This window comes from Lepisma saccharinum, chromosome 3 (genome assembly GCF_977018435.1).
Source record: "Lepisma saccharinum chromosome 3, izLepSacc3.1, whole genome shotgun sequence".
Taxonomy (NCBI): Eukaryota; Metazoa; Arthropoda; class Insecta; order Zygentoma; family Lepismatidae; genus Lepisma; species Lepisma saccharinum.
The window spans coordinates 130845551-130989729 of record NC_139231.1 but is presented as its reverse complement, the minus strand read 5'-3'; the positions used below and the strand labels follow the sequence as shown (position 1 = coordinate 130989729).

Genomic DNA, 144179 nt, shown 5'->3' with positions numbered 1-144179 from the left:
TCCTGCCTACTGGCAACAAGTGGATACCATTGGATACTATTCCCAACATGATATGGGAAGACACGAAAGGAATTATATAAACTTATACTGAGAGGCAGGGTGGGGAATAGTCCAAGGTCAATGACTATAAAGTGATATTATTGAAATAAATAGCGTCAGGCAGGGTGGGGAATAGTCCAAGGTCAATGACTATAAAGTGATATTATTGAAATAAATAGCGTCAGTTTCCTGACTAGTAATTGTAGCTTGGGGACAGTAATGTTCTTTATTGGTTTGGTTTATTTTACTTCTTACTGCCACTTTTGGCTAATCGCAAGGATGAGGGATGATATGATGAAACTGATAAAGGAACACACGCAAAGAACACCCATTCCCGGCCGGGATTTGAACCCGGGACCTCTGGTGTTGTAGCTTGCTGTGCTAACCACTCCGCGACGCAAGTCGACAGAAGTGACGTTCTGTTTTTACGTTATAATATATTCACAATTACAACTTTGAAGAAAATACTGGGACAAGAGTGACGACAAACAGAAACACTTAAATCTGACGCTGCTCCTGCTTATTTGATTCATATATGTTGTTAATGTAAGTAATATAATATATTATAATATGAATCACTTTTTCTTTAAATTTAGCAAGTAATTGCTTTGTTGAGATCACGCATAACGGTTGCAGCACTTGTGATATAAGTAAAAAATCTGTCCAAAAATCAACCGAGTTAAATATTTACTCCATGCAATCTGAACTCTGAAGAACACATGAGACTGTACCTAAATCTACGTCACAGTTCTTTGCTGCAAGCAGGTAATTAGCCTGAAACACATTAATCAGCGGAAGTACATCCTCCTTTTGGCCGGACTACCTTGAACGTAATACGTAGTAGAGTCTTCAAGAGAATGGGATCCACGTATCCTGGGAAATTTTCAGCTCGAGCTCGTTTTGTGTTCACAAACAAAGATTTTTCACGCTTGTGAACAAAATTAACATAACACCCTTTTTGAGAATGGTAATGGGTGACGTATAGTCATAACGAAGTCTGCTGCCTGTGAAAATACACATCGCTGCATTTGCGTAAAAATGCGGTATGTATGTTTGAGTGGTAAGCAACTCGTAAGTTCGTGGTGACTCGGATATACGAATTTTGGAAGATATATTCTGGGACACGTCAGAAGCGCGAACCGCACAGAAAGCGCGTCACCAATTGTTGCTTTCTCTAGACAGCGTAGGGTTCTGAGGGACATTTGAATCGCGATCCAATAAGTTAGAGAGTTCAAATCCTATTATGGTAATAGGGAATATTAAATGAGAGAGAACTTTTGAGTCTTCAGAGCTTCTCAGTGTATACAGGGCGATCCTGTAAATTGTGTCCATGATTTCCAGTGTTTATTTCAGGTTCCATAACTTCTCAGTATATACAGGGTGTTCTTGTATGTGTCCAGGACTTTCGAACGTGTTACAGGCTAGAGTGCCTTTGTTCTACACCAAGAGAATAGTATTGCAGTATGTTTTTAACCAGTAAAATTCTCAAAACCCTTCCTTTGTATTTCATTATTTTATTACAGACTCTGTAAATAACAATACAAACACGTACAAAACAACATCATAATAACTTAACTTAGTTAAATACACACATACATTCATCTTAATCACAGACATTGAAATGATAACAATAATAAGTACTTTCGGAACTGGCTGCAAATGAATGATCTTTATTGAATAAATAATCTCTCTACCCTCCTCCTTTCCTCTGTTAGCCAAACTTTGAACACAAAAACAAAATGATCTGCATCTAGAAACGAAATATGTTGGTCGAACTTCTTAAATAGGAACCAAGTTGTGTGACACTGCTCGTCAAATTAGGTTATTTTGACGAATTCATTATTTATGTCTTGTTGTTTATTTATTACTATCGCTAAATCATTATGCTACATTCCTTAAAAAACAAGTAAAATTTGACCTGATGCATATTTAAACAAGGGCTTGGATATCTTGCACCAATGCCATAAACCCAATTTATTCAATAGCATTAAGGCACAACAGGGAGTTATCCAGAACTTTCAGTTGTTGTTAAAGGTTAATTTAGAGCCGCAATGACTAAATATCAGGCTTTTGTGGAAAATTGAGATGGGTGCGGATAAAGCACTTATCTATGGGAACAAAGTCATTAATATAGATAAAGCTCTCCCAGTCGTTGCAACGTGCCATGAAGTCAAAATTAGGAGGGTATGAAGATAGGGCTACATGCATTCTCGTTCTCAGTAGAGACGATTCTCCCAGGCAATGGAGAGAGGCTGGGTGAGCCCTGGAGCCACTTATGGAGGAAATGAATATGACTAATATACACTGGCGTACACAGGATTTTTTTCCGGAGGGGGTTGGAATTGTAAAGGTGGATATTACATAGCTACGTTCTGAGGGGGCGGGGTTACAGCACAACATATTTCGTAATTGTCGTTTTGAACCTTCGTTGCACAAGTTAATCAGGGCTCATTTCAAGGGAAGTTTCCATTTACCACTTTGGGTTTTCAAGAGTGCTTTACTGTTTCCATCTGAAAATTTTGATTTTTTCAAAATTTCGGGAGAGGCTGCAACCTCATCAGCCCCCTCTTCCCTTCTTCTGCGTACGCCAGTGTTAATATGGACTATTTTATACAAGAGTTAACCATATTTCTTCTATCAAAATGCCAAGGAACTGAAAGTGCAGTGTTGCTGTCGTGAACTAATAAATAATTTTACAGTTCTATCTCTGGCCGTGCGTTAGTGAATGGCACGATTTCTAAAAATGTCTATTTCGTCAGAACAAATCGCATCGAATGTTAGGTATTCAGTTCTCCACATCATCTTCTTCTAGGACCCTGCGTTTCTTCGTGTCAAACGCCCTGTCCCTAAGGGTGCCCAAGCTCGCTTGGAGAAGCATATGAGCCAAGGGGCCAGTCACGGCATCTTCGTGGCTGAAGACGGCGACGTCACTTGGACGCACCGGATGCTCCCACTGCCAGTAACCCTCCTGGCCGGCTTCCTCCAAGTCGGGACTCTGCGTGGGGTCTCCGTCCTGCTCTTCGGTTCCAGACTCTTCTTCTTCGTCGTCGCTAACGGCGCCGTGGCGACCTGCAATCTCCAGGGACGTCGGTCGACTCCAGTGCAGACCCTCGTGCAGGTACGGTATCCTGTTGAAGAGGTTGAAGAACGGCACTTCCGGTCGTGGAGTGGACTCTTCCGTTGTTGGCGGCAGCGTGCGCATGAGGTGGCTGGCCAGCGTTATGTCTTTGGCGGGAAGGATCTCTTCGCGGTCGCCCTCGATGGCTTCCGTGCGACGCTTGAGGAGGGGAACTTGTGGGATGTCGAGACAGCGGGGTGTCAGGAGGTGGCCGCAACCCTCGCCTCTCCAGGCGGACGCCATTCCTCTCACCAATTCCCCGTCAGACCCCCTCCACCAAACAAGAACCAAGCTGCAACGAAAGAGAACAATTTTACGGTTACAATCAGCGTCTCTTCCTTCTCCACAACCGGCGATAGATATTTTGATTTTTGTTATTATTGCGTTCCTGTCACTTTTGGCTAATCGCGACGATGAGGATGATTGATGGTATGATGAAATTGATGAAGGGACAATCACAAAGAACATCCATGCCTGGGCCGGAATTCGAACCCGGGACCACTGACGTCGTAGCGCGATGTGCTAACTACTCCGACTCGGAGGTCAGAAAACTGCGATAGAGGAAACAACAGTACAACAAATAAATAAATAAATAAATAAATAAGTAAATAAAAAAACTTAAAAAGACGTCAAGACAGTAAAAGCGAGCGATGTTAGTTTTCTTATCTTACATAGCTTTTCTGCTCATTTAGGTTAATCGCAACGATAATTGGATGGAATTAATGAAGAGGTCCACAGAAAGGGATTGAATCATGAACTTTAGATGGTGAAGTCCTCACTCAACGCTCGTGGCTAAAAATACAAATAATGCAGGATGCAATTAATGAAAATACCTAAAAAATCAGGGAAAATATATATTATTAAGATGCCTATTTAGGAAGTGCTAACTTAATAAACGCTGCTAGGATAATTCAGGGAAAGAAAATTACCAATGTTTACGGTGTACACTGGATTTATCTCCATCCATTTAATGTAACATTTTTTAACTAAGGGTGAATGTTAGGGGAGCGAAAAAATGTACTCTGCTCCTCTGGAGGTTCTTTAGGGTGCAGATAGTACCTTGCTCCCATAAAGTTTGCCCGCCGTGAAGGACGGTGGATTGGACATGATGAGCTAATTCGTCGTCCCTCGAATGAAGTCCAGACTTAACCCACTTTTGGAGGGATATGTTAACAACTTGGTTTTCGGTGTTAAAAGAGGAGTCCGCTCCAACTCGTAGTTTAAAAAAGGAAAATATAATTTGTTGAGACGAGATCAAGTACGAGACAGTAACTCGGGTTGATTGATTGATTGATTTGGTTATTTTACTTCGCTTTTTCTGGCAAATTGCGAAAATATGAGGATGAGTGATGACAGGCTGAAATTCATGAAGGGGAACTCACAAAACGCCCATGCTCAGGCCAGGATTCGAACCCATGGCGTCGTAGTGCACTGCGCTAATCACTCCGCCACGGGGGTATAGGAACAACAGAACTGTGAAGGCAGTATTACACTAATGGACCTTGTATAAGAGGCGTCTCGCTACACCACTTCTTGTTTCAGACTATGTTGAACGAATCATACTCTTGTATCCATCGATACGCGAACACGTAGGAGGTCGGACTGTTGTCTCATTACCATCCGCAGCCCATCTCAAGGTAACTATCAAGGAGAAAATCTGGCTCGATTTCTGGACTGACAATGAATATCAATTTGACGTGTGATGTACTAAATGAAAAGAGAAACCACTGATAAAGAATTCAATAAAAAATACAAACTCAGGCATTACACGTGGTACATAATTCACAATAATCTCTGAGAGCTTCCCTATTCAGTCTCGGCAACCTTGTGTTTGATACAAAGACAGTCGCGGTACCGTCCTACTTCCTTTCTACCAGTCAGATGGTAAATAGCCTAAAAAGCAGAGCGCTAGAAACTATACTACGCAACGAGGTGTACACATTTCCTCTCCTACGACGAGGCGAAAGCGTGGCAGCCGTGCTTCCTTTTTGGTTGATGCAGCCACGGTATGTGAACAGCAGATTAACATAGTAACAGTCACTCCCACGTCCATTCTCCGTGGGAAGGTGCGTCGATCCCAAGGACCTCGTTTCCACATTCTCATTTTTTTATCTATCTTTTTTTGGGCAAAAAATTTTCGCAGGAAGTTCGTGCGACATGCAACGCAGGCGTGAAATGATATCAACAACGATCGAGGATGTCACAAAATAGTAGGAATGATTCAACGGTTACGTTCGCAACGGCAATAAACGAAGTCTGTGGGCAAAGGACGACGGAAACACTTTTTTCTGGAATATTTTAGTGCTAGTCTCAATGTCAACCGTCTAAATACTTTTTTTTTTTTAAAAAAAAAAAGGAGATGTATTTTGTGAACCACTCGCATCAACTAAAAGTTTTGTATTATTCATATGTAAGACCCAAACTCGAATATGCATCTGTTATATGGAATACAGACACAGCAAAGTACAGTGTAGCAATTGAAAGAGTCCAATCGAGATTTCTTAGATTTTTAAAATACAAATTTCAGAAAGTTTACCCCACATTTGAACACTACGACAACCTAATATATGAATGTCGGTTTACAAAGCTGTGTCACAGAAGAAGGTTGCATGAAATAGTATTCTTGTGGAAATTGTTAAATCACGAAATAGATGCTGAACATCTACTCTGCCAGATTAATTTTCGAATCCCGTCGTCGAAAACTAGACTAAAGAATGAAGTTTTTCTTATAAAGAAGGCTAGATCCGAAATTAAAAAGAAATCTCCATTGTGGAGAATGTGCACCAGTTACAATAACTTGCTAATCAAGAATAACACCATTGACATCTTTTCTATGAACCTAAGGGACTTCAGTAAAGCCAGTATTAACACAATGGCCTAAGCTTAAACACATAAGTTCGTATTTAAATTGTGTGATAAAGTGTATATATATAAAAATATTTTTAATATATATATATATATATATATATATATATATATATATAATTTCTATCTCTATATTACAGAAATATATGTAATTGTAATGACTATGTATCCTTCATATGGGCTCTGTAATTAGGTATGTACCTGTTGAGTTCAATAAATAAATAAATAAATAAATAAATAAGAACATCCTTCCTAATGGATTCCAAGTTAACTCCTCTTGACGGCAATAATAACAATAAATAATATATTCAATTCTGGTCTGAGCTGTATCCGGAAATTTTTCGACCTTGTATTCGTGATAATGCGTCAATACGTAAAAAAAATAATGAAAGCCAGCTTTACTTTTGTCATACATAAATCCGGTGCCAGACATTTTTGCAGGGGGTCGGACCAATGATGAAACGTGAATAGTATAAATAATAGCAATAATAATAAAAATAGATAAAAAATGAAAATATAATTATTGTACAATAATAAATATTATAAATTAATAACAATACACAAACTATATTTCTAATAATAGTAATTATGATGATTATTATTACCTTACTACTCGATCCAACAGATCGAGTGAACATCCAGCACAACTGTTATTTCATTTTTTCTTTATAAAGAATATGAAATGTATACATTTCATAGTTAGTGTACTGATATTTAAAGTAATTGTATTTCGTTATTAACTTCTGCATGCTTCATTTAAGAAAAGGTTATAAAAGTTAGTAGAAAGGGTTTATGATGTGTGACTTCTCACCTAAAAACTACAATTTTTGGAATTTTGAATTAATCGTAGAATATGAAAATACAACCTAGTTCCTGCATCTTTTATTTTTTTTTCCGATCTAATGCAGTTTTTACTTTGGTTATTCTGTTCGAATACTAACTAAATGAACTTTATTTCTATTATTAACAATAAAAATAACAAGTTTTATGCTTTTTTGTAACTTGAAATGAATGATGCAAAATTCCAGGGGGGGAGTCGACGGACCTGCTCGACCTCCCCCTTCCTAATGCCCATGGTGAGGAAGCAAGGCACAGCATATGCACGACTTCACCCGAAGCATTGCGGTCTCTGAATCTCTGATCTCTTTTCTTATTTTACGTTGCTTTTCTGTCTCATTAGACCACTTCCTACGAATTAAATATATGGTGATTAGATGAAAGTTATGAAGAGGCACACATGTCCAGACTGGGACTCGAACCCAAAACATTCGGTGGCGGGGTTGTGAATCTACCACTCAACGTGTTTGGTGACCATCTAATGAAAGTCTTACTACAATTGCACATTGTGTGCTCCACCAAACATGTGTAGGTCCACCCACGTTATACTCCCTCACTTTACCAAGGAATCTCAGGTTCGAGATTGTTTTTATTCTCAGATTTCAGACTCTGGAAGGTTCATTTCAACAATGGTGCCTTTATTTCTTCCTGCGTGCATCTTATTTCAGTCCTTTGATCAAACACTGGATGATAAGGAAATGGAGCTCCTCATACGCTGTAGAAGGTCACAATGTCGAAAGCTATCACGAGAGCACGAGTGCTCAAAAACCTTCCTCTCCAGATAGTATGTTCAAAATAACAAAATATGTTTACATTGACTTTGATCTCAGAACATTGACCCAAAATAAATATTTGCCACAAATATGCGACACAGATTATCGTTGAAAGTGATTTTTTTAATATGTTTTTACTTTTCGGATGTCAAGAACCTCAAATCTGCAAGCCTCTGCACAATATGTATAAATATTATCTGGAATGGCACAAAATGCAGGCGTTCAGAACTCAAAAACTAAAGGTCGCATGTATTGCATGTAATATCTTGTTTTCATTCGTTGTCTCCACATTCCCGCGAGAAAAAGACAGGAACTTCAGAGTATTTTACAATTTCACCAAAATGTGTCTTGTACTGTACTTACTGGCTTCTATTGGCCAATTTTGCTTTATCCAGTTCGATTTTTCGTTCTTCAGAAATCTTGGTCCCTAATAATATACACCCGCTTCAGCCAGTTTCCAGAGGTCAAGATTCGATCTTCACATAGGCGAGAACGTTTACAAGGCATTGGAGCCAATTTGAACTTATACTGTTTTCATATACAGATTAACAACGTCTTTACGCAGCAGTAGAAGTCGAAGTGTAGCGTGAAAATGCGGAGTTGTGGTTACTACAAACTTTTTCAAGGAATTCTAATAGTCTCAATTAATGTTGGATCTGCATTACCTCTCGTTCAAGTTTTCTACAGCAACTTTAATCACTATTAATCATGCTTCATACTCATTAAACATCAATGACATGTTTTCACATAAAAATACAAAAATATGAAAATAGGTAGGTAGGTGTTTATATCTGCGACCTCTTGTTTTCGAGTAATAATATATATTCCTGCGTCTTAATAACTGTTATATCATGTTGTATTTGATAAAAACTGTATTAAAACGTCCCTAGATTTACAAAGCAACTATCAAACTCTTGGCAGGCACATATCTAGAAATATGTTTCGGGGGGGTCCGAACCAAGCGTCTCAAAATATTATTACTGTATTATTATTGTTTAAACTGAAATAATTATATTAAATTAATTAAAATAATATTAATTAAAATATTCAAATTAATTAATATTATATTATTATTACATGAATAGGTAAAAAACGGCATAAGGATAGTGATGTAACAGCACGTATTCATTATCTAGCTTACGTATAGTTAAAGTCGGCAAACTTTGTAAAAAAATGCCCTGGAAAGGAAATTAATGTCAAATAGGCAAAGAATTGAAGATTTGTTGTATATAAAATAGGATGTTAGAGTCAGTGGATGAAAAGTAAAGTTCCTGGTAATATTTTGTGAATGTTACGTTATAAGTAGTAATAAATCTTGCATAAATCTTTTTTGGTACTGTCATTCAAGTTCGTAATGATCACAATATAATCCTTGCCCTCCAATAAGTTTGGCTAAAATAAATAACCCTCGATAAAATAACAAGTATATTTTCATTATTTAATTTTCGTTATTTTATTATTTCATCATTTTCATTATTTAATTTTTGTACTTAGTAAGTGTTTCGGGGGGGGGGGGGGTCCGGACCCCCTGGACCCCGACCCCCTAAATACGTCCTTGCCTCTTGAGTAATTTCCTTGAATGCTTGTTCCAGTATATCTAACCTGACACAAACCTGCCTGCTTGCCATTAGAACACACGGATCAGTGAAGAATATGGTACACATTTATCCTAATTTATTTTTCCTATTTTGTTATGCATCAAAATGCTAGTTTATATTTTCTATTCTCGTAGGCCCGACCCTGTGGCCGAGTGGTTAGCACATCGCGCTGCGACGCGAAGGGTCCCGGGTTCGAATCCCGGTCGGGCTTGGTTGTTTGTGAATGTCCATTCATCAATTTCATCATTTCATCACTCATCCCCATCTTCGCAAATTAGCCAAGAGGCACAAAACGCGAAGTAAAATAAACTAAATCAATCAAATCTATTCTCGTAGAATGCAAAAGTAAACCTTTCACCAGAAGTGGCTAAGTTGGCTACTCACAGTATAGGCACAAATGCTACGTTACCACGTCATGACGTTTTCAACCTGTGTTTTCAGGGTATGACGGAAGCCATTCGGAACACGTCCAGCATGGAAGAGGAAGAGCAGAAACGCTCAGGTTCATATCCGGGGCGTCTAACCGTCTAACGTTCAATTTCCGGCTGTTCGTTCCGACTGTCATTCGAAGGAGCGTGAAAATTATTTGTGTCGACTGCAAGATCAATATAACAGCAGTAATCAATGTGGTATTTGAATTCCAGAATTGTGTGTGTGTAAGTGTGTGTGTGTTATCACAGACATAAATATTGTTTCGAAATGCTGTAGTGATATATTTACAAGAGAGCTACCCGATTTAAGCTGTCCTCCAAGCTTCGAAATTCGTAGTCTGGTGCAGATTTGAATATGAATTGACCAATTTTAAATAAGCTTTATGTATTGCATATATGATAAATAGAAAAAAGTACTGCAATTGATGTGCTTCCTTCTTTGGTCTCTTTCAGTTTTAGCGACGCCAGAAAAATTGTAGAAAGGCTACCAGAGTAGAAAATGGAAGGGGGGTACACAAAAATTCTCAGAAGTTCCGAAGTTATAGTGGTACCACAAACAAAAGAACCTGCGCTGCGCAACGAATTGACAAAAAATACAATCATTACGGTTAGGATTGTTGGTATACAGGAAGACAAGTGGATGGCAACCTCTATGCCAGGGATAGTGCGTGACCTGAGCGGAACGGATGGTCTCGATTCTCGAAATCCGTAGTGTAAACATACCGCACCAACGTTTTTGTTTGTCGCCTGGTTTCGACGCTACGAGCCCAAAAAATGTTTTTTTTTCCCTGGACGTACCTGTATATGCAAGAACGCAACATCAGCTACACAATTGCTAATGGATTGAATTTGCAATTACTATAAACAGTGCATCTGCTTAACATGTCTGAAGAAGCCACATAATAATGTAAATTTGATTTAGGCATTACATCAAGTCTTGAATGGGCGACACCTACGAAATAGGCCACCACGAGAGAGAGAGTCGTCAATCCGCCACTGAAGCAATGGGAAGATGATAATTCATGAGGAGTGAGAAAAGTAAGAAAATCCCATACATCCTTTGAGATTCCAATCCAAGATTTTACGGTTGAAAGAAAATATGCGCTCGTTAGCTTCGTAAGCCGTAACAGCAACATTGGTTGATTGATTTTGATTATATTACTTCGCTTTTCTGCCACTTTTGGCTAATCGCGAAGATGAGAATGAGTTTTGGTATAATGGAATCGGTGAAGGGACACTCACAAAGAACATACATGCCCAAGCCGGGATTCGGACGGCGTCCTTAACAACAAGAATGCATGTAGAAATAAACAAATAATAAACGACAGTTTGTTTGGTAAACGGATTTATGACGAATGTATAGAGTATACTACACCGCAAATCACAACTTCAAACCACTTGGCTAGTCAATTATTTTCAGTCAGGGAACTTTAGGGTATCACCTCGAAGAAAGTGACCAACTTGATTTTTGTAATAACGAGTGTTGTATCTGAATTTCATCGTACATTCCACTGTTTCTTCTTGTTGGATATTTATCTGCATCCTCATCCAATATAGATTATTATAGCTTTTTCCCATTGCATCACCATATGGCCTGTTGCTAGGCACAGAGGGGAGTTTGCTCTTTGCGCCGTATAACTATAGTACCTGCGTCGTGACATTGAGATATTTCTATTGCTGACCTTGCCTAGGCATCATTTGACTTGCATGCTGTTGCAACGCTAAGTACAAAGTCTGTGTAGAAATGAAATGTTGCGTACAGCTTGTGTTTTGCTATTCTGTTCGTGTTGCATATACGTACATAGAGCAAATACATGTCTGCAAGATGAACAAAATTGCGAGACAGGTGATTATAATTTGCTGTAGATGGAGAACAGCAGGGGCGTACCCAGAAAAAAAATCAGGGGTGTACAAGTCCACAATTGTCATTGTCATTCACTGTATGTATACGTATATACACAACAAAATATATGTATATTTTAAGTCTAGAAGAATATTCACACGTGCGATATACTGTTTATATGCTTGTATTCACATGTGATTATTTTACTACAAATAGTTTTGTTTTTATATCATTATATGTCCCATACGTGCATATGCAAATATTGGATGTCCGTACATATTTGTATTGTGGGAATTCTTACCTTGCTTTAAATCAGTTGACCTTAAATTATGTTTTATTAATTTGTAACTTTACTTCCAAATTACGTTATTTTTTGCATTTAACAACCGATATGTGTTCTTAAATAATAATTTCCATGAACACTGGAGAGACAGTTCCTAATTATACGTATAATTATGATAACTGTTAACTTCCTATTTAATGTGACATTTTTCATAGCTATGTATTTCTGTCAAGAAAATAATAATAATAGTTGATACACCGTTTTTAACAATTACGAACCTTTTATGACTTTTTACCAGTTTTATTATTTCGAAACTATTTCGGAGAGAGTTTAAACCCTCCATACTCCCGTCATAGCACGCCCTCAGAGAACAGCATTCCTAAAAAAGAGCGTAAACTTTAGTGAGAGTTAAACTTTCAAGTTCGTAATCGATGGTAGCTTAACTCACAAAGCCCTCTTCTTCTCAGGGTATGAATTACATCACTATTATTATACCCAAATGGCAACTTCACTTCCACGAAGTACACCATCGACTGAGTTTTGCAGTCTAACGAGGCTCTGGCGCCTGGAATCACGGCCAGTATAATCCTCTACGGTGCTTTTGTTGTGTGCTGTCTGTTTGTGATTGTTTCTTCATCTCCTTCATCTTATCAGCATTCATCCTCATCTTCGCAATTAGCCACAAGTGGCAGAAACGCGAAGCAAAATGAATCAAATCAAATAAAAAAAATAATTAAAAAGTGGTGTCATCCACTTGTGGATTTAGCCAAAATTCGTGGCGAGTGGGTTAATGGTTACGACGCTCGTTAAAAAGGAAAACTTCCCAGAATTATTTGAATTTGATTTTAAAATTTTGGGTACGTCAGCACTTGGGTTATTTTGCACCCGTCACATTATACGGGGTCCAGCCCCTTACCGTTACAAATAGCAACTCTAACGTTGCATAACTAAAATCTTAAAATATTCTGACTTCCGTTAAAAGCTGAGGCTGTAAAGGGGCACTCAGCACACATAAGGACAAAAACACAGGACAACACACAAAATTATACTGGCCATGGGGCCAGTCGCCAGAGCCTCGTTCGTCTGCAAAATGCAGTCCAGGGTGTACTACGTGGAAGTTAGGTTGACAATTGGGTGTACTACGTGCAGGGCCGTATCAAGGTTTGTGGAGGCCCCTGGGCAAAATATTTTGTGGGGGGCCCCATTTTCTTATTATTTTTTTACTAGGGGCTTTATGAGCTCAATATGTTAACCACCAATTTTCAGCAGTTGAAATGTTAGACGTGATTTTAGAATCAGTAGTCATTCACAATCGAACATATCGCAGATAGGTTTGCAGAGAGAATAGCGCAGTAAAATAAAGTTACGGGACGAAAATTGTATCGCTATAACAGCAGTAAAATTATGCATCTAAATGTCTACAGTATATTATGAAGAGTGAATACCGTAACTACAATATATAGCTAAGGGGGTTCAGACGGAAACAGAGAACGGAGCAGTAGACTGTACTTACGTACATAATTTATTATAATATTACTTACAATGAAGAGTAAATGTGTCACTACATATGCACGGTCCATCTACTGGACAATTACCGACAGGTTCATTGTGAAAATTGTAGTAACTACACCTTATTAAGAAAATTCCCAAAGCCTTAATACTTATAGTACACACACTTTTCTTGCCTTTTTCGCCGAAAATTCATCTATTATATCATCAAAGTCCAATTCACGAAGAATTTGAATTTTTGAATTTGAATTATTTTTTTTTGGATGCGTCAGCACTGAGGCTATTTTGCACCCGTCGCACTATACGGGGTCCAGCTCCTTATTATAACAAAAATAAAAGCGTGTCTGAAAAGTAAAATGTCCTTACTTTGGTTAAAGGCTGAGGGTAAAAAGGGCACTCAGCACAAATAATGACAACACAGAATTATACTGGCCAAGGGGCCAGTCGCCAGAGCCTCAATAGTCTGTAGTCCAGGGTGTACTACGTGGAATTGAGGTTGACTATTGGGTGCACTCCCATGGCAGCACGAAGCCTGTTTTTAACTAATTTTCATTTTTGATGTTATTAACGAAAGAAAGTTATGTACTTCGTAGGATCATTTATTATCTTAATCGTATCTGAGAATTGATTGTTTGAATAAGTGTGCCTTTTTTCCACACCACAGCGAAATCAATCCATGGTATAAAGTATACTCAGCTTCAGATATCTACAAACAGATCGACTGAGAGCTGTGCTACAATTGGATCCCGAAGAGTGTAGACATACGACAATATTAAAGTTTTTATTTTATTTTTAAAATACAACTTATTATGTAATTTTTCACAAGCATAGCCAGCTGGTTAAAATATTTTTTTTTGGTGGAGGCCCTTCACAGCTTCCTTTTGGTGGGGGCCCCGGGGCAATTGCCCCAGTTGCCCATACGTTAATCCGGCCCTGACTAAGTGAAAGGTCACCCCTTACACCCCCCATAATTATAAAAGGAGCATCAAAGTTCATTTGTAGATGTTGATTCTTTGACCTTGCACTGTACGTAAACCTTAAAAGTCCAAGAGGATGGACCGAATGAAACAATCTGAAGAGCGGTCAATGCCGTCTTCCACTTACATAATCTGATGCAGAAAGTTACAAACGATGATGCTAACACCTTGCTATAAATTTACTACAGCCTCCTGTTAGTTTTTTTCCTGTGCACGCCGGAGGAAAGGAGTTGCCCAATAGCGCGTGGTTGTATCACGCAATAGCGAGCAGGTAAAAGGTCACAGGGTTCGTACGCACTGTGGAATCGTCGTGGAAGCGGGAGGCAACTCTATGGGATGTCGTCTCCTCAAGAAGCATACTATGTTTGAGCGAAAGCTTTCTAAAATGGCCCAAGACAACTATGACCCCGACTTACGTAAGGTTTATTTCAAGGAAGTATTAATTTAGTGTCTGTGTGCCGAGCTCTGTGGCCCAGGACCTGTTAGCTTTTGTGTTTATCGAGTCGTCTCGCCTGGCGTGTTTTGAGACTATGTTTACACAATGAACGAAGGGATGAAAGTTGATAAAGTAGTTTGTAGAACAAATATCCATGCTATACGTGGAAGTTGAAGAAAGTGCGAATCTAAACGTCGTTAGCAAATTCCAAGTTTGTCACGAAGGTACGAGTACCAGGGTCTATGGGAGGGATCTGCAGAGAAGCTACCCTAGAGTCAACCACGCCTCCATGTATTCTTGCAGGCCAACTCCTGAGCGCACAGTCAGTGCGTCCTGCGTGAGTTTTGTTTTGAGTTCACTTTATGCTCAAGTAGGCTAATTGCGACTGGACCTACAGTTTCAAGTGGGACCACTATGTGTCCACACTGAGTATCGACGATTAGCCACAAGTGAAAGGAACGCTATGTAAAATAAAACAAAATACAAGCCGAAGTCCTATACATTCGTAAGATTTAATGGGAACACGCATATCAAGAGCAGCCAATGCGGCTGTGTCGTCAAGTAAGAATCTGGAAGATGGTGATAATAAGCTTGTGCATGGATACTGGAATCGCCTGTTAGACTCGAACCCGTAACCTGACTAGGGATGGCCAGATCCGGATCAACAGGTGTATAGAGGGGCCCAATGGAAGAAATACGTGTTTTTGTGTTTCAACTAAAAAAAACGGTTTTAGGGGGCAAAACCCCCCTCAAATGTCAAGATGAAGACAAATTGACGCGGGGATCTGACCCCTGTCTCCCACTCCGATTTCCATGAAATTTGGCAGGTGTATGGAGGGGCCCAAAGGAAGAAGTACGTGTTTTTGTGTTTCAGCTAAAAAATGGTTTTAGGGGGCAACACCCCCTCAAATGTTAAGATGAGGAGAAATTGAAGTGAGGATCTGACCCCGAAACCACGTAAATATGGCATAGGAAGAAACAGGGGGCATAGGACGCCTCTATGAACCTGCCAAATTTCATGGAAATCGGAGGGGGACACAGGGGTCAAATGCCCACTTAAATTTGTCCTCATCTTGACATTTGAGGGGGGGGGGTTGCCCCTAGAACAGTTTTTTAGCCGAAACAAAAAACACGTATTTCTTCCTTTGGACTCCTCTATACACCTGCGAAGTTTCATGGAAATCGGAGGGGGACACTTAGATAACCTCCCTTGTTAGTCTTACACTTTGTAATTATATAACACTGCATATATTATAATGTTTTATTTTAATTTTTAAAACTGTAACTGTAGAACAATTGTATAATTTTTGTATAACATTTCTATCTTGTTAAATGTGTTAAAGGTTTCATCCTGGAATGGAATGTCTCACATTTATGTGTGTTTCCATTTCCAATACATTCGAATGAATACATATTCGTTTCAATGGCATTTACAAAATCACCTCTGACATTTTATGTTAAACAAGTAAGATTATTTTTGTGCACGAGTGTGTTAGCCGATGTGTAGCTTAGGAACAACACTTGAAAAAAAATCTTGAAGGACTAACTAATGAAAAATTTCTTTGTAATCGAAGATCATAATACCTTTTAAGGTGTGGTAATATTATAATGGGATTGAGATACGAAACTCTCGGATCCAGATTTTTGGATCCGGATCCAGATCCGGAATTTTCGGATCCGGATCCAGATACGGAACTTTCGGATCCGGATTCAGACACGAAACTTTTGAACTCGGATCCGGATCCGGATCCGTTTGGCCATCCCTAAACCTGACGTGTAAGGGGTGGCCTTCTGGTAAGGCACCAAATGTCAAGCTCACTTCCAGGTAGTACACCACGGTGACGGTTTTTTGCAGGCCAACGAAACTCTGGCGTCTGGACCTTCAGGCAGTATAATTCTCTATAGGGCTGTGTGTGTTTTGTTCTTATATGTGCTCTGCTGAGTGTCCTTTGCAGACATAGTTTTTAACCCAGGTAAGAATATTTTGTCCTCATTCACGGTTTTATTTCAGTTATGGTACGGGGCTGGACTCCGTATAATGCGACGGGTGCAAAATAGCCTAAGTGCTGACGCACTCACAAATTTCAATTCAATCAATCAATCGAAGGTGGGGATATCGTGCGTTGAGCAATCAACGCGATCGGTCGCAAAAAAGATTTATCCCCATTTGAAGCTCTGCCTGTTCTCATATTAAATCTGAATTACTGTAATCGTATGATTTATTTCACGAATATGTGAGTATATATACATCTACAATCCACTGTTGACAATCAATCCACTTTCTGGTTAACATCGCAAGAAATAGAAAATTTATAAGATAGAGAGAAGAAGAAAAGTAATCAAACAAGATACACAGGGAGAGAAACAGAGAAACTAAGAGAAAGTTGAGAGAGAGAGAGAGAAGTGATTGAGCGAGTGAGCAAGAGAGAGAGAGAGAGAGAGAGATAGAATAGGGAGAGGTAAAGAAATTCGTCACATAAAACAAAAGGGTACCAAAGAACATTTATTTTCCACCACGCAGTTCGAATACATTTCAAATCAAATTACATGGAAATCAGTTACACAAGAAGAAATGTCAAGTGCAAATGCATATTACTGAATTTGTTTGACCTCTTAAGCCTGTGTTTCTCATATTTATTACGATACAATTTAGTAATCAACAACATTAGTAACTGATGCCGATCAGAAAGTTTTTAATACGAAAAAAATTTGGATTTCAAATTATCTGGTACTCGTTTTGAAAACAACGGATAGGATATCAGTATATTCGGGGGACATAGCCTATAGATAAATATCTAATATCCAGCTTTGGCCACATCGGGAACATTGAATTATTGTGAGAAGATCCATAAATAGTTTGGGAAGTCATTACTGCTGTTATCTGTTCCTATTCCTCTCACACATTAGAAGTAAAACAAACGTTGTTGTAAATTACTTCACTACTTTTACGACTTGAACTAAATTGTACTTAACGATATGTTTACGTGATTCCTTTGTTTACATTTTATATCTTAGTTTATTGTGAAAACATCCATATCTTAATCTTCAATATCAGAATTAATCAAAAGGAGGCACTTTGTCCTACGCACATACGCATTGCCTAAGATAACGTATAAAGTTAATGTATTTTCGATCAAGGCGCCTTTGGAACGATATTAGGTGGCTTGAAAAAGTTCAAGGATTCTTTGCAGTGGTCATCCTAAGAAAACAGTTTGAAAGAGAGAGAGGGAGAAGTAAAGAAACGGGGCAGAGAGGGAAAGAAAGAGAAAAATAAGTGAGAGACAAAGAGAAGAAGCAAACGGGACAGAGATAGAGAGAAAGCAAAGAAACAAGATAGAAAGTGACAGTGGGAGAAAGAGAGTAATAAAAGGAGCAAGACAGAAAATTGGAGAGGAAAGATAGCAAAAGAAAGTGCTAAGCACTGAGAGAAATGAATGTGCAGGGGGGGATTTGCCACTAGGCTGGCTACTACAGCCTTACAAAAATGAGACGCTGCAGAGAGACAAGTGACAAAGACCATCGACCAGCAAAATAAAACATGCCAACCCGTTTTACTTGCTTATTCCATGAAAGAAAGTAGAAGAGAGGAGTTTATAGCGTTTAAAATTTAGAATTCTTACATCATAACCCTATCAAATGCCAGTTGAGAACGGTTGTTTAGTGTTTTAAAAATAATTAAAACTGTCCTCAGAAATTCAGCGTCGGATAGCAGACATTTTAGTTTGGCATCCTTCACAGCGAATGATGATGTCCTGCAAGAAATTGAGTCTCTCATTCATCAGTTTGCTTGCTGTCATGAAAGCCAGAAGGAAACAGTTTTAGGTGAGTATTCTCTTGATAAATCTAAGTGTAGCCTATGTTTTTAATGAAGTTTAATTAATAACTTTTAATCATATGTGTCTATATTTCAAAGTTTACGAGTGTTATTAATACAAAGCTTTCAATTAGTGGAAGTGAAGTACCACGATAACAAAACCGTTAATAATAATAATATCGGCAGGGCCCAAAACAAAGGATAGCCTAGGGGCCTAAATTTTATAAATTCGTGAGATATACGGAGATACACGGAAAAAGATGAAAATAATGAAAAGGTGAATAAAATAACGTATTTTTTTCTTATTCTGTTGGGGATCACGTGATCCCTCTTAACCTTCCCTGCTGTTGCCCACGTGCATGACGTTGTATTTTCACAAACGAGCTGCATCATTTAAGCCCACTTGAGTTCCTGCGACCGTTATCTTTTCCTGCAACACACCGACTGACGTAGAACTCATACGATGTATTTATCAAGCAGATCTATTTATTTTAGTACATCGTCACATGTCTTATGTTGTCAGTTTGTTCCACGAACCACAGCTTGTCGTATAAGATGAACTTTGCTACGATAAACAGATACGAACGTATATTTGCTCGCTCTGAATGACTGGGAAGAACGTGCTCGGTGCATCAAACGCAGAAAGAAGTCGCCAGGGGTCGGGAGCAGCACGTGAAAATCAGCTGAGAATAAAAGGATAACCTTCAAAAGTGTCATGCGTCCTTTATATTGTGAACACATGTGCGTGTCATACAACAATTAACGCGTGTCAACAACATTTTATTCACATGTGTTGAGTTTAATCACAAAGGAGTCATGTGCTCTGGAAGAGAAACAAGCGATTCATGCACAATTTCTTCTGTTATCTTCCATTTTTTATGTTGTTAATGATACGGAGCCTTAGTTGACCTCAACACACGCAGGTGAACTTGGTTCGATCATCTTTGTTTACATTTTCTTAACATTATTTCGACTTTTGAATCGACTATTATTTCGACTTTCGAATCGAAACTTGGAGCTTAACTTTTTTTGGGGGGGGGGGCAGAATAAAAAAGTTTTCAATTCCATAGAAATATCATGGACTATTTAGATAAATAAGTGTTACGCATGCAAAATCATAAAAAAATACTCGTTACTGTGCTTCTCAGTTTCCAGGAGGTTAACCAAAGAACCATTAACTTGTAAATTTTCACAAACCTGAAAATTTTTGAGAGGACGCAATTGGGGCACCGCCAAGTTACGCCTATGTTCATAACACCTGAGTATTTCCTTGGAAACAGAAGAAGCCCGGTACACAAAATCAGGAAAAGCAAGTCTTCAGCAGAAAATGGTTTTAGGTTCTGAACCTGTGACCTTCAGCATGTTGCGAGTGAAGTCCGGCCAAGTCCTCGATTAGCCATGCGTGCGTCATTCTGTTACTTGTCGGTCACTAGGAAATGGCTTTGGACTTTGCTACAGTTATAAGCTACTGTTACGCACCGAGAGACCGCAATAGAAAGGCGAATGTCATCCATGTACATATATATGTGGTATATGAAAAGTCAAGATGGGTCAAGGAGGTAGGGATAGAACGCATTACATGTCAATAGCGGAAATGATAAAGGAGAAATGAACTAATTATTTTTTACGCTGTAAGAAAAATTTGTAACAATCTATTAGCTAAAGGATTACTTACTCTCAATCTTAACGGAAGATGGAATCAGGGCTGCACATGACAAATCCAGGGAGTGGGGGGGGGTGTCTTTTCCCCTATATTCGGTTTTTACCCGTCCTTCGCTTAAAAATTAAGATGAACGCGACTTTGTTCACACCTAGCGCAGAGATATAAGTGGACCTAGAGACTTTAATATTAATAAAGTGAAATCTACATTACGCAAGAATTGAATAAAGCAATTAAAAATTTGCAAAGGTTCTAATTTATATTAATGTGAGAGTAAAATATTATAGCCTAGATGTATTGCATTTTTGCATACCTGCTCAATGTTAGATACAGCGCAAGTATTCTTTAGTGATAATCTATACACTTGGACAGTACGATTTGTTATATTTATTAGATGATGAGAATGATGAAATCAGAAAGTATTATGTATTTCTGGGTTATAAACAGGGACAATTAAGGGTCCCGAAGATATATCTCGGGAAAGTGGCACCCCTAGGTGAAAACCAGGACGCGTGGACACCCTAGTAATACATGCTCCCATTTGGTTTAAAACTAAGAATTAACCTTGATTGAACCTAACAGCTGAGAGCTAGAAAGAAAAGTCGCAAGTCTCCTATGAAAGGTCGTTGTCCACCACTGCCACTCACCCTGTCGTTTTGAGGGAGAAGGTGGGTGCGATTGTTCTTGAGGGTTGATTTCTAGAGTGTGTTCATAATTGCTATGTGCGGCGTGAAACCACTTACCTCAAGCATGGTGCCCACGCCGCCTGGAAGCTCTCCTTCTGCCTCCACCGACTGTTGGAAAGACAGAGCTGCAGAGGGAGGCAGTTACCCCGGCGACCGTTAGCCCTCATGAACACCGTCAGAAGATCCGTGCTGACAGCCGCGACACCGTGTACCAGCTCCATCCAGCGTTGCAGGGTGGTGTTCAACCGTGAAGTCAATAAGACATCGTCTTCTTCCAGTGTGTCGTCATTGGCTTGGCTTCCAGGCATCCCTTGGTCATCCAGGTCTGCGAAGTTGTCCAGAGAAGACATCGGTGGCGGTTTTTGGAGCATGGATGGAAGACCATCCCACCAGGATGCGGGATCTGTTGTGGTCGTTTCGTCGGTGCTGATTTCGTCGAAAGCCTCCACTGGCGGAGATGTCGTTGGGTACAAGTACACGGAGTCAGCATACTCTGACTCGAACTCCGGTACAGTGTAGTCCTCCGGTTTGGTCGAGCTTGGCTTACCTGGCTTGCTTCCAGGACCCTTATCTGTGGCTGGAAACCATGGGTTCTTTTTCTTTGTATGGTTCTTATTGGGAGGTTTAGGCTTTGTTCTAGCCGCAGGAGTAGCGTACTGTAGTCCACTGAGGGCCAAGAACGTGTCGTATTCGTCGACGGATGATGCTTCGAGGGGCAACACCGTCAGTTGCTCATAGTCATAGGCATCCGTGGAGTACTTGTCGATAGTCGTGTGGAAGGCTTCGTCGGTAGTAGTCGCCGTAGAATCCTCATACTCCAAGAACTGATAGTCGGTCTGCGCTGGCGTTTCGCCGAACCCTCCCATCTGCAAAATCTCGCTAAGGGCTGCTTCGATGTCAATTGGGGACCGTCCAGCCCCCATTTGCTTCTCGCGGCGACGGACAGCGAAAGGTTCGGTGACGAGCTTGCCGACGGGATACGAAGTCCGGTTCCTGCACAGCTTTTCCAGGTGGGCATCTAGTTCCAGCAGCACGAACTGGACATTGCCGGCGATGAACTCTCGCGGACCTTCCAGAGAGTTGACGTGGGTGTAGGCGGCAAGGACGGAGACTCCTGCAAGGTGGAGGACGCTGAGGAACAGTGGAAGAGCATCCGCCGTGCAGGAAGAAGGCAGCAAGTCGGACGATTCCATCGACACGTGCACCATTGTCCCAAACGCACGCGTTACTTGTAGAATGGTGCCTCGGCCTCACCGACAGGCACTCGCAACGAAGACCAGTCCGGCAGGGTGACACTCGCCAGATGACTTCTCCGGGCTTGACCCAGGATCCCCATTTCCACCGAGAACTCTTCGTGGTGGCCTCAAATAAACAAATGCCCTCTCCACCGTTCCTGCCGGGCAAAGTAGCTCGATGATATTGAAAGAAGAGAGCCTTGAAGTTTCCAAAACAGCACGTTGGATCTTAAGAGTGGGTAAACACTACAACTTCAATGTAAAGATGAACGAGTGCACCAAATGTTTGTACACCATGATGGCCTGAGTATTTACAGAATTATAAAACGAGTTTTGAAGTCGTTCACGGCGGCAGTGACATACATTAAGCGTGCATGTCATTGTAGAAATGTCTGTTTCTTAGGATTTCTTCACCGTTTCACAGGTGTGAATGAAAATAAGGCTGTCTATGGATGTTATGCAGGATACAAAATAAACTCTACTTCTGTGTATGATAATACGTAAAAACGGATGTTAGAAAATACAGTCGCGTATTTAGTATTTAGGGTAGTGTCGAGCCTGAACCCCACCTGAAATAGCGTCGACCCTATATTTGCAAAATAATATTTTCTGTATGCGTGGTCGAGCAGATTGAGTGGCCGACTCACGATATCGCTAGGTTCCGAGTTCGAGTCCAGTCATGGTTATAAGTAGGGCTAGGATTTTCATGACAGCATATTTTTTTGGGTAAGGGTGATGTGTTCCCTAAACATTCATATTATGAAGAAACTAATTAAATTAAGGTGCTTTTTAAGGGCATAATTTGGCATATTTGGCCATTTCTACGTGATAGAGCATATTTTGATGGATTTTCGGTCATATTCAGCATATTTTTCATTTTCGAAGTGGATTCGTTCTTACTCCCATGTTTACTTGAGGGTTTTCTTTTTTTGTTTGGACTGCAGCAAAATCTTTTTATTTTTATTTGAAGATTTAGAGAAAGTATTCATTGTGTATTGCAACTCAGGGCCCATAAAGTGAACTAAAAATAGTAAATATGTGAAAATATCTCAGCAATTAGATATTGATGTTTGAAACAGTTGTTATAAGGGCATATTTTTGTTTGTTTGATTGAATGATCATTCCTCAGTTCATGTTCATTATAATCTTGATACAATAATTATATTTGATACGAACGGAAAAGTTTAAATGAGGGTGAACTCCTAAAACATAGTAAGGCACAGGAACTTATTAACATATTACATATTACACGTATGCTTTCCATCAGTGTACATAGCACAATGCTAAATATTGGATTCTTCAAAATATATTACACATGCATAGAAATTATAGATTGAGAATATCCTTTTGAAGCTAATATTCCTCAGAAACTATGGCGAGAAGAAAATAATCTATTGCCCATTTTCAAATACTTAATACATCTGCATTTCAGGCAAAAATGTTCGTGTCACTCGTGCCGCACAATGTGATATCACTTTACAAGCAATTTGCTCAACAAACGGTCAACACTGTTAATAAAAGTAATCGGACATACCAAGCCAGATAGATCTATTTAACACAAAGAACAACGCATAAAAACATACGTCACAATAATAAGACAATATACAGTATTTATAAAAGTATTGTTCTGCGGAAATCAACCGGTGGTAAGCGCGCGCTGTTGTTTTTTATACGAAACCAATAATTGCGACACAGAATTTTCGGACACAGAAGATTACATTTTTGTAAGTCTGTACTTCGCAACACTGCAGTAAATTTTCGACTATGCATAAATCAATAACAATTAACTTTCTTCAGACCGAAAACCTGTTCGTTAAACAGTGATGAAGAACTGGTGCGCGTCGATTTGGACAATATTCAATGTTAACGTAGGTTATATTTACGAGTATTCCGTGCATCCTAATCTTTCAATAAAGACAGTTTGTAAAGAAATTAAATTTAAGCACCGGTAATACAGGCACATTTTTTAAAAAATCTGAACATAATTGTCGCACCTTGCTTTTGCCCCCCCTCCACAAAAAAATGCATAAAATCTGCGGCAATTTTGCGGTATTTGGTCTGCCATTGTAAAAGATTACATCATTTAATAATCTTACTGCTGGTCATTATCGCTTCATACCTCGTTGCAGGAACGTGGTTAAATAATCTCGAAATCTTTCAATTTCCTTCGAATATAAAATGTGAGGAATTTCGTGTTCAGCAACACGTGTTGATCACGATTTGATTCACGAAACAAATAGGTTAGAGATATTGAGAAAATAATTAGATTAGGGAAATGCAATCTCCATTGAGAAGATTGGTGAACAGTGGGGGCGTTCCGCGTGGCTACTTCAATAGATTTTCTAAACTTAGCTTATCTTTTCTTATGGCCTACAGCTTATTTTTTTCTTATGGTCCAGCATTGGCAATAACTGCAGATAAGGGATATTTGAATAGCAGCCTGATGCACGTTATTCAAATTCCGCGCAGAATTCACCTTTTTTTCACAAGCAAAATCCCAGTCGAGAAAGAACAGTTGTAAAACTACCCGACTGTCTGCAAATTTCACTCTTCGCTTTTTTACGACACAGTAATGGACACATCGTGTTATGATGCGATAGTATTTTAATTAGTCTATACTCTGTCCCGGCTATGTCTGGAGCAAGGCCGCGCATAGCGGCAGAGAAAGGGGGGAATCGAGTGGGCAGAGCGAAGCAGTACACGCTGCTGCGAAGGCTGGTAACTGCAGACGCTTTTCCCCCTCCACGCAATTCCACTCCCTCTCACGTGTTAATTGGTGGAGCCGTCTCGCGTCACTACTTGCGCAGAGACTTGTTTTCTTTGCTCCAGAGATAGTCGGGACAGAATATAGTTAGGAATTACAAGCAGAGAAGTGGAAATGAAGTTTTAAAAATTTGGTTGTTCTCGGACACCTATAGTTCTTACTTATTATTAAAAGAAATGATTAAAGAAAAACATTTTACAGTCATTATGACAGGCAAAGAAATAAAATAATCAACTGAAAGTAACAAAGTTAAAGATAATTTTATGAGTTTAAGAACAGTTAACAATTTTAAATATTAAGATTCCGTGTGAAAAGTTGAAGAAAACACCCCAATAGACCGTATGGCAAGGATTGTTAATCGGATAGAAAGAAGGAAAGTCGTTGTGGGTGGCGTTAATACCTGTATATTAGCATACTATTTGCATAGAACAGCCTCGGTGGCCGCTGTTTGATCGCCACCCAAGGACGAAAATAGCATCGACAATTTGCCTGTTGCGGAATGACTACAAAAAAGTCATCCGAAACTGCTGGCCACACCACTGGGTTAGCGTTAGAAACAATTTACATGCAACTTTTTGAATAAACTGTGCCTATCTTAAATCGTCCCTCGTGAGAATTCAATTCACCACTGAAGTATCAGACTGCGCGTCTCTGAACAGACTAGCACAATAATCCATTGTCGATAAGAGCGCAGGATAACTAGCACTTCAACTTTCGATCTGCGTTCCTTCATATTCGACCTTCGCAATGTCATCTATTTGCGCTGCGATCATTCGCGATTAGAATGTTTCGTTTGTGATACGTAGCTGCCTGCAAGTCAAGCAGAAAATCAACAAACGTGATTGTGTGAGGCGAACAGAATTGAAATCCGATTTCAAAACTGTTACGACGATTGACTGCTTACAACCGTCTTCGAAAATTAAATCTTTAATGTTCTGTAACTAACTCCCATAAATTTAAGATCAATGAACTATCAATCCAAGGTTGCAACGAGAGTAAGAATGGTGCAGATACAGAACAAGTATTCGAATTGAATGAGAAAGGATGGACGGAGGGCGGAGTTAAATAGCCCCTTTGACCCCCCCCCCCTATGACAATAAAAATAATACATTGTCATAACAACATATGAAAATAGTTAGGCTAAGTCCAAAGTTCCACATTTGTGCAGTATTTATAATAATTTAGTCATATGATTACTCAAAATTTATTCATATAATGCAATTAAATTTCTGAAATTCTTATTTAAACTAATTTTATTAAATATGATGTTTAAAAAAGCCAATTTGTATATAATGACAAAATTATCAAATTGTGCAATATGTTGAATTCATATTCATAACAGTTATTTTTGACTGACAAAATGAAAAACAAATATTTTAAATCATATGTGTTCTTTCAGACAAGAAAGATATGATACATTCAAATTTATAATTAGATGTATTGAAATTATGTCAACTCAACTCAACTAAGCTTTATTGGACTTACAGCTTACAGGTGGCTGTTTATGCCCAGCATACATTATAAGTACATAGGATACATTTTTGATATAAATTTTACACACAAAATTCATAAACGCTCTTAAACACAATTTTATATAACTACATTAACTCATTCAGTAACAAAAATATATTATAATTTTATATCAGCTTTTCTCAAAAAAGCAAGTATAACATATCCAATTCTAATATCTGGAGCATACAACATTGAAGTCATATTAATAGGGAAAGGAACATTAATTTTTGACAATGTTTTGTATAAAGTCTTTCTTCTCTCTGAGTGAATTGGACATTCCAAAATAATATGATGAGCATCACCCCTTAAATCACCACAGTCACAATTCGGAGATTTTAAAATGTGTATTTTAAATAAATGATGATATGTTCTCGCGTGACCACTTCTTAGTCTATTTATTAAAACAATTGCATTTCTTGAACCTTTACAATTATAAAACCAAGGTTTTTTCCTAGTGTAATCAACATAAGGACGATAACTTTCACCAACGCTTTCTAATGCATTATTACACCATAAGTTCCATTCTTCAAAAATTTTCTTCTTAACCCTCGGCAGAAGATCTGTGTAATGCAATGGTAACTGGATTGTTTCATTCATCTGAGCAGCTTGTTTTGCATATCTGTCTGCTTGTTCATTTCCGTAAATATTAATGTGTGATTTTACCCACACATAATGAACTACCTTTCCATTGCTAATTAAGCTATTAGTTGCACGAATACAATTGATGACATATGGTGATATTTTAAATAAATTTTTATAATTAGATTGTATTGCTTGTAAAACACTTTGCGAATCAACCAGTATTAGAAATTTCTGTTCAGGAACTGTACCAATATAAATCAAAGCTTGATATACCGCATATATTTCTGCTGTAAATATGGATGCCTCCACTGGTAACCTAAACATTTTTGATATATTTCTTTCAGTATCATAAAGAGCTGCTCCTACTCCACTTTCAGTTTTAGACCCATCTGTATATATATGATAAAAGTCTTCCCAAGATTCTCTAAACTCAGCTGAATGATTATATTTCGGGAAATATATATTTTGAATTGGTTGTGTGGGAAATTCTAACGAGTACACTGGCAATGTTCTTGCTATGAGTACTTGACTACATTCATGATGATATTTACTAAATAGTTGTACCCAAAGCGTAACTGATTTATCATTGGTTATTCCTGAATCATGCAGCTCTAAAAGATTTAATAAAACATCATTGAAAGGATGCCATGGTGAATGTTGAATTTTAAATAACATTTTTATGGCAATTAACTTCATCCTCACAGAAACCGAACATTCTACTGACTCCATATATACCACTACATTAGGAGTACTGTTCATTAATCCCAAACATATTTTTAGAATTTTTCGTTGCTGGACTTCTAGTGAAGAAAGTTTTGTTACTGGAAGATTACACAAGACCATTAATCCATAATCTAATACTGCTCGATAATAATTCTTATAAAACATAAGCATGCTGGTAGGATGTGCTCCCCATTTGGTATTCGCCATAGCTTTAAATAAATGAAATATTTTATCGGATCTATTTTTCATCATATTTATTTGATACTGCCATGATAATGAAGCATCAAAGTATACACCTAGATATTTTACTTGTGAAACAATTGGAATTTGTAATCTCCTAGGAATAATGTTGAAAATATTTTGAAGACCCTTATGCTTAAATACTACTATTTTGGACTTTTCTAAAGATATTGATAATTTTTTCTGCTTTAACCATTCGTTAAATTCTATTAATTTATATTCAAACATTGAAAAATCTTTTAAGTGATTGTTTGAGTCTAAATATATACATACATCATCAGCATATTGTAGAAACTGAAATGGGGAATCTATTATTGTTTTAATATCTGATAAATACACATTAAATAATAATGGGCTAAGAGGACTTCCCTGTGGTAGTCCTTGGCCAATATATATTGGACCTACCATTTCTGAACCAAAATGAAAATAAAGTTGTCTTTTAGATAACAATTTCCATGTCATTATGAGTATACAATGTGGCACTTTTAGTAATTGTAGTTGTCTCAATAGAACAGTAATATCTACGTTGTCATATGCACTTTGAATATCAATAAAGGCTGAAAGTACTGATTGGTTTCTTTTAATAACGCTATAAATATGAGAAGATAATGTTACTAATGCATCCTGGGTTCCATAACCTTTACGAAATCCCATTTGTCTGGGCGAAAATACCTTTTGACCTTCCATAAACCACTCTAATCTTTTTAATAAAAGCTTCTCGAAAATTTTTGCCAGTACGGAACTTAGAGCTATTGGGCGATATGACTGACCCAACGAAGGATTTTTCCCTGATTTTAGAATTGGTATAATAATTTGAGAGGTCCATGCAACGGGAATTTTACCCGATAGGAATATTTGATTGAAAATTTTACATAACATGCTTAGTGCATTCTGTGGAAGATTTCGTACCATAGAATACGTAATTCCATCAATGCCAGGAGCAGAATCTTTAGACCCTTGAAGAATTTCATGAATTTCATTTACAGTGATAGAGGATGTGAACCCCTTTGAGTATTTTGATGTAGATGAGAACGTGTAGAATATATTAGGAGGTTCACAGGCTGATGTAAAGGGTGTAGGAATGACTTTATTAATAAAATCGGTTTTCCATTCAGTGGACAAAGGTAAAGTCCGACTTACATGTGCTTTTCTAAGTGATCTGAACTTGCGCCATATGACGTCTAATTTTGTGTTAGGGTTTATTTCTTCGCAATATTTTTGCCATGAAAATCTCTTAGCCTTTATATATACTTTTCTAGATTTTGCAGTAGTTCGTTTCAAATTTATAAAAGTTGCAGGTGAAGGAGCACTTACAAATTGTTTCAATGCTTGTATTCGCTTCCTTTTTGCTTGAAAACATTCTTCATTCCACCAATCTATTTTAGGAAAATTTCGATCATATTGCGGTTTTAGTCGGGGACAGGCATAATCCATAACTTGAGTTATTATATCCACAAATTTTTCATATTGTACAGTATATTGGTTTTGATATTCTTTAGCTGAAAATTTTAAGTCTAAAACTGAATTATATTTCATCCAATCTGCCCTCTTTACGCTCCACTTACGAATTGTTTTTTGTTTTATTAATTTTGGAAATTTTTGAGATAATGTTAGCGTGATGAAACATGGAAAATGATCACTAGTTCGTAAATCAAAGTCTATTTCCCACACAAAATCAAAACACTGATTATCAGATATTAAAGTTAGATCAATAGAGGACATATTATTTCCATTTGGTGGAACATGTGTTGGAGATCCATCATTTATAACTGTCAAGTTATTATAATCCATCCAATCTTCAACTGTCTTTCCCAAAGTATCAATTCTATGATCACCCCACAATGTATTATGACAATTAAAATCTCCTGTTATGATAAAGGGATGTTGAAAGCCAGATATAAGAGAATTTAGATGAGAGCTCTGTATTTGTTGCGAAGTATAATGAGATGGAATATACAAGCTAATAATATTATAAAGTAAGTTGTTTAACTGAATTTTTATACCGACCACTTCTACATTATATTTGGAAAATAAATCATGTGTTGAATTAAACTGAATTTGTTGAAATGGTACACTTTCATGAACAAAAATTCCCACACCCTTATTTCGCACATTATAATCATTTAATATACTATGATAGTGAGCAATATGAATATTTTCTGATTTTAAACCCCATACCTCACTAACGCAAATAATTAACGGGTGACACTCATCTATTAATTTAATTAATTGAAGTTTCCTTGCAGAGAAGGATGTTAAATTCCATTGTATTATTAATGGCAAGTATTTTCTTTGCTGGTAACACATTGTTGTTTTAAATTAAGGGGTGTCCCCGAAATCTTGTAAGTCTTGAATTAGTTTTAAAATTTGTGCAGAAATTTCATTACATTTTAAGATTATTTTCCTAATATATAATAAATCATCACTCACTGAAATTGTTGTGATAAGTTCAGCTATTAGATGTAGCAGATTTACTAGCGATTCTTTCTGAGAAGGACTCTCCGCTGTTGTCCGGCGTCCAATCGAATCTGATTTTCTATCCTGTTCCTTAGAGGAACACGTTGTGCTCACAGGTTCACTTGTATTAGCCACTGCTGATGATGTTGACGCAATTTGTGGATCCTTGTGTTTATTTTTGTCCTTTATCAAAACAGGTTTAATTGTTTTCCTCAATTGTGAAGCAGAATGCAGTCTAAAATTTTCCCCGTGTTGTTTTTTAAAACTTTCATAAGACCGGTCAGATTCTGGTGGCACTTTCTTCCAACAGAGGTTACTCAGATATGTGTCATTTCTTCTATTTTCCCAATCTGTAACAGAATTTAATCTGATCGTAGTAGGACTTTCTGATGTGCAAGGGCTTTCCTTGTTTATTGATTCCTTTCTTATCTCTAGCAATTTAGGAAAGTCTTTTGCAGAGGTCGCATATGTTCGCTGTTCATTTCGTGGATCAATTCCAAAAAGTACTTGTTTCCTTGCATCTTGATAGGAGATGTTGTTATAAGCAATCAGCCTTTGTATTTCTCTCTCTTGCTCCCATCTTACACATGACTTATCCGTAGATAAGTGGTTTCCTTTGCAATTAATACATTTAGGACTGGCATTGCAGATTCCATGTTCCGCTTGACCGCATCTATAACACACGGGAGAGGATTTACACTGTGTTTGTGTGTGTGAGAAACGGAAACATTTCTTGCATAAAATCACAGATCTTACTTTTGGCTTCACTTCAAATATTTGTCTCCACAACTTCACTTCTTTTGGTAACTGTTGAGATTGAAATGTTACACTAATCAGTTTAGTAGGTTCTTGCCTTACTTCCCCCTCTTCATTGAAAAAAGTTTTCTTCATCCTTATTACATCTATTATTGGAACTTCAGCTCTAATGTCTTCGATTATCTCGTCTACTGGTATGTCGGTAGGTACACCATATATTAATCCTTCTCTCACTAAAAGACCTTTAGGAATTCTGGCTTCTAAATGGTATTTTTCCTTGATGAATTCATTTTTAGCAAATTTATTTGCATCATATGCTGTGCGAAATGTCAATTTTGCCTGCTTCAAACCACTTTGTTTAACGAATTCAACATCAACCTTCTCCTTACACAAATTATAACCTAATTTTACCGTATTCAAGCTCTGTGATCCAGGTAATGTACTGTCCACCAACACGATATATGGGCCTTGATGTCCCTCATAATATAAAGACATATCATATGCCTCATTTCTATATTTAGCAACACCAACCTTTGTACTTGCACTTACTTTAGGATTTTTTGGGTTTTTCTCCACTTCAGGTTCCGTGCATTCTTCATTAGATCGACCTCTTTTGAAAGAAGTCTTATCACTAACTTCCATTTCCGCTAACTGTTCAGGTACAATCACATTCATATCACACTGGATTGCTTGCATTAAATTTTCCTCATTAATCTTCACATCCTGAGCCATCTTGGGAAATCACAAGCGTTTTTATTTCGCTTTTCTCTTTCACATATCAAATGTAAAATGTATAGAGAGATTTAATCTTGTAACTCTAGAACTATTATTCTCAAATCAAACTTCAATTAATTAGATCTCAAACTAGAAAAACAAACAATTCAACACGCTATTCACACAGAATCCAAACGATACCACCATGAAAATCTTCCATAATCCTTGAAATTATGTACATTTGCATTGGCATCAAGGTTTATATACAAAGGTCAACTCTTTAAAATTGTTCAATGTATAATATGATGTCATACTTGGTATTTTGTATCAACATTCAAAAAATGGTAATTGTAATCATTAGATAAGTATATTGTGATATACATAGTAAAATAGCTGTAACAGAGCAAATATGTACATTTACTACACAAACATTCAAGCTGTTAAGCACTTATGGACAAAAATATAAAACAAAAGCAATTGAAGATAACTCATACTAAAAAATCTGGCTTGAACTAGTTGCTCTAATACTAGTTGTCTGTGACTTTAAAAAGATCTCAGGATGGAAAAAAGATAAGTACAGATTTAGCAATATGGAATGGTGATATATTTGTACAATAATTGTTGCTTTTAAAGCATTAAACTGGGCAATGTTATAATAACTTGGATGGTTAAGTTATATTCATAAGTTTTTATGACTCGAATGAACTTTGAATATGATATAATCTTAAAAAGATTCGAAAATTGTGGAATGACACTGATATGTATAATAGATGCCATGTTGAGAATTGGAAGCAGTGAATAGGTATCTGTTTTCATCTTCCTTAATGGGCAGGCTTGTAAATGTTACAGTTCCTCAAATGAGTGCTTTGAGGAAGGTCGCATAGAGTGACACTTATATGTTCTACGTTTGGAGGTGATTTGATCAGATGATGAATTTCGAAAACTGAAGCTCAGAATTGTAGATACAAAGACTTGCTTTATCCTGGAAGGAGATAACAAAGATATTTTTTTTTATGTATAGCATTGATATCTTATAAATGTTCTTGTAAACATATGCATAATTTGATGCTATTGTAATTTTTGTTGTTTCTAGTTTTTTATTTTTATCAATATAATAATTATAAAGTTATCAGTATATGTAAATTTAAATTTCCTTTTCAATATAGCACCATAGCTACCTATTGTGCTGATACTGAGTTTGAATTATACTGACAAAGTCGTTATACCCCCCTCCCCCCATGACTCTATACTCCTTCCCAGAAGTATGTGGAGCAAGCGAACGAAAACAAGTCCTCTGAGCAAGTAGATGTTCGAGAGGGCTCGACCAATGAACGTGTGAGAGGGGAAGGGATTGCATGGAGGGGAAAACGCGGCTGCAGCTACCAGCCGATTGTAGCAGCGGGCACTGCTTCCACCACTGCAGTTTTAAACAATATATTATTTGACGTTACTATTTGCAAGTACAGTGAAGTCCAAAAATACGCGTACCCAAATTGCCATAATTTATATAGGCCCACTTTAATTTTTGTGCAGTGTCAGTTCCTAGTATTGAAACAAAACTGCAAAGACATTACAAAACCAGTCCGTGTCAGCGAATAGAATATAAATTAAAAATGAATAAAATAGCGATGGACAATTCGTGTCTAGGTACTTCATTTGAACTTGACTGTGCTTGCATTTAAAACTTCTTTAGTAAATTAAAACTTCGCGTAAGCAGAATTCTGAAGCAGGTTGATGCGCAGCCACACAGAAAAATGAACAAATCTCCCTTTTTTGCTATTGAAATATGAAGTTAACGCCTCAGTACATACCTCCATATCACTGGCAAAGATCGCATGTTGCAGAGAGTTGTACGTTGTTGTCCTGTGTCCGTAAGAACTGAAGCGAATCAAACGTCTTTATGCACACAAGACACAAATGGAATGCAATCGCCATCCTCAACAGGTCTGAACTAAATGCGGAAGGCAAAAATAAAAATGACAAGACAGGATGCAACTGACCGATTTGCATACAAAAAAAAAAAAAAAAAAAAAGAGATTCGAGCCGCAAGAAATGAATATGGACCAGTTCTAATGTTGTGCAGTCACTTCAGTTTAAGGACAAAACCCTTTTTTCTTTCCTTTCGTCTTTGCTAAAGAATATTAAACTAACCATTATCGTGTGTTCGGTTCGCCCGGGGAAAGAACGAGTACCGTTGTATGGCCGAGATAAGACCTAACTTACATAGCCGAAAACACTTCAGTTATGATTTTTCGTGTCATCACTTGAAGACTAAATTGGCCCTTGCATGATGACGTCACAAAATGTACATAGTGGTCTAACGGTCTTCTTTATATCTTTTTTTTTTTTTTTTAAAAAAAAAGTTCTTGTTGCTGGTAATAATACCGGTAAAAACTACTTTTCAATGGTTTCTTGGGCTTCCAGACCTAAGGAAGCAATTGAACGACAAAGAACAAATTTCAAACGCTGTAATACAGGTTACGTTATGACATGATTGAAGTGGAATAACGAAACAGGACAAAAAAAGCACACCAGTATGTCCACAACTACAGTTCATTTGTAGAACGTACCAACATCAACAGCCAGTGGCGAAGCGTGGCATTTTTACGTAGTCATCGCAAAACTTGTCAAACGTCAGGGTCGATCTTTCCAAAATGGAAAAAGGGGGCACAATATTTCTCCTCAGTAAACGCCAAAAATATTCCAAGATTTCGATAACTACCGTCACTCTCACTTCTACCCTGAAGATGAGAGTGACGTTAGCTCTCGAAAGCTTGGAACCTTCTCCACTACTCACCTGGTCGATAACCGGAAATAAACTTTTCATCAAAGGAGAAAATGTCTTCAGTAAAAATATTGTATGAAAGCATTGCAAAAAGTGTACAAATCCATACGATGAGCACACGTGCGCGGTCCATTTCAGTTGTCATCAAATATTAGAAGAAAAAAAAAGTCAATTATGGCTCCCTGTACTGTTCAACTGTGCTAAGTAAGCGTGATTTACAAACACTACCTGGGTTGTGAAAAGGATGTAATTGTAACTGTAATGGTTTTCTTTTAACGTTCTTGTGTGGCAAAGTGGATAAGAATACATGGTATTTCATTCATTCCCCGGGACAGCACTTGATCTATACTTGAGCATAGCAATGCGTAACTAACACCTTCGGGTAATCGTCCTGGACTTTCTTTTGCATATTCGCTAAATCCCCCTACATAACTGCCGACCCGTCATAAGTTTGAGCAATAATAAATTTATCCTCCAGTTTCTACACATTGACAATTTTTCCATGAACAAAAACCCGTCAGATATACAATCGATACTCACATCAGTAAAACCAATAAACCCTCCTCCTTATGCACAGATCTCAAGACAGTTGACAATTGAGAACTACTGTTAACATTAGGTGGGTTGTCCAACATAATTGAAAGAAAGTGATTTTTCAGTTTATTTAATTTTTTTTCACTCATATATATATATATATATATATATATATATATATATATATATATATATATATATATATATATATTTGTAATAGTCAGTTCGCTTTCATTTTTTACGTATACTTTTCCAAAAGAGGTATTAGCTATAACACACATAATTTCAATGATATTTATCTATAAAAAGAATCCTGGACCTGGTAACTGCACGAGTTCTTGTTCTTAGTTCGAATTTGTATCACAGTGGTGTGCCCAGGATTTTCGAAAGGGGTGGGGGTACGTATACTGTTTTTCTTTTCTTTTTAGTAGACAGTAGGGTGGAGTGAAAATAGCTAGATATTTCAATTAGCTAGATATGTCAAAAGGTGACAATAGATCAATAGAACACTGTGTAAAAATTTCAAGACTTTTGAACAATATTTTGATCGCCCTTCGCAACCTTTTATTTTACAATACTAAGCGACATTACAACGATATAACGATATAGTCAGTCAGTAGTGACTATTAGTCAGTTTAGTCACCTTAAAACTTAGTTAAGGTAAGTGAGAGAAGCCACGTTTCGACTCGAACATCGGCATTAGCTGCTGAGAAGCGATGCGTGCACGGATGGAGCCATCTCGCGATTTCTGTCCACAAACAGCTTTCGGCGCCTCGGTCACCAGCTTCACGTGTCTTTCCACAGCCTGTGTGTGTTTGGGGAATTTTGAGAAGGTGAGAGTTGGAGTCACCTCTGTCGTGATGAGATCCCTGAGCTCAGTGTCTGTCATTGCCTTGATTACGGGAAGGTCCAAGATAGGGCAGATGGCTCAGTCGATCACGTCGAAATATTCCACGGCGTCGAAGTTGAGTTTTGCGGGAACCTTAAACCTCCGTATTTGTCCACTGGGGTATGCTGCAGCTCTGGCCTTCATCACTCGTCACCGGACCAGCTCACGTATGTGTGGTCGATGGTCCGTCATCATGGCCAGGAGCAGATTCTCCGGGTGAGCGAAGTATGCATTGCGATTAATGACGGGGTCAACGATCTTCTTGTGCTTAGGACTGAGGTATCGTCACTTGACGAGCATCTGGTGAAGGTGCCTAGCTCCATCTTTGCATGACCAGTGGTCTTTTACGGCGAACCATGTTGGAGCATATACGCGAATGATGAACGTCACCAGCGTTTTCAGATTCTCTGACGGTTCCATGTCGCTTACATATAATCGGAGGATTCGATTGGCTGTCGTTATCCATCCTGAGTGATTCAGGCAACCTGGGTTTCGCATTGCCAGATTGACGCTACATTCACCTTTGCCGATGCTATTGCACATTTCCAGTAGATAGCGCCGATCTGTGCTCAACTCCTTCGGGTCAACATTGGGCAGTTGCTCGGTCAGCTGCACTGGTGAAAATGAGGAGACAGGCTGTTCGCTACACGTCACTAGCTGCTTTCCGATATCTCCAGAGGATCCACGCGGGCCTGTAGTCGTGCCATCGAGTGCCTGGAAAAGATGGCGCAGGCTCAGCTCATTGGCATGGAGCAAACATACCAGCCACTGCAGAGGACGCTCGAAGGTTTCTTCCAGTCGGCGGATAACGCCGCTGTGTGTCCCGTGTTCACATTTGTGCCGTCACACCCTACAACTTTAATGTTCTCTGTCTGCGCATTCCGCTCTTTGAAACTAGCGACTATTGACTCAGCTATGTCTTTGCTGGAGCCTGATGGCGGAGTCGTGTGGCTGACGTACGAAGAACCCGGCTCTGCGATGATGCTTATGTGTTCTTCCGTGAGGGTTTTTCTGTGTTATTTGTTGTAGTCGCCGAGAACTTGTGTCAAGGTTTGATCCTTGCGGCCATCAAAGAATACTCCCTCTATGCCAATGTGAGTGTGGCCAAACTGGTCATCATTCTGCTGGAGTTCGTTACGAGTTTTGCTGCGTTCTCGGCGGATCTTGCTTCGATCGATTACTTTAGATCGGTCGATTGACGGCACGAGACCAAGATCATGCAGAACTGCTGTTGCAAATACAGCAGCCGATCTATCCGAGACTCCGATCCGATCGCAAGCTTTAGCGAGTGAAGGTAGAGAGATTGTCATTTTCTTACATTGGCGATTCTGCTTTGGCTTAGTCTTGACTGATTCTGTATCTGGAATGTAATCATCGCCAGCAGCACTGACCGTCGGGTACGTGTCATCTTCGACACTGTCGGCAGAATCGGCTTGACCTTTGCTCTCAACGGTCCTCTGCTTCTTCATTCGTTCGAGATTGGCTTCCTCTCTTTCAGCTTTCTTCTTCAATTTTGACGTCTCCTCTTCATCTATACTGCCGATTATCATCTTTTTTGGTCCTCTCTGGTCTTCAAGGAAATGGCGTTCCTTTGCCGGAACTTTGAATTCTTTCGCGCATTTGCAGTTGGAAACCATGTCGAAGCACTTGCATTTGCTGAGATCAAACAGACTGTTACCTCTGTCGTGAAAGTCCGAAAGTCTCCGTTGGTAGTTGGGTTGATCCTTTTTCCCTTTGTAGACCTTTAGGATTGTGTTGTATTTGTCGTGGAACTATCTGAGATTTTCAATCGCTTGTGCGTGAGTTACTGTTGGAAGTGACGCCCTTTCCCAGATCTCTTCGACTTCATAGCACAGTTTGTGAGATATGTCCAAAAATGATCGGTATTTTCCATTGTCCTACCTCAGGTCTTGTCGCAGTTGAATATATTTCTTCATGAGATCGGTGTAGGTCGGCAGAGTATTGGTCGGTAGGTTTTGTGGAGCGCCAAATATCACGCACGATACTTTGTCTCTTGTAACTGCCATTGCCATCTCTCTGAAAATGGAAGTTCTGGGGATGGGGATATCCTGAGGATAACATGATGTCCCCAGGATGTCCCAAGGACATCCTGGGGATAACGTGTGTTGTATAGGTAAGCTATAGGGCAAATGGCACATTTTCCATAGTCTAGCTTCTAAAAATAAAAATAATAAATTTTCACTCCACCCTACTATACAACACGCGTTATCCCCAGGATGTCCTTGAGATATCCTGGGAACATCATGTTATCCTCAGGATATCCCCATACAATGTATAGATAAGCTTAAGATGGAAAAAACATTTTTAATAAGTAGCTCGCTTAGATTCGCTACTTAATAAGCCATGCTGAAATCAGACTGAATCAGGCTACAAAGTCATAAAAAGGGTTAAAATGCCAATTATTTCAATAAGGTGAAGGGCGATCAAGGAGTTGACAGAAAATAATATGATTTTGCAGGATTCTTACTATGGACAAATGGCATATTTTCCATAGTATAGCTTATAAAAATAAAAATTTTCACTCCACCCTAGTAGACAGCCCTCATTTGCCATCTTTCCTGCCTTTGACGTTAGTTTCTTTTAGAAATTCTGAGTCCAAGGGGAGAGGGAGTTGTAATTCCCACCAACCTCCCCCGGAGCACGCCACTGATCACAGTGTGCACTAATTAGAAAATACATATAAAGAATCAACAAAATAAGTGCATGGTGTTTTTCCCATAAAATTGAAATTTGAACATTTCAACATAATGTCCAAACTTTACTCAAAATTAATTTTTGATCTCGGAATCAGATTACCTGAAATTTTCTCTTTAATATGAACACCTTTTAACCTGTCTATCTGCCAAAATCACTGAGTGGTAGGCTTTTAGAAAATTGCCTTTTCAAAAAATCAATTATTTTACTCCCGCCCTAAAAAGGATATTTTCAAAAATGTTGGGCGGGAATTTCTTTTGGCGCAAACCACGCAGATTCTGTACATTTCGTCAACCTCCCCCCCCTCCTCCCCACACACTGGGTGTCGCCATCACGGACAAACTTTCATGAAGTGTAGAGGACGAGATAAATAACTTTTCCAGGAATCAATTTTTGCATCAAAGCTTCACTCGAGAAACGACTTTTCTATCCTATGCGTCACAGATTCATGGTTGCCACTAGCTGACTGTGACTGGCATTTATTTCTCTCGGATAATATAGCTATAAAAGTTATAATATGTCTCGGAGACACACAAGCAGGGTGATGTCTGAATTTAACTCCTCCATAAATCATGCAATTATCACGGATTATGTTAGATATTCCATGTTATGCACATTGGAAGAGGGTTTCATAAGTTTTGCCTCCATAGGTCAGTCAGTCTTGATAGGTTACACAGCCTGTCAGTAACGTACTAAATTTGCTGTCATTTTCCAACAGAAAAAATAAATATCAATGAATTTCTCGGTCTGATTATACCTACATACAGGACAGAAAATGCCGTTTTTCCAGGGCTCGTATAGCTTTATTAAGAAAAATGTTCGTTTTAACGTTTTCTACACTCTGTGAACAAACATTTCAATTTTTCTCCGAACAATGTGTTTCTTCGCTCCATTCAAATCAGGATACCCTTGATGATTCCAAACACATTTTCTTTTTTTCGATTGAAGATGTGAGAATCCCAAGCCTGCTTGCCTGACCGCTGCGCTGCGTTCGTATAATGTTGGGCGCTCGAAACACTGTCAAAATCGTAGTGTTACAGACTGTTTATGAAATGAAAGATACGTTCTCCTTTATTTCAGTTTCCTTTATGTGTTGACACACAACTTACACATCCATAGAAAACACCACTGTTCCATAACCATCCGCAAGATAGCACCAATGTCGTCACTAGAGCGAGATAATGTTCTACTTTGTCCAACTACTCCGTTTTATCCAACCTCCCCCCGAGAGCGCTAACAATAAGTACAGATAAAGATTCACTTACCAGCTGCGACTAATATTCCTGTCATATCTTGTCCTGTCATATGTGTGCTGCTTGCGCTTGAGATCCCAGCGTTGCTGATGCATTCTTAATCACCGACAATGAGAATTATCGTTGTTGATCTCGTGCAGATTTATGTTAATTGTAAGTCAATAGCAACAGCTCGCTAATCTTCTTCATTTCCTACGCGTATGCTGTTAACATTTCTCTTCTAATTTCTGGATGAGCAAGTAAAATCACTAAACAATCTTTAGCAAAATATTGCTGAACACAGAAAATTAACTCACATTGAATTTTTCGTGCTGTTTGTTCACTAGAATACTGCAATGTTGCCAATACTGGAGTAAGAAAATAACCTGAAATGCATCATACAACATCATGATATGCGTTCACGGGGAAGTGGGGTGGTTTTCGAGGTTTTGTCTGTATTTTAGTTCCTTTATCTATCTACCTACGTTTCATTTATCTCTAGTTGAGTCGCAGGGAGGTGGTTTCCGTTTGAAATTTAATTGCAATAGGAGCTAGGAGGAGTTTGAGTCATAAAATGGAACATTCCAATGAAAATCATCATATTCATTAATAACATCACTTCTTAAAATATAATGCTTAGTTTTGGCTAGAGAAATTAAAAGATTCCATTAAACCCAGTCGTTGTCAACTAATTTAAACCAAATTTTATATTTTGTTATAAAACCTAGCCATAATCAAACTAATACTCTCTGTGATTATATATGCCATAATTTATTAATTAATGTCAAATTTCAATGTTACATATTAATTAACGTACGAGTATAAAGTTTAAAAACATGGTAAGCTATTTACGAGGAAATTTGTTGGGATTGGGTTATCGACTTTTAAAAAACAAATTTACCGGGCCTTGGGGTCACGAAAGACCACTGGTGTAGACGATTTGGCGCAGGGGTGCCCACAGGATGGGAGATTTTTGGGGGGATTTTTTCCCTTCAAATAATATAATATTCAACATTTATAAAGGGTGTCCTAATAAGAGCGACGGATTTAATATGCTTAAGAAAATACTGTATATTTACAAAATGTAGTGGAGAGAGAGTTCGAACATTAAATTTTGGGGACTGTATTTAACGATATGGTATCAACATGTTTTTGACCCCGAACGTGCCAAAAGAGACGCTGGAAAAGACTAAATATCTCTGGATCCTAAGAAAGTATTGACACACCCCATGAAATTAATATTCTTGAAAGCCTGCAAAGAAATGGATACTGCCCCTTTCTTAAGCATATTAAATCCGTCGCTCTTATTGGGACACCCTTTATATTTTTCCAAAATATATGTAAAAATTTTACACCTTAAATGCACCATATTTAATCCATTAGATGAAGAAAATAAAGTGTTTAAGCATATTATCGAAAGGGGTAAATATATATATATATACTTTTACATATTAGGCCTTGATTGACACGTGGGTTCTGAGGAGAATTCTGAATTAAACCTTTTGGGGGGACAGCATCCAACTCTAGGTCTTAGATTATGGTGGGTATTTTAGTTAGAGGGGTATTGAGCATTAAATTGAGAGGGTTCCAATTCTTGTGTATTACTTTTGTCTTAGACTGTTGCGGAAATTCTGGTGTGGAGACTGAGAATTATTTTTTTGGAGGAGGAAATATCCACTCTTCAATATCAACAGTAAGTCTAAAATTGGCATGGAATTGAGTATTAAATTTAAAGGGGGAGATAGGAAGTTCTCGATAAAGTGTTAAATCTTAGATTGTCAAGGGATTTCTGTAGTGGAGAGAGAGTTCGAACATTAAATTTTGGGGACTGTATTTAACGATATGGTATCAACATGTTTTTGACCCCGAACGTGCCAAAAGAGACGCTGGAAAAGAATAAATATCTCTGGATCCTAAGAAAGTATTGACACACCCCATGAAATTAATATTCTTGAAAGCCTGCAAAGAAATGGATGTAAAAATATTCTTGCTCGCTTCGCTCGCAGTAATGTGTTGCATGAATGCGTGTTTGGCACTTTACTGAGCTGAATGTGAAGATTTTTACTATATATAGCTGCATTACAAGAAATAAGCAATATTCTCGATATTCATTAATAACATCACTTCTTAAAATATAATGCTCAGTATTGGTATACCGCTTAATTTAAAGCAGGTGCATCATTTGGAACAAAAATATATTGATTCCGCATTTCTAACTTCTTATCACAGGAAAATTTTACTTTAAGAAGTTAAATTTGCACTGAAGATAAAATCCATGTAATTATTGTTATGGGGTAGCCAGAGGTGCCAACAGGGGGAGTTCATGATGTGCCTGTTCATGGATCAACATGGAGAAAATGCTGTAGGTGTGGTACTTTATGAGAGAATCCTTTTAACTGAGGGGAGAGTATCCCCCACGTTCCCCTACTTTGAGAACCTCTGCCCCTTTGAGAAAAAATTCCGTGGGTGCCCTTGCTGTGTAGCACGTTTACTCACTACTCATATCTAGAGCATCTATTTGTGAATATTTGCAATTTAGAAATGTTCACAAATTTGCATCTTATTTCTATTTTTTTTTTTACCAGACCACAATTTACCTTATTATTGTTAAAAATTTACAGAAAAATAACTAATTTCATTACTCTACCTGAAAAAAGGAAAGATACAGTTACTAATTTCATAAAGTAACTATTTACAAGTACTGTTATTCAAAAAATACCTGTTACTTGTAACTCCATTACATGTCACGCTTTACAAAAACTGCCCACTAGATGCCAACTAGGCAGCGTAGTACAATTGAAGGGTTAAGGACAACAGTGGTTTAACCTACCTCACCATGAAACTGGAATTTTTGGTGGGTATCATGAACGTAGAAACATGAAAATATACTCACTCCTCTCGAAAGTAAATGAGAATTAATGAGGGCCATGAAAAGTGTACCACATGAAAAGGAGATATGAAATTACATTTTACTAAAGAAGGATTAAGTAGGCTAGATTAGGTCCATAATATTGAAAAAGTACACAACAGCATTACAGAAAATAACGTGGTATTTCTAGGAACTCAGAAATTGAAGTAAGTGCAGGACACTGAAACTTATCAGGCAATAAACTTTATTTGCTTCAATATTATTTTTAATATCTTCTTATATGGTGTTGTAATAGGCATTACTTCTTACAACATTCAATAATTGAACAGTCAGTGGAAGAAAACAGAATAAACATTTAACATATAATAGCACATATTTATTATGGTATTTATTTGTGCAAAAATTTACAAACATGTAGGTAGTTTTTATTGTTCTTTATACACTGGCAGTGGGAAGAATTCAGGCAGTTTTGTTCCTTTCTATTCCATTTCTCAGTCATTGTGAATTTATCCTCGGAGATTCTGGTCGGGAAGCAGGACCCTGTTGATGACATGAATGACTCCATTTGTGTTGAGAATGTCACTGTTGATGACAGTTGCATCATTCACCTGGAGAAAGAAACAAAATGTTCAATGTAGTATAGCATGTTAAAACATGAAGATCAGGCATAGTAAAGGCTAAGGGCAGATTAAACATGGGTGGGTGACTGTGTCCCCCCCCCCCAAGAGCCTTGAGGGTGTTTTGGGGAACAAAAATCCCATGAGGATGTTGTTGCCAAGTTGGAATGAAACAAAGGAAATATTGTAGCATTTTACAACACACATTATATAGGAGGAACATGGAACACATGCCACAGTTGCTGAAAGGATGGCGAGGAGGGGGGGGGGCAAGGATGAAAGATGGGGTGATATGAAAGATAGGGACAACAAATGATAGAGCACAACAATGAAATAAGGCAATGGAAGATAGAGGGTGATAAAAGGTTGGGGTTGATGAAAGATAGGGGCGATGAAAGATTGGGGGGGGGGGAGGAACAGTAGACAGGAGATGAAGAAAGATTTTTGAGTATAACAGTCATGACTGTCAGGACCACTGATTCTAAGTTTGGTAGCACACAAAACAGTATACTGTCCTTGTGACTGCTTCAATTGTAATTATTAACATTTCTTTAAAAAATGTCAGGTTTTGAGGTTAAAAATATAGATTATGCATTGTATTCTGATTATTAATTATCACATTTCTATGAATACCTCTTTAAGATAATCACAACAATAACATGAAAGATGAAACAACTCTAGAAGGAGTTTTTGGAGCCAAGATTGAAAGTCAAATACTTGGTGATAACAAAAAGAAAAACAAATAAAATAATAAGGAATTCATTAAACTATTAGCTGAATAGTTGCAATATTTAATGAAAGATTAATAAAGTTATCCTCTTCTATTTAAAATTTATTTTTTCAGAATTCTCTTGTTTAACACACATGCTTGTCTATCTGTTGGTGTTAACAATTATAAATTACTATTAATGAAAAAGATGAAATGTGTTAGATACAAGAACAGACTTTTATTTACTGCTTAGTCATATTCGATAATTTTCAGTGTTATGTCCCTCTAAGGGTCAGGGCCTGTCAGAGCAGCGTTTTCATTGGATGATGACACGTGGTCAGCACATCAAGTCCCATCACCACTGGTTTTTAACTTTCATGACCGGAGCTTGCTACTTCTTCTTTTATTTCAAGTAGCTTCCCAACTGTCGTCTCGATGAGGGTCAATGCTGAAATTTTGGGGTCTCCCAGGAATCGAACCCAGAGGCAACAACAAAGGCAAGTACACTAACCATTTCGCTCTGCAGGACCCCTATAATTTTCCTGATTATTTTTCTTTTATCTATACTTCCCTGTATCATCTGATTCTCCCTTTTATCAATCTATACTATTCTCACATGATCGTTTTTCTCTAAAGGTGTACTGTATTTCCCAATTCAACATCCAGAAGATTAGTGACTTCATGCAAGGGGTATTTTAATTAATTATAATGTTCAGATTCTAACAGATGTGTCAGTAAGATTGAAGCTAACCAGGCTATTCCATGAAACCACAGGTATTATATCTACAGGGTGGGCGAGGTGTAACCAGGCATTGAAAATTTGCTGTAGTTTTTGTAATATTTAAGCAATCTGAATGAAAATTTCTATGCATTATGGTTGGTTGGTTGATTTGGTGTTTTAAGTCACTTTATGCACAGTAAGGCTAATCAGGACTGGACCTACAGTTTAAAGTGGGATCCGAACCACTATGTGCCTCCACTGGGTATCGAACCCGGGACCCCTTGATTACAAGGTGACAACGCTACCACTGCACCATCGGGGAGGCCTCTGTGCATTATGGAATAGGATTACATATGTGCATACGAATTTCACAACTTGGTGATGTTTTCTTTTCAGTAAGATGACCAGCCACCTGACTGTCCAGGAGCACGTGCAGATTGCAACATGCTGTGAGGCGTGGAATTCAGTGATTGCTGTGCAGAGGTGGTGGCATGCAGTGAAGGGCATAAATGCAACTATCCAGCTGGAGACAAGAACTGTTATATGACCACAGGCTCGGTTGCACAGCAATCAATGAATTCCATGTCTCGTAGCATGCTGCAATCTGCACGTGCTCCTGGACAATCAGGTGGTTGGTCATCTTACTGAAAAGATAACAAAACATCATCGTATTGTGAAATTCGTATCCACATATGTAAGCCTATTCCATAATGCATATATACAGAAAGTTTCATTCAGATTGCTTAAATATTACAAAAACTACAGCAAATTTTCAATGCCTAGTTACTTCTCGCCGACCCTATATATTAAAAAACACCATAGTGGGTGTTTTTGTAGCTGCACCTAAGTCAAACTTCTGGCTCCTTTCAGCGAACAAATTTTGATGAAATGTTTACACAGAGAGAGAGCGAACATATGTTTTCTACCAGCGGCGGCGATTAGGGGCACTTTTGCCCCTGCACTATGCTAAACCTTATGTTATTTTCCTGTAGTTTACGGTTATTACAAGCATAAGAAAACAGTTTTTCTTTGTGGCGTTTCAGGAGAACACACACTCCTTTCATCAGACATTTATTTTCATTTTGACTAAAGATACAGTTATAACAATGGTTAGTAATTTTTTAAACAAAAAGAATCCGTTATATAATGGATGTTGTCAATGTTACATTGTTGTAATATAGCAACTTAACTGTGAAAAAAGCAGTCTGTTTTATTTTTATTTCAGATTTTTTTAAAATTATGAATCCCAAATATCATCAGGTAATTCAAATTCATCATTGTTTTCACAAAGTCTCTTGATGTCTTCTGTTACATTAAATTTTAAAGATGGTGGCTTACTCCATTTGTGAAAAAGAAAATTCCATACTGGATCTATGTTACCATTTTCATTATTTAATTTATTCCAGTGTTCTTCTGGAATGAACGAAGCTTCCCAGTAATTCAACTCTGTGTTTCCCGTTAATCTTTTTAAAACTCTTCTCTTTTTAATCAAATGCTTTTCTTCGATGATATGAGTTCACAAACCTGTTCTTGGGTTTAGATTTATAATGTCCAAATTGTGTTCGTGCCATCTTATTGCCATTTTCCTTGCTGTTTGTCCCACATAATCCTTTGAACATGAACAACTTATATTATATATTCCTGTGGTTTCCACATCTGGTAGAGAGTTTCTCATTTTGAATTCATTAAATGTACATTCCAAACTTCTTGGTGATTTAAAAACAATTTTGAAATTAAAACTTCTAAAAATGTTTGCAATTTTATGTGAGAATCCCTTGTGGAATGCAATGCACACAAATTTCTTTTCAACAGATTTTTCATCTTTGTCTGTATTTCTCTTTTCCTTTAGTTTTCTTGCGACTTGTTTTTTGATTTGGTTTATTCTGTTAGTGTGAATGCCATTTTCTTTTGCTATATTAAAAAGCTTTTCTTCTTCATTTTTGATATCCTCATTATTAGAACATAGTCTTTGTGCTCTCAGGAAAAAAATTAAAAATATGTTATCCATTGTTATACGCGAATGTTCTGAATTGGCATGGATGTATTTTTCCCCAGCTAATTTTTTCCTATGGACTGATGTTTGAATTGTTGAGTCAGTTGTCTTAATTAGCAGATCAAGGAAATAAATTACATTGTTATTCATGGGTTCGCAAGTGAATTTTATGCGACGATGTGATTCATTTAAGAATTTAAATACGTCCATGATGGTGTTCTCATTTTTAGCAATAATTAGCACATCATCTACATATCTGAGTTTGATATCCGCACCTATCGCATTAACAATTGGAGATTGTTAATGAAGGAAAATGCTGGAGATGATTCCGGATACTGGGTTTCCCATTGACAGACCATTACTTTGCTGATAGATTTTGCCATCAAATATAAAGTAATTGTAATTTGCACATACAGTAAACCATCGAACCATTTCCCATGATTCTACTGGGTTAACCTTCATCTCAATAAGTCATCTGTGTAATGCATCTGTGGCACCTTCTATTGGGACACTAGGATGATAATAATAATAATAATAATAATAATAATAATAATAATAACCGTAAACTACAGGAAAATAATTCTATAATGCAAGCAATGCGTACATACAAGAAAAACTATTAAACCTTATGTACCAAGGGAAAGTAAAGTGCCCCTTTCCCCCAAATTTTTGTACCTTACCCACCCAGTTTTGAAATCCAATCGCCACTACTCTTGACCATCCTTACCAATTTCCTAAGGCTGTATTGATTTAATACACATGAGAGAATTTAAAGTTTGTGTTTAAAATCCACTTCACATTCATTGGCTAATAGAATTATGCCTATCATTTAAAGTTGGATCTGAACCACTGTGTAATGTCCCTCTACTGGAGATCGAGCCTAGGACCTCTTGATTACAAGGCAACTGTGCCATCAGGGAGGCAATTACAGGATAGACTAAATGAATAAAAGACCAGAAACGAAAGGAGGATTGAGGTTAGTATCAGCATAACCATCATTCCACAGTGTCAGACAAGGCAGTGCAGCATGTTAAAAAATTTAAGATTTGTAAACTGTGTACCAAGATCATGATACCCCTGTCCTGATAGGGACATCCTGTTCACAGACTGTTGCATCACATGGCAATGTTTTCTGTGGTTCTAGTAATCTAATGAGTAAAGACCTTCTAATAATTTTCTGCATTATCCAATGATTACATTCAGCAGCATATAAATATTAAATATAACTGTGCTATAAAAGAAAGCATGCAGTGCATTGGGGCACATTACCCATGCTGTGCTGTTCTTTCTGCTTCGACACTTCACCTTCAGCTTTCCATTTTTCCTGACTATGTCAACAGGATTCTGTCTTGTCTGCACATCATAATACAATCCTGGCTTAAACGCTTCGGATGCCATCATGTTCTCTACCACATGATTCTTTATTGTCTGCAAAAGTAGAAATTAAACAATTATTAAGACCACAGATAAATGCAGCTTCTAAATTTCAATCTAAATGTACAAATAAGAAAAATTATGAGAAAATGCAACTTTTCATGATAGCTTTAAAATCAAATTTATTTTTGTTATAATTACAGTTGATCCTGGTTCTCTAAAATAAGGTGTTATTTTGTAGTAGTAACATATATTCTAACAAAATTGGATGAAAAGCTTAGTGGCATGTTATAGGCTTAGCCGTTTCTATAAAACAGCCAGTACGTCCACTCCTAGTCAAGTCTCAAGGTCTAAATTTTTACTGGTGCTTTACCTACGGAACGTCACTGTAGCAATACTCAGATTTCTTGCAGTTCATCCAAATATGGCCAAAAATGAGAAGGTCTGAAAATTACTGGGTCCATAAAAAAGAAAGGGTTGATTGTTATGGATTGACCAATATAGCAACTGTGTATGCTGAAATTTGTCTTTTACATATTTTGTGCAAACAGTGCATGTGTTTGCCATTAAATGGAAATGTACTGATTTGTTCACATACCTGTGTGTTTACTGTAATAACATAAATAAGATAATGTAACTTAATATGATCTTTTTCAGCAAGTAACAAAAATTCTAGTATATTGTTAAGGTACATGGAACTTAGTATATTATAATAATTATAATAACAATCTTAGTGTTATAACATCACTGTGCGAATTAAAGGGGGCATACCGGATATTCCCCCCCACGAAAATTTTTATCACCGGCAAAGGAAAATAATTTTTCTCCTTGCCAGGAATGATTTTATCCCCCTCAAAGAAAATGAAATTGAAAGGATATAGTATGCCATTTCTTATCTACGTAACAAACACGATTGAAAAATTAATCGGGTCCATCAAAGATTTCCCTACCGAAAAGTATTCAGCCTTGTGGATTAAAGGAGGACACCATTCTTCAACTGACCAACCTCAACTATTCGAGACAGCAAAGAGTTTGTCTCATTTCAGCAGGCTGTTTTCCACTTAAGTTTGCATGGCATAGTGCTGATATTTTACATGTATTGAAGTGTTCACCACACAAGAAACTTGAAAGTATGTTACATGGGCATTAAGTTTGAACTTAGATATACAAATTTGGTCAAATTTTTGGTGTTACTACTTCGATAGTTCTCTTTTTGTATGAGTTTTTTTTTTTAGAATGTAAATATACTGTTTCTAAAATTTTTAATGATCTAGGTAAGAACCAATGTTCTAAGGTACTTAGAGCTGTTTATTGTACTTACTGGTAACACATACAAATTTGCACACACTTAAAAATATAGCTTCCGAAATGAAATCACAAATACGCCAGTGAGTGGGCATTTCCCCCCTAAAGCAAAAAGCTTAATTCGCACAGTGTACAACATTAGCAATTGGCAAGAACGTTTCTGTGATCTCTATTACAAAGTGAAATGAACAAAAATGTTCATTTTAAATGTAATGTTAATGAACCAATAATAAAATTTATAAAACTTTCAGATCTGAAAATTGTCTCCTCCCCTTTTTCTTCTTGTATTTCCACAATAGAGAAAATAATAACAATACAAAACCTTTGTTAGATATGGAACATCGTTCATCATCCTCTCCAATCGTGTTGATCCAAGTCGTGTGAAAGCCTGGTCTGTTGGCACAAAGAAAGTGTAAGAGGAGCCAGCCTTCTGTAGTTCCAGAGTACCTGGGCTTGATGACATCACCTTTTCCATGGCTTGGAGAAAAATACTGAAAAATTTCGAAAAAACGTTTGTCTCCCAGACTGAAATTGTGCAAAGATAAGTATTTTGGATGCTAAAGAAGATAAATGAGGCAAAAATATTGGTAGGCTATCATATTTAGTGTAAGTAAAACATAGAGCCAACTTCAATGCAAAATGTTTGGTTCATTAATTTCTTGCTGATATAATGAATCACCCATATTTCAATCTTGAATTACAAAATTATTTGGTCTAAGTACGGCTCAGCTGCATCTCCCATTCATTCCCATTGCTATTGGACACCTTTCGATACGTGAACACTAATGCTATCTCCTGGATATTGAGGGAACTAATTCAACTGAATCACAGATCTAACTTGTGTAATTTGGAACGATAGCTCAGTAGTTCAGTGGTTGCTGCCTCAATGGTCAAGCCCATTGAATAGTCGACTCAATGTCTCACCATTGAAGGCCTACATTTCTTTGTAGCTCTTTCCTCATAAATTTCACCTAATCATCATTCATCTTCATCATTGTGATTATCCTAAGAGATAGAGAAAGAAAATGATAGTGATAGACCATGGTTTAATCGTACACTGAGCCACAATTTTCAATTTTTTTTTCAAAAAGATACAAAAATTAAAGGTTTGCACACAGCTTTCAATCAATACCATTATTGTATTTCATAATTAGTAATTGTACCATAATTATTTCTTCATTGCATGCATTAAATTAAACTACATGGCTGTTCAGTCTTCTGGTTAAAATTAAACATTAGTATTAGGATTTAATTCATTTCTTTATACAATCTGTAAACAAAAAAGGGGATTTATTCTAATTACAAACATCTAAAAATTGTGTAATCCTTGCATGAAATACACTAGTATGAAACAAAACTGTTTCAATTTTTGTCATGAATCAGTTTTTTACAAATGATGGAATGATACAAAAATAATAGAGATAATAAGAATTTTGGAATTTTGTTATTTAGCATCACTTTTCTTTTTCTACCACTTTTAGCTATTTGTGCAATGAGTATGAGTGATATGATGAAATTGATGAAGGGACATTCACAAAGAATGCCCAGGCTCAGGCTGAAATTCGAACTCGGGATCCCTGGCATCATAGAATGCTGAGCTAACCACTCTGCCACACAGGTCGACTAATAAATTAATACATCTGACACACTTATAAATAAAATAATACTTTCTATATTTTACCTGAAGTTTCCATTCTTCCTTAAGATGTCACCAGCTGAGGCATTCGATGGAAAGAGAGCCTTATTAATGACATGCACACATCCATTCATTCCTTCCACATCTGATTTTTCAATTATTGCATTTTCAACTCCAATTGCTTTTCTGTAAACTAGCAGACGTAGAGAGTTCTCTTCATCCAGGGACATCAAAATCTGATAACAGATAATACACAAGTTAAGTATTACCATACAATGGAAACAAGCAGTGTTCAAGTAAAATATAATTTTTAACCAACACTCTGTGTAGTAAAATATTAATAATATTAATTTAGAATGTAAATTTTCCAACCTAGGAAGAAGGAAAAAGAAATTGCATGTCCGCAAAGTGTTTTTGAAGAATTTTCAGCGATTTCATGCATTTAGCATAGTTGATTGATAGGGTACATACTTTATTTTTAAATGTTCGTTGATCCTGGCAACATAATTATGAACAGTAGCAAATACTGCATTTCACAGAGAAGTGGCGGAAGCTAGAAATCACCCACCCACTCATTCATTTTCCATACATATAACAACTTTTATATAAAGTTTTCAACTATTCTCAGGAATAGTCAGGAACTATTCTCTGTGGTGAGCATGTTTACTCATCAGTTGCTGCTGATCCAAACCCCTAGACAGAGGTAGAATGCACTTACTACCTATGTGGATAAGGAGTGGTTCTGAGAAGTGTGCAACACAGTTTTTTATCTGATTCTTAGAATGTTTTTACCTTACCCTCCACCCCTCTCTCTGTCCCTCTTTCACACACATACAGCTAAAAGAAACTTCCATTGTGCTACAGGCCTCCCCGATGGTGCAGTGGTAGTGTCATTGCCTTGTAATCAAGGTGTCCCGGGTTCGATATCCAGTGGAGGCACATAGTGGTTCGGATCCCACTTTAAACTGTAGGTCCAGTCCCGATTAGCCTTACTGTGCATAAAGTGGACTTAAAACACCAACTCAACACAACATTGTGCTACAGCCCTCTAAGGATCAAGGCCTGCCAGAGTGACTTTTTTATTGCATGGTGCATGATCAGATACATCGAGTCCCATTGAAGCTGTTCTGGCTTTCAAAACTGGAGACCACTGCTGCTTATTCTCAAGTAGCTCCCCAATTGTCCTCACGATGCTGGGTCAACACCGAAATTTTGGGCGTTGCCACCAGGAATCGAACCTGGGACTGCTTGCACTAAACATTTGGCTACGCAAGAGTCCACACATATATGCAAATAAATATATATCTCATGACTTCAGAATTTTATGCTCAGGAAGAACTTTTTGGTTTTGGTTTGATTTGGTGTTTTAAGTCCACTCTAAGTGTAAGGCTAATTGGGACTGGACCTACAGTTTAAAGTGGGATCCGAACCACTATGTGCCTCCACCAGGTATTGAACCCAGGACACCTTGATTACATGACAACGACGCTCAGGAAGAATTATGTGTAGAAAAGTGCATGGGATGAATGCCATGAGGTGTGAAGTTGAAAATAAATTCCTGGAAATATATCATGAAATAATTACATTTTTAAGAAGAAAATATTTATGATCACTTTGCATAGACAACAGTGTAGAAAAAATAATTATAATTAAGAGACTTTTCAAGATATCACACAATATGTATCTATTTTTATGGTCAATAAATACATTTCAGTTCAATCCTCTTTTGCTTCATTGTTCTTTTATTTATCAAAGCAATGCAAACATGCTAAGGAATATGCTTTGAAGACACAAGGAGATGAAACTTAACAATTAAAATAAAGATGAAAGATATAAAAAAATGGGCTATATGATGTAATTTTTACCTGATTGTCACTGATTTTGTTTGATTTTATTCTTCCTTGTACTGCATGATACAATACAAATTTCCTAGCTTTCTCCCGGCTAGATTTTAACTCTTCTAGTTGTTCTGATGACATAGCTAAGGAAGAAATAAATGCATGAACATAAACAACACCCAGCAACTTTTACTAGAGTATAGTTTATTATTTTCCAGGATTTTTACTTCTTACTATTGTTACAGGTTGAAAGGAAGGAAAGGTAATGGGTAAAGGAGAAAGAATACAATGTTAAAAAATACTAAATTCATACTTTTTACAGGAAATAAAAATATTAATATGAAAATAAATAGAATCATGAAATAAGCATAAAATAAGCAAATGTATCAAAGATAAGATATTCTCTAGTTTTACATCAATATGTGGGCACATATATTAAAACAAGTACAAAACATTACTAAAATTTTTACACACAGACGATAATCAGGACTAATTACGCATGTTGAGAAACATTCAGCTTTTAATGTATTTTGAAATATGACCATATTTTATTACAAATGAAAACTATTAAGCTATTATAAAATCCAAATTCAGATGCCAATATATTGTGAACTGGCTCAACCAGAAATGAAAATATTAGAAATATACCTACATGGAAATTTTCCTGATAGGAATATACTAGAACCTATGAGTACCAAAACTCATACTGACAGTCAATAGTGATATAGCACATTAAACATTATTTCACAATCTAAATTTTATATTCATGTTCTCAATAAAGATATACAGTAGGTAAAGAGTTGGAATTCCAGCAGGTTTTAACTTGGAAAAAATAACTTATTGTTTAGTTTTGTTATAAGTTTACTTTATGCGTGGACTGGACTGGACCTACAGTTTAAAGTGGGATTCAAACCACTATGTGCTTCCATCAGGTATTGAACGTGGAACCCCTTAATTACAAAACAACGACTTTTCCACTATGCCATTGGGAAGGTCATGTATTGTTTAGAGATTCATTCTAAAAGAGTATATTTATGTTGGAAATACCAAAATAGATTATTAGAATGTTTTTACCTTACCCTCTTCCCTATCTAACACATTGTTTGCCTTAAGTTAAAAAATAAACACACATATTAAATTCAGAAACAATTTATATGTAAAAAGTACTAATAAACCAATCATAGCATTGATTGAATTTCAGTGAAAATATTGGAACATTTCGTGGTGCCCCTGTAAGCCAGCCAATGCACACACTTTGGGAACCACTGTGTTATTGGTACAAATGACAACATCAGAATAGGAGATATGAAATGTAACATTGACAGAGGTGTGCTAAAGGTTAAATATCCAGCAAGCCTGATAGGCAAGAGAGAAGATATAGAACAAGGAATAACCACCGATGGACAATTCCGTAGAAACCTCTATGATGAAGTGAAAATTATGTTCCTTCTGCTGTTGACGTTGTTTATTTTCTTCTTATATTAATTAAAAAAAACATATTTGTACCTCTAGAAAGGGGGGAGGGAGGGGAACGAGAGAGAGAGAGAGAGAGAGAGAGAGAGAGAGAGAGAGAGAGAGAGAGAGATGTTATTGAAACATTTGAGCAAATAAACAAGCCTACAGAGAAGAAACCAATTTTCTTGCATATATGTTTAGCATATATATAAAAAGAAACTTACAATACATTGCAGCTTCAGAAGGCACAAATAATGTGTAGTCTCCAAAGCTCTCAAAGAAATCTTCTACACCTCCTACTCGGATCAACATGAGGAAAGCAAACAGCTTCTCCTGTTCAAGTAGTTGTACAATGCTCTTTGCTAGTGGAAAGAAATCAATAAATAAAATATTTCATTACACAATTAAAGACAGAGTATCTTGACAACTTCAACAGTATTTTTTTAGATTTTCTAAATATTTCTTCTTACATTCACAAATTCAATAGCATTTTATTATGTTACTTGAAACTTCTGAGAAACATAATTCATTTGGTCTGCTCAAAATTAATTCAACTTTAAAATGCATTGTAATGCTATTTGCTGTAAATACTGTAATGTTATTTATACATAGTCTTAATATATACAACACAGAAATTGAAACACAACATTTCCATTGTTTCACAAACTTTTGTTTGCATCATCAAACACAGACTAAAGGATTTCCAACTGAAGGAGGTCAAATCTATCTGTTGGGAATTGACCACTTTAAGACCTTATTTTGCAGAAATCTATGTTCATTCATATATTCATGGTTGGCACGTATACGTGGTTTCAATATTGCATAGGCAATGTTCCATATTTCCACACTGCAGTTCTTATTGCTTTCCTAATTAATTCTGAAGGACCACTCCACTGCGAACAAAGGTTTGCTTTCATTTGATTTTTGTTATTTAGTGTTGCTTTTTTGCATTGTAGTGTGCTGTGCTAACTACTCCAACATGAAGGTCAGAACGTTCATTAACAAAGGTTATGGCAGATAAGATGGAGATGGTAGTGCATCATCTCCATCTTAGATGCCACAATCTTTGTTAATGAATGCTGTTTCTTCAGAATTAATTGGAAAACCAGTAAGAATTGCAGTGTGGGAATTTGGAACTTTACCTATGCAATTATTCAAATATGTTCATGAAAGATAGCTGTAGATGACAAGTGTGGAAATGGCTATTTACTGTTTTATGTTAAATGACAATTTACTGCCAGTTTTACATCTCTGGGGTGAGGAGGTAATCATTATATTTCAGCAATTGTGGAGTCCCATCTCATGCTACTGAACGTTGCCAGTGAAGTTATTTTACTCAATAGATCATGGGCTCTGGCAACTCCAAAGCAGCACTGATTAGTCTGTAGTTCCTAAACTATGAAATTTAAGGTTGTGATCTCTACTGAAGCGGGAATGAAGTACTGTAAAGTAAGGTTGCAAAAGCTTGACCAACAGAATTTTCTGTTCTTACATGAACCAGTTGGTGTACTGGTGTAAACATGTGGTTTGAGATATCAACTTAATAATGGTTACGAAATTACATCTCAACAACAATTAAAATGATACTCTTGATTGTAGTTCAACCAAGATTTGAACTTAAGACACTCAATACCAGCACTGTCGTAATTGAGCTCCAAAGCTCCACTATAATTTTCGCAACTTAAGATTCACATTAAAGCTGAACTCCTACATACACTTATCTCTGACCACACGTCTCAAAAAATTACAATACAAGGGAAAAGGTCAGAATACTCAAAAAGTTACACAATAGAATGTAGGGATACATGTGAGCAAAATATAGATTATCTTAAATACCTCTTACATCAGGAAAATTGGATAGACCTTTACCAACTAACTGACACGAATGATATCTGGGAATTGCTAAAAAGCCACTTAACATATTATTTAAATGTAGCTTGTCCCAAAACAACAAAAAGAATATACCCTAATAAGAAGAAAGTGCCACTAACAGAAGAAATTATACTTTTGAAAAGTAATATGAAAATAGAATATGAAAAATTTAGAATTACAAAAGACACTAAGCACCAGGAAAAGTACAAAAATGTAAAAAAAACTATTCAAGAAAGCCATAAAGAATCAAAAATCAAGTATTTTCAGGAAACAAATAAAAAAGTCTGTTAATAAACAAAAAGCCATTTGGAAAATTGTAAACAATCACCGTGTATCAAACACAAACAATGATAAAGCAAACATAATAGTCATCAAGGATGACACTGAAGTAATTGACACGAATATCATATGTAACTTATTCAACGAATATTTTATAAACTTAACCAATGAAAATAATGACAAAACACTAGAGATCCCAATCGAGAAATATCAGCCAAACAGTATATATATCCCAGAAGTAAGTGCTAAAGAGCTAAAAAAAAGTCATACAAGGTTTAAAAAACAAAAAATCACACGGACCTGATGAATGGTCAGCTCAACTTAATAAATCCTGCTCAGAATCTATTTTACAACCCCTGCTGTATGTAGTCAACAATTCAATAAAAGTTGGTACATTTCCCAAAGTTCTAAAACACAGCACAGTGACACCCATTTTCAAAAAAGGAGCTGCAACAGACATTGAGAACTACAGACCTATCTCCCTAACATCTGCTTTTTCAAAGATATTGGAAATTTTTTTATCAAATTATATTATAAAGTTTTGTAACAAATATAACATAATAAACAGAAACCAGCATGGATTCCAGAAAGGGAAATCAATAAACACAGCTCTAGCACAGTTAATCGATTATGTAACCGAAACATTAGAGAAACACGAAGCTGCAAACACTATATATCTAGATTTTTCCAAGGCATTTGATAGGGTAAAACATGACCTGCTTATGGTCAAACTAAGCAATATAGGAATAAGAGGGATAGCTTATGAACTTATACAATCTTATCTACAGGACAGAATGCAAATTACTCACATAAGCTACAACATGCATGGTATAGTCACTAACTTTAAATCACAAAGTAGGAAAGTGTTAATGGGGGTACCCCAAGGATCAATCCTGGGGCCCCTGCTCTTTATTTTGTACATAAACAATGTACCAGAATACCCAAACACAAAAATTGTCACCTATGCAGATGACACAACTGTTCTTGCCAGAGGTATCGACCCTAGGAAGCTTGAAATAAACACATTTATCACCATAAACCAACTGGCACAATACTTAACTTCACATGGATTAATAATAAACAACAATAAAACAAAATTTATGATATTCAATACAATCCGAAACATGGATTTTGAGTCACAAACACTATGCATAGACAATGTGCTCATAGAAACTGTATCTTCGGTAAAGTTTTTGGGAATAACACTGGATCAAAAATTAACGTGGGAAGAACAAATTAACAACATCTGCAGTAAACTATCATCTAATCTATACCTGCTAAAACAAATGGCTGAATATAATTTAATAGAAATTAACAAATGCATATATTATGGACTAATTTACCCCTATGTTGAATATGGCATAATAGCTTGGGGTGGATCATTTTATAATAATACTGTCAGAATACTGAGACTTCAAAAGAGAGCACTTAGAATAATGTAGAAACTAGGCTGTAGGGAATCTTGCAAAGAGTTATTCAGGGAGAAACAAATAATGACAATATACTCCCTATATATCTATAAGGCTATAACGTTTGTTCTAAATACTGGAAGCATGACTAAAAATAACCAATTACACAACCACAATACAAGGGGGAAAGATAATAATTACCAGAACCAACACAGACTCAATATCTCAAAACAATCACCAACGAATGCCGGAAAAATATTCTACAACCAGCTGCCTCATGACATAAAACTGATATCTCCAAAAGATAAACAAATACAAACAATAAAAAAATATTTGACAGAGAGAGCTCTCTACAGTATCAGAGAATTCATGGAACAAGACAATACAAGGCCAATGTACTAAAAAAATATGTATTTTAATTGTATTCTTATTTCAATAATGCAACAATGATAATGTGTTTTTTATTTTTATTGTAGTGTAATGAAGTGTATTTTTTAATTTTTACTTTGGTGTAGTGATGTAATGTACTACACAATATTTCTTCTTTTTTTGTTATGATGTACTTAACTAATTATTATTTCATTATGTATCTTGACGTTTTTCATGCACTTTTAAACAAGAGTCAACGGAAGAGAAATAAAATTCAAATTCAAATTCAAATTTCTGTAAATGTGGTAATTAGTGCATCTATCGCCAACCCAGACAACTAGCAGGAGCTATTTAAGGCTTAGTTGGACCTTTGACCAACAGCAGAGAGAGAAGATGTTTACAAATTTTATGCTCTTTTCAAAAAAAACCTCTATGATATTACAGAATCTGAAAAATTAAATCCACTTAGAATACCTTCTAGAGCATTCACACGAATCTTAGATCAATAGTTGAATTGGCTATTGTGAATATATAGACAACAGCAAAAACAAGCCACAGGAAGATTCATGTGAATGCTCAGTCCTAAGCTGACATACTTTTTCAGATTTTGAAATTTTGAAATATCATAGCGCATTTTCAAAAGGAGGGGAAATTTCAAAAACGGCTTCACTGGTGTCAGCTAAAGATCTATCCCAGCCTAAAATTAGTAAAATCATGTGCAGTATGATACAAATTACCTCTATTTGGCAGAAGAACATCATCTATCATGTAAAGCATTCCATTCTTTCCTAATGTGAAGTCAGCTCTAAGTCTCTTTTCCTCCACAGTTTTGCCCGACCTGTCGCAATTGAAGGTCAACTTCTCTGGTCCCAAGGTCCTCACTTTATGCTCGCCTATCACTGCTGGAAGGCAGAGTGAATGTGGGATCACGTGGTTTTCAAGAAGAGCTGTAAAGAGAGAATAACCTTTAGAATTGCTTATTAACTCAATGTACGGTGCATGTGTGCATTTGAAAAATTGCATTGTAATGGTATGCCTAATACGTCCCTTCACATAAACTCATGAAAGTGGATTCAATTTTGTTGAAAGACATTAGTGTTAGTACTTTAGATGTTGCATTCAATAAATCAAGATTATACTCAGGAAGTTTACCCTCACAGGAGTTAATGAAGATGAAGAAAATAAAGAATGGCAGTGGTGTGCATTGAAATTAAGAGGCGGGTATTCAGGTGAAGTAGGTACAGTGGCGCTTCACTACATATTAATGTGCAAAATGCATAACATCATGTATATTATGTAGAAATTTTCAGCAAAAATGCAGGCTCGGTGAAAATTTCTACATAGTACATCTCCTGTGTGTGCCTAATCTACAATCATGTATATTAGTATTAAAATAAACATATTTGTGCATTGTAGTCTATTAAGTAGTGCACACCTTCTAAAACAACTTTTGCTTCACAGAACAATTCAAGTGAAGAGGTCTGGCTGGGAAAGTCATATTCCTGCAAACAACGTAGGCGTGTTATGTTGGCTGCCAGTGGCGGCGATTGGGTTCCAAAATCAGGGGGGAGGGGGCAAATACACTATATTTCCCTTTGTAGATAAAGTTTAGTATCTACTTCAAGTCCAAAATAGGAGGGTTTACTGTCCTTTAAACAATTTCACCAAATAGTATTTTTTTTAAATATATGTGTAACCTACATTTTTTTTTTAAAAAAAAGGGTCGAACAAAAATGCAAAGGATCACGGACAAAATAGTTGGCTGTGTGAAGCCTCCACCCTCCTTAAAAAAAGGATCCTGGATGTGCCACCACGTTGAAGTAAGAGAAAATATTTCGAAACTGATATATAGCCTAAGTCGATGACAAAAAATGGGAAGGTAGGTTTAAAGTTAATTCATTTTACAACTTTGCGGGGGGGGGGGGGTAGGGGGGAGTTGCTAACTATTCTAGTTCTTTCCCCTCTGGCGCAATCTCAATATTTTTTTCCACTGAGGGAACCCTCAATATTTTACTTGCAGGGAGAACTGTGCTACGCCACTGGTGCTAGTAAAGAAGTTAAGAAATCCACTGAGTGCTATGATGTGAATTTTTAAATGTCCATGGAAAGAAGCTTTTCATGCCTCAAACGGATAAAAACACATACCTCAGCAGTGGCGTACGCAAAGGGGAGAGGGTTACCGGGTTTAACCCCCTTCCTTGAGCTTTTGAAATCTTATGAAAAATGTTGTAGAAAAAATAAAAATGGCTAATTTATCACAGTCAAAGATCTGTGACAGTAATAATAATAATAATAATAATAATAATAATTTGAATTATTATTCCAATGCAGCATGGAGAAAAACAACATTCCAAACACAATCTAAGCGGCCACAAAGTTCAATTTTGCAATTCTTTTGCAAAAAGTTGCGCAGTCTCTCGCGAGAATTGTGAAAATTCCTTGCTTCGTCGCAGTGTGCCGACGTTATTGCAAACGTTCTTCCCAGTACTGATTTTGCATCTCCTTGTGAACTCTCAAGTGATGCTGAGTCTACATCCACATCATTAAATAATGTTGAAGAAGTGCTTTCTGAATCACCTAGAAGTGATTAACGTGTTGGAAAGTATATAAACTTATTTTTGAATGAAAACATAGACTCAGTGGAATTTGGCAACATGTATTCTCGCGCCTCATCATCATCCTGGGTGAGTTCCATAGGTAAAGGTATTGTAAATTTCCCCGTGCATATAGCACCGTGCCATGAAGGCACATGTAGTGGTGTGCTGGGGCCCACACATTCTTGATCTCGGCCATTTTGCAGGGATGTGATCAGCACCATGCTCCAGCAGCCTTTATCCCCCAGGGTTGCTCTCAGGTACCCATTGACATGAGGCTGGGTGCGGAGACAAGGCTGGATAAATTCCAACCAATTCCTGCAATCGAACCCCGATCTCCCACGAGGTTGTCAGACTAGACCACCGCAGACCCTTGAATGAGTTTCATATTTTGATTATTTCAATACATTTAATATATTTGCTTGTTTTTATGGATTTTCTTCACACTTAGAATGTCTCACCTTTCATATACAAATAACAGTTGACTAGACAATTATTTCGTAACAAAAGAAACAAAAAAAAGGTAATTTTGTTCTATTGCTTTCATAAATATATTTATGAAGATCTCTACTACTTAATAATAGTAGTGATATAAGTAGCAAGAGCAGCTGCATTAGTAGTATTATTAGTAGTAATTAAACTAATTAATTAATTGTAAGTATTATTGATTATTATTATTCATTAATTAAAGTATAATAAAACAATGGTAATGTGAATTTGTAGAAAGTTTTTGAAATAACCCCCCCTTTGATGAAATCCTGCGTACGCTACTGTACCTCAGGAATTCAGTTTCACAAGAGAGACTCTTTGTTAGTAACTACTGCAATTCAGAAAGAACTGTTACTTAAGCTAAGTAAGAAGCAGCTGTTTCACAAGGATCAATTTCATATACAAGAAATACATGAGTTCCATTGTTAAAATAAGTATGTGTAAACTACTGATCTAATTTTCTCTATTACCCCATGTTTTTCCTTCACCTAACTTCAGAGTCATTAGCCACTATTGAGTCAGAGGTTTGAAAAACTTTGATTATTTTTTTTATTATTATTATTTTATGAAGTAGTGATAAACATTATTGTTCAGGTATGGAGAACAAAAATACAGGTAGATTGTGCTTCTAAATTATAATTTGATGCTTTACTTGAATTACAATGTTGATGGGCACCGTGCAGACAACCATACACAAAACCATGCAGAAAGGTTGTTTAAAGAAACTGTAAATGTGTTATTTTTTAAATAAGTAACTGTAACTTAGTTACTTTTCTTTATGTTTTATGTGGAAGAATATTACATCTCCTAGATTATTTTTTTGTGTATATACAAAAAATCATGTGTGACATTTTTTTTCAGAAACGTTGAATTTTCTTACATCTAAATTTTTAACTTTAAACATGTGATGTTAATTATGATTGAATCAAAAGTAATTGTAATTTTCGATAATTTTATGTGAATAAAGTACAACCCACTTGTATTTCTTTAAATTAGGCACACACAGGAGATGTACTCATAGAATTGTTCAGCAAAATATGCAGGCTCGACCAGGACTCGAACCCTGGTCTCTGGCATACCATGCCATTGCTCTACCACTGAGCTACCTGCATTTTTCGTTAAAACATTTTACGAGTACATCTTCTGTGTGTGCCTAATTTAAAGAAATAACATCTCTATGCTGGGAGGATCCAGGCAACATAGGCATCTACAATGTTTCAAAGGCAACAGATCCCTTTGCAGTAGCACTGACAGAGACGATTCCACTCAGGTAAAACAGCAAAGCGAAAAATCAGGCGAGACCAGGCTGGTTCGGTAGCTCAGTGGTAGAGCAATGGCACGGTATGTCAGAGACCCGTTCGAGTCCTGGTCAAGCCTGCATTTTTCGCTGAAAACTTCTACAAACCCACTTGTAGTTCTTGAATGAGCTATATCTAGAACAAAGCAACTGCAAGTAATTTAAAGTAACATCAAAATGAGTTAATTGTAACTATAACTGAGTTAATTTTTCAGGTGAAGTAACGTAACTTGGTTACTTTAAAGAGTAACTTTCGAATAATATTCTAGTGTGTTTTTCTTAATGTTTACCAGTATTTGCATTTCTCCACCATTAAAAATGACCTTACCCTCCAAAGCTCCATAAGCCACTAACAACTGTAACTAAAATTCACTTACCATCTCTGGCAGTATCGTCTGATAGAATTTTCTCCATTCGAGATACTGGAATTTTTTGGAACGCTTCGTCTGAAGGAGCCAAAACTGTAAAAGAATGGTCTGCTGCACGCAGCCTATTAATGAATCCAGATTGTGTCATAGCCTTTGCTAGTTCTGAGAATCTTCCATCCTGCAAATAAAATACAATATTTAAAAGGAGTAAACATAGTAGGAACAAATAATTCTAGCTTTTCCCTTTAGTATCTCCAGATGGTCATGTTCTGTGAATGTCTGCACATTTCAATCATTATAATTATTAGAAGAGGTAACTAGAGCCACTTTTCAAAAATTATACACTTCATTTAATCATTAACAATTTTGGTAATGATCTGTCACCATTTAACAAAAGGGAGAAGAGTGAAGCTCATGATAGGTATCATTGATATGATGTATTGCATGAAGAATTTCTAACTGTTCACTAGGAAAAATATCACCCATTGTAAAATCAATATACAATTATTATTATTTTTCAAGTAATGCATTTGAGTGAATGAAATAATTTAATAAAAATATGATAATTAAGATATGACTGAAATAATGACTTTCACCACAGTTCTCAAGAAATTTCCAGTCAACTAGGGTGCTGACAGTGTAAGTAGCGCTTAGTGGCAACTTATTTACCTTAGATTTCATAAAATAAAGAATTCCAAATGCAGGAAAAGAAGGCAAAATATAGGACTGACAGTTAAAAATGGACCCCCTCTCCCCTTAATGGTTAATACCCTAATACAAAATCTCTTGACATGGCTTTATTGTGTTTATAAATGATACAGTTTCAGCATACCTGTACAACCATTTCTGCAAGTTCATTTTGCACGGTTTTGAATGGATCCAACAGTGAACCCACAAGATGAACAATGCCATTTGTTGCTTCCAGGTCTTTTCTTACAATTAATGCACAATTTACAGTTTCGAGCTAGAAGAAAAGAATGTTAGAAAAGTTAAAGCAGTGAGATATTCAAGATACTCAACATATTTCTTATAGTTCAAAGATAGTTCTGTAAATATCCTCAAAGCAGGGGTGCCCACAGGGGGGGATTCATGACGTGCCTGCGACATGGGAATTTTGGGGTGGACAGAATTTTATAGTTTAGCTACCAATTCCATATATCTTCTCACAAAAAAGGGGGTGCGGGTTAGTTTGATTGACTTGTTATTGATTTTTAGTTATGGTTATTATGTACAGTTGTTCTACCTGTATGTGGTGATCACGAGGATGGGATTGAAATGAAACACCACCTCTTTATACCTTTAGAATTGGTTTGGAAAGGGGGGAGGATGTGCTGTTCGCATTAATTTTAATATAATACCAGAGTAAGACCCAATTTTTTACAATTTTTGGCTGTATATTTTGTATTTGTAAAATCTATTAATGTAGTATTGTATTGTAATGTAAGTATTGACATGTCCTATATTACCATGTACTGTAATTTGTACACACCGGTAGTCCTTGGACGCAAATAAACTAAACTAAACTAAACTAATCAAGCAGACAAACTTTTAAGAATAAGGTTCAGCACACTAACAATTTTAAAAATGGTGCAAAATTAGGAAATTATCAATAAGATTGCTGCAACAACAATCAGAAGTTATTATCATTTATGTAAAATGTTACTTCAATCAATGTCAAAACTCAAAGTAATATACAATATACATTGCTTAAATATATATGTATTATATTGTTCTGCAAATTCTTGCTGACCAAAAAAAATTGCTAATTTGGCATAAGGTTGGGGAGGAATCTTCTACCTTTTTGGGGGGAGTGCATCATAGGCCTTGGGGGCCTATGATGTGTGTGCAAAATCTTCAAAGTGTACAAAATCTTCAAAAATACCTCATGAATACAAAATGAACTGTGAAAATATGTTAGAATAATCTTTTTGCAAATATTTCTTCAATAATTAATATTCAACAACAAATGTTCAATTATAAAAAACTAAACCTAACACCTACTTTTTTAAAATTTGGTCTTTGTGTTATAAACATGAACAATAATAATAATAATAATAATAATAATAATAATAACAATAATCTGTGGTGAGAGAGCCCTTGAAGGGTGTTGGCCTATCTCCCGACTGCCAGTCTCCATCCACAATCCTACCTAGAGGTGTTGAGTTCTTCAACCGGTCATGGGGTGATGTGGGGTCAGCACGTCAAACCCCCAGCCGTTATAGGAGATTTTCGAGACCGGATTACACTACTCACTCGTAGCTCCCCAATTTCCTCATTATGGTGGGTTGCCGCTGGCCCTATACACAGGCCGAAAATTCCCGGAGACTGAACCTGGGATCGAACCCATGCCGTCCCGCAGCCGCCGTCCAAAGCAAGGTGCCTTAGACCACACGGCCACGGAGGAAGACTAAACATGAACATAACTGTACGTAATATCAATGAATATTTGTACTCCAAGCACTTACCCCATTAGAATACTTATTGATTCTGAGCTGGTATCCTGGGTATCTCGAATCAACTTGCACATCTGACCTGAGATGGTGTGTCGTTATTTTTCCATCAGCTAAATGATACAACAAAATTGGATTTTGTGGACTTCTTTGATAAGCTTCAAGCCGTGTTCTTTGAGATCGAGGCAGATTCTGTATTTAAAGAAAGAAATAACAACCTTTAAACAAACTCATCCTACAAAATTTCCTATCCTAAACTCCATCATGCAACTGCTCTTTGAGGGCCAAGGCCTATCAAGCAGTGATGCATGAGCTTCCCAATTGTCCTGGCGATGTTGGGTCAACACTTGAATTTTGGAGCAATTGGGCATTGAACTTGGGACAGCTTTAAATAAAAGAAGACATTATCCATTCAGCTATGCACAGGGGGAGATTAATAAAATTTGGCCCCTAGGCTATCCTTTGTTTTGGGCCCTGGTGATATTATTGCCACTGTTACTTGTATTATTATTAACAGCTCTTTATCATGGGTTTTCACTTCCACTAATTGTATACTCTGTATCAATAACACCTGTAAACTTTAAAATATAGACACATCTAATTAAAAATTAATCAATAAACTTCAATAAAACAATACATTTAGATTTAACAAGAGAACTATAAAAAATGGAAAGAAGATTCTAATCAAATTCACTACTCTTCTCAAACTAATACTCTCACTACACACACGCTTGTGAACTAACAAGGGAGGTTATCTAAGTGTCCTCCTCTGATTTCCATGAAACTTTGCAGGTGTATAGAGGGGCCCAAAGGAAGAAATACGTGTTTTTTGTTTTGGCTAAAAACTGTTTTAGGGGGCAAAACCCCCCTCAAATGTTAAGATGAGGACAAATGGAAGTGGGGATCTGATCCCTGTGTCCCCCTCCAATTTCCATGAAACTTGGCAGGTGTATAGAGGGGCCCAAAGGAAGAAATGCATGTTTTTTTGTTTCGGCTAAAAACCGGCTTTAGGGGGCAAAACCCCCCTCAAATGTTAAGATGAGGACAAATGGAAGTGGGGATCTGACCCCCTGTGTTTGCCAGTGATATGCACTTCATATCGCAAGTGTCCCACTTGTGTATCATGTATCTGCCAGTACTATTAGCACAGAAATTCAACCGCCATCATCCTTCATGATAGCACTTGAGTTTGGTACCGACAATCCTACAGTTCTGTGCTGTGTGTGTGATCCAATTATATGTGCGTGTTCTTCCTATGCCATATTTACATGGTTTCGGGGTCATATCTCCACTTCAATTTCTCCTCATCTTGACATTTGAGGGGGGGGGGGGTGCCACATAAGACCTTTTTTTAGCACACTTATTTCTACCTTTGGGCCCCTCTATACACCTGCCAAATTTCATGGAAATTGGAGGGGACACTTAGATAACCTCGCTTGTAAGTGAACATATATTTATAAATAAGGAATAGCATATGGAACACTGTTAATAACATGTGGCGCAACTGCCTGTGAGGGTCAGGGATTATCAACCACTGCTGGCCTTACTCCCACCAGAGATGGGAGATCATTCAACCAGGTACGGGGCAATGTTTGGTCAGCACAATGAACCCCCAGTCATTGTTGTAGGTTTCCGTGACTGGGTTACGCTACTCATTCTTAGCTCCCTAATTTTCTCACAATGGTGGGTGGCCACCAGTACCATACATGGGCTGAAATCTCAGGAAAAGTTATTACGCTTCCCTTGGAAGACTTGAACCTGCAAGTGTCTTGTAGCCAGAGCCCAAAGTTTCCACCTTAGACTGCACAGCCATGGTGTGGGACATGGAACACTGTTCGTCCAACATTAGTATCGACTTGTGTAGTCTTTGTGCGCTTGGTACAAGTTTTTAATACTGTCTTATTTTGATATTTTAACAATATTAAGGAATTTTAATAGTCGATGGTGTCACTTATGCCCCTTCAGTCTCATTTGTGTGTGACCCCTGGACTTGCGGCCCCTAGGCTATAGCCTATGATAGCCTAGTGGCAAATCCCCCCTTGGCTATGCAGGAGCTCCAATGAGTTCCATTGCATTTGACTACCATCTTATTAAAGAATATGTAGAGCAATGGTGGTCCAGCCAGTAGAGTATTTGACCACCAAGAGACCAGTAAGACATTATTGTCATTGAGTGTGTTAAACAAACACACATGTTCCTCAGTAGAAATAAAAAACAATTATTTAAAAAAAATACATAAGGATTCAAGTTACATATTTATTAAGATACTTTGCTAAGACTGTTATGCTTGAAAATAAAACGGGGGGATTATTGAATTTGTGGAAGTAATTCATCTGAAATGTAAGCAATAACCACTAAGGAATGGAACAGAATGCAAGCTGGAGAAATGATAGATGCTTGAGGATCAAATGAATGGGCAGAAGAAATTAAGAAAGCGCTCAAACAGGTTATCATATCAGAAATAATGTAGAAGAAACAAGAACAAAATTGCATGAACATGTGCAAAAAAATAATAATAATAGAGAGAGCACCAGAAAAAACGAAAAGCAAAAAGTAGAAATGAAGAGGAATTGTTGTTATTTAGCATTGCATGTCTGAAACTTTTGGCTAATTTCGATGCTGAGGATGAGAGATGATTAGATGAAATTGATGAAAACACCCATGCCCAGGCCAGGACTCAAACCAAGCAACTTCAGTGGTGAGATCAGAAGTTGACCACTTAAGATATTCGGTCACCGAACTGACAGTAGAAAGAAAGAGACCAAATGGATCAATTGAGAGGAAGTGATTAGAAATTGAAAACAGTAGGATGGAAAATTTAAGAAAGACAAGATGCCTAGCTAGTAAACACTCAGATCCAGCTGTAATGAAACAGAACAAGTTAGTAACAAATAACACGCAAAAGTGTGTAATTTTAATTATTAAAAATGGTAAATATTCTGACCTCAAAAGCCTCATCAAGTGGAGCAAATAAAGTGAAGGCTCCTTCCTTCGTCAGCTCAGAAGCAAGCCCTGATTCTTCTATGTACTCTACAAACTTTCGAGCTCCCAAATCTCTTGCAGTCTCCAAAAGGTTTTTCAATGGCTTCACTGAAAATATATATAACATCAATAAGAAACTCAGTTTAGATGGGGACCAGAATCTGGGGAAAAAATTAAGGGAGAAACACATCATATGGTGAGGTGTGGAATAGTAATTTTTTTAGAGCCCCAGGATATAAAAATGATCCCCTCAACTTATGACAAACTTGAAAAGAATATAAAGATGTAAAGTACTTTCACGTACAGTGGCACTACTTGCACTAGCTTAAAGCCAAACACCTGATACACACGCACATAAACACAAAACATGTGAAACCTGAAGACAGTACCATGTGGGTGCCGAAATGCTGTCTAGTTGAAAATAAAATAAATTATCTTAATGAACTTATGAGTTTTATTCTGAAAGATAATTTACTGACTTGAAAAATTTTGAACTTCTCTTCAGCATTGGTTATAAATTTAAATGCAGCTATGTAACTGATGCAAACAATGAACTTACCACCCGTACAGCCTTGTTGACCAGGAACTTGCTGATATCCTTCACAGCACTCATACCGTATCATACTGAAACAGCCCATAAACAAATTAACAAATATTATACTTTTATGTATCATTATTCTTTGTAATTCACAAATACCAAGCTGTAAAAAACAACTAGAACAAATTCCATACTAACATTTTACTCTAATTACGTTTTGACACATACAGTAGAAAAGTTAACCTAGGCCATGTCTCAAATCTATTCATATTGGTCTACTACTCAGTGACTGAATCACCTCTTGTTTTGTCTCATTTTTGTGAGAGAGTTAACATCAGGAATATTAAGGGAATAAATCCCATTGTAATACAATTACTTGTAACAGGTCCTCAGGGAAAACATCAGGAGAAAGCTAAACCTGATGATAGTATCTGGAATCCAATCAGCGAAACATACCCCCAAAGCAATTGTCACTTACTATAGCTTGAATTAGTGTTACCATAAGACAATTCCATGGAGCTAGAAGAGAAGGTAAAGCAATGCCACAATATATCAGCGGCGTATACTCTGGGTCATCTAGGTAATTGCAGATGACCCAGCTGTATTTATTTTTCTCTTTTTAAAAAAAATATACATTTCTTCAATATTCTTCCAAACCAATTTCGATGCATATATTTCTTTGCTTCCAGCGTACGAATGCTTCCAACAGTTTGCCGCTGAATGCCCAGGAACCTTTCTCCAGCCGGTGGAATGAAGTCAGGGAATCTCACCCTGACGTCATTACACCCGCTTCCCTTACAACCCTTGGAGAGGAGGGAGGAGAGAGGAAAAAGGAAGAGGAAACACTGCTTCTCAGGCGCGGTGATTCCGTGGCCAGGGTAACCTCCTTCTTGTGAGAGTCCACCGGTCCGGTCGCACTCTCCACCTCCAGACCCTTTTCCGTTCCCTCCGCTGGCGACCATTGACCTACAACCCTCCTCCGAAATTCTCTCCGGAAGGCTTTTGTGTCTCGTCCTCAGGAACAGGAATTTTGGGTTCACAAATTGCCTTCTGTAAGGGAAATAGGGATAACATACCTGGTAGAGTGCGAAGAACAGGAATGTTTTAATAACATGGGCAAACCAATTCTACGCTAATTTTCAATTTACATTTCCTTTTGTCTTGCTGATTTTTGTTACTTGAATATAAATGTATCAAAAGGGAAAAGCTTAAATATTGAAGATGAAGCAAACTAAATTAAAATTCAAAGCTTAAGCAAAAACACCTATATGCTGACTCCCCCTATTCTTGTATTTACAAAAATAGTGATTGTTTCTTCTCTCTAATCTTCAAAAGCAGCGAGAATACTTCTTTCACGGAACTGAATATTTTTTAAAGGGAAAGATATCGGAAATAAATTATATATATATATATATATTAGTTAATTTAAGTTGCTATATTCCGCCTCTTTAGAGTAATAGTGATGAAGATGAACGAATTAAACATAAAAGGAACAAACACATCAGACACGTAGCCAGGTGGAGGACTCGGGGGGCTGAAACCCCTCCCCGAAATCCTACAAATATCTAATTTAAAAAGTGTATAGTGGTAATTAATTTTACTTCATTAGCAGGATTAAACACCTTGAAAAATACGTTGTAATAATCTCAGATTCATCTTCAGGACTTCTAACCCCACTGTTTCAACTTTATGTGGCGGCTGCTAATAAGGGATTATCCCCACCCCCACCCCGAAATAAAATTCTGGCTTTGGCCTGCAATGATTCGAACTTTTAAAACCTGCCTTTGCAGGTAATTTCGAGCAAAGAAAGGGATTTTTTTTTTTTTTTTATCATTCATAGGGAATTTCATTCTGAGCCAGGAACACGACAACAGGAGTTTGGCGCGTGAAACTGAATGCGTGTAGTCGTTGGCTTTGTGCTGTGCTTCGTGTTTATTATTTATTTAGGTGTTAGTGTTCGTCGTGATAGTGCTGTGTTAAAGGATAATGAATGTGATACAAGATTTGCTGGTGAAACCTTTTGGGACAAGATCTTTTCAGGAGAAGTTGCAAATTGTTAATACGGGTAGGCCAGTGACATCGCTTGAACTTATTTCTACACACAAATACAAAAATCGGGAATCTGCGAGGCATTTTCGCAAGCAAATTATGACAAAACACCGTGGTTGACAGGAAGTATAAGTGTTAATAAGCTTGTTTGTTGGTCGTGCTTACTTTTCGGGGCTGAAAAGAATGTATATGGACGCGTGGCGGATACTGTAAACTAAACAATCTTTGCAACGCTTCTGCCAAACATGAAAAATCAAAAAGTCACATAACTTCCTTTGTTAAGCTGCACAGACACGTATTGACGATTGACGTGCAACTGGACAGACAGCTTGCTTTGGATGTGGTACGGCACAAGTAATCGGGTCCTGGAGTAAGTTGAATTTTGCACTTAAATTAATATTGCGGGTTTTTATTTCACTAGCATGGGCGTCCGGAAGGGGGGCAAGGGGGGGGGGGCGTGCCCCCCCCTGGAAAATGAAAGTCAACCAAAAATGATGTATTTCACACATATAATTTCATTTTAGCCACAATAATATGTGTTAATTATTGCATGAACATCATAAATTCAAATTTAAGCAATGTTTTTTCTAGAGAACAACACTTTTTGGAGAAAATGTGCCTTGTTTGGCCCCCCCCTGGAAAAAAATACCTTCCTTGCCCCTCCCTGGAAAAAATCCTGCGGACGTACATGTTCACTAGTGCACGTCTTTCATTTTATATTTCACAGGTTGTTTTTTTATAGCTTTATAATACTGTCTTGTTTTATTATTTGAAATTCTACACGTAGCCTATATTAAACTGCAATAACGAGAATTAATTGATTGCGGTCGCAGCAATAAGACAAACATTCCCACACAATATTCCTAAATCCAATATGGATCCTGACATAAATTGCACGGAAACTTTTGGAGTTTGAGGATCAAGGGTCGGAGATTACCCACTCGTTAGAACCAGCATACGCCACTGCAATATATCAACTAGTTGAACCTGCATTTTTCAGTAGATATGTATGGAAGTTATGCCTACATACAGGGGAAAGCTGAAGAGGGAAGTTATGGAGGAGGAAGTAGGTCCCTTCTCCTTAGAGTCACTGAAGCAAACATGGAGGCACATAGTGGTTCGGTTCCATTTTATGCTGTAGGTCCAGTCCCGATTAGCCTTACTGTGCATAAAGTGGACTTAAAACACCAAAATCAATCAATCAATCAATCACTGAAGCAAACGAGAACAAGTTTGCTCGATTTTCTTGTTCATACTCACATTCACAGTGCAGTTGATCCCCTCCCATAGCCAATTCCTCAGTGTATTTATACACACATTCATAACTTTTCTGTATCCTTGCCTTTCCAAGTCATAGCTGTGTTAAAAAATAAAACGTGTTAAAAAATATCACTTACAGTATATTCTGTACTAGGAATCTGTGGAGAAAGTGAACAAAAACAAGTCCTGTGCAAGAAGTGTTTAAAGAGGGCTTGGCCAATGAAAGCATGATACAGAAAGGGGTTGTGGGAGGGAGCAACGTGACTTCAGCTACGAGTCGTTTGCAGCACTGCTTTGCTTTGCCCACTAACTTTCTACCCTTATTTACCATCATGCAGTGGCGTCGCGTGCGGTTCGCATACGAGTGTTCACAATAATGTTTTTGTACTGAATGCAGATGTACTCATCTCCCTTGTTAACTTCATATTCAATTGAAAAAGTGAGACTAACAGTTCCATTTATTTTCAACAATTTCCCCTCAAAATCATGCTATATTTGAAGTAATACAAGAAGGACCTAGGGGAAATTGTTCCTCTTAAAATCCGCCACGTTTAGCGAATTGTCGCTAAAGTTTGCAACTATGTAGCCTAGACATGCCTTGTATATGCTGCACTCTGGTGCCGAATGAAAGAAGTATTATCGCTTGCATCAATGTTCGCACAGCGAAGTGAACATCTTCGGGGTATAGTGGCCAACAGCCCCGTAGCTGTCAGCTCTATGCAACACGCACAGCAATTGTGTTCAACGCTCTCCGTGGAACACTGTAGGAGTCAGTGTTACCAACTATCTAAAAAAGTTATCAGACGTGAAAGAAGTCGTGTCAGAGTAAATTGTGTGTGTGTACTCGCACATCAAACATAGTATTTTTTCGAATAAATATACGTATGCGTGTGTTTGCATTTAATATGTACGCAATTTAAGTCATATACATGAGTGTTCACGTGCTCATGTGAACATTATCAGGCGACGCGCCTGCCATCATGCATGGCATGGCTCCTAGGGTGACCAGACACATACATTAAAAAAAAGGACAGAGCATGGTGAAAAAGGAGGACAAAGTCATAAAAAAGAGGACACCGCAAAAAATGGCGACTCATTTGCCATTACTCATAATTTCATTAATAAATAAAGTACCAACACTTTGCTGACATAATTCTGATGATCTTTTCAATAATTTGAAATTTCCTCTTGCCTTTAAGCAACGAAAGCAATCTCCTAATCTTATTTAACACATGACAATCATAACTAAGATATCTATACTCTGAAGCACAGAATTTTACTCTTTTTCAAATTCTTGGATATTACAATGCAATATCCCCTATAAGTGAATGCAAATGTAACAAGTAAGTTTCGCTTAAACTTATTTCCAAGAACCTAATTTACATTTTATGTAGTTTAGATTGGGTCAAGAAATATGATTTTAATGCCACGAACATTTCTAGTACTCTTCAACAGCAGGGGAAACTGACAGCAACCTTACACTACCACTGGTGGAGGGTCCCAGAGGTCCCTGGTTCGAATCCCAGCCTGGGCATGGGTGTTCTTTGTGAGTGTTCCTTCATCAAAATCATCATATTATCGCTCATCCTCATCGAGCACACACATATCCAGGAGACGTCTAATAGACGTCCTCTGGATATCCATAGGATGTACCGAAATGTCCAGTAGACATCCATAGGATATCCAGGGGACGTCCATAAGATATCCAGGAAAGAAGTGTTTTGGACATTTTGTGGATTATTTTTGGATGTGTTTTGGACATCCTGTGGATCATTTTTGGATGTGTTTTGGACATTATATGGATGACTTTTGGACATATTTCGGACATGAATTCACGTGATTTTCTGGATGTTTTTATTTAATTGTGGATAAGGATACATTCTGGACTAAAATTGTACCTAATCTGGACATCATGCTGATATTTTTCGCACATACTTTGGATATGAAAAGAACATTCCTGGACTAGATTTACACAAATCGAAGACCTCGAGTACACATATGCTTATAACAAGCACTCCACTCTCTCTCTCTTTCTCTCACTCACTCACACACACACACACACACTTGCGCACACAAATTCACACACACACGTATCTACACATCCGAAAAGTACTTTGTATTCACACGCATAAGCATAGTAAGCAGCGCTTATTCTTCACTACCACGCAAGGCAACGTCCTCATGCAAACTGCCGTTGTGTTCGAGAGGAGACACAAAGAGAGCCTCGTGGCAAATTTCACCTGCTTGGCGCGAATGTGTGACTCGTTGAAAAGACAATGGGCCTACGGGCAACGCAATTCCTGTGGGAGATGTTTTTAACTTACGATTTATTACTGCATAACGGAGTTTGAGTGCTAACATAATTGACACAAGATACTATGACTGAATCTTTACACGGATATCAAAACATTTATGTCAAATTTGTGATAACACGTGGACGTAATACCACATATCCCATGAATATCCAGAATGGGACGTCCTATGGATATCCAGGATGGGAGATTCTCTGGATATCCAGGATTGGAGATTCTCTGGATATCCAGGAAGGGATATCCCATAGACGTCCCATGGATATCTCATCCTGGATATCCAGAACGGGACATCCATAGGACGTCTTTTGGACATCCACAATATCCATGGATATGAATTGGACATTGTGGACGTCCTGTGGACGTCCCTTGGAGATGTGTGCTGTATGTGTGTTCGCGATTAGCCAAAAGTGTCGGAAAAGCGAATTAAAATAAATCATATCAATCAACCGAAAAGGAACTGCTCAGATTACATGTGTTTCAGAAGTTTCAGATTGCGAAGCAACGAGTTAGAATAATACGTACTAATGACTAGGGGTGTGCGGGACAGAACTTTGTTTGGATGGGACGGAAAATTGTTTTAAATCCCGACGTTCGGGACGGGAAAAATTCGCAAATTCCCGATGAAGTCAGGAAATTTTCTGGACGGGAAAAAATTCTAACGCTGTGGAAATCACGAACTTTACACTTAATTTTGTCTTAAGTTTTTTTATTAATTAAAGCTAACAATTTCACTTACAATGCTGAAAACTAGGGGTGTGCGGGATCCCGAAATGTCGGGACCGGGATCGGGGAAAAAAATCCCGTCCCGATCCTGACATCGGGAAATGACTTCCCGACTTTTCGGGATCCCGAGCAGTCGGGAAATACCGAATGGTCATTTTAAAAAGTCGTTAATTCTCGACGTTTTCTGCATTGTAAATTTCTGGAACTTATCGGAAATTGTTAGTTTTTATTCAAGAAATGCAAAAAACAATCACTTAAAGTGAAAATGACGTGTAGAATTCGAGATTTTCAGAGCTTCAGGAAATTTCGAACATCGTCGGGAAATTTTTCCCGTCCCGAATGTAGGGATTTAAAAACTTTCCCGTCCCTATCCCGTCCAGGCCCAAAAAATTCTGTTCCGCACACCCCTACTGAAAACATCAAGAATGGACCACTTTTAAAAATTACCATTTGGAAGTTCCGTTCCGGACTGCTCGGCATCCGGAAAAGTCTGGAAATCATCTCTAGAAGTCGGAATCGGGACGGCAGATTTTTTTAACCGGTACCGACTTTTCTTGATCCCCTACACCCTTACTAATGACTCAGTCTGGAAAGTGATCGTGTTCAGCTCCTATGCTAGGTGAGCATTGCTCGAATACTTAACGCGCCCCAAGTGATATGATGATCGTTATGTGTGGAAACATTCTCTGTGGAGCATATTTGTTATGGTCGATTCTATACTCTTTCCAAAAAAGGAGGATATTTACTGATTTCTAAAAAATCCGCCGGGACGCCGGACAGACACCTAAAATGGAGGACATGTCCGGATATAATAAGAGGTCTGGTCACCCTAATGGCTCCTAATGGGACAGGTTGTAATGTTGAAGTGTATGTTTCAGTTTGGACTCTACCAATGTTTTATCAATAAGCTATTCTAAAGAATCTCTCTGTAGATGGTTCAGTGGCAGTGGCCTAGCTAGTATGATGAGCACTACATGACATTCACACAGGCCCATAGCCAGATTTTTTGGGGGGGAGCGGGGCTCATCTCTTATCACCAGCACCATCTAATGGTGAAAAAGTGGCGAAGTAGAAGCCCAGTATATTACAACTTATTATACAAGATCTTTAATCCTGCTAAGTAAGTAAAGTTAAGTACCACTATACACTATTTAAATTCGATATTTGTAGGATTTCGAGGATAGCTTCAGCCCCCGAGACTCTGGCTATGTGCCTGCATTCACAATCTTATTATTGAAGTTTCTGAACTTGTATCAAGGCTTGTTCTGTAATAATCACTGATCTTCACGAATGTAATTAACTCTAGCATACAACCTTGTATTTTTCCTCATAAGTGTAGGGATGGAACCGTGGGGGGGATTACAATCTATGGAAAAATCGACTATCCCCTTTTTCAGCCATCACCTGTGAAAATACACGTTGGTGTGCATACGTCTGCCAGTAAAAACAAATTACATGTAAAATTTTTACTTCTTTTGAAATAATCTCTTTCCAGTACTTCTTTCTATAGTCCTAATTTGTATTTCTTTTTTTTGTTATTTTACATATATATTTTATATATTTTGGAAATGTTGAAGGTACAGTTACAGATAACACCCATGCCGGGTCTCGAACCTGAGAAGACAATCACGTAATGCACTTGGCCACCAAGCTAAAGTATTTTTACAGAGTATTTCTTGGAAAATGAATAATTTATTTACTGTATTATGAGTAGAGCTTAAAATGTTTAGTTAATTTTATTGAAAATTATATTATAATAGGTATACATACATGAAAATACTCACGTTTTTTGCCCACAGATTTTTCTGTCCAGCCAATATTTACATTCAGTCCATAGCTGCCAGTTAGTTCCTGGCATCTCTTCTACTACACAAGCATTTGGTCTGAAAGAATAGCAACAAATGAATTTTAGTAACTTATTGCATATTCACAATTTTAAAAGTGACAATATCCAAATATACTCTCACTCTCTCACACACACACTTAATTCAATATATCGAGTGGTGGCACAAAGGGACGAAACTTTCTATAGGAGATTTCCTCCCTTCCTGTTGATTCTTGTTGGCCCATCCATATTTGTTTTAAATGTGTGCTTCCGCACTTAGTTAAAAGTAGGGTAGAACTGGGTAGCTAAGAGTTGTTGACTTACCGAAAACAAGTTTGTTTAAAAACATTAATGAAAACCAGCAAAATTACTCTGCATTATTGTTCTTTAATGATGTAGCCCTAACTATAACAATATCACAGGCGTTGTAATTGATTTTATATTAATTTTTTGACAAACAAGTCGGATCACCCGGAATTAGCCTAATTTGGTAAGGAGCTACAGTTTAAACTGTAAAATGTGCCCGAGGATACCTTGATTAAAAGGCGTCAGCATTAATTTTCTTGGGATTGTCAGTTGCCCTGCACCCCTTTCATTCACTCGTGTGTGCAGGTAAGAGGTTTTCGAGTCCAGTCACGCTTCAGCAACGCTGCTAAAGCCATCGGTGCTCTGGTAAACTCATCACCACCTATACGAACCACGACCTCTCCCACTTAGAACAAACATCCTGGTAATCACGAATCGCTTGCGAGTTCTGCTGCGAGCGGCTCCAAATGTTCGACGATGTGGCTATTCTTCACTACTTGGCCTGATGTATTTAATAATTGCTGGTAGAGCACGCGAATAGTCTAGAAATTTCCGGAATCGTTGATATTACACATACAGAGCAATAAATAGAAAGAGAAAGGGATTGATAAAGAAAGAAGTGGAGAAACAGAAGAAGAAAGAAATAGAAAGAGATGAAGATACAAACAATGAGTTAGAGAGATGGAGGAAAAAGTGACAAGGAGAGATGGAAACAAGTACAGGAAAAAGAGAGAGAATAATGAAACTCGGGAAGAGACAGAGATAGAAACGGAGAGAATTTGAAACGAAAAAAGAAAGCATGGCCGTCGGAACGGGAGGGAGTCGATTTGATTAGAAGAGAAAAAACAAAAAAAATTATTATTGTTACGATAGTCGATACAGGAAATAAAATTGAGTTTATTAGTATTTCACCAGCATATTGAAAATAAAAAATGCGTTTGACGGAAAAATTGATTATAAAATGCATGAACCAGATCAGAACTTCGTGCTGGCATATTCTACCACTTAATCTAAGTACATATAATGATATATGGATCCACGAGTTCTCAAAATTAAAAAAAATAAAATGATTTTAGTGTAATAAGTTACAAAACTTTATGACTAAATTTCCCACCATACTTCCAATACTTTGATCGAGGTATGTATATTAATAACAAAATCAAGCAGTTGTATTGGATTTTCATTCGTGTAGCGGCTCGAGTAAAATACTCTCCTAAGGTTATACTTAGGTATAAGGTTATAATATGATTATTAGTAAATAATAATAGTAATAAAATGATAATAAAACAATAGTTTATAATAATAATTATTATTATACTACCTGATTCAATAAAAATACATTCTGGACTTATGCACATATTTCGTATGAATATTCACAAAGAGAGATTTAATATAAATATTAGAAATGGATTTTTTCACGATATCTTGTTATTCTCAGAGATTCTGAAAGAAAATCTGAAGAATGGAACACCCGTGAGTGCGAGAGAGAGAGAGAGAGGGGGGGGGGGTAATAAGGAAAATAAATAAAAAGCGAAATAAAATAAATCAGGAGAAATGGTGAAGAAAGTAAATAGGAAGATATAGAGCAGAAAAGAGTACGAGAGAAAAATAGACAAGAAAACTGGAGTGGATGAGAGAGGGGATGAGAACCAGAGGAACGTAACTCCAAAAAATGCTGTTTTCAGTTTTGTTTAAATAATCTCCTCCGAAGAGCTCTATTTGGAGTCCTTAGCAGTAAGGTGGAGTCACGTACCTCCAATTAACGGACTCTTCTTAAGAATCAGACATATTCCTAAGAATGCATTACTTCATCTCTCCTGTAAATTTGATCAATTAAGTTACGTCTCTCTGCTTCTCACACGACATGTGGGTGAAACTTGTGTATTTTACCTGTCCACCGTAATTTGTTCATAAACAGTTCCTGCCCAGCTGATCAAAATTTTCTGACTGGTGATATGTGTACAAACGTCTTGAATTTTACTACTTGAAAGTCTGAACGAATTATTTTATAGGTGCGAAGTGACGTGATATATTTCTAGTCTAATTAACACTTTCATTTTGGGACAGATTTCAGTCTAAAAATAAAATTTAAAAAAAAACGAAAGAACGAAAACGTACTGCATTAACAGGAAGAACAGACATATAAATCAGTACAAATGTGGCCAATAAAACAAGAACGATAGTGCCTCGAAGCGAAATGAACAAAACGATTGTTCATCCTTTTAAGTGGTAGGCACGAGTTGAGCATTTGCCCTTTGCCATCGATGGAACTTTAATGAAGAAAACACGTAAAACCTCGACTTGAAAAGAGGCCGGCGCACAACAGGATAAGAGCTTAAGCTCGCATTGAGGTCACGGAGTGGCATATTTAGTCGGCGGGAGTTGTTCAACGTCAGCAGACTGCGAGGCTTCCTTCCGAATGAGGTGACGACATAATGTACCAGCAAAAGGAGGGGCTGGCGAGTGAGCCTGTCGTGCATCCTGTCTTCGTCGAGCCTCATGTTAGATCTAGGATTACTATGATACCTTTCAGATTTTCGCCCCTCAATAAAGAACAGTTACATACGGAATGCTATGTTCGGTGTTGTAAGTAGACTGAGAAGTCTAGTTTTATGTGCTTGCACATTTTATTAAAATTAATGCAAATGATTTACATGGGCGTCAAAAGAATTTTTTTAAGGGGGAGGTATTCGGGCCATTTCCCACTGGAGGCAAGTTATTATATGAGCGAGGAAGCCTGTACAAAAGATACCGGTGTAGAAGGGAGAGCCTTGTAGTGTGATTGTAAAAGAGCTTTACGTAGCGGATGGCGGTGGGGACTCGTAGATGAAATTTGTTGATAAAAAAATAGGATTTAATTTTGCCACTCATGATTTTATGCAAAAATTTCATGTCTTCCAATTCGCGACGAGTGTATATTATTATTACCATCGTGGTAATGGTTATTATTATCTAACAATATCTATAATAAACCAATAAAAATAAACCAATGTTATTACAAATAATAATAATATCTATTTTTATTATTATTACTGTATCCTTTGAAAGAGTTTTGTACTTGATAAACCAGATGAATGAATATCCATCCGACACAGCTCTTTTTTCATTAATGAAATTATAATTATCGTTTTACATTTGAAGGGTTCGGGTGTTAAACATGGTAAGTGATATTTTGGTAATTTTTTAGTTTACAAAGTAAAATGTGCCATCCTTCAATTTTCGAGTAAAATTACCACGTCATACAATTTGCATTGGACTCAGTGAAGCCTTCTGAATTTGGTAAACACAACATGAAAACAATTTATCTACAGTCCCTTCATTTAATACAGTTAGTGTACTGACATGCAGTTATTAGATTTTGTTATTAACTTTTACATACCTCGCACAAGAAAAATCTTCAAAAGTTAGGGGGAAATTTTAGCCATAAATTAATTTTTTGAATTTTGGAATATTTTCCGCTCTTTTATAACTTCATTTGAATGATGCCAATTTCCAGGAGGTGTCGATGAACTGGTTCGACCCTTCCTCACGACGTCCATGATGATTTGTAGGTAGAATATAGGTGAACTCAGAAAACTACATAGATTGCTATATACAGTACTTGTTTTACTTTGCGTCACTCTTGGAGAAAGGAAAGACTGAAAGAGGGAGAGTATGTGAGAGAGAGTGTGTGTGTGAGAGAGAGAGAGTGTGTGTGTGAGAGAGAGAGAGAGCAGAAGAGAAAGGAAAAAAGGGGAAAGCAATAGGCAGGAAAAGACAGAGAGTAAGAGAGCTATCAGGACAGCAGTGGCGTCGCTAGGCCCTTTTAGGGGGGGCTTCAGCCCCCCAATCCCTCGATAAGCCCCCCCAATATTTAGCTATTATTACATACAGTATTTCGAGAAAACATATTTGAACAATTGTTAATGCAGGAACATACCTCTAGATACATATTCTCGGAAAGAATCGTTTCGTTGTGACATAATTTTTTCTTAAACCACGATCTTACATCTGACACGTCATGTCTTTAGCTGGTAACAGTGCAAACGATCGCCGTCATTTGTTCTATTTTCACAACGGTTGCTACGCGAGGAAACGGTAGTGGTGCGTTTTGTGTTACGGAGTTTGTGATATTGTGTTTGTTATCAAAGCTTTTTGTGACATTTACTGTTGTTCGTACAACAATAGACAAATTTATTATTCGAAGTAAATGTTCGTGCAGTTAAATGTTTGTGCAGAACTAAAAAATCTAAGTAGCACTAGATGGGCTTGCCAAATAAGGTCTCTACTTGCGGTGAGAAAAACTTCTGATGCTCTTTTGAAATATCTGAGGAAACCATCAGATTCAGCAGATAAATGTACAGCCCTAGGCCTTTATGAATTCTTGAGAAAATTCTCAACCATGATGTCTCTGTTTATTTTCATTGAGCTTCTGTTCATAACAAAAATTCTCAATAACAAGTTGCAGTCACCAAGCCTTGATGTTGCGGAGGCAATTGCAGGTGTTAATGCAGTGCTTGACACTTTACGAAATGCGAAATGAAGAATATTTTAACTCTGTATACAAAGAGGCAGAGTCATTTGCGAAACAGAAGGTAACTTTTCAATGAAACAAGTGTTGAATATTATTCAAAAGTTCACAAACGTGTTCACACATTACCATCATCACTGAAAGGCCACGTTGTAAATGAAACCCTGGGGCACAAAACTGATACCGATAAACCTGCATTCTGCGGATTTTTTTACACTATCCTTGATCAAATGATAAATTAGCTGGAAAGTCGTTTCAAAGATAAAGCAACTTCCAGTGTTCTGGTTGGAATTCAGCATATGTCACCTTCTTTACTTACAACAAATTTTGACTTGTTTTTGAACCCTCAATTCTTGAGTGGTTTTTGTGACTATTTTCAATTACAAGTGCCGATCGCTGAAATCATGGTTGCAAAAAATTACCTAAATAACTTGACGTACACCATCACATCCATACTACATTTAATGCACGCCATTCCAAAAGAAATGTTTCCGAACTTATGCAGAATGTTGCAAATTGCAGTGACAATTCCTGTGACATCAACATCGTGTGAGAGGAGTTTTAGCTGTTTGAAGAGAATCAAGACATTTTTGCGTAATAGTATGGGCCAAGACAGACTTTCCTCACTTGACATACTGGCCATAGAGAAGGAAGTGTGTCATGAATTGTGTTATTGATAATTTGGAAGAAATTCGAACCGCAGAGTACAGCTGATACATAAAGACATAGTTCACCAGCATTAGAAAAACAGGATAAGAATATCCATCTGTTTTCATAAAAATTAATGCAGTAAGTCTATGTTAGTTTTAATTCCTTATGATTGTTATATATTATTGTCTTATTAATTACTTTGGTATTTTCAAACATTAAAAATATTTACAATAGTAGTAAGTCATGTATCTGGTTGCAGCCCCCCCAAAGCAGATGGCCTAGCGACGCCACTGCAGGACAGGGAACGAAAGTGAAGGGGAGGGCAGAGAGCAGGAGGAAGGGAAGAGAAAGATAGAACAGAAGGAAAGAGAGAATGACAGGCATGCAGAGAGAATGAAAGAGAACAGAGACCATCTAATCAACCGTGTCCACTGAAACAAGCTCACTCAAAAAGTATTTTTTCTGCCATTGGTATGGTATCGAGACAAGACTCGGTCTCGTCTTATCTAACCTAGCCGTTGGAATATCTGCTTACAATTGCTTGGTCTATACACACGCCGTGGGTTTTGCGAGTCAACTTGGATACAACATTCCTCGCGAGAGAGAAATCTCAGAGTAAACCAACAACGTTTCTATAAGATGAATGGCAAGCATAAGACCACAACTTTATCGTATCTCGTTATGGCCTACGCATCAGATGTGTTGAACACGTAGCTTCATAATCTAACAAACTTGTTTCGGGTGTGACGGGGTTAACCTTAACCCTTCTTTGGGAGCGTAACTGTCCGGGGGCGTAACTAACGGTCCGTGCCTTTATCAAAGAACGAGTTAAGAGGATGAATTATGGAGCTCCAGCGAGAGACATTCCGCTTTGATCTCCAGTCAACGTCATTCTTGTATAGTGTGTTATATATTTCGACCAGTATACAAAACAACCACGCGTATTTGCTTGCAGGGATGGATCCAATCAGGCACGTATCCAGAGGGGGGGCTCAGGGGGCTCGAGCCCCCTCCGAAATTTTTCGATTTACACTAGATAAAATGATGTTTTTGGCTTGTGTGTGTGAAATAAAATATTGTGATTATAGGAGTAATATAATTATCGAGGAAAGGCGGAGAATGTTCTAGAACCCTGAAGGATAACCCCGTTATTGATAATATTGTATGTAAACTTTTCTTGCTCTTTCGGTGTTGTCGCAACGAACTTGAGCATTATTTAAAGATTTGTCAGCATTTGGAAGTTGCACAACAAAGCACTGTTGAAGGTAGCGCCATGAGTCGGGCGATTCGTTGCATTACTACAAAAAAAAAAAAAAAAAAGAATATAATGTGGATATAATTTCACAGTTGGTCTGTACAACAGAATAATTCAAAAAGACTTCACGAGTAAGTGTGACAGTCGATTAGTGATAAGTCAGTGTCCGTTGACAGTTTTATAAGATGTAGAGATTCGGGGAGGAGGAGGGGGGAAGAGCACTAGTGACACATTTTCCTGGAAAGTGCTGAAGTTCGGGTCCAAAGCTGAAGACATTGCCGACAGTGTAGTGTTAGTTTCGGGTCATGAGCCGAAGAGATTGAAGGTATCTAAAGTAAATATTTCAGCAGTAATGGGCATTGGAGCATCATTAAAAAAAATAAGCTGCACAGATCGACTGAAAATCTAAGTTTTGAGTGACGATTTATTTGTGACCGGACCAAGTTTCGTGTATGCAGTCCGAGAGTTTCGTAGGTTAAAAAATGACTTTTAAGTCAACTTTTTTGGAAAAACACTCAAACACTAACTACCACAAAGGGGCAGCCATGAATGCCGAAAATTTTATGAATGTCGAGAAGAGAAAGCAAGAAGATGTTGCATATGTGCAAATTTTAGCGGAAAAAGCAAGCTCGACCACGACTCCAAAACCAGGGTCTCTGGCATATACCGTGCCATTCTTTGTTCTACCAAGTGAGCTACCGAGTCACCCTTGGCTTCGCTTGATCTTTTGCTGTCGCTGTAGAGCAATGGCACGGTATGCCTGGTAGAGTCAGCATTTTCCGCTAAATTTTCTGTATGGCACATCTCTTGTGTATGCCCAACCGTAAGATGTTGCCTGTTTAATTAACAAGCACAGAAAAAGGAGATAGAATAAACTAAGGGACATTCCCACCGGTTGACAAGATATTTTTCATCTGTGGTCAACACGAGTTGGCGTTTCAAGGTGACAATGAGATTGACCCACCAGGTTTCACACCGAAGCGACAAGCTATACATGTCGCTTGAGGATTTCACAAATCGAACACAGGCTTGTGCAGCCTGTCGTGCCGCCATGGTGTGAAAAGTTTCTGTTGATTGGGTCACTCATTGCAAACGACGTGTGTGCGCCTTCGGTCTGAATTCTTCCTAAATCTTGAAGATCCAAGTCACAAGGATGGAAAATTAGGATTTTTGTTAAGGTTACGTTTCGAAGGCAGGTGACAACACCATAAAGGATCATATCCAAACCTGGGAGAACACATTCGAATGGATTGTTCATTGCATAACAGCTTCGTGAAACGGACATACATACACATACTGAGATCGTTTCGGCACAAACACAACGTTCGCACATTGCAACAGAGGAGTCGAGTGATAAAAAATGTCCCGATATCACGTTCTGAAAGAAGAAAAAAAAGAAGAAGAAGAAAACCGCAGCTTAAACAGTGGCAGATTTAGGAGACAGTTGCTCTCCATTTTTGGCCCCGCACTATGGCTTTTTAATGCTAACCTTTGTCTACCAAGAGAAAGTAAACTTTTCTTGCCACCTCCCCCCCCCCCCCCCCCGCCGTTTTGGAACTAAAACGCCACCATCGACCTTAAACCTTGCGAGGTTCTATCTATACCCCTGCAAAAAAAATGATGTTTAGCCCCCCCCGAAAAGAATTTCTGGATACGTGCCTGGATCCAATCTAAGACTTGTAAGAACGAGACAAACATACACTGTAAAAGATTTCCGTAACTTTACGGCGTTAGCATTGTAAAAATCTACCGATCGTTAACTGTGAGTGTCGTGTGTCTGTTTGGGGGAGGGGAGATCATATCACCCCCTTCAAAATATCGATGTTGACCCAGCATCATGAGGACAAGTAGCGGATTCCAGTCTTGAAAGCAAGAAAACAGCGGCGATGAGACACATTGCGCTGACCACTCGTCACCAATGAAAAAGCCACCTTTGCGGCCAATGAAAAGCCATAGGGAGAGGCAACTCGGACATTCGCGCGAAGCTCCAGCTTCATGGGGCCCCGTGCCAGATAAAACTAATTGTTTTGTACAATTTATTACAAGTTTATAGGCCACCGGTGCTTCCAATTAAGCAACTAATCTGAGTTTCCTGACTTCGTGCATTGTTTTTACACACTTAAAAATATCCAAAATTATCGAAGCCATATTCTGAAGAAAGTACCTACTACTTAAAATTCGTGTTCAAATATTCCAATCAAAAATAATTATTGTTCGCTAATCGTTTAAGTAAAGGTAAAGTCCTCCCCTGTGCATAGCACCACGCCATGAAGGCGTATAGGGGGTGTGGGGGTAACGCCCCACACTTTCTTGATCCGGTCGTTAGTGGGGGTGATGTGATCAGCATCACGCCCCTGACCGCCTTTATCCCCCAGGTACCCATGCTATTCGACGCTGGGTGGGCGCCGGGGCCGCTTCCATCGTTAGAAAAGTTCCCGGATTTGAACCGGCCGGGGATCGAACCCGGGACCTTTAGCATGGTAGTCAGACGCGTTACTGACTGAGCCACCGCGGCCAATAATCGTTTAAGTATAGAATGAAATTATGAAGCAAAAATATTATTGCATATGAAACAATGTAAATTCAATGAAAAGCAAACACAAGATAATTATGACTAAATGTAGATTAAAAATAGAGAATGCTATTGGATATGATTAAAAACTTGATACGTAAAAGAATAGTTTGATATTGAACACACCCAGATTTGTTATTAAATATAATGAACGTCGGACGAAAATCAAAAGAAACGCTACTTGGTTTTTAACCTTCAACATATTCTGTTTATTGCTCTAAGGTAATATTACGAAATATATGAATTAATTGTTTATTAATTGTAATAATGTTTATATTGTGATTCTACAGGACACCGGTATATACTTCAGAATAATAAACAAAAATCTCCGATTTTTTCAGACATCGGGAAAATTTTGATTAAAGGTCTAGGCTATATTGTATGCCCTAGGCCCCGCACACACCTAGGACCGGCCCTGCACCGCGGAGTAGGAGCAATGTGTAACATGTGACATTGTACTGAACCTGTGTTCTTTGTTAATAATGTGTTCATGTACAGAGGGAAAATTGCCGCTAGGCTGTAGTAGATACCGCAAGTCCAGGGTCGCACAAAAAATATGACGCTGAACGCTGAAGGAACAGAAGTATCAAAGACCATCGACTATTAAAATCCCTTATTATTGTAAGAATAGCCAAATAAAACATTTCAAGTCCTTGCATATTTCATGAAAGAAGGTAAAAGGAAGGAGCTTCTAGTGCGTAAATAACTAATAACAACAATAATAATAATTAGCAGGGCTCAAAACAAAAGATAGCCTACACTTTGTCCCGGTTATCTCTTGAGCAAGCAAACGAAAACAAGTGTCTACGCAAGTAGTGACGCGGGCCTCCCCTATGGCGCAGTGGTAGCGTCATTGCCTTGTAATCAAGGGGTCCCGGGTTCGATACCCGGTGGAGGCACAAGTGGTTCGGATCCCACTTTAAACTGTAGGTCCAGTCCCGATTAGCCTTACTGTGCATAAAGTGGACTTAAAACACCAACTCAAGCAAGTAGTGACGCGAGAAGGAATGGGATTGCATGGAGAGGGGAGGGAGGCAACTGCAGTTACCAGCCTTCGTAGCAGCGATTACTGCTTCGCTCTGCCCACTCGATCCCTCCCCCCTCTTTTCTGCTCCACAGATTACGAGGATTAAGTATAGGGGGCCAAATTTTATGCCTCTGTAATAGGAGAATATGCATATTGTCTGTTGAAGGCATATACATGAATTTGAGGGGTTGTGAACAATAGGTCTCGGAATCGAATGCAAAACGTAATTCAAGCTATAAGAATTCAGTTCGCGCATTGCCGTTCCCGTGCTCGCATTGCAGATGCTATCTGGACTACCTGCAGGATGGGAAGATGACAGAGCGGAGGCATTGTGGGTGCAGGGAGCCCCGCCCCTCCCGTTCCTCCCTCAACTGGAGAAAAGGATCAGAACAGGTCCTCGCCAGCCTCCGGCCGAATATGGAGAGAGAGCGAGTGGATCCCGGCGAAGTTACGCAACCATTCTTTTACCTGCAAGTTCGCTTATTAAACAAGCGAGCTCGGGAATGATTCAATGCGGCCTCGTGATTCAGACAAGTTACAGGCGCCTCTTTGCTTGGGTGAACAGCGAACACCTGGTGGTTTCGAAATAACGTTGCTGTAAATCTTTGGAGCCTAGGTGATAGTATCACCTTAGTTTTCCCATTTATTTCCTCCCAGAAGGGAAATTACTCTTGTAACACAAATCCCTCCATTCACCAAGCCTTTCTAAAAAAGGCAAACAAAATAATAGGATCGCCTCTGTGGTGGAGCGTTGAGTGATAGACTTTCGATATCGCCACTAGTGTACGCAGGACTTTCTTTTCGGAGGGGGCTCGAATTGTAAAGGTGCATATTACATATCTACGTTCTAGGAGGAAGGGGGAAGACAATCCAATATCTCGTATTTTTAACTTAAAAGTTGTTCAAACACAAAAATGGTAATCAAGGGACATTTTAAGAGATTTGAATGCATCACTTTGGACTTCCCTGGAGTTCTTCACTGCTTTTGTTTGCAAATTCTGATTTTCTCAAAATGTCGGGTTTGGCAGCCCCATCGGCTCCCTCCCTCCGTACGCCAGTGGATATCACCACCTAAAGCCCCTAGTTCGAGTCTGGTCTGTGCATGGGTGCTCCTTGTGAGTGTTTCTTCATCAATTTCGTCTAATCACCACTCATCCTCACTGTCGCGATTATTCAAAGTGGCAGAAAAGTAACGTGGAATAACAAAAATACAAAATAAAGGCAAACAGTCACCAGCTCTCAGACTTTGAGGCACTTGAAGATCGCCCATTTCGATGCCTAAATTAAGTTCACCCAAAATAGGCTCTAAAGCTATAAAATGCCATAAAATACTAAATATAACAAAATTACTTTTCAAAAAATTTCTATATATTTTGATGTAAGTAATATACAGTTTCAAAATTATATTAATCAGCCTTGTTATTTTAACCTGTGTAAAATTGTAACTGTATGTATATATATTTCTCACAATATCCTTATTTCTGCATTAAAAATAATGTATGAATAAATGTCAGAAACATAAAGGTAAAGGTAAAGTGCTCCCCTGTGCTTAGCACCACGCCATGAAGGCGTATAGGGGGTGTGGGGGTAACGCCCCACACTTTCTTGATCCGGTCGTGAGTGGGGGTGATGTGATCAGCATCACGCCCCTGACCGCCTTTACCCCCCAGGGTTTCCCCCAGGTACCCATGTTATTCGACGCTGGGTGGGCGCCGGGGCCGCTTCCATCGTTAGAAAAGTTCCCGGATTTGAACCGGCCGGGGATCGAACCCGGGACCTTGAGCATGGTAGTCAGACGCGTTACCGACTGAGCCACCACGGCCAACAATGTCAGAAACATACCTTTGGTTTTGCAGATAAATATAATCTATGAATTGCTTAGGTATTTTGGTATGTTAGATATATTTTGTATATTGCTAAGCAAAGAAAATGTTCATAAACATTTTTAAAACACACTTAAACATGCGACCGATTTTAGGCCCCAAAACAGTAAAATAGGCATATTAGGACACTAGAACAGTGGAACCAGTCTTGGAATTTTACATGAAGCTTGAAGATATTTTATTATTTATGGATTTGTTCTCAAATCCGGTCTAATACAGACAAAAATTGCCTTAAATCCCCTCAAAATTTCCCTGTACGGAGGGATATTTCGACTTTTCCTTCCACTAACAGTTTCTGCCACCAGTAGCTACAATGAGAAAGATATGATAGTCCAAAAGCATTGTCGTATCGGTTTGAAGACTGGGTAACGGTGATGTTCAGGCCCAAGGACTTAGGCACCCAATAGAATTTGAGGATCTGAAAGCAATTTTGTCTCCTAGAATTTATTTTTCGCTTTTTATGATCACACTGAAATACATTGTGGATTTACCGACGAGCGTCAAGGGTAACTTCCCACGCTTTCAAATATGTCCTGCTTTAGAGCTTATGCCTTGCGTGTGGGCGAGATAATGCTTCAAAGAGCTTTCTGCAAGTCTAAAGAGAGGTATGGGGCGTTACCTGTTCCCAGTACCTTTCCTGGAAGCTGCGTAAGGACACACCATTGTTGCTGCTGATGATTAACCATAGCTTACCTCTTCCGAGAGAGGGGGAGGGGCAGGCACACCATCTTTTGTTTTTCGATTTTTCAGCTGTGATTATTTTCATAAAAAAATGAAAATAAGTTCCCTAGTAGGGTGTTCCCAATGTTTCTGTATTACCTTTGTTTATAAAATCATAAATGTAACGCACATAGGAGGCAAAATTCACATGGTGGGCCTTTCAAGTGCTCCACCTTGGGATGTATATTCCGACATGACATTTATGCCTGTAACAGTGTGTTATTGGTTGATAATGATGATAATTTTCGTAATTATTACTACATACCTTTTCGTATGTAAAAAAGTAAAAGCATTGATGCAACATTCATATGATTTTTCTGAGGTTTAGTGAATGATAAAATATGTGTGACATTCATAAAAATAATTGGTTCTTATTTTACTAATGACGGGACTCTTTATGAAGAATTTCCAAAATAAACAGAGTAACATAAGAATTCCAATGTGATGGAACTTGCCTCGAATTACAAATAAGGCACTGATGTTTCATTGTGTTTGTTATTTGTTTTTCAAATGCAGATGATGATATGGAATTATACATTCGAGACTTTGGTAAGCTATTCCGCTTATTCAGACATATGCAACGGATACTGATTCTTTAAATGCGTTTTGTTTATCGTAATTTAAAAGTAAATCTACCAGTAGCAACTATGGTTGCATACATTCATGACAAAATATATATTTTTCGAGGGCTCTTAGCATCGACACCAAGCAGAAAAAGTGTTGTTAAGAAAAGTTGGTTGCTTAATGATCTCTATATACGCTCTGGAAGTTTGTGTGATAACTGATAACACGCTACATATATTGCTTATTTCGAAACGCGAGACGGATATAGTAGTGGTATTGATGCTATAACCAGGACCACTTACAAGTGTAGAAAGGAAGAGCCTCTCTCATGCAGATTTGCTACACTTAAAACTTGCTCAACATGCCTATATGAGTTTTTTGCTCTAGTGTGGCACCCCGTCTAATCCAAGATTTTTGTAAAAATGCTCTTCAGAAAGGAAGAGCTTTTTCAGAAAGGAAGAGCTCTCTTAGATTGATTTGTCTATACTTGCAAAAGGCACTTCTGTGAGATTGTTGTCCATAAATTTGTTAAAAATATGCCCCTCTTGTGGCCACACTTAAAACTAGGCCACCCACACCCATACACACCTACACCCACCCACACCCACCCACACATATTTACTTCCGGTCCACTTCCGGTCTACTTCCGGTCCACTTCCGGTCCACTTCCGGTCCACTTCCGGTCCACTTCCGGTTTACTTCCGGTCCACTTCCGGTCCACTTCCGGTTTACTTCCGGTCCACTTCCGGTTTACTTCCGGTCCACTTCCGGTTTACTTCCGGTTTGCTTACTTCCGGTTCACTTGTGGCCATGTTGTGGCCTATTTCTGCTTTTTTTATCCAGCATAGAGTTTTGAATTGAATCCCAAGAAATTGTATATAAATACCAAAGCCAAAAATATCAACACATACACACACACACATACACATATACATACACACACACACACATACACACACACACACACATACACACACACACACATACACACATACTCACACACAAAGCACAGTGTTGAACCCAACTGATATTTTTATCCAGCATAGAGTTTTGAATTGAATCCCAAGAAATTGTATATAAATACCAAAGCCAAAAATATTAAGTGTATATACACATACACACATACTCACACACAAAGCACAGTGTTGAACCCAACTGATATTTTTATCCAGCATAGAGTTTTGAATTGAATCCCAAGAAATTGTATATAAATACCAAAGCCAAAAATATTAAGTGTATATACACATACACACATACTCACACACAAAGCACAGTGTTGAACCCAACTGATATTTTTATCCAGCATAGAGTTTTGAATTGAATCCCAAGAAATTGTATATAAATACCAAAGCCAAAAATATTAAGTGTATATACACATACACACATACTCACACACAAAGCACAGTGTTGAACCCAACTGATCCAGCATAGAGTTTTGAATTGAATCCCAAGAAATTGTATATAATAAACAACAACAAAAATGCCGAATCAAAAATATTGTAATCAATGCAATAAAAATATATTTAGCTCTAATTGGGCCAGACACCAAAAGATTTGTAACCCAGACAAATACAGAACTCCCACAAAAATTTGCCCCAAATGCCATAAAAAATACAGCATGCAATACTTCACATATACACATAAAAATACTTGCTCTGCACAATCATCAACATTGCCCTCACAAGCACTGAAAAGAAAGCACGAAGCACCTGTTAATGCTGGACCAGCAAAGCAGCCACGCCATGCACCCATCCGTAGCAGTTTTAACGGCCAATTAAGGGATCACCGGTTTGTATCAGAGCCAAGATGTGACATTAAGAATTTTTTGAACAGTATAAATTCTGATCTGCAGGCAATTCTTAATGCACAAAATGGCTCTTATAAACTGTCCCTTAAATTGTTTGCACAATATAAGAAACCAAATGGCACAAAATTTATACAGCCCCACATAACAGAAACTGTACCGGTATATTCAAATACAAATTCAGACAAAATAATAAGCAATTTGATAGATCAATTGAATATTAAACACTCTGAATTTGCAGCAAAAGAGTCCGGATGGAGCCTATGCGGTTCTCCACACAAGTTATATGTTAATATTTCTGAATTCAGCCCATTACAAGGTTCTACATATCTGCCATTACCTGCTAATATCAAAAACAAACAAGCTGTGGTTAATATAAAAAATACCGACCAGAAATGCTTTTTGTGGTGTATATTAGCTGCTTTGTATCCAGTTTCAAGGCATCCTGAGAGAATAAATTATTACAAACAACATGAACATGATTTTGACGATGCAATGGAGGGTTTAGAATATCCAATGTCTGTTCAGAATATTGATAAATTTGAAAAAAGGGCCAGGCACATCAATGGCAAACAATTATCTATTAATGTATTTATTTGTTCCACTGGCAATTGCTTGATAGATCCTCTCAGAATCAGTACACTTGATGATGAATCTGCAATTCCGATTGATCTGCTCTTAATTGAAGGGGATGGCACATATCATTACACTCTGATACACAGTCTTGAAGCTATAGTCAGAACACAACTAGACAAATCTAATAGAATATTTAAGTTGTGCAGAAGATGTTTAACTGTATTTGATGGTCAAAAAATGGTGAAGGGGGTTCGTGAAAAAAATGCAGAAATTGCTAAAAACAAGTTAATTGAGCATCTGAAATACTGTGGCAACCATAAACCTGTTCATATGGTGATGCCCAATCCAAGTGAAAATTGCAAATTCAAAAAGTATGAAGCCTTGTTGGAACACCCAGCATATATTGTCTGGGATTCTGAATCAAATCTCAAATCTCTTGCATTCTGCAATCCAGATCCCGAAGAATCTTCAATTACACCATACCAGCAACATGAACCTTCCAGTTTGTGTTGTGTGGTTATACGGGATGGTGTTGTTATTAAAGAATATTCATACAAGGGACCAAATGCCATCAAAATATTTGCATATATAATAGAAAATGTGTGCCGTGACATAGCATATAACATCTTATTAAAATCAAAGCCCATGTTGCCTTTAACAGAGGATCAGATTGAAGATTTCAACAAAGCAGAAAAATGCCCGGTATGTGATTGTGAATTTTCAGATACAAATATCAAGGTGAAACACCATTCTCATACAGATGGTCGATATAAACAGGCCCTGTGTAATAGCTGCAATATTCAGATCAAGAGACCAAGATTTGTCCCCATATTTTGCCATGGAGCATCCAATTATGATTTTCATCATCTGATCAGATACGAGGGGTTTGACAAGCAGAATTTAAACATTTTAGCTGAAAATGATGAGAAATATATATCTATTAGCAAGATAATTAAAGTTGATGGTGTTCCTATTCACATAAGATTTCTTGATTCTTACAGATTTTTATCTGCTAGCCTGCCTACACTGGCCACTCAATTATCTGATGATCAATTCAAAATCACACGTGCATTGTTTCCAAATCAGGACCTGAAATTAATTAGGCGGAAGGGTGTATATCCATACGACTATGTTACAGATTTTTCTAAATTTGATGAGTGTTCCCTGCCACCACAACAAGAGTTTTACAGCAAAATCAGAGGATCTGGAATCACTGATGATGATTATCACCATGCTCAGTTGATGTGGAACAATTTAAAATGCAAGACATTTGGTGATTATCACATGGCATATTTGAAACTTGATGTCACCCTCTTAGCTGATATACTGCAGGCATTCAGAAAATCTTCTATGCAAAATTATGGACTGGACCCAATGTATTTTTACAGTGCCCCGGGCCTAGCATGGTCAGCAATGTTTTTCAACACCAAAATGCAATTGGATCTGATCCACGATCAAGATAAGTATCTGTTTATGGAGAAATGTATAAGAGGGGGGATGGTGCAATGTTCTCAGAGATATGCCAGAGCAAATAACAAGCATATTATGCTGCCTGATTATGATCCAGCACGGCCATCAAATTATATACTGTATGTAGATGCCAACAGCCTCTATGGTCATGCCATGATGCAAAAACTGCCATATGCAGGGCTTGAGTGGGTTGAAGATTTCAATATTGAAGATCTTCAGGACTTTGATGACAGTGACTATGGCCTCTTCTTAGAGGTTGATCTGATAATTCCTGATGATTTGCACAATAAATTTTCTGATCTGCCCCCAATTCCCGAGGTTCAGTGCTCACCTGGCTCTAAACAGAAGAAGCTCATGATGACTCTGGAGCCGAAACAAGGTTATGTCATATATTACAAAAACCTCCAGTTCCTGATGAAACATGGTGTTCAAGTGACCAAAGTTGGAAAAGTTTTGAGGTTCAGGCACTCAGAATGGTTGAAACCATACATTGATACAAATACGGAGCTTCGAACATCTGCAAAGAGCCAATTTGATAAGGGCTTGTTTAAATTGATGGTTAATTCTGTATATGGCAAAACCATTGAAAATGTCAGAAAACATACCGATGTTAAAATAATTACTGACCCCAGCCTGAGCAAAAAATTGGTTGCAAAGCCCAACTTCAATTATAGAAGAATTTATGATGAGCACATGGCACTTTTCAACATGAAAAAAACAAAGATCAAATTTGATAAACCTATTTATGTAGGGGCTGCAATATTGGAATCGTCCAAATTACATATGTTAACATTGTATTATGATGTGTTGAAACCTTTTTATGGTGATCGTGTAAAATTGATGTACATGGATACGGATAGTTTTGTTCTTGATATCAAAACAGAAGATGTTTATCAAGATATGTTACAGCCTGAATTGTTTCAATACTTTGATACCAGTGAACATACAATAATTCAACCCCACAACAAAAAGGTGCCTGGCAAGTTAAAAGATGAGACATGTGGTGATGCTATTGTAGAATTTGCTGGGTTAAGTGCCAAGGTGTATAGTTTTAAAACATGTAGTGCTGTTGTCAAAAAGGCCAAGGGCATTGGCAAAGTAGCTGTGGAAAAAGAGCTTGTATTTGAAGATTATAAAAATTGCATCAAATCCCAGAGTTTAATCAAAACATCAGAAAATAGAATCCAGAGTGTGGATCACTTGCTGACTTCAAATATTGTAAGAAAAGTGGCCCTGGACCCACATGATGATAAGAGATACATTTTATCATGTGGCATACATACTCTACCTTGGGGGCATTGTGATTTGAAAAATGGGAAACAATGCCCAATTACAGAGCATGATTTGAAATAAATAAACATGCCTATGAACTTATTTGGGTTCAAAAAACAGGCTATTATGGACCTGCCAACACCACAAGCCTCTCCTGATATGCTGTCTAAACTGAGTGGCTTGTTAATTATTCATCTGAACAGCATACTTACAGATGTTGATGATGAAACGGGCAAAATATTGTACATATTTAACAATAATTTAAATCATTACCAATTACCTGTAGGTGGTCAATTGCAATTTATTACAACCCCTGAGGGTGATGTTAAAATTTCAGTAGGGAGAAATATTTATAGAATTAAGCACTCAAACATGGTTTCTGGCACTGTATATACTGTTTCTGCTGGTGACTGCTTATATATTGAGGTCCCTGGATCCTATGACAAGCTTATACCCTTTTTTATAGAATTAAGAATCAGATACTCTATAATAAATAACCATTAAAACAAAAATGCCTAATGATATATTTGGCCATACAAGGCATGAAGATCACAGTGATGAGATTCTGATGCTTGATGTCAGAGTCAAGAAATTAAGAAGTGATTTACAAGCTTTACAAACCACACTCAATGCCAGTCTTCAATTAGAAATTACAAATTTACAATCACAATGCATGGACCCTCTTCTTAAAATTGACTCAGAACTCAAAGTGCTGCTTCAGAAATATACTGATTTGGCCACATTGGATAATTTTCAAAGTTTAGAAGAGGCTGTAGCAGCCCTTCAAGCCAAATTTAAGACCCAGGCCACCAACTCTGAGCAATTGAAACAGCAATTGGAAGAGCAGATAAATAGTGTCCAGACACAGCTCCAAACAATTGTCAAAAGCATAAAATCACAAGAAGATTTTGATCTAGTGATTTCCACTCTAAAAGAACAGATTCAGTCACTCCAGATACCTAATCTGGATCCTCTGAACAATGCCATAGCCGAGGTTAAAGAAAAAATTGAGACACTTGAAAATTTTATGAACAACTTACCATCTTCTGATGCTTTGAGTGCAATAACTCGGAGTGTAGCAAATATTAAGCTGCAACTTGAAACATATGAAGATTTTGGAAAAATTCAAAGTTCCATAACCCATCTTGAAGGTACAATAGCAGCAGTGCAAAGTGATTTGGCAAATGTACTAGAATCCCGCCTGCCTGGTATTGTAGACACACTTGTCAGTGTCCAGCAACAAATCACAAAGCTTGAAAACCTCAACACCGAATCTGAACTATCTCATTTTCATCACTTGATCGATGATATCCAAACAAAGCTTGAAATTTTACAACAATCAACACCCACTCAGGCAGATATAGCCCTGCTCCAAAATGCTATGCAAAATGTGGCTGATGCTTCTGAATTAAACAATGTAAAATTGGCACTTGAATCTTTGCAAAATACAGTATCAAATCTTCCCACATCACAGGAACTTAAAAATATTAAGAGGGCAGTGAATAGGATATTGAAATCAGAAGATATCAAGAATATCCAGACAGAGATCAAACAACTCACTCAGACAGTGGCCACTCTACCAACAAATCAACATATTAATGAACTGCATGCCCTGTTTGAGGATATCAGAAGACAGGTCCATGATCTTACTGCTCAAAATTCAAAATTGGCAGTTGTTGAAAATTTGCAACAAATTGTAGCTAATATCAAGCAACAGCTAGGGACCATGGAATCCAATCAAGCAAATGCCCTGTCTGTTTTTGCCACCCAGCTTCAAGAAATTGTTCAACAATACAAGAGACTTGCTGTGGACATAAAAATCAAGCCAGGCCATGATGATGTTGTTAGGACTATCAATGAGCACCTTGAATCTGTAACAAGCAGATTGCTTACAGCAGAAAAAGAAATAACAGGCATAATCGAGAATCCAAAACATACAGTAATTCTTGAATTGTACAGTATCCCCAACAAAGAATATGATTCACCATTTACACCAGGAGGCAAAATATATATGCTGTCCCCTGCACAATTTTATTACCAGTTTTTTGTCGGGGGCACATTGAGACCAATCAAGATCAAATATTGGCATCAGCCACAGTCACACCACTACCCCACCTTATCAATAACAAATGCTGACAACAAAGTGAAAATCACCAGTGTAGAGTTAGAGGATTTTACAGATCCCAATACATTAGAAACAGCCTATGTTGAAGATGATGGCTCTCTGGAATTTAAAATACAAATAGGGGACAAATTATATTTAGAAAATCCTGTAGTATCAGCTGCTGAACACCCTATAGTTGCAATATTCTTGTTTTCATATTATGTCTAGACAAATTATTGTTGATGAATTACACAGACAAGCCAGGCATAATTATAAGAGACTGCCAGTAGTTACAAAAGGCATAGATGATTTATGGCAGAGCGACTTGATTGAAATGGCAAGTGGGCAGTTGAAAAACTTAGACAAAATCAACAAGGGCTACAAGTATCTACTCACTGTAATAGATACATTTTCAAAATTTGCCTGGGCTGTGCCACTCAAATCCAAGACTGGGGCATGTGTTACAGAAGCCTTCAGGACAATCATCAATCATTCAGGAAGATCACCGCGCTATTTGCAAACAGATAATGGCAAAGAATTTTATAATTCAGTGTTTCAACAATTTATTAAAAGTCAGGCAATAAAACATTACTCGAGTTACAGTGATCTCAAAGCCTCAATTGTAGAGAGATTCAACAAAACCCTAAAAAATCTTATGTATAAACAATTTACACTTCAAGGTAATTATAAATGGATTAATATTCTTCCAGAACTTCTACATAAATATAACAACTCTGTTCATTCCACAATCAACATGAAACCCTCTGAAGTAACTTCATCTGATGAGCAAAAATTGATCAGCACTGTTTATTATCCTAGATACCAGCCAACAACAAGAAGGGCCAAATACAGGGTGGGCGATCAAGTAAGAATCAGCAAATATAAGCACTTATTCAAAAGAGGCTTTACAAGAAACTGGAGCACCGAATTATTTACAGTGGTTCAAGTTAAACCCGGGACCCTTAACACATATATAATAAAAGATCACCGAGGAGAAATTCTCAAAGGCAGGTTCTATGAACAAGAGCTCAGCAAAACTAAACAGCCTGACACATATCTCATAGAAAAAATAATCCGCAGAAAAGGCAACAAGTTATTTGTCAAATGGCTGGGTCATCCGGAAAACAGCTGGATCGATGCAGACAAAATAATAATATGAGCACCTGGGATGTTATAAAGAGGCTGCCAGAACCTGAACAACAGAATAAGAGAAATGGCAACTTGCTGCCTGATAATATTAGGTGTCTTATTGTTGGGCCATCTGCTTGTGGTAAAACTACACTAATGGTTGATAATTTTTTATTGGCACCCAACTGGTTAGACTGGAAAAACAGGCACTTGTATATCTTCTCTAAGAGCTTGGAACAATTAAAATATCAGCAGCTGGTGAAGCTATATGATGGACTGGATATAGCCACTTTTGAACCAGATGTTAAGCCACTTCATGAATGTCTCGATAATTCTGTTGTTGTGTTTGATGACATTATACTGGATAATCAAAACAAGGTTAGAAATTTCTTTACACAGGGCCGACACAAAAACATTGATTGCTTCTACCTGGCACAGACTTTTTCTAAAATACCGAAGCAGCTGATCCGAGACAACAGCAATTTTATATGTGTGTTTCATCAAGATCATACCAACCTCAAACACATACATGATGAATATGTAGGTGGGGACTTGAGCTACAATGATTTTTCCAAGTTTTGCAGCAAGTGCTGGAACCAGGACAGTTATGGGTTTGTCACAATTGATATGACAAGAACACCCAATAGTGGCAAATACAGAAATAAAATCAACGATTTTCTAGACGTAGAGACGTATATAAACAACCATGAAACGACCAATCATTGATGATCTTAAGTTAAGAGATTATCTTGTAAAAAGATTTAAGGGATGGAAATCAGAGAACCGAGGAATTTATGAAAAACACAAACAAACAGAACAGCCTGTAATTGATGCTATTAATAATTTAGGTAAGAATATCAGAACTGTTACAGAGCAGAATCAAAATTTGATCACAGAGCTTGTACCTGTAGCTGCAAGGAACATATTAGATTATCCATTCACCCCACTTTCCAGTATTCATACACCTAGTCCTATTGCTCCTAGAAGAATTGAAGCTACTCAGGATCCTATTGAATTGGGTCTTCTTGCACAAAAATATTTAACCACACCTAAAGACAATAAAGATGAGGTGTTTGGCTTATATGCTGACACAGAGCTTGATGGCAGTATCATACATAGAATTGGCAATTTCAGAGTAACATTTATGGGAGATGATATACTTGTTTATTCAGAATCTCGTCTCGGAGAAAAAGGTGCTTTTGTTAAGTACACCGGCACACCTGGGTTGTGGGAACTGATGACTAGGAAAAGGCCTGGCAGCTATACAGATCAAGATTATGAACATTACAAAGAAATATTAATAAAATCAGATGCTCTATACCAGAACAATGATCCCACACAAAAAAGAGTCAAGTCTAGCAGTGGGGCAAAATACAATAATTTAATCAAGCCCATATGGTCACAGATCAAGACTGGCAGTGGAATCAAACAATACAACACCCTGCCTAAAGAGTTTGTCTGGGTTGATGATGTCAGGAAACTTGTAGATAGGTTATTGGTGATAGCTGGGGAGGAAAATGCTGGGAACCACAATTTTTACAATGAAAAGGTTGGAATTATGGACATGATAAGCACCAAATTGTCTAATTTTATAGTGAATGACACTAAGGGGATTGGATATCTCATAAAAATTATTAATACTCTACCACCTAAATTTTGGAATATCTCTGAGGGTCGGGGCCTGGTTAATGACATCATAAACAAGCTGCCATTTGAGGTACACATTCCAGGCTATCAGTATTGTGGTCCCGGTACAAAATTGGACCATAGATTAAACAGAGGGGATCCTGGTGTAAATCCCCTAGATGCTGCTTGTAGAGACCATGACATAGCATACAACACACATTCTGATCTTGACAAGAGACATGTTGCAGACAAGAAATTAGAAGAGGCTGCATTTGGTAGATTTGTAAGCAAAGATGCATCTTTGAGTGAGAGAATAGCAGCATTGGGAACCACCATAGCTATGAGCACCAAACAAAAACTGGGGTGGGGGTTGTGAACATGTATATAATAAACCTACAATGAAGGCCAAGGGTGTTATGTATCAAATACCTTATGCAGGTCTCAAATCTCTTAAAACTATTGATAGTCTTTTAACCAAAAAGCAGCGCAAGAAAAAAAGCTCTTGTCTTGCAAAGGGCCATGGTATGAAATTGTTGCTTAGTACCCCCCAATTAAAAAAATTACAGCAATCCAGGAAAAAATCACATGTGGGGGGGTTCATATTTACTATCCCTGCCATCTTAGCAGCACTCGGGGCTGTTGGGAGCTTGGCTGGGGGATCAGCTGCCATAGCAAAAACAGTAATAGATGCCAAGAAAAATAGGGCAGAATTAGATGAGCAGAAGCGCCATAACCTGGCCATGGAGAAAAAAGGCAAAGGTGTTAAGAGAGCCATGAATAAGTTTAAAAAAAACAAGAGCCGCTTACAAACCAAGATATTGAAGCTTTAATCAAGCCACTGGGCATCAAAAATTTTAGGGGTGTGTACATGTCTGATTCTTTGCCAGAGCAACCACTCAACAAAGAGTGTGGCATTGTTAATTTGGATGAGTACAAAAATCAGGGCACTCACTGGATCTGTTATCTTAAATATTTAAACAATGAGGCATTTGTGTTTGATTCATTTGGAGGTGTTCCACCTGAAAATTTAGTAAAATATCTAAAATCAGCTAATCTTTATTACAATAATGCCCGTGTTCAAAACTTCAAAGATGTTAATTGCGGACATTTGTGTTTATCTGTTCTCAGATATATGTCTCAAATAAATAAACCATCAATTGAAAATTTTCAAAAAGCCTTGTGGTATCTGAAACATCATGGGGGTATTCCATCTCACCAGCCAAAATTCAATATTGAAACTCAAATTGCATGATGACATAGTGTATCCCAAAACAATAGCTCTCAGAGCATTTTACGGCATGTACTTGATACCTAATATTACACACCACAACAACAAAATTGCAGTAGGGGATCAAAAAATTGTCATCACTCCAGGGCAATATAATCTGTCCACTCTAAATGCTCAATTACCCAGAGGTATAGTGTTAAGTCAAAATTCTGTCACTCACAGAGTAGAGATTGTATCTGCTACAGAAACAGTGCATCTGGGTACTATAGGAGAACTGCTAGGATTTGAGAACAACACAAAACTTGAAGCAGCCATCAAACACACTGCTATGAATATACCTAAATTCTTAGCCATAGAGACTCTGAATATTCACTGTAATGTGGCCGAGGGTATGATCACCAAATCAAATGGCATAGGCACTCACAAACAAACCGGCATCATTGCAACATTCAAACCTAATTCTGAATTCATGGAGCCCATCATCTACAATCCATCCCCAACATTGTATTTTCCTGTGTGCCATAACAGAATAGATTACATTGAATTGATGGTCACTAATGAAAAAGAAGAATTAGTTGATTTTGCTGGAGCCACAACAACTGCAATCATAGAGATTAACATTTAAATAAAAATACATACAATGGAAAATATTGAGAGTTATGAGCTACAATCATTCCCCCCAAACAGGAGGACATTTGCAAATTTAAATCAACCCAACACAGAAATCGAGGTTGATCTTGATGTAGGGGATGGATTTATACACCCCCACAGAGCAGATCTATACATCAAATTTGATGTTGTAAAGCTCGATGGAACAGATTATCCGGCAAATTCAAACATAAGATTGGTGGACAATTTTGTGCCGCATCTGTTCTCTGAAATTGAGATCAGAAAGCATGGTGTTGTTATAAACAGAGTGGATTATCCCGGCATTACCTCCACAGCTTTGGCCACTCTAAAATTATCCAAAACCGAAGCTTCTTACTACAAAATAGGTGGATTTGAGGCTGGTGATAAAATATTATCTAAGAACCACACAGTGCTGTTCCCTATGCGCCTGTTGCCAGGATTCTTCTCGGATTACAAAGATATTATGTGGAAGGGTGGTTTAAGAATCACATTTAGAAGAGCTGCAAATGATAACAATGCTTTGATGAGGTACAGCACATTAAACCCTACAGGAGAAGCTCTGCCCAATACCCTACCTGATGAAGGCAAATGCATTATTCAGACTATGGAGCTAAGAATCCCGGTTGTTGAATATGAGGCCAGTTACGCTCTTAAATACAAAGCTGATATCCTAAAAAATCCACAGGTTCCTCTGCAATTTTACACATATCAATCTGTACAGAAGCCTGCCTCTGGCACATATTATGAATTTGATGCTACAAATTCATTCTCCAGCATACAATACGACATGCCTGATTTTGTGGTGGTACTGTTTCAGACTGGGAGACACAATAATCAGGAAAAAAATTCAAGTAGATTTGATAACTGCAACATCAAAAATATATATCTTAAAAATGGCAGAAATGAGGTATTCCCTAGAGAAAATTATAATTTAGACATTTCCAAGGATGATTTTCTCAAATTATATGAAGCTTTTTCGGCTTTCAAGCGTGTCACTACTGGCAGTACTGACATGTATTACACACCAGATGAATTCAAGACACGGAGACCCATGTTTGTAATCAACACTTCAAAAAGGAAACAAGTTGTGGTTAATGACAGGACAAACATTAAAATTATCTGTGAATTCCACGAGGCTTTACCTGAAGACACCATTTGTAGTGTCATTCTCATAGGTGAAAAATCATATGTTTATGACGTAAGAAATGAGCGGGTCACAGAGCAATTCTAGAGGGTCTCTGCATATTGCATTGTCTTAGTACTAGATATGCAAGATGGGCCTGGTGTCCAATTGAACTCAAACCGGAAGTGGACCGGAAGTGGACCGGAAGTGGACCGGAAGTAAACCGGAAGTAGACCGGAAGTGGACCGGAAGTGGACCGGAAGTGGACCGGAAGTGGACCGGAAGTAAATATGTGTGGGTGGGTGTGGGTGGGTGTAGGTGTGTATGGGTGTGGGTGGCCTAGTTTTAAGTGTGGCCACAAGAGGGGCATATTTTTAACAAATTTATGGACAACAATCTCACAGAAGTGCCTTTTGCAAGTATAGACAAATCAATCTAAGAGAGCTCTTCCTTTCTGAAAAAGCTCTTCCTTTCTGAAGAGCATTTTTACAAAAATCTTGGATTAGACGGGGTGCCACACTAGAGCAAAAAACTCATATAGGCATGTTGAGCAAGTTTTAAGTGTAGCAAATCTGCATGAGAGAGGCTCTTCCTTTCTACACTTGTAAGTGGTCCTGGTTATAGCATCAATACCACTACTGGATATTTATAAAGTGAGAAGGGACGGAGAACGAGACTGGTATTTACAACTCGAGACGAGATACCCTATATTGACTAACCTTAAGAAAGTAGAAAATATAATGCAAATACAAACGTAAAAGAACAAGAAATGCATTATCCATCCCTATGTTAAAATTGAGGTTCCAAAGAAACATGGTAGTGTCTGCTGCCACGTTCTTTTTCTGCTGAAACCTCAAAAGAGATGCGCGTGGCAGCAAACTCGGTATTTGTTTTATCGTGATTTCATCATGCTCTGTATGCAATTACCTCTGTAACACATACTGTGAAGTTGTAGCGATTACTTTCACATAAATGTTTTAAGATTAGTTCCCTTAGCATTCTTCTAATAGTAAACCTAAATGCTCTCGTTCTTAGGTTAGGTTCCGTTAGTATTAAAATAATATCGCTAAATGATTTCTAAAGAAAAAGGTTCTAAATTACCTGTACATTCATTCCCACTAATCATAAACTTGCATTTTTCTCGTCTTCATCTGTTCTTAAGATTTGTAACATCCTTTTAGCAGACGAATTACGTGGCAGGAGCAAATTTGACGCTCATTCTTAGCTACTGCTGACACGTGCGTGGCAGCAGACTCGGCCAAGAAACATACATTGGAAGTGATTGATTATTTTTTGTTAGTTAGCGTCGCGTTTCTCCACGTTCGGCTATGGGGATGAGTGATGATATATGAAATTGATGAATGAATACTCACAAAGAACACCCGTACCAGGCCGAGATTCGAACCCGGAAGCCCTGGCGTGGTAGCGCGCAATGCTAACCTACGGAAGTCGGCAGACATTGGAAGTGCAACGCAAAAGTGTCCAATATATAGCTTTGTTAGTTTCATCTGTGAACGAAAGAACAGTTAAAGTTACAATCCGGATGCTTATTAAGAGCTCAAAACCGACTAGACTTCAAGTAAACAAAATAATTGAAGCTTGATGTCTGCATAGTCGACTTCCTTATTTGCTCGATCAGCCGTCCAATTAGTTTAAGAATGGCCACATTTTGTATTCAAGGTTAGCAAGGATTAAGACAAGCGCACATCAATTTCAGCAGAAGACTAAGCTAATTCCCATCCTTCATGAGACCCAAGTTTAAGATAAGTAAGAGTCGCGTTGATCGAATCCAGTGAATTTAAATACGTTCATGGTACGAAGTTGGATAATTGATGTTAAATAGAAAAAAAAAGATTGGAAACAGTTTATTGTTCTTTTTACATTCGTACCAATACAATTTAAATCTAAGGTAAACTTTTAGGCTTCGCAATGTAGGTATACCATAGAGCAGTATTCAAAGATACGGAATCGTAGCGTACGGTGAAACATCGTTGTATGAATAGCGTAAGGCAGGGGTTCCAAACCTTTTCGTTTCACGGCGCCCTTTTAGTGTTTCAAGATTTTTCCGCGTCGCCCAAGTCAGAATGTAGGCCTATCTAACACTTGCACCGCTCAGTTAGAGTGGTTAGGTTGTTTGCCTTAAGTTAAAAAATAAACACATATTTCAAATTCAGAAATATTTTACACATAAAAAGTACAAAATAAGCACATACATTGGAATTAGTGTAATTTCAGTGAAAATATTAGAACATCTCGCCGCGTCCCTGCATGCCATCCACTGCGGCCCAGGGGACCGTGGCGCACACTTTGGGAACCACTGGCGTAAGGCAAAGTATTTCTCTATTCGTTAGAGTCATGATGGCGTTATGGAATGATTAAAACAATTTCTATAATTTATATTCGTCTTTGGCAAATAAACCAGGTACTAGTAAAAATCGAAGCACAATTAATTCACGATTAGGTCACTTACTGGGGTGTAAAAGTTGGGTTTTATACATTATCGATATAGCTGAGATAATGTGTGTGACCAGCACCACGCTCCTTCTGATAGCCACTGATGAGGGGCTGGGTGATCCTCGGAGTTTCTTATGCAGACAAATTGCAGCCTGTGATCATACACCCTGGAAATCTAGCTCTGGGTCTCTAGCATGTCACACACACACATTGCATGTATTGTAAATTATTGCACAGAATATAATCTTTTTTGCAAGGCAATAGGTTTTTAAGATTGATTGATTGATTTGCTTTATTTTACTTCACGTTTCTTCCACTTTTGGCTAATTGCGAAGATACGGATGAATGGCGATAGGATGAAATAGATGAAGGGGCAAACAAATATACAGCACAAAACACAAGTCCCACGGATTACTATACTGGCCATGAGTCCAGAGTCTCGTTAGTCTGCAGTCCAGGGTGTACTACGTGGAAGTGAGGCTGACATTTCGGTATATTTGTGAGTCTTGAGAAAGTCACCAGGTTTTCCAGAAATAACTTTATGATAATTACCTGTACTTTATCATTCATTATGCCTCCTCGATGGCGCAGTGGTAGCGTCGTCGCCTTGTAATCAAGGGGTCCCGGGTTCGATTCCCGGTGGAGGCACATAGTGGTTTGGATCCCACTTTAAACTGTAGGTCCAGTCCCGATTAGCCTTACTGTGCATAAAGTGGACTTAAAACAACAAATCAATCAATCAATTTATCATTCATTCTCATTGTCGCGATTAACCAAGAATGGTAGAAAAGTGACGGAAAATAGTCAACGGCTATCGCAAGATATTTTCTATTCCAAAAAGCTGTGCCAATTTGAATTTATCGTGTTCCTGAGCGACCTCTAGTAGCCCTACTCGTAATTAGAACTCGTTCATAATAATTAACGCAAATAGCTGATTGGCATGAGATTACATGTGTGGAAGGTTTAATTGTAGGCTGACATTCATTTTCCACGGGAAGCAACGGCCCCCTTCCCTCCTCCGGACGCACATTAATGCCAAAATATAATGGTACGACATGCAGAGAATGCTTTCACCACATGGGTTTATTTTGGTTCCTCCTGCATTACTCTACATACAACACATTATTATCGTCGAAGAGTTACCTCTTCTTTCGCCTTTCTCGATCATCATCTTAACGTTAAGAGCCAAGCCTGTAATTTCGTGAAAAAAATGAAAAAAATGCCCCTTGGCTAATGTCTCAACGCAAATGTCCTTCCTTTGCCTAAAGAAAGCTTTTCTGCGCGAGTTAAGTGCGCAGCTAACTAATTATATCCTTGAAGCTTCTCGTCATATGTATTTTTGCCAGACGTTTCTGTCAATAGTAGCAGTGGCGTGTTCAGTGGATCAGGAATAGGGCCCATAACACAACTTTGGTCTAATTTATCCTTTTAAAAAATCGACTACTCGAAGATTATAAAATATTGGACTGGCAGCTAAATATAGAACGATTAGTCTTAAATTATCTCTTCGAAATTTCGGAGCATATCATCGATATGTAGTCATGTGAATACTTGATACATGATCATCATTCGTGTCCCCCCCCCCCCACTGAACATTATATGTATAGTCACCGGCAATAAAAGTGGGACGCCTAGATCCTGAAATACTCACTTTCATGTAAGGCGTTATGTGTGTTGCCTAATTTTACGGGGGTGGCAGAACTTGTCATTGAAAATTTGCAATTAAAATTCACTCATCGACGTAGAGTAAATGTTAGGCAACACACATAACACCTTGCAGGGAAGGGGTTATTTAAGGATCTAGGTGTCCCATTTTTTTCTTGCCGGTCACTGTACTTTCACCCACGTGCTATTTCGTATTTCACTGGTGCTTGTCCGAGAACAAGTTCGTACACTCTTTATTATTATTGTTCCATTGGGAGACTGCTTTTCTTTCAGTTTCGTGACAAAGCTATCTGCATGTTCTGTGCATCATAAGATGTCTATTTGAACTCAGAACTCGAAATGCGTTGGCACAGTTAAATGTGTATAATTTTGGTTTCTTTGAAATGAACGTGTTTGATCTGATCAATTGATGCATTAGGGACCTATGGGACAAGAAATTACCGTGTGTTTACGATTATCATCGCACGGTTGTTCAAATCAGTTACATAACTGTCAAAATACAATCTCCGTTTTATCCAGAATTCTCAATTAGGGGTAAGTGCGTTTTTAGATGCATTTAGTATATTAGAAGGGTGGTTGGGGTATGTGGATCACTGTCAGTTATAATTTTCTACATCTTCAGTCAGATTCACTCTGCAATCCAGGTTATATTTTATCAGCCCCAAAAAAATGGTAGAAAGATAGAAATAATAATTAGGAAACGGATTTTAAGGTGCAGCACCTTCCAAAAATATGGCTGCTTTTATACTAATCGTTTGAGATATGTATTTTAGGATATGAAATAAAATAAAATGAACACACTTTGTTGCATCCTTTCCTGAGATGAGCACATTTATCCTGTTTCAACCCGCTATTCGATGCTTCAGCACCTTTATCCATTCTTTTCTTTCATGTTTTGTTAAAAAATTGAACAGAAAAATGAACGATTTTCACTCTTCTTGAGCAGCTACATAAAATCCTATAGTCTCATTTTGTAGAGCAGAACGAGAACTATAAAGTGATATAATATAAATTATACCATGTTTAACATAAATTATATTATTTGCTACAGTGTTGAGTAAAGAATGTTAAAGTAACTGGTTTAGACCTGAATGAAGGCATTTTATCAGCACCTTTTTGAAAACATTTTCAGAACCTCCTTTTCCCTGTCCCGACTATAATTTTGCACCTTAAAATTCGCTCCCTAATAATAATACAGAGAGAGAGAGAGAGAGAGAGAGATAAAGATCAAGAACAGAGAGAAAGAAAGGGGAAACGCATAATTGTAGGAAAGAAAAGGAGGAAATGGGAGAAAGACGGAAGGGGAGTCAGTTCGTATTAGAAAAACTTACAGGATATCTACATTTATTACACTATACCACCCTAATTCCAATATCTACCTACCTCTTATAGATCTGTTCAAAGTTTTGCGGAACTGTGTGTGTTCTGTTCTATAACTACAATTGTCCAATCATATTATTCTCCCTGAGTACACCAGGCCTTGTTAACTTGCCAATTTTACGACAAGAAAAACTATATTCGATGTTTGTAAACTTTTGCAGAATCGTATCCTGCCGCTATCGATTTAATAGCCACGTGCGCTGAAAACGTGGTTTACAAAGGACTGGAATTTTCCAGAACTTATCTCGCCTCTTTGAAGTGCACAAAGCCTACGTAAGACCAGGTCAATGGCAACACAATAAAGCAGAGAACAATGCCCTTAGTCTCTTTATGCCCGCTGGTGACTTACGGCCCTTGTGTGGACGGATTTTTCTTGCTCTCAGTTTCTTGTGAACAGAGAAAGTTGACAAACTCGAGTTTAATTTGGATGCTGAAGTTCATTCCCTCCTATACTCCAATGGTGCTTGGCACTGCATGTACATGCTTCGTACTTTGAAGTGTTTATGATTGTCCCGTGTAGATCCAGTACACAGTCTTGCATTTTCAATATTTCAAGGGCATTTACAAACCTAGTTTTTAGATAAGGTTCCTTGCAGTAGCGGTGATTGGGTTCCAAAACTGGGCTGGCAAGGTGCCAAAACAGGGTGGTGGGGTGGGGGAAGGACAGTTTACTTTCCCTTGGTAGATACGGTTTAGCATAGTGCGGGGGCAAAAGTGACAAAAAGTGGGGAGCCAACTCCCCCCGTCCCCTTAAACGCCGCTACAGGTTCCTTGGATTAGGATTGATTGGTTGAATTAGATTTTACGTCGCTTTCCTATCACTTTTGAGGATGAGTGATATGATGAAATTGATGAACTGACACACAAAACACTTCTGGTCAATCCGGGATTCGACGCCGTGCCTGGCGTCAATTATTATTATCGACAAACATTAAACTCAGAGCAACAAGTATAAAGCATATTTAAAAAAAAAAAAAAACTATTATGGGTTTGCCTCTATGGTATTGAATCAAACTGCCAGAAAAAGATAAAGAACAACGCATAAGGATTAACTGCAAAAGGATTTTGTAGTAAAAGCCACAGAGAGAAAAGTAGATGCAAGACGAATTAATTGCGATATCACATGAAATCAGCAAAAAAATATGACTCCACCTTAAATTTTTGCTAATGAAATCATCATGAAAGAACTAATCAATCTGCTGATCCACGCCGTTCAAGACTGATATGGAAAGAACTAAACAGGACACAATCTAAATAGCTATGTGGCGACATCTTTTGAGAAATTAATCATTATAGATTTCTTTGCTGATTCATTTCAAGCAACCTTTCTTCTTTCGGAGAAACAGTTATCTCTTATTTAGCAGGAATAAAATTGAGATCAGCAGATCAGGAGATCAGGAACTATCAAAACAGATCTTCAAACATACCACATACTAACAGAGTGCCTGGTACTCTCGTCTCTTTTTACCCTCTTAAGATTTCGTTGCACTCGCTTCATCTTGGGTCTCGCAGATGACGATAAACATGCAATGTGGATTTCAATGAGCTAGTCTCAACACTAAGTCCTTAAATGCAAAAAGAAATCTTAACGGTCACTTTTTAGTACTAAGCTTACTGTGCACGAAAGTATAAACAGGAATTGGCTCTTTAAAAGATATTGCTGTGGTGGATCTTATGAAGAGATCTCTTTCAGATACTTGATGTCGATACTTCCAGCGAGCGGACTGGAAGAGAGAGATAGATAGAGGGGGTGGGGGGTTGTTCTATGTGGGGCAGTCAAATTTATTATATCCATTACAATCCATATAAAAATGCATGTTTTGACAAACGTTTCGTTAAATTAGTGTGTTTATCTTGTCTGTTTGAAGTACGGAGGCTCCTCTGTTGGTCTATCCGTGAAACATTCATTCATGGAACGACAAATTATACCACTCTTTAATAGGTAATCACATCCAGAGATCTACCAGAATTGGCAAAGTATTAGATCATTTTACGGGGTTGTAAATGTCAATCTTGACACCACAGTGGCCTTAAGTTAGGCTCCTGTGCACAATTTTAGGAGACGTCGAAGGAAAATTTGCGAAAAAGTGTGTTCGTTGATGTGGATAATAACTCTAAACCTACTTCGCTTTCTCGTCACAATTAGCTAAAAGTGGCAGAAAACGACGTACATATCCTAATTCAATCAACACTTTGTTTAAAGCGTGGCTCCTTGCTTTAGTCTTATCTTTGTACTTATGTTATTAGATATGTATGTGTATAAAAAGTAAAGTTGCTCCCTGTGAATTGCACCGTGCCATGCAAACATATGGGGGTTGGGGGTGGAGGTAGGGTTGTTCACGTTCTCGAACTAGGCCATAGTGTAAGTGGTTTGATCAGCACCACACTTCGGACACCATTACCTCCCCACCCCATTACATGTACCCATTGGTGAGAGGCTGGGCGAGCCTCAGAACAGGAACACTGTCGGAAAAGTTTCTACCTAAGATTAGCCCCCTCCCCCCAACACGCACACATCCACCTAGGAAATGGACCAGCGTGTCAGACACACTAGCGACAAATCACCAGAATAACGAATCCATCATTAATTACAACAGCTTCAGCCAATGAAACTATTAATTTACTTGAACTTAACAAATGCTAATCTTAAAAACTGTTAATTAAGATAAAGAAAGAGGCAAGAAGGAAACCAGTCGTTTTTCGGAAGAGAAGAAAAAATGTGGTCAACGACCGAATGAAGAATGCTCGAATGGCAAAAGATCCAGTTTGCCTCGACTCTTCATATATGTCGTGTACATATATGCACAAAATATACAAATATGGTAAGAACCAGATTGCCCTAAACACCGTAAACAAACTCGAAAGCAGCTAACGTGGGAACTGTGGAATTCTCGTAGGTGTGAAGAGAACTCAAGCACGCAACCGGCATTATAATGAAATTATATCTTCAATCCCTCCGCAACGTGATGTCAACAAGACAACGTTGTGAAAGCTGTCAACCTCTAGCCAGCCACCTCTCTTCCACGCAATGCGCACTAGTTTAGTTCCACGATGATCTGGAACTGGAACATGTAGTATTCGCCAATGATTCGATTTGATCTTTTACGGTGAAATTAAAATGGATTCGTCACCACTTTTATTATTTGCACCCGTGTGACGTAACCACGTTATCCCAGTTCCGTGAATTAAAATAGCATAGTTCGGCAGCCGTCAAATTGAGGGTAAAACTTTATTGTGGTATTTTTGTAATTTGACTCTTAATTACAATGCTAATTTGATTATAATAATAAAGCGTGTACTAAAATATTTAGTGATTTGACCGAAAATAAGTTAAAGCTTTCACAAACAGAAAAAAATATGTTACTTTTTACTGTTTTTCACGTGATCTATTTGTTCTGCCTTACAATATTAATAACAATTAACGTGTAAAATAACCTTCCAAGAGATGCGTATATAGAAACAAAAACATGCCGAAATGTCAACACAATGCAAGTTATTTTCTGGATGACTGGCTCTTCTGACATCGTCAGTGGTGTTAGTCAGTCTGACACTGTTAATCTGTATTTAAAATATCTTTAGTAACTGAAATCAATGCCTGTGTTGCTGCAGCCATGAACCTTCGGGTTTAAGAAGGCTAGGGAGTTAGTTAGTTAACTGAAATCAAAACAAAAATCTAAGGACAACAGTGTGCATACAAGTCAACTGTATGCTCAGATACGCTTCTCGGGAATGGACCTACAGATTAAAGTGCGATCCGAACCACTGCAACGTGCATCCACTTGGTATCGAACCCGTATCCCTTTGACTACAGGCGACAATGACATGAATACGCCAGAAGAAAGGCGCGGAATCTCTCCCCCCCTCCCCCACACGACTGTGTTAAAAACCAACGTTGCATAAGGACATTCAGTTCAAATAAGAACGATACATAGGACAGAGGACAATAAATAAAACAGTCAGATTATATTATCTTACATTTTTCTGATTTAGCGTCGCTTTTGCCTATTGCCTAATCGCGACGATAAGGGTGAATGATTGGAAAAAGTGGATGAAGGAATCCTCCAGAAAGTTGAGGCCAGGACTCGAATGTGATAACTTAGATGAAGAGATCGCGCAATCGACTGCAGGCTGCACGTTAGCTGAATATTCGGATGATTCGTTAATTTCAAAACAAATACCAGAAAATTTGAAATCCAGGGTTCAGTAAAGTTTGAAGGGAGCCCAGTAGTCATTCTTGATTGGTAGGTTTGTGCAATTTAAAAAAGTTTGACTTACGAACACCTGTGTGCACAAGTAGTGAACATAAAATTAACTTAAAGGAACAAGCTCTCATTGCATTAACATTTTTGTAAGGCATACTTCTTATGCACAGGTACAGTAAACGACATACGTATTGATGAACCTATAGCACGTTCACTTGTTTGGACAGTTTGTAAACTTCAATAACTCACAGGTTTTTCCCATCTGCATGTATAAAAATCAAATATCGAATGTACGAGACAAATATGAAATAAGAGTTAACTTCCTGGGTGGGTGTTTGTATAGTGCGATAGTTTAGTAGGTGGGACGAGCCAAGTAAAAGTAATTCTGTTCTGTAAAAAATGACAGAACTTGGTGCAAATTAACTTGTGTACAGTGGCATCTATGAGTATTACCGTGCAAATTGTTCATGACTATTTTGATTAATTTTTCTCTTACATCCTGTGTGTTTTAAGCGATGAATTTTCATGTATGCTGGTGCAGAAGCTGCCAACAGCTTGTTTTGAGTTTTCTTGTAATTCTTGAAGCTCTTATTGCGTCAAATAAAGTGCACGAATATGGTGATGGACAATTTGCACGGTCGGTAATATTCATGGATGCCACTGTACAGCTGCGAGTGGATAGGAGTACGAACAAGACAAGTCTCAATAGTTAATTACAAGTGAGAACAAGTAATCTATATTTTATTTATTTACTTATTTGCAATGAAGTGAAAAATCTAACGAAAGTTTCAACACAGCAAAATAAACTATACAGGGTCATCGAAGTTAGTACATAATACGGTGTGTTATATACAACGTATATTGATACACCTGTAGATTGAATCGTATCTTCTGCAAATACGCTGTATAAAGAAACAAACTGCCGGAGTACTAATTGAGGTGAGTGTACACCGATATGTAAGAACCAAATTGTCCATTATCATGCCCATTTATTTTGTTTACACAATACGAGGGTTTAAAAAAAATGAAACAGGTCTTCAACGAAGCAGTCGACAACCCAAGAGCCAGCACCAACAATATTTAGTCCATATGGTGGAGTGGTTAGCATAACGCGCTACGAAGCTAGGGATCCTAGGTTCAAATACTGGGCAATGTGGGGATCTATCATGGTGATTTTCCCATCATCTATTTCATCACTCACTTCATCGTCACAATTAATCGAAGAGGTTCAAAATAGAAACAGAGAATAGAAAACATGTAGGATGTAAGAGAAAGGTGAATGGAAATAGCTCTGACTAATTTGCCTAGTAATATTCTTACATCTTACTGTATCATCGTGAGTACATTTCCATTCTGTAGAAACGCATATAAGTGATTGAAATCAGTGATAAACAAACACTGTAAAACAATTTACTGAAATCCTAAAAATAATATTATGATTCTACCAAACGGCGTGCCCAAAGGGGGGTTGGTGATGGTTATTACCCCCCCCCCTTCGGCCCAGATTTCATAAAGAAAAACCCATCAAAGGTAGGGAAATATGGCTAAATGAGGACCGACTACTAGAAAAAGTAGAAAATTCTGGGCACGCCACTGATTATACCTACAAAATTGTAACGAACTCGAATCAATATGCAATTTCTTGACAAGCATACAATTCAATTAAACCCAGCTAGTCATGTATTCCTGTAAGAATTCTCATTATTTTAGCTGCCTGACCTCAAGCAATTCAGAAATCCACAGTGGACACAGAAATTTGGAAGATAATAAAAATACTTACCCTTGCTCCTGTGCGATTTTAATATTCCACCAAGGAATTCTCCTAGCGTCTGAAACGCACAGAACCGCCAAGACGGCCACAAACACGCACCATGCAGCCTTCATGACCAATCGCTTTCTGAGCGGGACAGATGGGTCGCTTCGCTGGAAGTTCGAAACAGAACAGACACTAGCGCCATTCCAATCGCAAAACGCGAGGCATCATTCCCCACCCAGAAACATTCTGATTGTCAAAATAACACAGAGATTTGAGTACGATAAATATATGCAGAAAAAACAATCGCTCTATATTGTTAGAAGAGCGGGTTTCATAAATATTACAAGGCAAATTCACTTGGGTTTGATGGACGTGGACTTCATCTATAAAGAGGTGTCCGCAGGGGGGCAAATTACTTGGTAAAGGGTCACAAATCGGGGGGAAATAGATACTTGAAATGTAGCAGAAATAAAAATATAAGTAGCCAGCTGACATACCTTGACCTAAAAGTTATAACTGAAAATATAGTTGTGAGTGACGTATGGATGATTGATTGATTCATTTGGTGTTTTAAGTCCACTTTATGCACAGTAAGGCTAATCGGGACTGAATCTACAGTTTAAAGTGGGATCCGAACCGGGTACCGAACCCGGGACTTCTGCATTACAAGGCGACGACGCTACCACTGCGCCATTGAGGAGGCCAACATATGGATGATGTTGGCCTTCACATATATAAATCCGGGTTTAGGTAAATTGTTCATTCACTTTGTGTGCCATGAGAAGTTCAAGTATTGACGCAAAAGCAAAACTCCAACCGAACAGCAGACTTGACAGCATATACATCGTCATTACCATAATCCCATTACATTTTAAAAAATGTAGGATGCAAGAGAAAATGAATGCTGAATAATTTTCCTCGTAATATGTATGCATCCCAATCGTCTACAAAGTACGAGAAGGTAATTTGACAGTCGCATATTCTCCCCCCCCCTTTCCTCTTCACTTCCTGGAAAGCCGCAATAAATACATCCTACATAGGGTGACCAGACGTCCTCTTTAATCCGGACATGTCCTCCTTTTTAGGTGTCTGTCCGGCGTCCGAGTGGATTTTTTAGAAATCGGTAAATGTCCTCCTTTTTTAGAAAGAGTATAGCATCGACCGTAGCAAATGTTCTGCATAGAGAATACTTCCACACATAATGATATTCATATCAATTGGGGTGCGTTAAATATTAGAGCAATGCTCACCTAGCATCTGGGAGCTGAACATGATCACTTTCCCAACTGAGTCATTAGTAGGGGCGTGAGCGATCCAGAAAAGTCGGTACCGGGATAGGCAAAAAAAATCCCCGTCCCGATCCTGACTTCGGGAAATGATTTCCAGACATTTCGGGATCCCGAGCAGTTCGGAACTTTCAAATGGTTGTTTTAAAAAGTGGTTAATTCTTGATGTTTTCTGCATTGTAAGTGTGTTGACACTTCTCGGAAATTGTTAGCTTTTATTTCAGAAAAGAAAAAAAAGAGAAATGACGTAAAATTCGCGATTTCCAGAGCGTCGGGAATTTTCTTTATCATTTCCCGTTACTGAAAATTTCCCGGCTTGGTCGGGAAATTTCGGATTTCACCCGTCCCGAACGTCAGAACTTAAAAAATTTCCCCGTCCCGACTAAAAAAAGTTCTGTCCCGCACACCCCTAGTTATTAGTACGTATTATTATTCTAACTCGTTGCTTCGCAATCTGAGACTTATGAAACACATGTAATTTGAGCAGTTCCTTTTGATTGACTGATATGGTTTATTTTAATTCTATTTTCTGCCACTTTTGGTTAATCGCGAAGATGAGGATGAGGGGTGATTTTGATGAAAGGACACTCACAAAGAACATCCATGGCCAGGCTGGGATTCGAACCTGAGACCTCTGGCGTTGTGGCGCGGTGTGCTAACCACTCCGCCACAGAGGTTGGCCAGTTCATTTTCGAGGCATACATACGCGATACAGAAACGCGTACTGAGAATTTTGATTATTAAGTCATATTTACTTTTATGAAATAACGAAGCGAATGTGCATCAATGATCTTGCAAGAAAATATCCAGCTTTTAAAGGATGGAAGAAACGAATATGAGGTAAAGTGTAATGTGGCTGTCACTTTCCCCTGCTGTTGAAAGAGTGCTAGAATGTCCGTGGCATTAAAATCATATTTTTTGACCCAATCTAAACTACCTAAAATTTAAATTCGGTTTTTGGAAATAAGTTAAAACGAAGTTTACTTGTTACATTTGCATTCACTTGTGGTGACATTGCATTCCAATATCCAAGATTGTAGAAAGAGTAAAATTCTGTGCTTCAAACTATAGATATTCTTAGTTATTATTGTCATGTGTTAAGTAAAAGATTAGGAGATTGCTTTCGTTGCTTAAAGGTAAGAGGAAATTGTTTAAAAAATCATCAGAATTATATGTGAGCAAAGTCTTGGTACGGTTTTCTTCTATATTGATTAAATTATGAGTAGGGCTAGGATTTTGATGAAATTGCATCTTTTTTTCTGGTGAATAAGAAACCCAAATCTTTTAATATTTATATGTTTCATGTCGTGCTGAAACTTTTAAGCACTATTTGTTGGGGCATTTTTTTGCATTTTTTGCCATTATGGGTTGTATAAGTCATTTTTTGGCATTTTAAGTCATTTTTTGGTCATTTTTTTTTTATTTTCTTAGTTTTCCAGAGCACTTGTACACTGCGAGTGCATGGACAGCATTAACGTGAAAGGATTAAGATGAATAAATATCCTATTTTTTCATATCTTCCCTAGACAATTTAAAATATATGAAACCGCAGCTACCTTCCATCCGTCTCAGAAGAAAATAAACAACACGAATATAACAATTTCCTTACAATGAAATTCAATTGTTAGAAGTTCAAAACAGCTCGCAATTTTGCCCCAGGAGAAGAAAGTCGTTGCCCTGCCTAATCTTATCTTCTAATCTGCTCAGACCAATTGTTGTGTTCCTTGAAAGTGAATGGATGGAACGTGTGATCTGGCCATTGTCGAAGTTCCTGTTTATTGCGAGAATTTACTTTGGTGCAGTGTTCAGTAGAGCAGGTTTTCGAAGCATTGGACAAGATACCAAAAACCAACAGTTTGTGTCCCAGTATGGTGAAAATACGTTCAGTACGGACGGATCAGTATTATTCTGTCAGCTTTGTGGTGTAAGAGTTGCTGCGGAAAAGAAATTCACGGTGGAGCAACATGTCAACCGCGAGAAACACAAGGCAGCTCTGAAGCAAATTCAAGATCAGAAGAGGACGGTGCAATTGTTAATGGGTGATATTTGGTGTTCCTCCAAATCCTCTGTTATTTCTGAAGAACTGTGCGACGCTTTTATTTCTGCTGACATTCCTCTAAGTAAACTAAATAATCCTAAACTTCGAGCATTTTTGGAAAAACATACTGGGAAATCGATACCAGATTCTTCCACGCTAAGGAAAAATTATGTCAAGAAATGCTACAACCAAACAATGGATCAAATTCGGCAGAAAATTCATGGTAAAAAAATATGGGTGTCAATTGACGAAAGTACCGACTCACTCAGACGGTACATTGCAAATGTAGTGATTGTTACGATGCAGGAATCCGAGTCTACTCAAGTGTTTCTAATAAATTGTGAATGTGTAGAAAAAGTGAATTATTCAACGATCAGCAAAGTTTTCAATAACGCGATGCAGTTATTGTGGCCCGACGACATTCAATATGACAAGGTGTTGCTTATCGTAACAGATGCGGCACCGTACATGGTTAAAGCAGGGAATTCTCTGAAAGGTCTGTACTCGAAAATGGTACATGTAACATGTCTTGCACATGCGTGTCACCGTATTGCTGAAGAACTGCGAAATCACTTTCCTGATGCAGACCAACTGATTGCAAACATTAAGAAGATTTTCCTCAAGTCCCCATCACGTGTGTTAGCGTTTAGGTCTCATGCACCTGATGTGCCTTTGCCACCAGCTCCTATTCTTACTAGATGGGTTACATGGTTAGAGGCTTGTGGTTACTATTGTGAAAATTATAAAGTTGTGAAAGAAGTTGTAACCTCGTTCGACAGCAGTGAAGCATTGTGTATAAGACAAGCACAGGAACTCTTGGCTGATCCCGAAATGGAGGGAAAATTATGCTATATAAAGTCCAACTTCGGCTTCCTACCTTCTGCCATAACTTCACTCGAGACATCTGGAGCTACATTGGTTGATCAAGTTAATGTCCTTAACAAAGTTCAGGATAATTCTGAAGCAGTTCCAGGTACTGTTGGAATACAAGTGAGAGAAAAGATGCAGAAAGTGCTAGGGAAAAATGCAGGATACACAATAATATGTTCTATTCGTGACGTATTGTGTGGAAAACGTTTTCATTGGCAGACTCTGAAACCGAATTAGAACCAAGTGACATTGTATGTTTTAAATATGCCCCTATTACCTCTGTTGATGTTGAAAGGAGCTTTTCTATGTATAAAAGTGTGCTAGCTGACAATCGTCATTCATTTCTTTTTGAAAATTTACAGAAAATATTCGTTACACACTTCAACTCAAAACTGAACAGTAACCTCTCATAATTTGTCAAAAGTTGCATACTAGAGTTGCTGTAATTTGAAGTGCAAATAAAATTTTACTTTGGAATTTTTAACGGTTTTTAGGTCATTTTTAAAGTCATTTTTTGGCAATTTTTAGGTCATAAATGCATCTTTTTAAGGGCATTTTTTACGAATTTTTAGGTCATCAAAATCCTAGCCCTAATTATGAGTAATGGCAAATGAGTTGCCATTTTTGCGGTGTCCTCTCTTTTCTGACTTTGTCCTCCTTTTTCACCATGCTCTGTCCTCCTTTTTACATGTATGTGTCTGGTCACCCTAATCCTACATATATTCTGTACAAATTCAAATGTCAAATATTCAAACATTATAGAGTTAATGGTGTTGATATGGTTTTCTTCCAAACAATTGGATAAACTGAGGTAAACTTGAAATTTGTGTTTCAATTTTTCAATCTCTCCTCACGTCAGTTACAGAAAAGTACATGCTTTAGTAATAGTCAAATGGTCTATACGTATCTTTGTGGAGTGAACAGATACAGAACCGTGTAGCGGAAGAACTGATCTTGCCACAACAAATGATTAGTTTCTTTGTGATCGCCCTTTGACATAACTACCTTAAACACGATGCTGAACAAGGTACAGCCAGCTGCAAATATATTCCCAAATTTTGTAGATGGGGACAATCCAAGTAAACTATTATTTTGTTGAAAGAGAAAGTACACGATGGCTCGATCAACTACGACTCCCAGGAATATAACAATTTCTGAATATATAACAAGGCATCGGCGGTATCGTGGACATCGAGTTGACTCCAAAGATAACATTAGGCAAACTCTCCATCCTTCGAATGCAGTGGACAGTAACACATACCGGTATCAGGATAATTCTATTCATGAGGTGAAGAAGAAAAGTAGATGCAAATAAGAATAAATTAGCTTAGTATTGTCTTTATAGCCGATTGTACCAAAAGTGACCGATTGCAGGTGGGCAAACTAGAGAGGATTTATGCAAGACGCTGCCTGGAAGTCATTTCTACAAGACCATCACGCTTTCATCTTTCTGTCCTTGTAGTTCGTATGCTTCAAATACTGGCTGATGGAAACGACCCTTCTAACTGATTTTTTCCCAGCTGTTTTAAGCGCCAGATTCTTGACGCAAAAAGGGGGAAGGGTAGTTAAGTTCGGAACGTTTTACGGTTGCATCTCGGCTCAAAACACTTCTGGCTGTGTTAGTAAGCTTTGGTTTATCTCTAATATTAGGTTCTTTAACAAGATACGTATTCAATCTTGCTTCTATTGGATCCAATCGCTCTACCTCCGACGAATGTAATACTACTGATAAATTATTATTTAACAAAAGAGTAAATGAAGATAGTCCGCTCCCTCATTTTGACGCCTAAAACTGGATAATCATCCCGGAGATAATGCTTAAAAATATCAATGAACCTAGTGGGCTACAGATAAAAAAAGGGGGGATTCTCCGCCTCTAGTCACGAGATACGGTCATTGATCCGCCACTGGTCGAATCCCACTTTAAACTGCACTTCCATTCCCGATTAGCTGTTGAGTAAAAATTAGCTTACCCAATCTGATTTCCGCTCGGAAGTACTACTGTATTTGCTTGTATTTGTGTTTTTGTTATTTAGTATTGAGGACTAAAAGTGGTAAATGTTGTAAGTGCCAAAAGCGAGTGTGTTGGGAAATCGCATCGTTCCGCACATCAGCCCGTAAGAACGTGCACACTAGTGAGCTCTTTACACGCCCTTTGAACTATTTAGAGGGCTACCAGCCACATTTCACATTTTAACGTGGAAAACGGTGTTTGAATTATTATGGCACTTACAGCGTTTACCAACTTTAGTCTTCTATTGTTAATGTATACGTAAGTGTGCTCATATTTTATATTTTATTCTGCATTAAATTCCGTATGCTCAACCAAACCTGACCAGGTAACTCGTCTTGAAGAAGTCCATTGTTCAGATCTATGAACGGAGAAGGGAGGATTTCCGTTGAGAACCAAACAGTCTTCTAAATAAGCAGGTGCCGCGAACAGATTTTTTACGAAGGCAAGCAGAAGAAGAGAAACCACTGTTCCGCGGACAGATGCATACCTCCGAATCTACGTTACAGGGTGAGTATTTTGGTATTAGAAAATTAATGTAATGAATAATGAACCAGTGTAACATAGTGTAAATAGTAGGACGTAATAAACCGTATATCAATCTTCTCCAAATAATACATTTATATTAACGAATTACTCCCTACTCCTGGCGTTTGCCACTGATGATTGATTCATTCATCAATCTGTGTTTATGGACCTTGGACTAAAAATATTGTGTTTGGAGCATTTATAGAAACTGAGCCATAAGGATCTACTCTCAAGAGGTCCATGGGTGAGGAAAGGAAATATATAAAAGTTAAAGACCGGAAAGGGGGTGTAATACCAACAGGGATTTTGTTTTGCATTTTTCTTTTCTGCCTCTTTTGGCTTATCCTGGCAGTAACGATAAGTCCACTTTATGCACAGATAGATTAATCGGAACTGGATCTACAGTTTAAAGCGTTACTGGAGTCAACATATGTGTGTCAACTGACACTTTAGGTTCTGTGTGTAATAACTATTCCTACCACTTTTATTCTAACTGCCAGAAAAATAGAATCATCCGAGATGTTCCAGCAAGAAATCACTTTTAAAACTAACGTGAACACAGCTTGCCTCTTGAAGCAGGAACCGTTTCCTGGAGTTCTGTTGCGTGAACCAAGCACGCGTCTCCTAACTTGTAAACGAAGAGCAAGTGTGCAAACGAGAAAATGTCATCAATCTTCCACATGGCGTCATGCCCGCTCGTTGAATCATCTTATCCCAGCCCGATGAAATTTAGAACACCGCGCTTCGTACTTCCTTGGTCGACGAATTTACATCGCTTTCACAGGAACCTTCCTCGTACCGATTCTGCTATGCCTTTGCGTTCCGCCCAACATTTGCAGATGTCGTCTTGGTAGCAAAAAATAATTGCTAACGCAATGTATCACTTGAAACTGTTGTGCCAATGCCATTTCACGCTTGCTGATGTAAACGAATTGTGCTGGTGCTCGTGTTTGGAATGAAGTATGACTGCCTTGATGACACGGTGTGGATTACGGTGGGTCGTCTGTGTGAAGGTCGTACGCTCCTTTTTCCTTTCGCTTTGTAGAGGAGGGATAAGTGGTTGAAAATTAATACGCTGCAGTACATAAAATTTCAGTTTCGAAATATATAGAGGTATTACATTTTGGATATTTAATACTTCATTTCTGATAACAATAATATGAGGACAACCAAATATTCAATGCTGAGGTTTGTTTGAAGTCCACTTTTTGTTCAGATAGGATAATAGGGACTGGACCTACAATTGTACATTGTCTGAACAGGTGATCGAACCCCCAGATCTCTCGATTACAAGGCAATAGCGTTACCACTACTACGAGGATGAACGGTGTTAAGATGAAATTGAGGAAATATTTACAAATTCCTTTCGATTAAATTCCAAAAAGGGCCTGTCCCTCCTCTCGCGAAGCCTGCGACGCGAGATTTTGAAAATTATTGCACAAAAGGTACGCCGTCTGTGAAAAATTTCTCTTGTACGAGAACTTCTGCCACTTTGTCTTGAACTGAATTTGCATTTTGCAATCATAATATTAGCATTGTACACAGCTGAAAAGAAGAATTTACCCATTCGTTATATTTGACGCTCATGTTGCAACGCCTTCTTAAATGAGCTTATTACATCTTTTTTAGCCCGAAGCCTTTGGCCATGACGTATGTTGCCCAATTTATCATATGCGAAACCTGATATTGGGTTTCTATTCAGAAGCTGCTGTATAAATTGCGCAACACTTGCTTCCACTTCTTCGTTTGGTGTTTTCTGTGCTTCGAAGCTGTGGCGTATATATCGTTCTCCTCTTTTACCCTGATCTTGCTTAGCCTGTTGTCAGTGCAGGTTTACTCTGTGAACTTGTAATACAACCTTTTTTCTTCTTCTTCTTCTTTTTTTTTTTCAGCATGCATATAAAGTGATGTATGACTAATAATAATGACTTCGTAAATTCTTGTGGAGTTAGAATGAAACAATTAATATCATTAGTCAATTAATTCAATTTGCAGATCATATTTTGTCAATGCGGTAAGCTTATTTTGACCGCTATAAATATTAATCAGTAATCTACTTGAATTGGAACTTGTTTTAAAATCAGATTTAAAAAAAATGAAAGGTAAATATATTCCTTTGCATAGCACCGTGAAGGCACATAAGAGCATGGGAGTAGGATCTCACACATTCTCGATCTCGACCGTGCTGGAGGTAATGTGATCAGCACACAGCTCCGGTCTCTTATACCCTACGCCACCCATTATTTCAAGTCTTCCTGCCACCACTGCATCTGAGATGAAATACATGGCAAACAGCCCACAGACATTTGGGGGAAAATACGTTGATATTTCGCTTTTTGTCACTTTTAACTAATCACGAAGATAAGGATGAGTGATGGTATGATGAAATTGATGGAACATTCACAAAGAACACCCATGCTCAGGCCGGAACACGCATGCTGTGCTAACCACTCCGCCACGGAGGTCGGCGGAAAAATTGTGTGTTGGTCGCTTCCGATGTGGTTCTTCTCCCATTGACCCCCATCGAAATTTGTGACCGAATAATGGCACAAGCATGAATTTCAAGATCGGCACTACATACGCCAAGTCGTCTATATCCTTGGGATACAAATCGAGAACATCATAAAATATGGCAAATAGGGATTTTTTCGAAACGAACGAAATTTGCAAAAGGATTTGCTGAATGCTGGGACAGGTCAAAGGTCCCTGTCATACTTTAACAAGAGGAACTGGAAGCGACTACATATATTTTTTCGAATATTGTCAACAAATATAGGTTTCCAAGTCAGTAAACTGAAATGGATAAAATGAAGACAATCCAAATTTCTCACAATTCGAGCAACCGGCGGGACAACTTGATAAAAATGAACCCCAGTGGCGCTGAAAAAAAATATATTCTCGAGTATCAGTTCAGCCCTACTGAAAAGGTGAAAACTTTGGATTCCTGATGTGCTCGACTGAAATTCTTCGTCTTGAAGTGTAATTTCTGGATCAGTTGTTTTGCAATACTAATATGTCCACATCAGAGTTACTTTTGTAGTTACGACGGTTCCTAATCATGGAATAACGACTCCCAATTTCTCCTTCATCCAACAACTAGAGGAAAAAGTGACAGGTGAACAGCATTTTCCCTCCACAACACGATTGAGTTGCCTTAAGGCTGGTTTACATTGGTCGAGTGAGCAGCAGAGTTACTGGCAAGAGTTACTGCCCTGTCTGCGCGACTCGACCATTCTATGGCGAGTAGCCGTTTACACACATTCTACTAGACTCCAGCAAAGTGGGATAAATAATAGCTGCAGCTGGTTGGTGCTCTTTTCACAGAATTAACCCATCGACGTCGTTGTCGATTTAAAAAAAAAGTTCTGAAACTGTTTACACACTTTTTTCACGAGAAATGAATACAATAATGCACAAGGACATGTCTGGAAAAAAAAAACTAATTTCTTTGATTTTTCTATTTTCGATCATTCTTGGTTGAACGTAAATTCCTTATTTTTAATTTTATTTCTCCTACCCCAAATACATAAAGTCTCATCTCTTCAACTTCATACACCCGTAGTTTATTTTGTTTGTTCCTATGGGCGCTAGTCACCGGATGTTTACATTTCTGTGGTTCCTTCGCGCTGGCGGGGACTGCACTTCCGGTTTTGAAAAGAATAACATTGAATTCAATGGTGTCAAGGTAGTGTCTTCGGAAAAGGCGACAATATTTGTGTGGTATTTGGTTTCAACATGAGATAGGGAGCAAACAATTGTTCTCAGGTATCTATGCATCGTTTTCAGACAGACCCGATATTGAAAGATCAGTGGATTTAGGCAGTAAGGCGAAAAAGTTGGACACAAACATGTGGGAGTAGGCTCTGCAGTCGGCACTTCATCAAATCAAATTAAAATATTTTACATGTTTCGAAAATTATAATTGTCTAACTCACATGTGGTGATTAAATTTAAAAGTTGCAACTATTTATAATCATATTATAATGCATTTGCCTCTCGGTTGTTGATAAGCGATCTCTCCATGGGCGTTGATAAGTCAGTCGACCCCTTCTCCTCCCCAATGCAAATTGGTATCCTTCATTTCAAGTTGCAAAAAAGTTATTTTTAATGTTAATAACAGAAATAAAGTTAAAACTTGGTAAGTATTCGTTCGAACAGAGTAATCAATGTAAAATATGCATTAGATCGAAAAAATAAGTGAAAAATACAGGAACCAGGATTTTGTTTTTATATTGTACCATTTAATTCAAAGAATAAATGGTTCCACAGTTTTCAGAATTCGAAAAATTATAATTTTAGATGAGGTCACACAATATAAACTTTGTATTTTTTCTAACTTCTAAAGTCCTTTCTTGAACGACACTTGCAAAAGTTAATAACAAACTACAATGTGTGTTTATTTTAGTATAGTAACTATGAAATGTAAAAGTATTAATGGAAAATAGTTGTGCTGGATATTCACTGGGGATCGAATAGCATGATAATAATAAACAAACAACAATAATATAGTAATTAAATTCGAATAAAATGTATTTAATTAGGTATTAGTGTATAACAATAATTTAACCTTAGTAATTACTATTATTTCCTTTACTGTTGTGATCAAAGTATTTTAATGTAAGCTTCATTTCAACCTGGAGAAGTCTTTTCCAAAACGAAGCTGATGATAGAAGATCAACATTGCCTTGAAAAATATTAGTATTGTCCCTTATATCTGCATCCAAACGATCCGGGAGATTGCCAATCTTTTCTATGTACCTTTGTTTCTCTACATCACTCAAAAATTTCAAGTGATCCATTTTCTTTCCGAACTTTTATAAGAAAATAAGCTCGGTGACGATCTGTATTCCACTTGTTTACATTGGAAAATTCGCCAAACCGGAAGTTCTTTCCCCGCCATCAATAATGGCTGATCGATCATTTTTTGTTTACTCAGGGAAAAAAACCATCGACACAAATTCCATGTCACAGACACAACACAACACAGACTCTATACTGTCCTCATAAAGCGTTTACTCGGTCGAGCTGCTGTCCTCCGTAGACAACCACTCGACTGTCATTACTGGAGCGAGTACCAGTGCTCTCCCCAGTTGTTTACACAGGGAGAGTAGCTCGGTTTACCCTACTCGCTCCACTTACTCTCCCGTCTACTCGAAAAATGTAAACCAGGCTTTAATCTCATTGTCAGCCAACCCCTCTCTCCAGAAATAGATTCTCGTACGGTTCCTGTTTGTAAACACGCCACAGAGTACTTACATAAAAGGTTTAATTCGCTTTTCTGCCACTTTTAGTAGAAAAGCTAATAGATGCGATGATGATGAATGGTGACATGATGAAAGGACTACCACACACACAAAACACGAGCCCCACAGAGATTACACTAGCAGAGTTCAGGCGTCAGAGCCTCGTTAGTCTGCAAAATGCAGTCCAGGATGTACTACATGTAAAGAGGTTGACATTTGGGTGTCTGGTGGTGTGCAGAGTGTGGTAGAGGGTCTGTTGTTTCCATGGAATCTCAGGCTAAAATTGTATATTTAACACATATAATTTAAGTTCAGTCACAATAAATTGAGTTATGTAAAAAAAAAACAAAAAAAAACTCGTAATTACAAGCAAGACTGGTGCAGATTATTGCAGAAACACTATAACTTCAAACTGAAGTAGGACATTGGGCGAAAATGTCTTGCTTGCCCCCCCCCCCTCTTTTTGCGGGTTTGCAAAAGGATGGTCACATTCCTCTGTCTGGCTTCAAGCAAGACGTGGTTGGGGGGGGGGGGGGGGGTAGGAGCAACACCCAAACATGTCTGACCCCCAACCTTGACTGCGCCGCCCGAAAAACCTTGACCATGTAATAGTGATCCCACTCACACGCACAAAGCTCATCCTTGGGTGTCGTTTTTGCACCGTCGCTTGCCTTCCTTCCACTCCTCACCGCCTGCGACGGGACAGTGGGTGTGGAGCAAACTACCAACGCCTTCGTTCCAAGTAACATGTAGCGCGGCGCCGCGACTCTTCCATTTGAAGTACCACAGACGTGCCGACAATCTCCTTACTCATGAAGTCGGACAGGAACAGTGGGGTTTAGCTGCATGGTAAAAGCCATCAATCTGCAATGAATCATTACAGTAACCTCAAGATTCAGGGTCGGCGGCAGATTCTCGATTTGATTTTTGTTATTTATCGTTGCTATTCTGCCATTTTTGGCTAATCGCAACGATGAGGATAAGTCCTAATTGACTTAGATTTATTTTACTCACTTTTGGCAAATCGCCAAGACGAAATATGATGAAATTGAAGAGGGGCACTTACAGAGAACACCCACGCACAGTCCAGGATTCAAACCCGGGACCCCTGGCGTCGCAGCGCTCTCGCCACAGAGATCGGCAGGATAAGTATTATGAAGAAATTTATGAAGGAACACTCAGAGAACACCCATGCCCAGGCTGGGATTCGATACCGGGACCCCTTGCGTTGTAGCATGATGTGCTTGTCACTCCACCACATTCGAAAGAGGACGGTGGTGTACCTTATCAACTTACCCTTATATGAGAGTTTTGTGCTGAAGGCAGAACTTGAGATTTCTGTGCCCGGAACCATAGGCGTAACTTGGTGGGGGCAAGGGGGCACTTGTCCCCCCATATTTTCAGGTTTATTAAAATTGACAAGTCATGGGTAGTTTTGTTAACCTCCTGGGACCTGATTTCGCAAATGTTACAGTCATTTATCAAAATAGTCCTGGATGCTATTTTTATGGGTGAAAAACTTTTCGATTCTGCACCCCTCCCCACCCAAAAGTTAGGCCCCAAGTTACGCCCAGGCCCTGAATGTTATTAAAATTTGATGTTCCTCCCCCCTCCTTGGGACACTTTTTAATATTTGCACTTCAACAACTCCCAACCGCATGTATAATCCACAGCAACAAATTTCACCAGTGTCAAGTGCATAAGCTCCTCTACAACAAAACATTGTTTAGCATGAGAAAACTGGAATGCAACAAAAGTTAGAAATGCACAATGGGCATTTATTTATTTCTCTGTGGTACTGTGGAGTATATTGAATATAATCAGTGGCACAGGAACGTTTTTGGTTATGAGGGTAGAAGTCCAATATACACACTGTGCCTTCATTTGGTTACTGTACTGCTTGAATTCAGCCCATGTAGCAGCTGGAAGCAGGCTGCTTGCCGGGGAAATTAATGTATTTTCTTTAAGAAGAATTAAAGACTAATTACTTGAAGTAATAGAAAATTCTACTTGAATTATGCCGGTCAAATTGCACCTTGGACAAAAAATGATTCATAAAGAAGCGAATTGCAGCACTCATGAGAGAAGGTTAAAGGGATACAGTTTGAATCAAAGGATTTAGTGGGTACTGTACCAGCTTTCAAAAATTTAGTACTGTTCCTGCACCACAGTATACTTACTGCAGCATTTTTTATAGTATTTCTAATAGATATGACATAACACCAAAATGAATTATTATTTTATAACTAGCATTATTAATTCAAAGAGCATTCTTATGCCTTGTAATGAAGCTACGCTATATACTGACAACTCCGTGAAAAAGCCAAACATTTATTGCCACATTTTGACCATTTCTAAATTTCAAAATGCCCCTGAACAATGTGCATACTAGACATGATGAACAAAGCATAAAGTGGTGCTAGGGGTTCACATAAATGGATACCAAAAAGGAGGGCGGAATGTGGATGGGACATGATGCTGATTACATTACTGCCACAATAGCCGAGACAATGAAAATGTGGGACCCTGCCTCCACATCCACCCCAATACAATTTTTAAATTATTATTATTATTTAGCATCCATTTTATGCCACTTTTGGCTAATTGAGACGATAAGGATGAGTGATGATATGATGAATGAGTGAAGAGACACTCACAATGAACACTTATGCTACACAGATTGGGATTCATACCCTGAAACCCTAGTGTGCAACACACTGTGTTAACCATTACATCATGGAGGTCGCTACTGTGCAATTAGCATGGAGGAATTTTACCTTCTTACAGAAACAGTTTTGTGGGAGACACGAGAAATAAAATTTTAGATCCATTTCTTTTTTAAATGACAAAAACATGAATTTTATAGGGTGCCAATATTTTCACAACGTCCCATATTGTTTACCTCTTTCTAACATTTCCCACTTTTTTTGATCTCACTCCCATATCTAGGGGCACCAACCTGATGGATGTAGAGTATTCAGGATTTCATTTTGGAGGGTACTGAACCTGGGACCTGCTGTCCGACCATGAAAGATGAGACCACCATGGGACAAATCTACAAGCAATATGGAGAAGTGTAGTACAGTGCAGTGATGCAATACTATCATCATCTCAGATGTCATAATCCTACATAAATTGGGGTAGCTGACCTTACAAATTAGCAAGAGCAACATGGAAAGGTTGAACTTTCTCCATATAATACTTTCACTGCAATTAGCACACATCAGCATGAAAAGTTGATGATTTTAGGTTTCTAAGAATGCCCATATTCTCTGTTTAGCACTTTCTATTCGACACATACCCTAAAATAATCTTAATTATGAAGATTGTGGTGCTGAGAATGAATGATTGTAAAAACACAAAGAAATGTCAATGCCTTACCCAAGATTTGAATCTAAAGCCTATGGTTTTGTATCACAATACAATAACCACACTGCCACAAAAGATACCACATACAAATTGTGTTCAGGGGAAAAAAGAAAAAAAATACCAGTTGGTATTACATAGCTTTATATGTAACATTTATTTTTATATCTTTCAATAATTATGTAACTTACACCATCATGACAATGTTATAAACAAAAATAACAAATACTGTTCATTTACAAACTTCCTTTTCTTTCCATTATGACTTCCATAACCACATCACTAACTTAAAACAATACAATATCTTTCCATAAAAATGTTTTGCCAATATATCAATACAATACACATGCCTTCATGCAATAACACTGGCCACAGTTTTTCACTGTCCTCTCTTCTGTTTACTTATGAAGCCGGCTGCCACTCCTCATTCAGATCATTAGTACACATGGACCATTCCAAACAGAAATCTAGGACTATGTTAAGAAAATCTCTTACATAATGGTGAGAAAATATATTTTTCCAATGTGACTTGTGCACTTTAGTTATAAATAGAATTGGTGTTTAAAAAGGTACGTAAGTCAAAACTATGTTCTTACCAGTTCTATAGCTCAAGAAGCAATGATCTGTGGAGGATAGGGTGACCAACTCTCCTGTATACGCTGGTCTAGTGAACGTCACTTCCGGCGCTGTTGCCATAGCAACGGTGTACCTGGCAATATACAACGCGCTGTCCGTACTTTCCCCATGCAGTTAGTATTAGAAAACGGATCGCGAGGGATACCTTTTGTTCTTAGTGACAGGGTTTTTCAACGAAAATGATAATATGTATCTTACACCATTGTAAATATTAGATTCAGAAGAATATGTACATAAAATACAGGTTGCTTTCAGGAGACAAGTTAAAGAAGAAATGGAAGAACAACAGCAGGCACTTTCCATGAAAGTGACCGGCAACTTATGATTTCTTCGGTTTCCGCTACACAGGCTTGCTGACGGGTAAATGAACGCAAATCGCATGGTTTTTTTGTCTGTGGTCAGATAAGTTTGCTATTGCTATGCTTATGATTACAATCATTATGCACATTAGGCATATTTCGTGGCTTTGCACTAATGGGTATTCAAAAACGACAATGCATTTTCTCGATCGGAAGAATACATATGTGTAGTACATAGCCATAGACGTCGAAAGAAATTCTTGTAGGGATAATCAAGCCATTGACATATTTTAATAGTAGTAGTAGTAATATGGGGAGTGTCTAAAGTGATTTCAGTCAATAGCTGGAACAGCAACCACAACTGAATAGGGACGAGTACTGCTACTACTAATATCAACAACAATAATAAATGCATATGAAGATAACAATGGTTTATTATTATTATTGATTGGTTGATTTGGTGTTTTAAGTCCAGTTTATGCACAGTAAGGCTAATCGGGACTGGACCTACAGTTTAAATTGTAATCCGAACCACTATGTGCCTCCACCGTAATGTAGCCTAATTATTATTATTATTATTGCATCCAAAGTAAATGTGTAAACTCAAGGTGTATCACGTCCGTTATTTCAGGAAATTAGGTTCGCATTTACATCTTAAACGAATGGCATTTTCCAAAATATATTATGTTCTTGAATTTCCAGAAATTCTGAATAATCGTAACTCGTAAATAAGCGATTTCTAACCGAATATATTTTACTACCAATTTATACATTATGAGGAATTGAGATAAATAAAATCACGTTGAAACAATTACGTTATTTTATCACAGGAACACAACACAACTGACAATGGCAAACTGACAGCAATACGAAAGAAATCTCTCCCCTAGAAGCTTCTCTTCCCGCTTCTTGGAAATTCACCCCTTTTCCGAGTTATGCATATCGCTGTGTGCATTAAGGACTATTGAACGAAAGATTGAACATGTGATAAATGCAGTGACGTAAATAACACCCCCGCGGTGCAGGGGGGGGGGGGGGCACGAGCTTCGGGGTGCAATAAGAATGATAAACTAAGAAAGACCGAAAGTTCACAAAAGGTTCACTTTCCGCGTTAAAATATATTTTCAACTGAACATATTATATTTTATGCCCCTAACTGCAAACAGAAAATGTTAATGACAAGTAGAAAGTGGATTACCAGATTAGAAAAACAAAACTTCATTAGCTGAAGGTTTACGTAGCTGAAGGGTAGACTAGACGACATGCTGGCAACGCTGATTTTCGCCCTACTTACAATTTTTGCCAAACGGAAAAGAGAAGTTAAGAAAAAAATATTCCTGGACGAAATTATTTTCCAAGCTAAAATTCATCAAAAATTACTTGAGAAGCACAGTGTCAGGAGTGAGAGTTATCGAGCTCGAAAACTAGCAAACAAGAATTTGCTTCCATGAAAAAATTCAGAGGACTGCTAATGATCATTTGACAATATCATAATTTTTGTAATAACAGTCTGTTTTCATATATAATTATAATATATATTTTTTTTACAGTTTCTCTGTTGTCTTAACCTTTCGTATCAATTTCTACATTGATTCAAATTACATGTATGCATTTTCATATTTTTATATACCTAATAAAAATGTTGGAGTGAATTAATATTTTAGAAAATAAATATATTTGTATATTTTTAAACGAGTATGGGCAAAGAACTGAAAGTTGCGGAAGGGGGGGGGGGGGGCGCAGAGCATGTTAGTTATGCTACTGGATAAATGCCTGGCACCTGGAGCCTACTGATAGACCTGAAGGTGTTTTCAGCTTGGGAGCCCATTATTAAATACAACAAATTGTTTTCATTCTAATATGTTTGCATAAAAGAACATGATTAAGTGATAAGTTGGAATAATAACAATGATGGACAGAAGAAACGGCACATGTTGTGTTCAACCCTTTTGTCCTCGTAATAGGCTCATAACAAAGGAATAGAGCGTACATTGGTTATGTAAAATATTTAATCTGGTTCACGTAAATATAAAGAAAGGTAATAAACATCTCTTCGCACATACACAAAGCTATTATTAAGAAAACCACTGCAAAATTTTCGAAAAAGTGCTAGTCACAACACGTGCGACATCAAAGTATCGCTTTCCTTAACATCATATTCTTTCCCTCATGCTTGCTTGCACCCTTCCTTCGACGACGACTTCTTAACTTATGCATCTGAAACCATCGAAAGTGGGTTTCCTAATATGCTAACTCTCCCTCCTTCATTGTTTTCGGCTCATCTTTCCAAAACCTCAGCAACGTTCTAGAGCCAACGCCATGTTACCGACCTTAGCAACGACCGTAGCAACCGGTTGTTTATTGCCAATATGGCCGCACCCATGCGCGGGCCCAGCAGACGACTTGGCCAGCGTATTTCCTGGTAACTCCCGTATTACAGCTATTTTTGTGTTTATCCTCCCAGCTCCCATACTGACATTCTATTACTCCTGTATATTTCATTAACAGCAAAGACCGTGAAATTTCAAATCATTCCAATATAATATTAATTTGGAGTGCCAACGCTCTTGAAAAATTAGCGTTTGGTGGTGTGATTGTGAATGTGGTAAAAGCAGGAAGTGTAGAACAAAGATGGATTTAAGAAACAAACCTTAGTAAGATATTAGGCTTTGATTTGAGCATCCCAGGTTCAAATGCCCACCCTGAAAGAACCTTTTCACTGATGAGCAATAAATGGACTAATCAGAGAAATCAAAGCTTAGATCTAATTAAGTCAGAACTAATGGTAGCCATTAATTACGATTATAGTTTTATAGTTTTTGAAAATTTTGCACAAGATAAAACATATTTGGTTCTGCAGTATCATTGAACAAATACATATAGGTTAGGACTAAAAACATGCAATTTTGTACAATTTATATTCCATATTGTAAATTTATGAAATGTAAATTAATTTTCTTATCTTAATATTATCCAATCCATGGCGACGCCGTGTTGCTAACAATGCCCAAAATTTGTCACGACTAAATCTCCCTTAAATTCATGGCCAAAATAGTTTGTCACCCTAGAGGAGAAACTTGGAAGCTGTAAAAGTATTTCCAGGAAGACAGAATCCAGTGTAGGTCAAGGTAGCACAATGACTGCCACAACCACGGAGGTCTATGTAGGAGGGATGAATTCCCCCTCTCCATATATTAGAATTCCAGTTTTTAGTCACAAAATTTCAATCCCATGGAAATTATATTCTTTTGAGGGTAAGCAAATATCAATTACTCATTAGAAGTACTGATCTAGTTTTCTTTTAGTCATTCTTTTAAATCATTTTCTTATATCAAGTAATCTTATGTTCCATAAATCACATCCCTGGAACTGTTTCAATTTACACACTTACCACAGGAAAGGTTTTTTTCAGTTAAAGTGGCCAATATATTTAATGGTTGCTACCACATAGCTCGGATACAAAAAAAAAAAAAAAGATAATGTGTACTGTCAACTTTCACTACTGATCTGAGATCATTGTATGAATTGATGTTCCAGCACGAGTCAGATTATCTAATTGCAGGTGCAGGTGACAATCTGAGAAAATGTCCCTCTGAACATCAATTTTAAAAATTTATTCTTTTCAGTGCATACACACACATATGTTCTACACTTTTGAATCACATTTTAGTGAAATATGGAATCTCTATTTTGCAAACCTGCCAGGGGTTCAAATCCTGACCTGAGCGTGCGTGGGTGTTCTTTGTGAGTGTCCCTTCATCAATTTCATCATATCATCACTCATCATCATCTTTGAGATTAGCTAAAAGTGTCAAAAAAGCAAAGTAAATCAAATCAATCTCTTGAACACCTTACATTTAAAATTTTGAATAATGCTGCTAAGAATTCTCTCAATGTTAGTAACAATGTTTCTATATCAGTACGCAGTGTTAACTGGATATTCAGGAGGCTGATTGGGCTATATCCGACCGATTTGACAACAACGCTGCCCCGTGTATATTTGTGCCAGAACCTTGAAACCGGTGTTGTGTCTGAGCTTGCAGTTGCCTGAGCACCGTGTTCGTGCTAGTGAAATGTCGTCGAAAATTAAGTTATTGGGAAGTGAACATATTGGCTCCTTTCCACACACATTTTTCATACAACCTAATAGTGAAAGAGTGTCGGAAAAATGGTTTAACCATCAGAGTGACCACAGCTAAAGATATCGTGGCCAGGCAAACACAAATGGTGCTCATGCAGAAACATTCACCAACAAAAGGGGCCTGTTTGAGGTTGCCAGCGACAGTATCGCCTGAGGTGCTTCGTGGAATTCGGCAAATTGCAGTCCACTGTCATCATTCGACACTGTCTTGGCCTTCGGTGTGTATGTATGAGCCAGGTTCGCCAGGTTCACAGCCTCCTACCGTGCCACATTGCACAACGCAAGACCAACTCCGCAAACTGTACGAAAGACACTTGTCAGAGCCAAAATGGAAGACAGTTGTCACATTGGATGAGGTCTACATTTATCTCACGCGTAAAGGTAACTTTAGGGCAATTATGTACTGTGACACCTCTGGCAAGGGACGTACTGAGTTTTACCGCCAGTGCCAAGAAAGTTTCCCGCAGGGAATCATGATTCGTCGGAAATGGTTACGAGGGGAAGTTGGAGATACATGAGGAGGAAAAAAACATAAAGGTGAATGCTGCCTACTTCCAGGAATGCATTATGGCCCCAATCTATCGGACAGACGTCCCTCGTTTGTACGGAGCCAACAAGAACCAGGTGTGGATCCACATGGACAAAGCGTCCAGCCACACCGCTAGATCATCCCTCTGGTTTCATCAGGACATGGAGCAGGAAACAAGAATCCGTGTTATTCCCTTTCATGACATTCCTGTCAAAAGCCCTGATGCCAGTCCAATAGATTTTTGCCCATTTGGACTGTTAAAACAATGTCTAGATCGCTGCCCCCCCCCCCCCCACCCTCATTGGCCTAAGGAAAGCCTGTAAGGAGGAATGGGATAGAATTCCTATACATGTGCTCCAACATAGTTTGTGGCAATGGAAATTGCGATGTCAGGTGATAGTCCATAATGCTGGTGGTCCCAAAGAACACAACCAGTGGTGGCGGCACGAGCACGGCCTTTCATAGGGTAAGTACACTTTACATATTGGTTGGATATAACCAAATCAGCCTCCGATTATCCAGTCTAACAAACTATACTTATTCTTACACTACATTTCGAGGGATCAAACCCATGACAGACTTGTGATTTCACAAATATGGTGGACTAACCAAATCAGTCTGCCGTGGAGTAGTGCACTAGATTTGTAAAATCATACGTCTTCTGAATCAACCATCATTCCCCCCTTCCTCTCATTGTAACTCCTGCATTTTCATGTGTGTATGCCTCGGTTTTAACTTATGTTGTGCAAAACGTCATTTTAATGCTTGTAAAGTATTCACTTTTATCTGTCAACTCTTAGACAATTTTAAAGAAAAGAAATGTGCTTTCTGCACGTGGTAAGAGAATCATTTTAAATCAACATACATGGAGTTGAAACACATTAATAAATGATATTTTTAATAAACTCTACCTAGCTCAATAATCAACTTTAAATATTCAGTAAAAAACTTGCTACGTCATGTGCCGGCAACATATTTGTTAAAAACAACAAAAAACACACAAACAGCATAATTGAGTTGGTTTGAGTTGGTGTTTTAAGTCCACTTTATGCACAGTAAGGCTAATCAGGACTGGACCTACAGTTTAAAGTGGGATCCGAACCACTTGTGCCTCCACCGGGGATCGAACCCGGGACCCCTTGATTACAAGGCAATGACGCTACCACTGCGCCATGGGGGAGGCCCTCAAACAGCATAATTAAAAAACACTTTAGGAGTTCTTTCGTTTTTGATTCCATTCCTTTTCGAATCAGCAACAGGGCTGGTTGAGAGACGACGAAAGGGACGCGGTTGAAGTTCACTTGCAACTGCATCAGAAGAGAAATCCATAACCTAAAACTCTTCTGTTGTCTTGTTTCTAATACTCACGAGCATTATGACAGAATGGAAATAAAAGTGTACCTTATGTGAAACTGTACCTCATACTCCTAAACCATACATCCGGTCCTGATTAGCCTACATTCTCAGATATCAGTGGATTAAGAAAAAAATAAAATGTCATCAGAACAGCAACGATAACATACTGGTAATGTGCTGATTGCTCAAAATTAAATACCAACTAAAGGTTAAAAGATTAAAAATCAGTAACTTACGTGTGTGAGCATGAGATTTATCAAACTACGTTTCGAAGGTTATACTACCTCCTTCTTCAGGTTGAAACGATGTTTTCAGACACCTGACATGGTGCCTCGTCGAGAAAGTGATGGTTGAGGATTTAGGTTAAAATGGTATAGGAAAGACACTTTCTTAATAATAATAATAACAATAATAAAAAAAAGAATGTAAAATACACATACTAAAACTGCACAATACTATATAAAAACAAAAGAACGTTCAAAGCTGATGAAGGCAAACTGCCGATCGGTGCTCGGGGTAGGCGAATGCACGGTGTCAGCTCTTATCTGGAGAAGGAAAACTCCTCCTCCCCGGTCTTTCCTTAACCGCGGCTCGTGAGTCACCAATCCAAGGTGAATTCAACTTCCACCTCGGCAGCTTTCCTAACTTCGGGGGTAACATGGAAGCCCATCTCGTCTCTACTCCCGGCAGCTTTATCCCATTTTTTAAAAAAGTTTATCCAGCCATCTTCCAAGCTCCCATCATCCCTATTGAGTTTATTCCTATTATCCGCGCATATATAGGTTGCCTCATACACATTCCTGTCCAATTTATTGTTGATCTTCCTAATGACTTCTCTTTTGGCGATCTTATGCAGGTTAACTAATACGTGTTCAGATAATCCTGTCTTGGGTATACCCTCCTTTATATCTTTATCGTGCTCGACCCACGTAATTTGCATACTCCTCCCTGTCTGTCCCACGTATTCCTTTCCGCATTCACATACTATCCTGTCCACCCCCTTTTGCTCTTCAGGGTTATCGCGCCTATCTTCCCTCCCTTTCTTATAAGACGTGAAGTGTTTTTCAATGCTCCGAGGTGCTCTCGCTCCACATTTTATCCCGTATCCCCTTACGGATTTTTCAATTTTCTCGGAAACACCCTTAAAATACGGAATCCCGACAAAATGTGTGTTCTTTTCACCGTTTCCTACCTCCGTTTTTTCTTCATCTTCATCTTTATCATTTTGTGATATTTCTTGTCTAACAATCTTTTTTGCTTTCCTAGCTACTTTTTCCATGTTGCGGATAGTATAGCCATTCTTTATACCCACCTTCTTTATACATTCTTCTTCTTTTTCTTTCTCTTTTTCGTCATTGCACAGCCTTTCGGCGCGAATGAAAAAAGTTAAGAAAAACATTTAACTTTGTCCTATTCGAATGTTGGGATCTCTTATGGAGGTACAGCTCGCCAGCCAACGGATTTTTAATCTTTTAACCTTTAGTTGGAACAGCAGCGAATTATGCTCTTTTATATTTTGAATAAGTAAACAGTAAAGAGGGAATATAGGAAAGAACCTAGGATACTTCCTTACGTAACTATGAACGATTACAATGAAACTTGTAATGGTGACAATGGTGAACTTCTGACAGAAGTTTTGCTAATTGAACTCATATGGCAAAGTAAGACTGGAACCATATCAGTGCTTCTGGTTAAGAAAACATTCAAATGATTAAAATCACCTCACACGAAACCAGTCAAATCAAGTATCACTGAGTCAATAACCCTGTTTTCATTCAGTGTACGTAAAGCGTTGTCAATTACTTTTATAACACTATTGCTGAGCTGTGCAAGATTGGAATTTAAACTCTATTCCATTCTAAATATTTGTGCATTTGATGATTAAATCATACAACAAAGATGCATGATTAATCAGAGATTGATTGATTGATTTTTTTTGTTTCAAGTCCACCTTATGCACAGAAAGGCTAATCGGGGCTGGACCTAAAGTTTAAAGTGGGATCTGAACCACTGTGCTTCCATCGGGTATCAAACCCAGGATCCCTTGATTACAAGGCGATGACGATTAATCAGAGATATCATAAGTAATGATTCGCCGGGCATGCATATTTCGTTTTTGACGAAGACAATAAATGTGAAAGAACACATTGTAATGTTAATTTTTCATGTTTCTGAAAGGTGTGAGGTGGATTTTCCTACCCTGTTTTGTCACGAAATAATGCGAAATGAACTGTAAAGTGCGAAATAGACTCTGAAACACAAAATTTAGTTTATTTACCAATGCGATACTTTCTGAAGTCAGAATTATCCTGCGAGTAATGAAATTCACGAAAAATTGATTAATTCTGCTGTAAATATTTGAGAAGCAAAAAATGGACCCCTTTACACAGGAATAAACTTAATATTCTGGTAACGAGGTAAGTGTGTTATTAGAAGGGATATGTTTATTTTGTGTAGTAAGTGCAGTTTTTAAATCAAATTTGGGATTATATTCAAAGTTTTAAAACCAAAATGTCATTTTGTATACCGCTTTTTCACTGCTATTACAGAGAAATTTTATTTTATTTACAGCTTTTGAACCCGAAATTGATTCTGTTTTTGTACCGAACTTTTTGCTTTTTTTATTTACCTAAAATATGTGCCTCTAGTGATAGATATGGGAGAAGACAATTGTAGACACCTAAGTGAGATTAGCTAGATCTGGCAAGCTACACAATAAGGTAAAGTAAAGTGCTCCCCTGTGCTATGCACCATGCCATGAAGGCATACAGGGGGTGTGGGGTTAGGGCCCCACACTTTCTCGATCACGGCTGAAGGTGGGGATAATGTGATTAGCACCATGCCCCTAGCCACTTTTACCCCCTAGAGTTTCCTCCAGGTACCCACTTTATACTTTATACGATGCTGGGTGGGTGCCGGAGCCGCTTGAACAGGTGGAAAAAATAACAGTTCTCCCCTGCCGGGAATTGAACCTGGGTCTCTCGCATGGTAGTCAGATGCCCTAACGACTGAGCTACAGCGGCTATAAACTACAAATGTAGGACAGAGTTTTATCTACAGTCCATAACAGTGTGGTTCACAATACTCATGAAGGAGTCCACAAGCTACACCATTACAGTTTTACACACATTTTGTAGGACACCTATCAACTCTCCTATAGTATGACTGTGGGGACGAAGTCTCTGTCCTTCTGATTGCTTCTATTATTATTATTGTACTATGTAATTTCAAATCCTACTGTGTTAAAGGAGTAACATGGTAGTAGTGCTATTGGGGGGTTTCAAAGTAGTACTTAGTAGGTATGGTCTTTTTTTACCAATTGAATATCACTTTTTGACATATTTTGACAATTTTTTGTCGATGTTTTAGCGTTTAGCGATGTTTTAGTACAAATTTTCACTATACTCATTTTTCCCCCACTCGTACTTGGTAGGTATATCATGATGTTACGTGATACAACTTAACCTATCCTTTTTTTACGATTATTTAATTTTTTTACGATCCTAAGTGATATAACTTAACCTATCATTTTTTTTATTTAGGTACTGTTTGAACGTTATTATTTGAGGATCATATTTTGTAGGTATTTTTTTTTATCAATCGAATATAAGTTTTTGACATATTTTTGACAATTTTTTGTCGATGTTATAGCGTTTAGCGATGTTTTAGTACAAATTTTCACCGCACTCATTTTTTTCCCCATTTGTACTTGGTAGGTATATCACGATGTTACGTGATATAACTTAACCTATCTTTTTTTTTACGATTTTTTTAATTTTCTCACGATCCTAAGTGATATAACTTAACCTATCATTTTTTTTTATTTACGCACCGAACTAACCTACAAGGGGGACTCCGTTTGTTTTAATATTTCAGTATTATAAGGTTTTCACAAATTTTATATAACCTAAAATGTGTTGGATGTTGATTTTTAGTATGTGGCAATTTTTTATGAATTTTAAAACTGTTCCGTCACCCTCTCGTTCTTCACGTCGTGGACGAAGGACTTCTCTGCAATCAGGATGACGCTGCATAGAGTATCGGCAGGCAGCGCGTCGTGGAACTCGCAGACGACCTTGATGTTGGTGCGATCGTTGACCACCACCTGCCTTCTCTTAGATGTGTTGATGACGGTCATGGGTCTCCGTGCTTTGAATTCGCTGGGCGTGTAATACATGTCCACGCTTCCCTCGGTCACGCGTTTGTAAGCCGTGTAAGCTTCGTAAAGTTTGAGGTAATCGTTTTTGGTCACGTCGAGGTTGTAATTCTCGCGCGGGAACACTTCGTTGCGTCCGTTCTTCAGATAAACGTTCTTGATCTTGCAGTCGTCGAACTTGCTGGAATCTTTTTCCTGATTCTTGTCCCTCCCGGTCTGAAAAAGCACCACGACGAAATCTGGCATGTCGAACTGTATGTTGTTGAACTGCGTCGTTACGTCGAATTCCATGTGACTTCCCGACGCCATCTTCTGCACGCACTGGTAACCGTGAAAGTGAATCGACACTTGCGGACTTTTCAAGATCTCCGCTTTGTACTTGAGGGCGTAGTTCGTTTCGTATTCCACCACCGGCATTCTCAATTCCATGCTTCGGATGACGCATTTCGCTGCTTCGGGTAAAGTGTTGGCTATCGGCGTGGTGCCGTCCGGACCCAAAGTAGCGTATCGCATCAGTGCGTCGTTGTCGTTGGCTGCTCTTCGAAACGTGATCCTCAGTCCTCCCTTCCACATGATCTCCTTGTAATCCGAGAAGAAACCTGGCAGCAGACGCATGGGAAAGAGCACCGTGTGACTTTTCGTCGATATTTTGGTTCCGGCTTCGAATCCCCCGGCCTGGTAGTACGCTGCGTCCGTTTTGGATAATTTTAACGTTCCCACTGCCGTCGACGTGATGCCTGGATAATCTATTCTGTCGATGACGGTGTTGTGTTTCCTCACCTCCACCTGCGAGAACAGGTGAGGCACGAAGTTGTCCACGAGTATCAAGTTTGCTGCTGCGGGAAACGCGTCTCCGCTTTCTTTCTTCACCACGTCGAATTGAAGGTAGAGGTCCGCTCTGTGAGGATGAATAAACCCGTCGCCTACGTCCACGTCGTATTCGATCTCCCTGTTTGCCTCGTTGAGATTGGCGAACGTGCGACGGTTGGGAGGGAAAGATTGCAATTCGTAACTTTCGATTTGCTCCATTTTACATGTATGGTTATTTATTATACGTTGATCTCCACGATGGCCGTCGTAGTGGCACCTGCGAAATCCACCACGTCTCCTTTCTCGTTCGTCACCACCAACTCTATGTCGTCTATGCGGTTGCGACATACTGGAAAATAGATCGGCGAAGAGGGCGTGTAGATGATCGGTTCCATGAACTCGGAACTTGGTTTGAAAGTGGCTATGATTCCCGTCTGCTTGTGACTTCCTAACAATCCGTCCGAAGATTTCGTGATCATACCTTCGGCCACGTTACAGTGTACGTTCAGAGTCTCTATGGCCAAGAATTTAGGAATGTTGGTTGCTACGTGCTTGATGCCAGCTTCGAGTTTGGTGTCGTTCTCGAAACCTAAAAGTTCTCCTATGGTGCCCAGGTCCACGGTCTCCGTCGCGGATAGGATTTCCACTCTGTGCGTGACCGAATTTTGAGAAAGGTATGTGCCTTTGGGTAATTGAGCTTGCAAAGTGGAAAGATTGTATTGTCCTGGCGTGACGACGATGTGTTCGCTTCCGACGCTAATTTTGTTGTTGTGCTGGGTGACGTTAGGTATGAGGTACATGCTGTAGAATGCACGCAGAGCCACGGATTTAGGATAGACGATGTCGTCGTGCAGCGTGAGTTTCAAGATCGAAGATTCGCTCGTGAGATGGAACACGCCCATCCTAGTGATGCTGTTTGAGGTTCCACAATGCTTTCTGGAAATCCTCGATCGTAGGGTTATTTATTTTAGAGAGAAATGCGAGCACGGAGAGGCAGAGATGACCGCAGTTCACGTCTCCGAAATCTTGAATGCGTTCGTCGTTGTAGTATATGGAGGTTTTGTTTGTTTTCAGATAATGAATTAAATTTGTAGGTGGAACACCTCCGAAAGAATCGAAAACGAATGCTTTATCATCATTTTTGTGGTAACATATCCAATGCGTGCCTGGATTTTCTTGACCGTCCAAGTTGACTACTCCGCATTCTTTTTTTTTAACGCTTGAAGGTAACGAGTCGGACATGAAAACTCCTCTGAAGTGTTTGATTTGAAACGGTTCGATCAGAGATTCAATGTCTCGGTTGGTGAGTGCTTCTGTTTCTTTTTTTTAAACTTCTTCATCACGCCCTTCCCCTTCTTCTCCATGGCCAGGTTGTGACGTTTCTGTTCTTCCAATTCTGCCTTGTTCTTCTTCGAGTCGATGACGGTTTTCGCGATGGCGGCACTTCCGCCGGCCAAACTTCCAACGGCCCCCAATGCTGCCAGGATGGCCGGGATGCTGAATATGAAACCTCCGATTTTTTGCTGTTTCCGCGAACGCTGCAATCTTTTCAATTGAGGTGTGCTGAGCAGCAATTTCATTCCATGTCCTTTCGACAAGCAAGAACGTTTCTTCTCACGTTGTTTCTTGGTGAGTAACCCATCGAGGGCACCTAGATTTTTAAG

General features: G+C 38.1%; 1 protein-coding gene across 2 annotated transcripts; it reads right to left on the bottom strand.

Moving 5' to 3' along the window:
• Window positions 1-43154: 43154 nt before the first annotated feature.
• LOC145986006 (transforming growth factor-beta-induced protein ig-h3-like) lies at window positions 43155-115380 on the bottom strand. 2 transcript variants are annotated; one of them, XM_083120172.1, is made up of 14 exons: window positions 115271-115380; window positions 77300-77398; window positions 69193-69257; window positions 68596-68741; window positions 65667-65843; window positions 64034-64165; window positions 63211-63379; window positions 59191-59400; window positions 54749-54886; window positions 53097-53212; window positions 51277-51467; window positions 49918-50086; window positions 48186-48344; window positions 43155-43484 (listed from the first exon to the last, which is right to left on the bottom strand). In XM_083120172.1, the coding sequence occupies exons 1-14, from the start codon at window positions 115372-115374 to the stop codon at window positions 43383-43385; spliced, it is 1977 nt and encodes a 658-aa protein (XP_082976298.1). In that variant the 5' UTR covers window positions 115375-115380; the 3' UTR covers window positions 43155-43382. The 2 variants fall into 2 exon arrangements, with proteins under 2 accessions (XP_082976298.1, XP_082976299.1); XM_083120173.1 differs by having other exon boundaries at window positions 48222-48344.
• Window positions 115381-144179: the final 28799 nt, after the last annotated feature.

Excerpts from the sequence above, each read along its gene's own strand:
- LOC145986006 (XM_083120172.1), bottom strand. The coding sequence starts at position 115,374 with ATGAAGGCTGCATGGTGCGTGTTTGTGGCCGTCTTGGCGGTTCTGTGC. Across the intron at positions 64,166-65,666 it reads TCAATAAGTATTCTAATGGG|CTCGAAACTGTAAATTGTGC; the intron begins GTAAGTGCTTGG and ends CTTTTCTTCTAG. Across the intron at positions 51,468-53,096 it reads ACAAAATCAGTGACAATCAG|ATTTTGATGTCCCTGGATGA; the intron begins GTAAAAATTACA and ends ATCTGTTATCAG.